General features: G+C 43.3%; 8 protein-coding genes across 26 annotated transcripts in view; 4 read left to right on the plus strand and 4 right to left on the minus strand.

Annotated features, from left to right (window-relative positions):
• LOC115171452 (serine/threonine-protein kinase SBK1) overlaps nucleotides 1-3,325 on the minus strand; it is a 13,083-nt gene extending 9,758 nt beyond the window's left edge. The window contains exon 1 of one of the 2 annotated variants that reach the window (XM_029728270.1): nucleotides 3,064-3,325. The gene's annotated coding sequence lies outside the window, so the exon portion shown is untranslated. The remainder of the gene's footprint in view (nucleotides 1-3,063) is intronic. The other variant, XM_029728269.1, reaches the window with a different exon arrangement.
• A 7,329-nt stretch (nucleotides 3,326-10,654) lies between these two features.
• On the minus strand, nucleotides 10,655-20,355 carry LOC115171454 (uncharacterized). 10 transcript variants are annotated; one of them, XR_003871195.1, is made up of 9 exons: nucleotides 20,341-20,355; nucleotides 15,078-18,147; nucleotides 13,644-14,456; nucleotides 13,414-13,550; nucleotides 13,235-13,328; nucleotides 12,758-13,096; nucleotides 12,490-12,673; nucleotides 12,127-12,249; nucleotides 10,655-11,904 (listed from the first exon to the last, which is right to left on the minus strand). XR_003871195.1 is itself a non-coding variant. In XM_029728271.1 (6 exons), exons 1-6 carry the CDS (start codon nucleotides 14,557-14,559, stop codon nucleotides 13,046-13,048), a joined length of 762 nt encoding a protein of 253 aa, XP_029584131.1. In that variant the 5' UTR covers nucleotides 14,560-14,959; the 3' UTR covers nucleotides 12,861-13,045. The 10 variants fall into 10 exon arrangements, 1 of the variants encoding a protein (XP_029584131.1); XR_003871197.1 differs by lacking the exon at nucleotides 20,341-20,355 and having other exon boundaries at nucleotides 13,644-14,000; nucleotides 14,358-14,456; nucleotides 15,078-15,319; XR_003871199.1 differs by lacking the exon at nucleotides 20,341-20,355 and having other exon boundaries at nucleotides 13,644-13,786; nucleotides 14,358-14,456; nucleotides 15,078-15,315.
• Nucleotides 20,356-24,190: 3,835 nt separating this feature from the next.
• Nucleotides 24,191-31,856, plus strand: LOC115171455 (uncharacterized). Its single transcript, XM_029728273.1, has 7 exons — nucleotides 24,191-24,284; nucleotides 24,382-24,541; nucleotides 26,236-26,407; nucleotides 27,302-27,425; nucleotides 30,339-30,406; nucleotides 30,672-30,800; nucleotides 31,330-31,856. Exons 1-7 carry the CDS (start codon nucleotides 24,277-24,279, stop codon nucleotides 31,341-31,343), a joined length of 675 nt encoding a protein of 224 aa, XP_029584133.1. The 5' UTR covers nucleotides 24,191-24,276; the 3' UTR covers nucleotides 31,344-31,856.
• A 522-nt stretch (nucleotides 31,857-32,378) lies between these two features.
• LOC115171456 (ras-associating and dilute domain-containing protein-like) lies at nucleotides 32,379-67,332 on the minus strand. 2 transcript variants are annotated; one of them, XM_029728275.1, is made up of 15 exons: nucleotides 66,529-67,332; nucleotides 65,533-65,871; nucleotides 65,033-65,268; nucleotides 63,644-63,978; nucleotides 58,664-59,359; nucleotides 58,394-58,431; nucleotides 57,410-57,701; nucleotides 52,284-52,503; nucleotides 51,751-51,923; nucleotides 47,580-47,724; nucleotides 46,006-46,169; nucleotides 45,455-45,842; nucleotides 40,309-40,460; nucleotides 33,751-33,890; nucleotides 32,379-33,576 (listed from the first exon to the last, which is right to left on the minus strand). In XM_029728275.1, the coding sequence occupies exons 1-15, from the start codon at nucleotides 66,654-66,656 to the stop codon at nucleotides 33,477-33,479; spliced, it is 3,546 nt and encodes a 1,181-aa protein (XP_029584135.1). In that variant the 5' UTR covers nucleotides 66,657-67,332; the 3' UTR covers nucleotides 32,379-33,476. The 2 variants fall into 2 exon arrangements, with proteins under 2 accessions (XP_029584135.1, XP_029584134.1); XM_029728274.1 differs by having other exon boundaries at nucleotides 40,309-40,463.
• A 4,027-nt stretch (nucleotides 67,333-71,359) lies between these two features.
• On the plus strand, nucleotides 71,360-85,604 carry LOC115171457 (growth factor receptor-bound protein 2). 2 transcript variants are annotated; one of them, XM_029728276.1, is made up of 9 exons: nucleotides 71,360-71,582; nucleotides 77,332-77,406; nucleotides 79,259-79,394; nucleotides 79,630-79,721; nucleotides 79,845-79,964; nucleotides 82,802-82,991; nucleotides 83,377-83,472; nucleotides 83,711-83,827; nucleotides 84,056-85,604. In XM_029728276.1, the coding sequence occupies exons 3-9, from the start codon at nucleotides 79,317-79,319 to the stop codon at nucleotides 84,230-84,232; spliced, it is 870 nt and encodes a 289-aa protein (XP_029584136.1). In that variant the 5' UTR covers nucleotides 71,360-71,582; nucleotides 77,332-77,406; nucleotides 79,259-79,316; the 3' UTR covers nucleotides 84,233-85,604. The 2 variants fall into 2 exon arrangements, with proteins under 2 accessions (XP_029584136.1, XP_029584137.1); XM_029728277.1 differs by lacking the exons at nucleotides 71,360-71,582; nucleotides 77,332-77,406 and adding an exon at nucleotides 78,423-78,591.
• A 1,038-nt stretch (nucleotides 85,605-86,642) lies between these two features.
• On the plus strand, nucleotides 86,643-93,083 carry LOC115170696 (protein FAM83F-like; the record flags this gene model as incomplete). Its single annotated transcript, XM_029726932.1, has 4 exons — nucleotides 86,643-87,590; nucleotides 90,985-91,152; nucleotides 92,170-92,291; nucleotides 92,411-93,083. Coding segments are annotated over exons 1-4 (1,434 nt in total), but the record flags the coding sequence as incomplete, so codon positions are not given.
• Nucleotides 93,084-98,332: 5,249 nt separating this feature from the next.
• LOC115171458 (cytohesin-3-like) lies at nucleotides 98,333-108,853 on the minus strand. Of its 6 annotated transcripts, none has more exons than XM_029728280.1 (14): nucleotides 108,711-108,853; nucleotides 108,210-108,274; nucleotides 105,127-105,209; nucleotides 104,782-104,846; nucleotides 104,129-104,195; nucleotides 103,005-103,123; nucleotides 102,804-102,884; nucleotides 102,569-102,681; nucleotides 102,210-102,358; nucleotides 101,981-102,092; nucleotides 101,724-101,800; nucleotides 101,525-101,596; nucleotides 101,068-101,216; nucleotides 98,333-99,310 (listed from the first exon to the last, which is right to left on the minus strand). In XM_029728280.1, the coding sequence occupies exons 2-14, from the start codon at nucleotides 108,247-108,249 to the stop codon at nucleotides 99,223-99,225; spliced, it is 1,215 nt and encodes a 404-aa protein (XP_029584140.1). In that variant the 5' UTR covers nucleotides 108,250-108,274; nucleotides 108,711-108,853; the 3' UTR covers nucleotides 98,333-99,222. The 6 variants fall into 6 exon arrangements, with proteins under 6 accessions (XP_029584140.1, XP_029584138.1, XP_029584139.1 ...); XM_029728278.1 differs by having other exon boundaries at nucleotides 102,189-102,358; XM_029728279.1 differs by having other exon boundaries at nucleotides 102,189-102,358; nucleotides 108,210-108,316.
• A 2,229-nt stretch (nucleotides 108,854-111,082) lies between these two features.
• Nucleotides 111,083-130,522, plus strand: LOC115171460 (ras-related C3 botulinum toxin substrate 2). 2 transcript variants are annotated; one of them, XM_029728286.1, is made up of 6 exons: nucleotides 111,083-111,347; nucleotides 120,866-120,937; nucleotides 121,646-121,763; nucleotides 122,480-122,542; nucleotides 129,191-129,354; nucleotides 129,700-129,760. In XM_029728286.1, the coding sequence occupies exons 1-6, from the start codon at nucleotides 111,313-111,315 to the stop codon at nucleotides 129,758-129,760; spliced, it is 513 nt and encodes a 170-aa protein (XP_029584146.1). In that variant the 5' UTR covers nucleotides 111,083-111,312. The 2 variants fall into 2 exon arrangements, with proteins under 2 accessions (XP_029584146.1, XP_029584145.1); XM_029728285.1 differs by having other exon boundaries at nucleotides 111,088-111,347; nucleotides 129,191-129,350; nucleotides 129,700-130,522.
• Nucleotides 130,523-143,812: the final 13,290 nt, after the last annotated feature.

Genomic DNA, 143,812 nt, shown 5'->3' on the forward strand with positions numbered 1-143,812 from the left:
ACTGGTGTACCTTGAGTCACAGCTCTCATCCCCACCCCTCCTCCTGTATCCCCATGTGACGCTGGTCTTTGCATAACACACTGGAGAAAAGGTGGTCGATGAGGATTGGTGACTGGAGGGCCCAAAGGGTAGTACTGCAGATGGGGGAGGGGCTGGGCAGTGCAGTGAGAGGCCTGGACACTGAGGACCTTTTTGTCGCCTTGCTGCAGCTCACAGCTCATAGAGGGCAGACAGGCAGGCAGGCAGGCTGTAGTTAATTGCTGGCGATGCCAGGAATATTGATTGACTTACAGTCTGGGTGCTATGTGACTATAGGTAGGAAACGTGACAACCCGCACAAAGTGCTGAGCAATGGTCATCTGCCTCCTCCTGTCCACACTCACACACGTGCACACAGACACATTTACCCTCACACAAACACACAACAGAAAGAGCAGCACAGCAAGAGCTGCCTTGGCCAGCTGATCAATGCTGCCTGCCAAGGTCCATTCTTGAGTATTTACAGCTAATAATAATGTCTAATGTCTAATCAATAGATCTGGGAGTAAAGAGGTAATCCACCTACAAAATGTTACCATCACTGTAATATGAGCCGGAGTGATTCATTTGTAGATATGCAATGTAAACTGTGAATCTCAAGCTTTGTTAGCAAGATTTGATGTGATTAAGTACGATTGTCTAGAGGGAAAACAACAATGTAAATGATTGATTAACATGTCAAAATCTACACAAATCAAGAGACTGAGCTGTGAACTGAAATGGGATCACAGTTTTATTCTTCATGGCCCTGCCTGTCTCCCACAGTTACGATGTGGATGATTGTCGCCCAGTCCATGATTAAATGAGGAGTCTGGCACTCTTATAAACGTGTCCCATGTCCTCTGTAACACACTTCCACTGCCTTGTCTTACTTAGCCATTTAGATTCAAATGGAAATTGTGACATGGTCTTTGATGTTGTAAAATGCATTCATCCATGGATGCAACACAGCATCTATCTACAGTTGATTGTGTGTGCATAGCATGTTCTCTGTGTTGTTGTTCAGTGCAGTAGGTATTCCAACAAAGGTATAACAGTTACTTAGAGAAGTCCTACTACAGCTTTACTGGACTGAAGGCCGTTGATGCAGTGAGATTGCAATTTGAGTTCTGCTGGTCTGGTAGATAGTTCAATTACCTGGGCCATTGACCATGTTGGCAGGCTATTGGAGTACGTCCTAAACCCAAACAGAACATCCAGCCAATGTACTGTTTTCTTTGTTTAACTGAGGAGTGGGGGCCATTCTCCTCTATTTGCTGTAAATATTTGAACAAATCTAAAACAGCCCATTTTACCATCTTCAAAAAAGTACATTGTCCTACATTTCCAAACAGCTAGGGGATGTGGATATAGTTTTGTGTGTTTGTATAGTACCAGAACTAATGTGCAGAACAGGTCAGCCTGTGTGGAGGGTGCTTTAGTAGTCATGACTCATAACACTTATGAATAATACGGGTCAACATGGTTTATTTGGTGTTGTAACAGTGAGCAATTTAGACCAAAAGATAGAACAGTGCAGAACAGTGCAGAAGTCCTTCTCCTGGGGTCTGTCCACTAGTAAAATAGGCTATATCCCAAGGACTAGGTGAACTGGGTGCCACTGTTGTTTCCTCTCACAGTCAAGGAGAAATGCCAGACAGACTGGCACCTTGATGCCCTTAGCGTGTTATTGTCAAATACAAACAGGTGAGTGCCAGTAAGACAACGCCCACAATGCACCCAAACCAGCAGCTCTCAAATCACAAAGCTCACAATTTGAATGATATAACGGTACATCTAGAATGGAGTTTGCGTCGTAAGAGAGGGATGGGTTTCTGTTGTCTCTCACAAACCATTAAAAATCACCAGAGGGGTTTCTCCAACCTCCACCAACAGCAAAGTCAACTGTTTTCACTTACGTTGCTTACATAACACTGTCTGTCTGAGAGGAAAGCAATCCAACCTGCTGCTCAGGGTAATGCTGAGTATCTGTATATGATCCCCATTACATCTACAGTATGGTCAGAGAGGGACACTTCATAAAGAATATAGTTTGCATATGCTCTGAATGCTATAGCTGTTTCTCCATCTCACACTGCTGTATGGCCAATGTGAGATGAAGCTGACAAAGGCAAAGGGTAGAATAGATATCCTCTGAATGCTCTGGCTAAGTGACCACAAAACACACAAGTCTTTGGATCACATGTCCCAGCACAGACAAAGCATAGACGCTATTATCGTCAGACGCTATTATCTACAGCGTCTGACGAGAACAATGGCATGTTGTGTCTACAAGTAGCATGGAGGATTCATATGGAACTTTACTGTAGGTGTTAAGAATAGAAAAATAATTTGTGTAAAAGGTAAATGTGTGTGTGTGTGTGTGTGTGTGTGTGTGTGTGTGTGTGTGTGTGTGTGTGTGTGTGTGTGTGTGTGTGTGTGTGTGTGTGTGTGTGTGTGTCTGTGTGTGAACAGACAAGGCACCAAGGAGAGGAGCATAGGAACATCCATACCAATACACAAGAGTTTACAATGACAGATGTAGCACTTGAGCGCATCATATATATTTCAAATGGCCTTCTACACAGGTATTTATTAATATACATACATATCACTGCAATTCATTGGAAGGCTATTTCACTATGATGCTATCAAGCCAAATAGCTTCAGCCATAGGCTATCATGCCCATTGTCCTTCCCCTACTGTTTACTATACTGGTCTCAGGCTACATGTTACGATGCCGTAGATGTATTAAATAATAGGTTACAGTAAGACAATAATGCACAACAAATAACCATTTGAGAGATGTAAGCACACAATGTAAACCACATAGCTAATTCTAAACCATGTTTTAAAGGACATCGACTTGCTTGTAAACATGTCATTATGGGATGAAAACAGACCAGCAGGAATAATGAATGTGTGAAACATTATGCAAAATCAATAAGCAGGTCTATAAAATCCAAATAAAAGCACTGATAAATTGATTGAAATTGTTATGATCCAACCAACAATGATGATCCATTGTTATCAATGTATCTTACCTTTCAGATTGCGCTGCATGCAATAGCTGGTGCTGTCATTCCGTTCAGCAGAAACTTTAATTGTACAGCAGGATAAACCGTTACAGGACTGGTCTGATTTCCTGTGCAAAATCGTGTCTCTGAATAGTGCAGATTTAACGCTTTGTTGCCAATATGCACAGCGGCGCACAATAATATCACCTTGCTGGTGCTTCTGTCTGCTTCGTCAGTACCTCTGTCAGCCTGACTTGCCCTATTGTCTCTGTCGGCCTACGGCTGCTACATGCAACTACCGCCAGACAGCGAGGCTGCGTTAACGCCAGCCCTCCGCAGCGGCGGTCCAATCGGAGAGCAGAGCGAAGCAGCAGCGGCGCGACATAACGGAGGGAGGGGGTCTTGTGTCTGCATACAGATACCAAACATTCTCTCTCTTTGTACAATGGGAATAAACGACAAGTAAAAAACGAGTGGAGCAGATATAATGTAATGTATTTGAGTAATATTTGACCCAGGACGTTTAAATCGCCTACAAATGTGTGTGGAACAGGTGTTGGCATCGGCAGGTGTCAAAATCAAATCAAATTGTATTGGTCACATGCGCTGAATACAACTGGTGTAGACTTTATCATGAATTGCTTGCTTATGAGCCCTTCCCAACGATGCAGAGTTAAAAAATAATATAGAAAATAGAAACACAAGAGGAATCAACTAAAATACATGAGAATGGCCATAGTGTTTCTAGTTTGTGGGTCATGGAAGAGGCAGTCATGTTCAAATATAGAAGAACATTGTAGCTTTTTCCTTTCTGAATATAGAATAATTAAATGCATTTTACAGACTGATAGAACAAATGTGCAGAGAGTGGGTACATATGTACATGAAGGCAGGGTAAAAGTGACTCGGCATCAGGATATGGACAGGTGGACAAGTGATTGACAGGTCAGGAGTTTGGACCTAGGCTTTTGAAATGATGCCAATTATGGATGCTTTAATGCAGCTGTCACGACTTCCGCCGAAGTCGGCTCCTCTCCTTGTTCGGGCGGCGTTCGGCGGTCGACGTCACCGGCTGTCTAGCCATCGCCGTTTTGTCTTGTTCCCTGGTACCTGGTTTTCATTCCCCAATCACACTACATGTATTTATTCCTCTGTTCCACCTCATGTCTTTGTGTGTGATTGTTTCGTGTTACGTGTCATGTTTGCCACGCTATTTCTGGTGTGCGTTTATTCCGTGTTTTATTATCACCAGGTATGTTTATTTGCATGTACACATTATTGTGACTGTTTGCGTGTTTTTGCACATTGGCATATTGGCTAGAGGTTTTTGACGCAGTGGCGTCCGTCTGTTGGTTTCTCCTGCCTAAATAAAGTGTGTGCCTGTTCACAACTCTCTGCTCTCCTGCACCTGACTCCGCTCCCAGTACACACACCATTGACAGCAGCAGTCAAAATGGTACTGAAAGCAGGCCTATTACATTCTAGACCACCATGTCCCATGGGACAAAGAGTAGCCACAGCATGCCATTTGAATTGTCATTGGCAAGTTCTGAATCAGAACAAGGCATGCATTTAGATTGTCAAACTTACTCAATGAATGAATAAGTGAGTCAAGGATATTATTTACATAACAAATGTAATTTAAATTCACAGACAGGCAGGTCAAGCAAGGTTGACCCATAGCAGGTCCATGTCAGAGGCAACCGTGCCAGACAAGTGATCATGAGTGTGGAGTGGGAGTTGCCTATAGTGGGGTTCTCAGAGAAGATGTCTCAGAGAGTTTGATTCTGGGTCACAGCAGAATTCTACCATGGCAAGGCAGTAAAGTATTCTCACATAAAGATTACAGTGTACTGCTGACCGTGATCTGCACTGGCAGCTCTTTCCATCCTCAGTGGTTCTTCCTTACATTGTGTAAAGCTGTGACTATGTGGAGTGAGCCAGAGACTAGAGTCTGAGAGTAGGCCACTTCATTGCTGAATAGGCTAGTTCAGAATGTCCGTTTTTGCATTGAATCACGTTCTCACAATCAACATTTACCATTATTAGTAAATTGCAACTTGCTGGCATGTGAGGGTGGAGAATTGGTGTGCTGTTCATTTGTAGATAGCAATGCATGCATATTTCAAACTATTGTGACAGGTTGGCAATTGCAGCCACTCACATTTTTTTTTCTTCAAATGCACCAAATAAGGCTGTGAATGTGACCAGAGTACTGGAGAGCATGTGCCAGAGGCAACGACATTCATTTGTTATATTTCTATGAGTATCCATTTATAAATGGACACAGAGGACAGGCTACTCACTACGTGGCTTATTAGAATCCCTTTCTGCTGCACTTCTAACCGGATTGCCTCCAGAACATTTTGGTTTGGTCTGATTTATCCTCATCCGAGCGGGTCCAGACACAAGACCTGTGTCACAGCAGTGGATTGGTATTCTGCTGGTAACAGGGTTTGCCTCAAGTGAAAGACGGGATGATTTCTCCAACTGGCCGTCTGGCATAGCGGGACAGTTGTTAACAGGCCCATTAGACATGCACACATTAGCAACAGAAAACATCATTGATTTATTTGGAGGCATGGGCTTGAATTATTATTTGTGTCATAACATAGAGAGAGAGAACGAGAGAGAACGAGAGAGAGAGTGTGTGTGTGTTGGGTGGGGTTGGGGGTGGGGGGGGGTGAAGGGGGAATTACTTTCCATTGTGGCACACTGGTCTCTGAACATCAGAGGGCACTCATGACATAAACATGCAAATGAAATGTGATGAATGGAAATAAATTGTATGACACAATAGTAGCAAATTGTGTTGACAGTCTGAATGTTCTCTCCATCGATTAGTATAAAGGACTCCTTTTCTTCTCGGGTCCTCATCATGACAGTTTACAAAAACCCTCTTTGTGTCCCTCTGTGCAACACAAACAACTAACTTATTGAGCTGTAAAACATACAAATGTGTTTTGGGTTCAAAATTCTGGTGGAAAATGTTCCAATGTTGTGGCAGACGGCTGCTGAAATATACATGTTTTCCTGAGCACCGTTAATTAGATGGCTGTTGGCTGATTATCATGGCTCCCTGTTTAAATGCATTGTTTGATCAATTCCCCTGGAGCTGGAATAATGAGGTCCCAGGATTCTGCTGTAGAAAGCAGAGCAGACAGACAGACAGACAGACAGACAGACAGACAGACGGATATTATTGCCATAATACGACATTTTAAATGTCTCTATTCCTTTGGAACCTTTGTGAGTGTAATGTTTACTGTTCATTTTATATTGTTTATTTCACTTTTGTTTATTATCTATTTCACTTGCTTTTGCAATGTAAACACAAGTTCCCATGCCAATAAAGCCCTTCGAATTGAATTGAATGGAGACAGAGAGAGAGACAGAGACAGAGACAGAGAGAGAGAGAGAGAGAGAGAGAGAGAGAGAGAGAGACAGAGAGAGAGAGAGAGAGAGAGAGAGGAACACCTGCAGCAGTGGCACAACCTCGGCACCAGCACCAGCCTTCTATAAGTCTCACACACAAACACATAATGGCACACTAGCACACACCTGCTCACACAATCGCACACTAGCTCACACTAGCTTACACGATCTCACACAATCTCACACTAGCTCACACTAGCTTACAGTAGCTCACACTAGCTTACAGTAGCTCACACTAGGTCACACGATCTCACACTAGCTCACACTAGCTCACACTAGCTCACACGATCTCACACGATCTCACACTAGCTCACATCAACTTACACGATCTCACACCAGCTCACACGATATCACACAATCTCACACTAGCTCACAGTAGCTCACAGTAGCTCACACGATCTCACACTAGCTCACACTCATCCACACATGCGATCTCAAATGCAAAAACATAGGCATTCTCATAGGATATGAAAGTTGGACCAGGGAGAAAATGTAACCTAGATATAGAGATGCATCCCGTATCCTCTCATCCATTCCATTTCATTTGGACTGATTTGCACGCCAGACATACGCTGGCTGCTGTTATTCAGTGTGACTGACTGACATTGACTAGGTTTATTAGAGAGCCAGGCCATCAAACTGCTGGGGCCCCTTCTTTGAAGGTTACTGTGGCAATCTCCCAGAGTGCTCCACACCCGACATGACATCCCCCTGGGCTGCAGCCCAGTGTCCTAATCTCTACCTCCCTCACTCCCTCGCTCATTGCCTCCTAAACAACAACACCACTCAGACCTAGTGTACACTGCCCTTCCTCCTGCATCTCTGCTCTGTACAGCCATTTCCTCTGAGATAGCCAGGCCTCATTTCTCTGAGCTGATGTTAATCTGTTGTTGTGTTTTCTGAACACTGTGTTACTTTTTCAGTGCTTTGGAAATGAGCAGAGGAAGATTGATGGGGTTATGTAATTAGGCCCTCTCAAATGGAGAGTTTGCATGGCAAGGGGAATTATTCAGGGACAGCGACTATGTCAAATCAAATCACATTTTATTTGTCACATGCTTTGAAGACAACAGGTGTAGAATAACAGCAAAATGTTTATTTACAGGTCCTTTTCTAACAATGCAGAGTCAAAGATAAGATACAACATTTTATAAAAAATTGAAATAGGGACACAAGGAATAAATACACAGTGAAAAAGGAATACAAATAATGAGTAAAAAAAACACGGCTATATACAGGGAGAAGAAAATAACATGGCTATATACAGGGAGTAGAAAATAACATGGCTATATACAGGGAGTAGAAAATAACATGGCTATATACAGGGAGAAGAAAATAACATGGCTATATACAGGGAGTAGAAAATAACATGGCTATATACAGGGAGTAGAAAATAACATGGCTATATACAGGGAGAAGAAAATAACATGGCTATATACAGGGAGTAGAAAATAACATGGCTATATACAGGGAGAAGAAAATAACATGGCTATATACAGGGAGAAGAAAATAACATGGCTATATACAGGGAGAAGAAAATAACATGGCTATATACAGGGAGTAGAAAATAACATGGCTATATACAGGGAGTAGAAAATAACATGGCTATATACAGGGAGAAGAAAATAACATGGCTATATACAGGGAGTAGAAAATAACATGGCTATATACAGGGAGTAGAAAATAACATGGCTATATACAGGGAGAAGAAAATAACATGGCTATATACAGGGAGTAGAAAATAACATGGCTATATACAGGGAGTAGAAAATAACATGGCTATATACAGGGAGTAGAAAATAACATGGCTATATACAGGGAGTAGAAAATAACATGGCTATATACAGGGAGAAGAAAATAACATGGCTATATACAGGGAGAAGAAAATAACATGGCTATATACAGGGAGAAGAAAATAACATGGCTATATACAGGGAGTAGAAAATAACATGGCTATATACAGGGAGTAGAAAATAACATGGCTATATACAGGGAGTAGAAAATAACATGGCTATATACAGGGAGTAGAAAATAACATGGCTATATACAGGGAGTAGAAAATAACATGGCTATATACAGGGAGAAGAAAATAACATGGCTATATACAGGGAGTAGAAAATAACATGGCTATATACAGGGAGAAGAAAATAACATGGCTATATACAGGGAGTAGAAAATAACATGGCTATATACAGGGAGTAGAAAATAACATGGCTATATACAGGGAGTAGAAAATAACATGGCTATATACAGGGAGTAGAAAATAACATGGCTATATACAGGGAGTAGAAAATAACATGGCTATATACAGGGAGTAGAAAATAACATGGCTATATACAGGGAGAAGAAAATAACATGGCTATATACAGGGAGTAGAAAATAACATGGCTATATACAGGGAGAAGAAAATAACATGGCTATATACAGGGAGAAGAAAATAACATGGCTATATACAGGGAGAAGAAAATAACATGGCTATATACAGGGAGTAGAAAATAACATGGCTATATACAGGGAGAAGAAAATAACATGGCTATATACAGGGAGTAGAAAATAACATGGCTATATACAGGGAGTAGAAAATAACATGGCTATATACAGGGAGTAGAAAATAACATGGCTATATACAGGGAGTAGAAAATAACATGGCTATATACAGGGAGTAGAAAATAACATGGCTATATACAGGGAGTAGAAAATAACATGGCTATATACAGGGAGAAGAAATAACATGGCTATATACAGGGAGATGGCTATATACAGGGAGTAGAAAATAACATGGCTATATACAGGGAGTAGAAAATAACATGGCTATATACAGGGAGTAGAAAATAACATGGCTATATACAGGGAGAAGAAAATAACATGGCTATATACAGGGATAAGAAAATAACATGGCTATATACAGGGAGTAGAAAATAACATGGCTATATACAGGGAGAAGAAAATAACATGGCTATATACAGGGAGAAGAAAATAACATGGCTATATACAGGGAGTAGAAAATAACATGGCTATATACAGGGAGTAGAAAATAACATGGCTATATACAGGGAGTAGAAAATAACATGGCTATATACAGGGAGTAGAAAATAACATGGCTATATACAGGGAGTAGAAAATAACATGGCTATATACAGGGAGTAGAACATAACATGACTATATACAGGGAGAAGAAAATAACATGGCTATATACAGGGAGTAGAAAATAACATGGCTATATACAGGGAGTAGAAAATAACATGGCTATATACAGGGAGAAGAAAATAACATGGCTATATACAGGGAGAAGAAAATAACATGGCTATATACAGGGACTAGAAAATAACATGGCTATATACAGGGAGTAGAAAATAACATGGCTATATACAGGGAGTACCAGTACAGAGTCGACGTGCAGGGGTACAAGGTTATTGAGGTACGTAGCTATGTACTGTACATATAGGTAGGCATAAAGTGACTAGGCAACAGGATAGATAATAGACAGTAGCAGCAGCGTATGTGGTGAGTGTGAAAGTGTATGTGTGTGTGTGTGTGTGTGTGTGGTGTCAGTATGCATGTATGTGCATGTTATGTGTGTGTGTCTGTGTGTAATATTATTAGAGTGTTGAGAGGTTAACTGGCAACCTGCCATCATTGAGTTCAACATCAGAACACTCTTTTTCCACTGAACCATAGAACCGCAGGGATCACCCCAAATCTGACGGGGTCACAAATTCCCAGTAACAATCCCCAACCTCTGGAGGCGCCCATTTCCGCTCTTTTCCACCAAACAGTGACTGTAGTGGGGCCTAAAACAACAATGTTGTTGTGGTACACAGCAAAAAGTCCAGTGTTGAATTAACTCCCACAGAGTTGATTTCAACACTTTTTGAGGGTTTATATAGGTCCACACTCTCCAGAGTTAAATTAACACTTTCAAAATAGTTAAACATTTAACACTCTGCCAGAGTTCCTTCTTTAACTCGCAAAACAGAGTTAAAGTAACACTGCTCCGAGTTAATTTTTATTAACTATTTGGGTAGTGTTAATTTTTATTAACTATTTGGGTAGTGTTAATTTCACTCCCTAAAGTGTCAATTATCTACACTGAAAAAATGTTAAAATGAATTGTTAATTTATTCAATATTATTTAATTAAATATATACTTATAATAATAATAATAATGAATCACAATAAACAATCATTGTCAAAAACATTTATTTGTGCCTTCTCCCTTGCAGTCAGTTGAATTAAAACATTGTGAATGAAGGTATAATGTACATACTTTCATCTGAAACATTGTATGAGCTTTGAATATCAAACGGTTTATGAAATTTAAGCTCAGACATTTTTAGTAGACATCTTTCCACACTTCGTAATACTCTGAATGCATGATGATGGTCATCAAAATTCTCTGTAAATAGCTTGTTTGTCAAAAAAAAAAAAAAGATCTTCAACCAAAAGTACATCACTTATTTGACAAAAGACTGGCATGTCTTCTTCCATTGCACTGCAAATAACTAGTCCAGCTTTAAATTCTACACCATCAACTTTAACCCAACTAGTTGAGAAAACATCTTTTGACAAGATCGTTTCAAGCATTTCATTGTTGACGACATTCTCATCTCTGAAGAGAAAAGATTTAATTGGCCCATACTCATTTTGTTTGAGGGTGAAGGTTTCCCAGTGATAAGCAATGGCCATTGATGCTTTTTAGCAAGCGATTTGGTTATGTTTTTGAAATTTTTAAAACAATCTTTAAACAGCTTGTGTTTGGCCTCAAACCTCATACACCACGTATATAATAAGGGGCCAATTTTCCTTATAGAAGATGGGTAAAGGATCATAAAATGATGCTTAGGTATCAAGTTTCTATGTGGATACAAGTGCTTAAATAGTTTGTGGTGGTCAACAATCAAATGCTTTAAATATATTGTCATACCTAGAGTGAGAGAAGGTGAAAAAACTATGTTCATTATTTGAAATAACAACAGTAACAAATTCCAGTTTTTGTTTCCTGCAGGAATAATGTCAAACAGTGGGATGTTTTTCACAAGACAATGTCTGAATAGAATTCAAACCAATGCCATTGCCAAAACTCTCCAAAATAATCTTTGTAGGAAGATTTTTTCATTCTAAAAATCCATAATCAAAACAATAAATCCTGGAAAGCAAGTCCTGTTCTGACATAGTGTTGCGTGAGATATCCAAAAAGCAATTTGATCTCATACTGAACCACACCCTCAAGAAGATCATGCATGATATCAAATGAATAGTTATTACAAACATGGAAATACTTCAATGAATTAAACGGTTTGCCTTAAATGGGATGAGACGCTTATCCATTGTGATGTAGAAGCTCTCAATCTTGCTCTTCTGACGCCCAACAGCGAGGAGGTACGGCTGCCGATCCTGCTGGTTGCGGAGATGCTCCTCCAAACTGCAGCATGACTAGGGTTGAGATCAGAAAACTGAAAATTAGACAAGAATAATGTGCAGCCAGAGAAAACTACATTATAGAAGTGATTATTCAAACAGCTTTTCATTGGCTAGTGCAAGATGGGAATGAAGACTTAATTACAATTCCATCCACTTTTTAACAACCCTCATTTACATATGTGGCTAAGAAGGTGACGTGACAAATTATTATAATCACGTTAATAATATAATTACCTTATGAAAGACAACAAGTCTCAACTGCATCACATGCACTAATTTTGGGAGACTTCAGTCCCCCTGGAGGTGGTGGAAGGAGATGTAACAGCAACAACAGGGAAGCCATTTCTTGGTCGTAGGCTGAGGACAAAGAGTCACAAGAATTAACTGAAAACTCTTCAAATGTAATACTTTTAAAGTTTGAATGAGAACAGGGAGGCATTATGAGAACGTTTTAAACAGTCATCCATCTATTAGTCACATTTATCCCAAAAATCAGATCAACGTTCAGAGATACACAGAATAAACAAATGAAATATTATTGCAGTTATAATTTAACTGCAATTATAGCAAATTTATTAAAATAAAATAAAAACTCACTTGTTGGCTCATCAAGATCACTTCCTGGGGGACTTTCTGCTGACTGCACCAAGCGACGCAACTCTGGTGTTGAGGTGAGCCGCTTAGCCTCTTTTATGACATTTGGCTTGAAGAACAAATCCCATTTCTGAAGAAGCCTGGAGGATGTGTCGCCATCAAATAGGAGAGTGAAGTCTTGGTCCACCTTTAAGAAAGAAGATATTAAACTACTACTTCAGGAAATACTTTCAAATTTCAAGCCATTCTAAACATCTCATCCCAAACTTACCAATCCTTTTGTATCCAGGAATCTTGGGAAGCTGGAGAGGATATCAACACTTCTGCCTGGGTCATTAACGAGCTTCTGACGGTGCTGAAACGTCTCTCTCATCTTCTGGAAAAATCAGGGAATTGTCTGTGGTATGGTTGAGCAAAGACATGGCCTCTTGGCAAGCATCACCATCAAGCTGCCTTTCAACATTAACAGTCCTTTGGAAATTTGGGCCCCCTGGAGAAAAGTCAATTGGGCTATTTGGTAGCAGTGCAGATCCTCGACGAATCTTCCTCTGGACTGTTTTCAGACGCCAGAAATGTATCCTGTGCTGCTTGCAGCATCATAGAAGTGTTCCTGAAATGGAAAAAAAGAAAATAAATGCGTTGTCATACCAGGCTCATGAGAAATCTCACGGAATTCAAATATCAATGTCATCCACAGTTGTGTGTCACAACATGACATGAAAGAGTTAACAATAATAATGCCTATTACATAGCCCTTCTTGGAGTATGGATCCTTGAGGGAAGGGAACAACATCACTATCCCACGCGCATAATCTTCTCTGATTGCTTTAGTGGGGCGGTGCCTGAGAGGAGATATTAAATTAGTACATTTATGCAATGGCCATGCAGTTATCTGGTACAAATAAAAACAATGTGAAACAAACATACCCATGATTGTCAATCATGTAAGCCACCAGGATGTTAACCATTTTTCTTCTTGCAGCATCTGTTAGGGTTTCTGTTGTTTGGTACTCCTGTAGTACTTCTTCACCCCCAGACTTGCCTCTTAGCACAGCTTCAATCAACTAATACAAAACAAAAACATTACAATACAAAACATGGTGATAAATAGCTTTTCTAGAGACTCAGAGTGAAAAAATGTGAAAGCATTAAGAAACCTGTTCAGCAGACACAGCATCATGTGTATCCTCAATTCTTTGTCTCTTGCTAGGGACATCATCTAGGATTATAGTTGATGCACTTGAGCTGAAGCTTGAGTCAGACGTCTCAGAAGCAGAAGACAAGGAGAAATCAGAGAATTCTAAAGGAATAGAAAAAATGCAAATAATTATATTATGTAAGGTGTAAAGTTCTTTATTATACCTGCCTTGATATCTCACCCTGATCTGAGAATAGTGTCAGCACCACATTGCCTTGTCCAATGAGGTCGCTGAATATTTCTGCATCAACTTCTGTCCCTGTTGCATCCTTGTATATAACTTTTGCATCAGGTGGCAGGCAAAATCTCTCAATGACTGGAAAAGATAGTAAGGTCAAACTGAATGTGCCTTTGAAGTCAGCACTGTTTCTTGCCTCACAGCCAATAACTCTTCACGTTGAATACACACTGTATAACCCTTAAATAGACCTAGAGCATTTTCCATTACATAACCCATTCCCTCTTAAGTCCAAATTGATGATTGGCTTTTTTTCGTGACTGTTTTGGTGTATATTAATACTTTACACTCTATGAAGCACACATTACAGAACTGAAAATGATTAGCAATTTAACCCCATTTACCGTATAAAAGAGTCTGATAAAGGCATGTAATGAAAATTAGAATCGACAACATTAAGGAGCTTGCACAACGAGTTTTTAAAGCCATGCTAACCGTTTTCATGGAATTGCATAAAGTCAAACCGTCCTTCATCCTCATCCAGCTTCACATATTTCTGCTGTTGGCTGTACTTCACCTGGACCAGCATTTTGACTGAGACATGCAAGGAAGTTTGACAAAGTAAATAAACATTTAAAGGAAGAACGATAAAGATTAAAGCTAAGTCGACAGTGTTACACCATTTTTGGTGACCCATCAGATTCTGTGACCTGCACTGTTGGAAAAAGTACTAATTTTCAGAAAATCGCGCTGTGACTGAGATATTAAAATGCTGCTTATGCATTGACTCATCAGTATTTAATGAAGCACTTAAATGTTTAATAAATGTTTAATATCAGTCACAGCCCGATTTTCTGCTAATTTTGTACTTTAGCTTTAACTTAGTAATTTCAGTAAAATTAACTGGTGAAGGGGGGGGAAAGACGTTAGCTCCTGCCTCAAACAAGATTTTATACAGTAAAAAAACATAACGCTTTGTTTTTCCTTTCAATAAATCATCATTGATAAAGTTGGAGACGGTTTAAGTAACAAACTGTTAGCTAGCTTACCATACACTTCTAGCTAGCTAATCACCAGGACAAATTTGCTGCTCAGACTTGGCAACAAACACGGTTTTGTTAGGCATATATTCTCTGTAGATGTTTCATTGTTCATACTGAAATTCTCAGCATCAATTTATAATTGTTTCATTAAGTTTGAGTTAATTGCACTTACCGTGTAGTACTGCATGGGAGGGAGAAAATGGCGCCGACTTGTCTCCTCTGTCTCCAACCGACGAAGTGAAATGCATGGGCGGAGCTTAATTACATCTCTGCGGAGTTGGGTTAACACTGACCGGATCAACTCTGTCAAATAACTCCAACACTGAACACCATTTAAATCAGAATGTGTTAAAATTACACTCTGGGAGTGAAAATCAACTCGGAAATGTTTAACCCTGAAATTTCAACACTCCAATTTTTGCTGTGTATGTTTGATTAAAGCACCCCACCCAGTACAGTACGTTATAGGAACACAGGAAATCCACTGGATTATGTAACTGGCCTGTTATAATGGTTTCTGTCAGCCTCTCAGGCAGAATCAAATCTATTGATCATACCTGGGCTCTATTGACCCAACCTCTAATGTGAGTAGAATAAAAACACAGCTGTGAAAAACCTTCTGCTTTTTGGAGCTCTTCTGTCGTTGAACATCTGCCGTGTGGCATATGTGTTGGAAACAGTGGAGTTAGCAGCCAGCTAGCTGCCCACTGATGCCGAGGAGAGCTCCACGTGTAGCAGACACTACACTACACTGACACGTGCAAGTGTACACCAGGAGAGAAAGATTTAGACCTGGACACTCTGGCCGCTGCTGTCCCTTCTTTGTGAATAGAACTGTGACGACAGCAGCATCAGGTCATGACGTGCAAACATGCCTTTAATTAGTTAAGGTTATTGTAGTATTCTGGGATCATAGGAGCCAATCACAACAGCTTCATGACTCAACAACAAGGGTATATTATGAATGAAAATATGACTCAGTTTGTTTGTTCAGTATTGCATTTGTAAAACACCTTGGATTTACTTTATCCAACGCCATGTCTTTGTGCTGTGTATATTTGCATGTATCTTTGCAAGTGCATGTGTGTGTTACGTGTCGGTGACGTGTGCCCATGTGTGTAAGTGTTAAGAAATACAGTATGTCTCCGACAAACCGACACAGCTGCGCTCATGGGTATTCCCGCGACGTGCCGTTCCGATCCTCTGACCGGCGCTCTGATGCATAGCTCACAACACAGAATATTAACATTGTCTTATCAAGGAACTGCAGCACAAGCCACCTCCCCTCCCTGTGAAAAGGGGGATTATGGATGCTCGAGCCAGCCAGGGGTAGGAACTGAAGAGGGAGAGAGACTGTATCCCCACTGCACAGTCCAGCTCTTCCCAATTAATTCCACTCAATAGAGGCTGATATGTATCTGCCACAGGCTGACCTGTGGCTGAGGGAGAGGAGAAAGACAATAGGTTTTTAATCATCTCAGTGGAAACCAGCCTTGAACGTTGGGTTTTCTCTCTTGCTGTTTGGAGAAACGTGACAGTGATTTAATGACCAGAACCAATCAGAATGTATTCTGAATGGTTCTATTGCAGCCAACACGTACATCGATGTTGCACATCAAAGACACAAGGCAAATGACACTGGCTGTCTTGATAGAAGTTTGGCAGTAACATTTTCTCAGCTAAAGTACTCTCTAAATAATCAGTTGCAAATGTTCAGCAAGTGTGAAATTCAAGTCTGTCTCTGCAGGCTGCTGCTGCCAGAGTACAAAAGATCATGAAATCCTGCATCTCCAAATCTAACCAATAAGATTTCAAATAAACATGACACATAAAGAGCTCTCAGCCCATCTCCAGCAGAGCAACTGAACAAGTCAGTGAGTCAGAAAGTCACCTCAATGAACCAAATTTCAGAATATATAATAGACAGGTTCGCCTAAGGATTGCACTGACTATGACGCATCTGCAACCAAATATAAACCAGAATTTGAATGCTTTTTGACATGACGCACATACATGGAGAGTGTGGTATCCAAAACATGGCCTCAATTTAAACAAAGTAGAGGTTTGTGTATTTGAAGTGATGTACTGCAGTGTGCACAGTGTCCTTCATACAGTATGTTCTAACCACACACACACACCGCCTTGGTGAAGCAGTCTGCAAGTAGCTCCCTACACAGACAATACTACTCCTAATGCAGGAGACCAGATGGGATGAGCCACTCTCTAGTCACAGTAAAAGTCAAAGTGGTTCAGTCTCATCCCTGTAGCAGTGAGGCTCTCCAACCCTCTGACTGTCCTCGCCCTCGGGACAGCTGGCTGAGGTCTTTGTGTTCCCTAGCCTTCAGCCATGCTCTCTGTCCTCACCTCCACTCGCAGGCCAGCACGCCATGCCACCCTGCTTCCACTCTCTGCCGCCTGCCGAATCAAAGCGACAGGATTAAAAGCTGCCTCCTGTCCTTTTTCTTCAAGATCTTATTTATTTATATCCACAGAGGGACTGCAGCAAATTAAATGTCACTTTGAACTGACTTCAGAGGGCGGTTTTCAAAGTGATCTTCGTTATGCCGTAGCCCCATGATTAGATCCTATATCAATCTGAGAATAAGAGCTGAGTCCATTAGGCTGAGCTGTTCTCTGTGACTATTCACTGCTGAAGGGTTAGCTACAGTGCATCTCCTCATTTGAGGAAATTGATAAAAGATTGTGATTTAATGCAGTTACAGTTTTGAAATCTCATTAAATGATCAGATGATGTCATCCATATGAAATGTCTATTTACATTGTCCATATTTGTATTGTGTAATCATAATGGGACTGGTATTTGCAAATGTGGCATTTTCCTTTGTCTATAAATAACTGTAAATACACAGTGCCAAGTTGTTCTCAGTGATCAGACAGCATATTTACTCCACAGGAGTAATCTGAGGATTGGAAAAGGAACAAATAGATTTCCACCAGTCTCATAGGCCCTACAGGGATTAAAGCTGACTGTTATTTTTATTTTATTTTTATTTTATTTATTTAACCCCACAGTAGATCCTCCCCTTTTGATTCAGTGGGATATAGCCCCTGGTGGCCTCGGATGTGAGAGTGCTACCCACTTGAATTGTGTATCTTCATGCCAGCCTGTGTGTGACTGAACTGAAGAGGACATGAGCAGCACGCCACCTCTCCATCACACTCTTCCCAATCCTCCTCTCTCTCTGATCTTCTTTTTTGCTCTGCCAAGTCCCACTGTGAAGCTGCAGTAGTTGAAGTATACAAAACATTAAGAACACCTGCTCTTTTCATGACATAGACTGACCAGGTGTGTCCAGGTGAAAGCTATGATCCCTTATTGATGTCATTTGTTGAATCCACTTCAACCAGTGTAGATAAAGGGGAGGAGACAGGTTAAAAAAATGATTTTTAAGCATTGAGACAGTTGAGACATGGATTGTGTATGTGTGCCATTCAGAGGGTGAATGGGCAAGACCAAAGGTTTAAGTCCCTTTTAACTGGGTATGGTAGTAGGTGCCAGGCATGCCGGTTTGTGTCAAGAACTGCAACGCTGCTGGGTTTTTCACCCTAAACAGTTTCCTCTGTGTATCAAGAACGGTCCACCACCCAAACGACATCCAGCCAACTTGACACAACTGTGGGAAGCAATGGAGTCAACATGGGCCAGCATCCCTCCATGTAGAGTCCATGCCCTTATGAACTGAGGCTGTTCTGAGGGCAAACGTGGGTATATATGGAAGGTGTATTTAATGTTTGATATGCTCAGTGTACAACAACAAACCAGTCACCAGCCACCACCAGGACACAGCCAGTCACCAGCCACCACCAGGACACAGCCAGTCACCAGCCACCACCAGAACACAGCCAGTCACCAGCCACCACCAGGACACAGCCAGTCACCAGCCACCACCAGAACTCAGCCAGTCACCAGCCATCACCAGGACACAGCCAGTCACCAGCCACCACCAGAACACAGCCAGTCACCAGCCATCACCAGGACACAGCCAGTCACCAGCCATCACCAGGACACAGCCAGTCACCAGCCACCACCAGGACACAGCCAGTCACCAGCCATCACCAGAACACAGCCAGTCACCAGCCATCACCAGGACATAGCCAGTCACCAGCCATCACCAGGACACAGCCAGTCACCAGCCATCACCAGGACACAGCCAGTCACCAGCCATCACCAGGACACAGCCAGTCACCAGCCACCACCAGGACACAGCCAGTCACCAGCCATCACCAGGACACAGCCAGTCACCAGCCACCACCAGGACACAGCCAGTCACCAGCCATCACCAGGACACAGCCAGTCACCAGCCACCAGCAGGACACAGCCAGTCACCAGCCATCACCAGGACACAGCCAGTCACCAGCCACCACCAGGACACAGCCAGTCACCAGCCATCACCAGGACACAGCCAGTCACCAGCCATCACCAGGACACAGCCAGTCACCAGTCATCACCAGGACACAGCCAGTCACCAGCCACCACCAGGACACAGCCAGTCACCAGCCACCACCAGGACACAGCCAGTCACCAGCCATCACCAGAACACAGCCAGTCACCAGTCATCACCAGGACACAGCCAGTCACCAGCCACCACCAGGACACAGCCAGTCACCAGCCATCACCAGGACACAGCCAGAGAAACTTTACTAAGAAGAGACTGACTGAACTCAGAAACACAGCACAGCATCATAATGCATCACAGGACAAGATATACAGCAATTAGTCTCACTGTCAAAAGAGACTTCCCTTTTTGTCTGGAGTTTGTTGTGCACTGCACTGCAGGCTAGAATTGACATACAAAACAATGCCCTTGAACAATATCGCAGATACTCATTGCACATTTATACTGCATGAGAATCATATTTGCATTAATTACATACAGTACATAATGGACCAAGGATAGTCTAGCAGGGGCATTAGTCTAGATAGTCTTTAGTCAGGTGCATTTTAGAATGAAAGATTAGTCATAATCCTGGATAGCAATGTGCTTATTCTCCAGTCTCAAGGACACTGCGTAATGTTCTCTTTCTAAAGCTGTGTTACATAAACTTCAATGATGCCTCCCTGAAAAGAGGCATTGGATATATCGCTTTGTTGGCCCCACAGTTGGTGATGAATTGATTTATGGTTTGTGGCATAGTCAGGGCTCCTGAACATGCTGTGCTCAAGAGAGTTTTGGCGGACTTTATTTTTGACTGGTGTTCAAAAGCAATGACCTGCTGAGGTTCACTGTTCTCAGCGAGGCACTGGGTGTTATTGGCAAGTGAATTGGCACTGCCCTGCTGCTCACAAATCAAAATGGCTTTGTGTCAAAATCAAAATGACGGCTATGGTTCAGTGGTTATTACAGACAATAAATGTCATTATAAATGAACCAAAACAACCAAAACTGAACTAAAAGTTAGACTAAGATGATGACCTGGAAACAGTGAGGAGAAACCCAGACAGAGATGAGCGGATGCTCCATCATCTGAGTCTGGTGAGAAGGTGCCCACCGCCAGCTGGGATGAGGAGGAGGACGAATGAGAAGGTGCCCACTGCCAGCTGGGATGAGGAGGTGGAGGAATGAGAAGGTGCCCACTGCCAGCTGGGATGAGGAGGAGGACGAATGAGAAGGTGCCCACCGCCAGCTGGGATGAGGAGGTGGAGGAATGAGAAGGTGCCCACCGCCAGCTGGGATGAGGAGGTGGAGGAATGAGAAGGTGCCCACTGCCAGCTGGGATGAGGAGGTGGACGAATGAAAAGTTGCCTGCCAACCTGCTCTTTAGTCCAGCCACGCAGCGGTAGGCAGTGCTAGGGCATCACAGGGCAGCGCAGTGTACAGGAACACCCACTGAGCCCATGCTGGCCTGGAAGTAACGCTACACTGAGGATTCCAACAGAACACAGCAGCAGAACAGAACACAGAGACAGAGTGTGTAGGGGTGGAATACCAACTAGTTCCACAGTGGTGGCGAGTATTGAACTTTACTTAACAAAACAAACACTGTTTAGTACTTTGGTCTGTTCTGTTTCCACAGTGTCTCTCCTCTGCCAAATAGATTATTCCCAAATAACCTTTTAGAGGTTGAAGAGTTTTAGGCTGATACAGCCTTCCCTGTAGCTCAGTTGGTAGAGCATGGTGTTTGCAACACCAGGGTTGTGGGTTTGATTCCCACGGGGGGCCAGCACAGGAAAAAAAATAAAAATGTATGAAATTGTATGAAATGTATGCATTCACTACTGTAAGTAGCTCTGGATAAGAGTTTCTGCTAAATGACATAAATGTAATAAGAGAGCCCAACACAGGTCGGTGGCACCTTAATTTGGGATGAAGGACTCGTGGTAATGGCTGGAGTGGAATTAGTGGAATGGTATCAAATATATCAAACACATGGTTTCCATGTCGTCCTCCCCTCAGCAACTTCCTGTGGAGCTCAATGTTTGTATGGTATCACATCTGTTGGCCACTATTGGATGTTTCTCTCACTTCAGTCTAGTTGGCAGACTCATCCCATCCTTAGCCCATTGCTTTTTCTTCAGTCACAGTGTCTCAGATGGAGCCTGCCTTCAGTGTCTACAATGTCCTGCAGCCTGCATACAAAAGAATCCAGCCGTGCCATGAATAGAGAAGCTTGTTTCTTAAATCCCTTCACATGGAACCAGAGGCAGAGCTGCTGCTATGCTTGGGCTCCACCGCTACAGCTGACAGTACCTTAGCTCAGAATGTGCATTGATGCCAGGGAGTAATCTGACAATATGTCTCGTCTCATGTTCCTGAACATGCAGGGATCTGTGAACTTCTCCTGTCACCAAGAATGACAAAATCCCTAAGATCCTATTTATGTCAGCTGGACGCCTTAGCAGGAGCCAGTCATTCTGTGATTACATAAAACAGAGAATACATGGGCTCTTAAAACAGCGCTGTGGATAAAGAACAGAGTATCACAGTTTAGGATTATTATAATGTAACTTGGTGTTGGTATCAGAAGTGCAGTTGATGAAAATGCTGGCATCTAGTGGTAAAGAGATGAATAAACGATATGAACAAGATTGAATGTTCATTATTATTTGACTATTGTTAATAACACTGGCTTCAAATAAAATATGTTTCACTAACGTTCATAAGTCAACAAATTATAGCACAAGTATACTATAGGCAGCCATGAAAAATGTATGAACCTTATACTCGTGAATCTACTATCAGCTACTATCACTTCCACAGACCCCCGACTCCTTTTTGGCTTTGTGCAGATAACCTTTTAATGGTCATGCTTGTCACCTCCTTTGTGTCAACATGGTGCCTAGTAAGATTTCCAGCAAACAAAAAGTAGGATAAGACAAGAAGAAATTATGCCGAAAAAACATGAGGCCTCCAAACGTAAAAATAAGTAAGTAGCTTGTGACTTTTGTTATAAGAACAACTTCGAAAACACCTGTTATATTTCTCTGACAACGGCACAACCGCCAGCCTAAAATAATTAATGTAGCTGCATTGAAATTATGGTGGAATATTCGAAGTTCATCACTCAATGCTAAACCAATGTCAACAATGCTAAACCAATGGACACATTTAATTTCACATGACAACATTGTAACAACACACCTTAACAGTAAAATCACAGTAGGCCTACTTTACTTCCAACAGGGGGCGTTGTAACACAATATGTTGCTATACACTGAGTATTCAAAACAGAAGACCTGATCTTTCAATGACATAGACTGACCAGGTGAAAGCTATGCTCCCTTATTGATGTGACTTGTTAAATTCACTTCAATCAGTGTAGATGAAGGGGAGGAGACAGGTTGAAGAATAATTTTTAAGCCTTGACACAATTGAGACATGGATTGTGTATGTGTGCCATTCAGAGTGTGAATGGGCAAGACAACAGATTGAAATGTCTTTGAACGGGTATGGTAGTAGATGCCAGGTGCATCGGTTTTGGTCAAGAACTGCAACGCTGCTGTTTTTTTGTTGCACTTAACAGTTTCCTGTGTGTATCAAGAATGGTCCACCAACCAAAGGACATCCAGCCAACTTGACACAACTGTGTGAAGCATTGGATTCAAGATGGGCCAGCATCCCTGTGGAATACTTTCGACACCTTGTAGAGCCCATGCCCCGACAAATTGAGGCTGTTCTTAGGGTGAAAGGGGTATTCGAGGGGCCGCTCTAATAATGGAAATGCATGTCCTCAACAATGGTAGGCAGGCGAGATCATTTGGGAACATTCTAGCCAATGAGAGGGCAGATACGCGTGTGAAGAATTTTCCTATGATCGTGTGCTTGAGTTTCTATAGATTTTTTCCATCTTAAATTGAAACCAGATACACTTGAGGGTATACTGGTATATCAGTCTGGGTAGTAAAAGAAGATGTGTTATGTAGTTCACTACTGATGCTGTGTGTTTGTGCCCTGACATTTTTCTTTCATACCAGAATGACAGAGACAAGGCTTTTTCATGGTGTCCTAAGTGGTTTCATTTGTAGATTCTCTTGTGTTGATGTTTCTCTTTTATCAGTAATCAGATCAGGTCATGTTTTTCTTCCTCTAAACCAGATTAAGTAAATGTAGGGGGGTAGTCATCAATCCAGAGAGAAACTCCAGGGAGGGGTAATCCTTTGGCTGTGAAAATGAACACAAAGAATATGTTTCAGTTTTCTCAGAGGACAGGTGTTTGTGAAAGGGGAAACGTAAACAATTGGATACTTATTTTTATCATTGCATAATATTAGACAGTATGCATTATATATTATAGATTGTCATACATTTGGGTAAAAAGTTTCATAGGTAATAGGTTATGAGGCATTGTTTTTATGGAGGACTGGTAAAAATGTTAGGGCCTGACCATTCAGTATCTAGTATAACAGGCAATCTTTTAGTCTATGAACATCTGTATTGCTGTTGGCATCTGCTGGTGCTTTACTCTTGATCAGTTTTCTGACTGGACACTGCATTGCAGGGCTGACTCATATAGTTCAAAGTTATTAGTCTTCTACCTGCTGTTGCTCACCACCCCCACCCCATGCACCCATCATACCCCCCTCACAGGTTAGGTCTACAGTGAGCTGCACCCCAGACCCAGAGCTGACGTGTCCCCCTGAGGGGCTCTACACCGGGCCCCCCAGTCTCCAGATGGAATTTCCTGTGTCTGGGGGGGGGGGCTGCCTTCTCCAGGGAAGGGACTGAAAGGAAACCTGGGAGAGCAGTAACCAGCACACTCTGGCACTTGGTGTTTAACTATTCACCACTATGTTGTTTCCTGCCCTCATTGTTATAGATAGGGAGGGAGGATGAGACATCGCAAACCCTGGTTTGCCCTTTGTCAGTCTTCATTTCCCATTCTATTTTGGTCAATGTCGAGTCTGTATCTAAATGAAAAGGTTTGTTGAATCACGACTCAAACAATGTTCTATTAAAAGGAAATGGAAAAATAAACACATTTTGGAACCACCGTAACTCATTTCTCTTTGTCTTCAGAGTCCAGAGTGAGACACTGAAGACCAGCACTGAGGCCACCTCAGATCCAAACACAGAGCCCAGTACTGCATCGTACCCTGGAACACCTATCAACCAGGACATAGTGAAGGAGAAGAAAAAGAAGAGGGCTATTATACTGACCAAAGATGAGAAGAACATGGTATGGTGCAACACATAATACTCAAATATACACTACCGGTCAAAGGTTTTAGAACACCTACTCATTCAAGGGTTTTTCTTTATTTTTACTATTTTCTACATTGTAGAATAATAGTGAAGACATCAGAACTATGAAATAACACATATGGAATCATGTAGTAACCAAAAAAAGTGTTAAACAAATCAAAATATATTTTATATTTGAGATTCTTCAAATAGCCACCATTTGCCTTGATGACAGCTTTGCACACTCTTGGCATTCTCTCATCCAGCTTCATGAGGTAAAAGGGAAAGGGGGATACCAAGTCAGTTAGTCACCTGGAATGCATTTCAATTAACAGGTGTGCCTTCTTAAAAGTTAACTTATGTAATTTATTTCCTTCTTAATGTGTTTGAGCCAATCAGTTGTGTTGTGACAAGGTAGGGGTGGTATACAGAAGATTGTCCTATTTGGTAAAAGACCAAATCCATATTATGGCAAGAACAGCTCAAATAAGCAAAGAGAAACAACAGTCCATCATTACTTTAAGACATGAAGGTCAGTCAATACGGAACATTTCAAGAACTTTGAAAGTTTCTTCATGTGCAGTCGCAAAAACCATCAAGCGCTATGATGAAACTAGCTCTCATGAGGACTGCCACAGGAATGGAAGACCCAGAGTTACCTCTGCTGCAGAGGATAAGTTCATTAGTTACCATCCTCAGAAATTACAGCCTAAATAAATGCTTCACATAGTTCAAGTAACAGACACATCTCAACATCAAAGAGACTTGCTTGGGCCAAGAAACACGATCAATGGACATTAGACCGGTGGAAATCTGTCCTTTGGTCTGGAGTCCAAATTTGAGATTTTTGGTTCCAGCCGCCGTGTCTTTGTGAGACGCTGTGTGGGTGAACGGATTATCTCCGCATGTGTATTTTCTACCCTAAAGCATGGAGGAGAAGGTGTTATGGCGTGGGGGTGCTTTGCTGGTGACCTTATCAGTGATTTATTTAGAATTCAAGGCACACTTAACATGTATGGCTACCACAGCATTCTGCAGCGATATGCCATCCCATCTGGTTTGGGCTTAGTTGGACTATCATTTGTTTTTCAACAGGACAATGACCCAACACACCTCCAGGCTGTGTAAGGGCTATTTGACCAAGATGGAGAGTGATGGAGTGCTGTATCAGATGACCTGGCCTCTACATTCCCCCGACCTCAACCAAATTGAGATGGTTTGGGATGAGTCGAACCGCAGAGTAAAGGAAAAGCAGCATATGTGCTCAGCATATGTGGGAACTTCTTCAAGACTGTTGGAAAAGCATCTCAGGTGAAGCTGGTTGAGAGAATGCCAAGAGTGTGCAAAGCTGTCATCAAGGCAAAGGGGTGGCTACTTTGAAGAGTATCAAATATAAAATATATTTTGATTTGTTTAACACTTTTTTAGTTACTACATGATTCCATTAGTGTTATTTCATAGTTTTGATGTCTTCACTGTTATTCTACAATGTAGAAAATAGTAAAAATAAAGAAAAACCCTTGAATGAGTTGATGTTCTAAAACTTTTGACCAGAAGTGTACATCAGGATCCTTATGCGTAGTGCGTAGTAGCAATGTGAGGACTCTCAAATGCATCTTGTGAGAACCTAGCCTGAAAGTGTTATGCAACATAGCACTGTGATAATGGTTTTGTGTTTAATCCCGTAAGGCCGCCTTAGAGAAAATCTGCCAGGCCTTTAGGTCCGACCAGACGGAGTATGAGCGGTTTCTGGATCACATGACTCTCTGGCTCCAGGAGCACCAGGAACAGGCAGTGGAGCTGTTCAGCCTGTGTGATACAGACAGCACTGGTACCATCGGCTCCGAGGACTTTGAGCTGAGTAATCCATCCCTCTTCTGCTCTGTTACACCCTCATTCCCAGCCAAATGACCCGATATCAGCTGGAAAATCTATCTCAAAGCTTTCATCTGGGGCTCATGGCTGCAATTAAAGTATGTCAAAGGATTACCTCATAATGAGTCCAAATACTCTTTTCAATGCTAGTAGTTCACTCTAGCATGTTTCAGTGAGTTCCATTTGGAAATGTTGCGATGAGTCTTTCCACTGTAGACCCCTTGAAAAGTAAGGTCAAATGTAACTGGCTGTTCTCAGCTCCTTTAAATGTAACATAAAGAAAACCACTGTGGCAAGCGATTACAAACCGTTTTATGAGACTCCTGAGTCAGTCCTATCTGAATGCCACTGACTGTGTGGGCTTTTATTGAAGATATATAAGTGCTTATGGTCAGTGTTCTGATTCAGACTGCTTAGAATGCAAGCACTTGTTTATTTCCTGGAGAGCTTGTAAGTGGCCCTCTCACCCCCCACAGATAACAGCTCGTCCTGGGAAACAAAAACAGAACAATGTTCCTTTTGTCCTTCAGGCCCCAGACATTGAGTATACTGTAAGTTTCTTCAGAAGAAAACATTAATCCTTCAGAAAGTTGGAGCCAAGGAGAACCAAGGAGCACAGTCAGCCTTAAATCCAACATTCAGGCCTCTTTTATTTATTTATTTACATTTTATTTAACCTTTATTTAACTCTTGGCTAATGCCTCTGTGGATAGAGCCATTCAATGGCTGATTCACTGGGGAGATAGCATCATCATTGATATAAGAATCACTATCTAGGGGATTAGCACTTTATAATGGACATCTAATAGCCACAATTTCTGTAGATTGTCTCTGGTATAAAAAGCAATACGTTCAAATTGGAAATCCCTTACATCCTTAGGTATGACAGATTTGGGGATTCCATGTCTGCAATTTCAGCTGGACCTGCTGTCTCAGCTACTGAGGAGAGGCAACGATGGGGAGATTGATTACAGGGACATGAGCAACCAACTACAGAGAGTAAGGTAAAGCAAAATCAGCATGCTATTCAAATCAAATCAAATCGTATTTGTCACATGCGCCGAATACAACAGGTGTAGTCATTACAGTGAAATGCTAACTTACATGCCCTAACCAACAATGCAGTTAAATAAAAGTAACAAATAATTAAAGAGCAGCAGTAAAATAACAATAGCGAGGCTATATACAGGAGTGCCGGTACAGAGTCAATGTGTGGGGGCACCGGTTAGTCGGGGTAATTGAGGTAATATGTACATGTAGGTAGAGTTATTAAAGTGACTATACATAGATACGTAATAACAGAGAATAGCAGCAGTGTAAAAGGGGGGAGGGCAATGCAAATAGTCTCGGTAGCCATTTGATTAGATGTTCAGGAGTCTTATGGCTTGGAGGTAGAAGCTGTTTAGAAGCCTCTTGGACCTAGACTTGGCAGTCCAGTACCGCTTGCCATGCGGTAGCAGAGAGAACAGTCTATGACTAGGGTGGCTGGAGTCTTTGACAATTTTTAGGGCCTTCCTCTGACACCGCCTGGTATAGAGGTCCTGGATGGCAGGAAGCTTGACCCCAGTGATGTACTGGGCTGTACACACTACCCTCTGTAGTGCCTTGCGGTCGGAGGCCAAGAAGGTGCCATACCAGGCAGTGATGCAACCCGTCAGGGATGCTCTCGATGGTGCATCTGTAAAACCTTTTGAGGATCTGAGGACCCATGCCAAATCTTTTCAGTCTCCTGAGGGGGAATAGGTTTTGTCGTGCCCTCTTCACGACTGTCTTGGTGTGCTTGGACCATGTTAGTTTGTTGGTGATATGGACACCAAGGAACTTGAAGCTCTCAACCTGCTCCACTACAGCCCCGTTGATGAGAATGGGGGCGTGCTCGGTCCTCCTTTTCCTGTAGTCCACAATCATCTCCTTTGTTTTGATCACGTTGAGGGAGAGGTTGTTGTCCTTGCACCACACGGCCAGGTCTCTGACCTCCTCCCTATAGGCTGTCTCGTCGTTGTCGGTGAGCAGGCCTACCACTGTTGTGTCATCTGCAAAATTAATGATGGTGTTGGAGTCATGCCTGGCCGTGCAGTCATGAGTGAACAGGGAGTACAGGAGGGGACTGAGCACGCACCCCTGAGGGGTCCCCATGTTGAGGATCAGAGTGGCGGATGTGTTGTTACCTACCCTTACCACCTGTGGGAGGCCTGTCAGGAAGTCCAGGATCCATTTGCAGAGGGAGGTGTTTAGTCCCAGGGTCCTTAGCTTAGTGATGAGCTTTGAGGGCATTATGGTGTTGAACTCTGAGCTGTAGTCAATGAATAGCATTCTCACGTAGGTGTTCCTTTTGTCCAGGTGGGAAAGGGCAGTGTGGAGTGCAATAGAGATTGCATCGTCTGTGGATTTGTTAGGGCGGTATGCAAATTGGAGTGGGTCTAAAGTTTCTGGTATAATGGTGTTGATGTGAGCCATGATCAGCCTTTCAAAGCACTTCATGGCTACAGACGTGAGTGCTACGGGTCGGTAGTCATTTAGGAAGGTTACCTTAGTGTTCTTTGGCACAGGGACTATGGTGGTCTGCTTAAAACATGTTGGTATTACAGACTCAGACAGGGAGAGGTTGAAAATATCAGTGAAGACACTTGCCAGTTGGTCAGCGCATGCTCGGAGTAAACGTCCTAGTAATACGTCTGGCCCTGTGGCCTTGTGAATGTTGACCTGCTTAAAGGTCTTACTCACATCGGCTGCGGAGAGCGTGATCACACAGTCATCCGGTACAGCTGATGCTCTCATGCGTGTTTCAGTGTTACTTGCCTTGAAGTGAGCATAGAAGTAATTTAGCTCGACTGGTAGGCTTGTGTTACTGGGCAGCTCTCAGAGTCCCGCTCTTTGAAAGTGGCAGCTCTACCCTTTAGCTCAGTGCGGATGTTGCCTGTAATCCATGGCTTCTGGTTGGGGCATGTACGTACAGTCACTGTGGGGACGACATCATCAATGCACTTATTGATGAAGCCGGTGACTGATGTGGTGCACTCCTCAATGTCATCGGAAGAATCCCGGAACATATTCCAGTCTGTGCTAGCAAACAAGTCCTGTAGCTTAGCATCTGCTTCATCTGACCACTTTTTTATTGACCGAGTCACTGGTGCTTCCTGCTTAAATTTTGGCTTGTAAGCAGGAATCAGGAGGATAGAATTATGGTCAGATTTGCCAAATGGAGGGCGAGGGAGAGCTTTGTACACGTCTCTGTGTGTGGAGTATAGGTGGTCTATAGTTTTTTTTCCTCTGGTTGCACATTTAACATGCTGGTGGAAATTTGGTAAAACGGATTTAAGTTTCCCTGCATTAAAGTCCCCGGCCACTAGGAGCGCCGCCTCTGGATGAGCATTTTCTTGTTTGCTTATGGCAGTATACAGCTCATTGCGTGTGGTCTTAGTGCCAGTATCAGTCTGTGGTGGTATGTAGACAGCTATGAAAAATACAGATGAAAACTCTCCCGGTAGATAGTGTGGTCTACAGCTTATCATGAGATACTCTACCTTAGGCAAGCAAAACCTTGAGACTTCCTTAGATATCGTGCACCAGCTGTTGTTTACAAATATACATAGACCCCCACCCCTTGTCTTACCAGAGGCTGCTGTTCTATTCTGCCGATAAAGTGTAAAACCTGCCAGCTGTATGATGTTCATGTCGTCGTTCAGGTACGACTCGGTGAAACATAAGATATTACAGTTTTTAATGTCCGTTGGTAGTTTAACCTTGCTCATAGGTCATCGATTTTATTTTCCAATCATTGCATGTTAGCCAATAGAACGGATGGCAGTGGGGTTTTACTCGCTCACCTACGAATTCTCTGAAGGGAGCCCGACCTCCGCCCACTTTTTCTCTGTCTTCTCTTCACATGAATGACGGGGATTTGGGCCTGTTCCCAGGAAAGCAGTATATCCTTCACGTCGGACGCTTTGGACTCGTTTAAGGAAAAAGCTTCTACCAGTTTGTGGTGAGTAATCGCTGTTCTGATGTCCGGAAGTTATTTTCGGTCATAAGAGACGGTAGCAGCAACATTATGTACAAAAATAAGTAAAAAAATAAGTTACAAACAACGCAAAAAAACAAACAAAACAACAGTTGGTTAGGAGCACGTAAAACGTCAGCCATCCTCTCCGCCGCCATTCTACACACATACCATTCTCAAACATTCTAGTGTGGATGTTTGAGCATGTTTCTATTGGTTTCTATTGATGTTTTATCATTCTGTTTGAAAGAGTGGAGGGTAAGGATGAGAGAGAAGAGAATGCTGGTACCTGCTGTTTGGAGATCACTAGAGAGAAGCTACAGCCCAGTCCTAACTGTCAGCTGGGATTGTGGAGCCCACCACCTCCTGAGACAAACAGGTAAGACATTCACATACAGTACATACTGCACAAACAAGCACTCAGACATACAGTATCTATACACACAGAAATACTCATGCTACAGTACATCACCCAGACAGGTCCACTTAAAATTAACTCCCATTGAAAATACATGTCAGCCATTTACGTTTACGCTGAGGTTCGAAGTCGCCTGTGTAAAATGAGGCAAAGCTAAAAGCCAACAATTTTTACTCAAGACGAATTGTTTCACAAATTCTTGTGGTTCAATAGGAACAAACAAGCAGCACTGATAAACAGTAAATATGTAGGATCTGCCCACAAATTGCTGCTATACCAAAACAGCCAGTCTGTGAGGTTAACCATGACAACCAACCTTCTCAGGACAAAGCTATTTCTGACCTTGTAACTCTGTGATTAGCTCTAAATCACTTTGGGACACATCTCATTAAGACCTTGTATTGCACAGTAAGGAGTATAAAATAGCATAGCTGATCATAAGAGACAGTATATTTATCATCCACCTATTCTATTTCCAAACATGTTCCAGGTTCATTCTTCTGAGTATCAGACTTATACCATTTGACTACGGAGGAGCCCATCCAGGGAGCTTTGAGGTGGTTCTTCCTAGGAGCACCAGGGTGTCCAGCCTGTTCAGGGTGATCGAGGAGCGGGTTGGGATCCAGACCACCAGCCTGCATGTGTTCAGAACCAGAGTTCCCTCCCAGGAGTCCTTCCTACCGCCAGACAGCTCTCTGGGGGAGTGTGGCTTCACTGGAGGCCCTGAGGACTCACCCAGACAGGCCACACTGTTCTATGACTACAGGCTGGAGTTCACTGACTGCCCCATCCTCAACTGTGACCACTACTTTGGTTCTAAGCGACCTCAGATTGGGGAGGACTACTTTGCATCAAGGCCTGTCTAGGTGACCTGTATAGCTTATAGTATCAGCTGTGTAACTTACTATATCAGCACTTTTTTGATGTACAGATCTATCTTTGTGTGACTAGCACCATGAAGCAATTACAGTTGATAATTGGCTGTGTTTAGCTAATTATTAAATCTGATAATTAAAAGTGCATTAATGTCAGCATTATACAAGACTTGGGCAGGACACTCCTTACAATCAGCAGCTTCTGACATAGTTTTGTGTAAAGTATGTAAAGTGTGAGATTGCCTTTTTAATACCAAAACAACCATTTTCCTATGGGCCTCAGGGCACAGTGGAGAACCCTGGGGTGTGTCAAATTGAGTGGTGTAGTGGAAAGTGCTGCTCTAGTGGAAACCAAAGGGGACTATAAATGGCGGCTCTTGTGGTGGCCCACTAAAGCGTGCCTGCCCTGAGTGAGACACACCCTTTGTTCCCTGCTACCCCCCCCCCCCCCCCCCCCCCCCCCCGTTTAAAAGCACTTGGTCAACAGCTGGAGTCCTTATTCACCCCAAAGTGTGCCGTTGCTTTATTTGGCCTTGTTACGTCCCACGCCGTAGAGTGTTCAACCATCTGGGGATGCAGGTTGTACCGTCTGTGAGGCAACAACCTCTATGGGTAGAAGGCAATGTAGGGATTGGGGAATAACTCAGGAATTTTGGAGCTCTCATTTTGCTTTAAAATCGAAATAACATTTATTTAATATGTTAAAAAATACTGAACAATATAAGTATAAAAAAATGGAATACTCTTATTTGTCGTCAATAAAATTGAAGACTTAACACTGTTAAGAGAGATAATTGACTTAAAACTGTCATAAAGAGTCATTTGTTTATAAACATTTCATAAACAGTCATAAGTTATAGTGTCACTGTCACCACATGGGAAAAGTCAGAGATGTTTAGCAGTGAGGTTTTGATACCTGCATGAATCTATATTAGATTATCACTGAGATCCACTGAAATGCCTTATAGACCATAGAGTCCATGACAACCTTTCGTTATACTGTAGTGCTTCAGAAAGTATTTCACTAATAGCACGTCAGTAAATATCCAAAGTATACAGCCACTACGACATAACAATGAGTCATTGTTTTCACTCCAAAAATACATTATAATTTACAGTTCTATAAAAATTGTATATTTGCATAAGTTCTTATGGGTTTTGGCATTTGTAAAGCTGAGCAACCTTCAGACAGAATGCTGTGCACTAGCCATTTTCAGTCAGTAGATAGTGGCCTTGAAGACACTGAAATAGCTCCACCCTGCTCGCAACAACTGCCTTAACCGCTGTTCTTTTCTACTCTCCCAAACCCAGTGCTTTCTGGGTACGAAGGACAGCTCACCATGCAGATTTATTCACATGCTGACAAGAAAAGGGGGCAACAGAAAACACTTCTGCAAAGCTGTCTGGACCATTATATTGATACACATGTAGTGTTTGCTTTTGAATTTGCATTCATTCAAAAGGGGTGCTTCAGAGAAGACTTAAGCAATAGTGGATTCAGTCTAGTGGTTTCATCCTCCTTTGAGTGTCCTCCTGTTCATTCTATGTACAGTAAAGCTTCATTTAAAATGCTCAGTGAGGAGTGATTATTCACCAAAACAAAATAAACAGTCAAGTGTCTTTTATCCTTTGGTTGAGGAACACGTCTCGTAAAGTACTGACAGGCAACTAAGCTCCTTAGTTGGATAAAGAGAGAAGATTAAGCTCCCTTCTGAGGGTCAAAGGTCACATGGGGAAGCCTCCAATGAAACCTTCCTTCCACTCAGCACGTGATCACTGAGCTCTTCCCCATTGATTTCGACTCGTTTTTGGCCACCAGCAATCTGAGGGCATCTCCAGATGAACGAATGAGCTCTCTACCACTGTGACGGAGAGAACGAGAGAGAACATCAGAGGGTGATAAACAGAGGGAGGGAACGACACTACTCTATGTTATGTTTTATAACTCTTACTACCTAAATAATATCCAGTACTGTATTACAACTTCTTAATCAACACAGGGTAGTAAAGACCAGTCTCCATGTTACAGTACTTACATGTGGTATTCCATGCCCACCAGACTGATGCCATTCACAGCCAGGATACGATCTCCGAACCTCAGCTTCTGGCACTGGGCGGCTGGGGACTCTGGTACCACTGACTTGATATAGATCCCAGTCATCTTCAGAGGCGTTTTCTACACAGGACACAAGAGGATGCAGGAAGCGTTGAGGTTGGGTCTGACGACATGCCGTACCTGCACTATAGAATCATTACAGTAACATCTCCGCTGTTTCATCTCTATCCTACAGGGGGCACCACATGTTATAGAATCCTCCACAGCAGTACACCTGCATGCATATACATGAGTAGAGGCTTTCACAGACCAGACACGTTTCTGTTATGAATTCAATTATGAAAACAGCACTTTAGTAGAATTTGAAGCCAAAGGCAGACATTGGAATGAGGGTAATAAGAGCGTCTGGATAAGAGCGTCTGCTAAATGACTTAAATGTAATAATAACCATTACAGCTGCCTATTGTGCAATAGAGGAGTCTACCAGTTCTTATACATTTGCTTAGTGTTCTCAATGTGGTTGTCACGACTTCCGCCGAAGTCGGCTCCTCTCCTTGTTCGGGCGGCGTTCGGCGGTCGACGTCACCGGCTGTCTAGCCATCGCCGCTCCATGTTTCATTTATCCATTTGTTTTGTCTTGTTCCCTGCACACCTGGCTTTCATTCCCCAATCACACTACATGTATTTATTGCTCTGTTCCACCTCATGTCTTTGTGTGAGATTGTTTCGTGTTACGTGTCATGTTTGCCACGCTATTTCTGGTGTGCGTTTATTCCGTGTTTTATTATCACCAGGTATGTTTATTTGTTTGTACTTTATTATTGTGACTGTCTGCGTGTTTTTGCACATTGGCACATTGGCTGGAGGTTTGGACGCAGTGGCGTCCGTCTGTTGGTTTCTCCTGCCTAAATAAAGTGTGTGCCTGTTCACAACTCTCTGCTCTCCTGCACCTGACTCCACTGACAGTGGTTCATGGCTGACTTCAAAAGGAGGTCAACACATTTACCACATGTTGTACACCTGTTAGTAAACCCAAGCTTAAGCCCACACCCACATACCATAACCACACACACACACACACACACACACACACATTAATGTAACACAGTGTTGGGGAAGCTACTCTGAAAATATAGTTTACCAAGCTACCATTTACTTCATACTGGAGGAAGTTAAGCTAAACTAGAGCTACCCTTAAGAAAAATATAGTTTACTTGACTAGAGTTACTTTGAAAAAGTAGTTTACTACATTCAAACTACTTTGTGAAAAATTATCATATGTAAATCTGAAATGTCATAGACAACAAATTGCAAGAACAGAAAACTTTGGGGTCATATGTTAACAGAATGTGTAATTGAGTTAATTGAACACAAAAATCGATGTTCCAAGTGAGAATTAGGCAGGTCTGATGCTGAAAAAGAAAGGAAATTATTGCCTACTTCACCCATATTTTATTTTAGCCCCCCAAAAAGTATATATGGAGGTAGTTTAGTGCCTAAAATAAGGGGTTAAATACATGTCAAAAAATAGATAAATCGTTCCTGATCTTTCTTATATCTCTCAGATATAGGACAGACACTTCTGAACAAATGTCCTTTTTATTTTGGGGGGGGACTATCTGTTGTTCCATGTAGTGAATCTGTTATTCAATGTGTTTCTATGGGCTAATAGCAGCAATGCCAAATTCAATGTTTCGTTTAAAAAAAAAGTATCATTTTTCAGGACACTTTAAGGGGTCTTCAAATTCAAAATCAAATAGCTATATGATCCTTGGTATTGCCATCTTAAAACAATTCCATATGTTAGCTTAGTAGAACCCCCCCTCCCCAGGCTTAGACAGGGCTATGACAATACAGGATTAAATTACTAGTTGAACTACATGTAGTTCACTATTCCCCAACACCGCACGCACGCACACACGCACGCACGCACGCACACACACACACACACACACACAAAGTCCCACATAGGCTCAACAACTCTTCTTGCTATCTGTAGCTGAGTTCTATGTCACAATTCAACTCATCATTCATTTAAAGCTAGATTTCCCTGACTTTGATGCATGATGATGTAACACAGTTAATCATGGGAAATATGTAACCTTTAACTAATTAACCTGTGACTATGAGGTTTGAACGGCCATGCAAGGCCTTATATTAGGATGTCATAAATCACATCACCAAATAAGAGCCACACGCCCCTCGCATCGACAAGGCTGTCACTTTGTACAACCAGGCACTATCACGACTTCCACCGAAGGTGGCTCCTCTCCCTGCTCGGGCGGTGCTCGGCGGTCGTCGTCGCCGGCCTACTAGCTGCCACCGATCCATTTTTCCTTTTCGTTTGTGTCTGTCTGTTTTGTCACACCTGTGTTTCATTTAATTGATTTCGGTGGGTTTATTACCTCCGCTGCCTGCTAGTCTTTGTGCGGGATTGTTTGTATGTGTTACTTTGTTAGGGGTGCGTGTCTGCACCACAGGGTTTTCTTTTCACTCGGTAGTTGTACCATTTAGATATATGTTTAGGAGTGGAGGTTTCTCCTCCGTGTGTTGCGTTACTTTCCCTGTGTGTGGCGACTTCGTTTGAGCGTGTTTCCCCCGATGTTGTTGTTGAGTTGGGACTCCTTTTATAAATGATTGTGCCACTGGGACTTCATTGCTCTCCTGCTCCTGATTCCTGCACCTCCCTCCTACTAGGAGGTACGTAACAGAATCCCGCACCCTTCATAATGGAGTCAGCAGGAGCTGACGCGCTCTCCACTTCCATGGAGGAGCGCGTGCAACACCACACCACCGTTCTCCACCGTCTCGGGACCGCCATGGATCAAGTGATGGCGACGATGGAGAGATGGGAGAGGGGTGGCCTGCCTACCCCTGCACCAGCCACACTCCAACCTGCACCACCATCTTCTCCAGCGCCATCCAGCCCCAGCGGTATTCGGCTCGCGCTCCTGAGGGAGTACGATGGGACGGCTGCCGGGTGCAAGGGTTTCCTGCTCCAGCTAGAGCTTTACCTGGTAACCGTTCACCCGGCTCCTTCGGGAGGTGAGAGCGTGAACGCCCTCGTCTCCTGCCTGTCAGGCAAAGCTCTGGAGTTGGCCAACGCAGTCTGGGATAGACCAGACTCGGCAAGGGACCACTACCCAGAGTTCACCCGCCACTTCCGGGCCGTGTTCGACCATCCCCCTGAGGGGCGAGCGGCGGGTGAGTGTCTGTTCCATCTACGGCAGGAGACGAGGAGCGCATAAGACTTCGCTCTGGAGTTCAGGACCTTGGCCGCCGGCGCAGGGTGGAATGACAGGGCCCTGATTGACAACTATAGGTGCAGCTTACGTGAGGACGACCGCAGTTGAGCTAGCATGCAGAGATGCTACCCTCACCCTGGACCAGCTAGTGGACATGTCCATAAGGTTGGACAATTTGTTGGCTACGTGCGGGCGTCCCGATCGGGTCCTGTTGGTTCCACCCCCCAGCGCCTCCGCTCCAACCCCCATGGAGTTAGGGGGTGCTGCAGCGTGGGCGATCGGAGGAGGAGCCTCCTCCTGCACTGGATGTGGTCAGAGAGGGCACACTGCCGACCGGTGCTGGAGGAGCTCGTCTGGGAGTCGAGACGGCAGGCCGAGCACTGTTCGGACACCCCAGGTGAGTAAGCACCAGGCTCACCCAGAGCCCCCTGTTGGTCACATGTATGCGTTAATTTCTTTCCCTGAGTTTTCCCCCCATTCCCATCATAAGGCGCTAGTAGATTCAGGCTCAGCGGGGAATTTCATGGACCGCGGTTTCGCGCATAGGTTAGGGATTCCCCTGGTTCAGATGGACAAACCCTTCCATGTCCACTCCCTAGATAGTCGACCATTAGGGTCAGGGGTGGTCAAGGAGGCCACAGCTCTACTGGACATGGTTACACAGGGGGGTCATGAGGAGAGAATTAGTCTCTTCCTCATTGATTCTCCTGCGTTTCCGGTGGTGCTGGGGATTCCCTGGTTGGCCTTTCACAACCCCACTATTTCGTGGCAACAGAGGGCTCTAAAGGGGTGGTCAGAGGAGTGCTCAGGTAGGTGTGTGGGAGTTTCCATCGGTGCAACGACGGTGGAGAGTCCAGACCAAGTCTCCACCGTGCGCATTCCCCCCGAATATGCCGATTTGGCTATTGCCTTCTGTAAAAAGAGGGCGACCAAATTACCACCTCATCAACGAGGGGATTGTGCGATAAACCTCCAGGTAAATGCCGCACTTCCCAGGAGTCCCCTGTCACAGGAGGAGACGTTGGCTATGGAAACATATGTCTCTGAATCTCTGAGGCAGGGGTACATTCGGCCCTCCACGTCACCCGCCTCCTCGAGTTTCTTTTTTGTGAAGAAGAAGGAGGGAGGTCTGAGTCCGTGCATTGACTATAGAGGTCTAAATTCTATTACGGTGGGATACAGTTACCCGCTACCTCTCATCGCTACGGCGACTGAGTCATTTCACGGAGCACGCTTCTTCACAAAACTGGATCTCAGGAGCACGTATAACTTGGTGCGTATCCGGGAGGGAGATGAGTGGAAGACAGCGTTTAGTACCACATCTGGCCATTATGAGTACCTCGTCATGCCATATGGGTTGAAGAATGCTCCAGCCATCTTCCAATCCTTTGTAGCTGAGATTCTCAGGGACCTGCATGGGCAGGGTGTGGTGGCTTATATCGATGACATTCTGATATATTCCGCCACACGCGCCGCGCATGTGTCTCTGGTGCGCAGCGTACTTGGGCGACTGTTGGAGCATGACCTATACATTTCCACATCAGGGTTGTTGATGGAGTGTGACCGCATTGCAGCCATGCGTAATTGGCCGTCTCCCATCACGGTAAAAGAGGTGCAGCGGTTTTTAGAGTTTGCCAATTACTACCGGAGATTTATCCAGGGTTTTGGGCAGGTGGCTGCTGCCATTACCTCACTGCTGAAGGAGGTGCATCTGCGGTGGTCGGCTGAGGCGGACAGAGCATTTTGTCGCTTGAGGACTCTGTCCTCAGGGTCCCCTGTTCACGTCCCGGGTTTGGAGGGCGTTCATGGAGCGTCTGGGGGCCTCGGTCAGCCTGACCTCTGGTTTTCACCCCGAGAGTAATGGGCAGGTGGAAAGAGTAAACCAGGATGTAGGTTTCTGCGGTTGTATTGCCAGGACCGGCCAGGGGAGTGGGCGAGGTACGTTCCATGGGCGGAGATGGCCCAGAACACGCTCCACCACTCCTCAACGAACCTTTCGCCCTTTCAGTGCATGTTGGGGTATCAGCCGGTCCTGGTACCATGGCATCCGAGCCAAACCGAGGCTCCTGTGGTGGAGGATTGGGTGAAGCGCTCGAGGGAGACCTGGGAGGCTGTCCACAGGCACCTGAAACTGGCCGAAGTGTGGCAGAAAGCGAGCGCTGACCGCCACCGCAGTGAGGCCCCGGTGTTCGCACCAGGGGATTGGGTCTGGCTCTCGACCCGAAACCTGCCCCTCCGCCTGCCCTACCAGAAGCTGGGTCCACGGTTTGTGGGGCCATTTAAAGTCCTGAGGAGAATAAACAAGGTATGTTATAGGTTACAGCTCCCCTCTTATTACCGTATTAACCCCCCGTTTCATGTGTCTCTCCTCAGGTCGGTGGTAGCTGGTCCGCTTCAAGAAGCTGAGGTGCGGAAGGTCCCTCCGCCCCCCCTGGACATTGAGGGGGCCCCGGCGTATGCAGTGCGATCCATACTGGATTCCAGGCGTCGGGTGAGGGGCCTGCAGTACCTTGTGGATTGGGAGGGGTACGGTCCCGAGGAGAGATGCTGGGTACTGGAGGAGGACATCTTGGACCCATCTCTGCTGAGTGAGTTTCACTGCCTCCATCCGGATCGCCCTGCGTCTCGTCCTCCGGGTCGTCCTCGAGGCCTGTCACGACTTCCACCGAAGGTGGCTCCTCTCCCTGCTCGGGCGGTGCTCGGCAGTCGTCGTCGCCGGCCTACTAGCTGCCACCGATCCATTTTTCCTTTTCGTTTGTGTCTGTCTGTTTTGTCACACCTGTGTTTCATTTAGTTGATTTCGGTGGGTTTATTACCTCCGCTGCCTGCTAGTCTTTGTGCGGGATTGTTTGTATGTGTTACTTTGTTAGGGGTGCGTGTCTGCACCACAGGGTTTTCTTTTCACTCGGTAGTTGTACCATTTAGATATATGTTTAGGAGTGGAGGTTTCTCCTCCGTGTGTTGCGTTACTTTCCCTGTGTGTGGCGACTTCGTTTGAGCGTGTTTCCCCCCATGTTGTTGTTGAGTTGGGACTCCTTTTATAAACGATTGTGCCACTGGGACTTCCTTGCTCTCCTGCTCCTGATTCCTGCACCTCCCTCCTACTAGGAGGTACGTAACAGGCACAGACAGAATGTTAGAGCTTTTTCAAGTTTCATTGATTTCCCCATGCAGAGAGATGAAAAATAAGAAAGGGAGGTAGAGAAACAAAAAGCCAAATGAGACTTGGGTGAAGGAGATGAACAAAGGAGGAGGTGGAGGAATAAAGACAACAAGACAAGGATTTCACCCACCATTCCATCCACCAGAGCCAGGCCTAGACCATGAGGTCCTCTGTGTAGCTCCACAGTAAACACTTCATCCCTCTCTTTCTCCTCCTCTTCCTCCACATTATCTTCCTCCACATTCCCATTCCTTCTCTCAGAATAGTCCCTTGGGCAGCTGCCTGCTGAGGAGACACACAAGAACAACCCACATTAGACACAGTATCCAATCCCACCTTAACTCTGTTTAAAGTTCTACTTTTCCTGTTATTGTGGTCCTTTTAATGAAATTATAAAGAAATCATATCCCTGTGACAATTTGAGACAGGGTTTACTTCAGGAGAAAACATGAAAGTAGTGTCTGGTTCCCCTTTGGTTTTCCCTCTACAGTACCTTCTAGGGGTCTCTGTCTGTCTAGTCATATGAAAGAGAAGTTCACAATACTGGGCTTGTTTTGAAGTCCAAAGGCATTAGTGTTATAAGGATTATTATTTCTACCAATAGGAATATATATGGATCAAAGACTGGAGGTTCCTCTGAGCTGCTCCAGAGGGACAGTTGGTTTGACCTCCTCAACATACATATAACTACCACTGATATTGAACACAGATGTTGCATTTGGACTCCATATAAAAATCATGTCAAGTCTGAGTGCTATAAAACTGTGGGGAGTCCACTAAATGCATAGACGTTGTAATGAGAACCATACAGAACCCCACTGAGAACAAGCTCTACATGTAAAGCTTTGGGGCCTTGGGAAAGCTCTTCCTCAGGTTGGTCCAGTGCTCTCTGTCTGTGGTGTATTTATCCTGTCACAACAACCTAGCCACCAGCAACAGTATCACCAGCATGCCCTACACTTTCACCCCCCCCCCCCCCCCCCCCCGCTCTCCCCTGGTGTCCCCCTGCTCTCCCACTGCTCTTCCCTGCTCCCCCCCTGCTCTCCTCTGGTCTCCCACTGCTCTCCCCCTGGTCTACCCTGCTCTCCCCTAGTCTCCCCCTGGTCTCCCCCTGCTCTCCCCTGGTCTCCCCCATGTAGGACCTGCTCTGGACAATGCCTGTCCCGATTAAGATTCCACGCACCAACCCAACTGTAAATTCCCATGACGGGTCAGCCACTGATCTTTTCTCTCCTGACATCACCACCTCTCTGTAATTCTTGGTAAAGATTAAAGGATTAGCAATGCTACCAAAATAGCGGTAAATTACCGTTAGCACCCAAAACCACCGAGTTTGAGCAGAGAGCAGGAGCACTCTATGGGACTGGGAGGCCACAGTAATACATGGTGGGAAGCTATGGCCAATGTCATAACCAGGGATATGACATGATTAGAGAATATTTCTGTGAAAGTGGGTAATGTTCAATAGTACATCATTTTCATAACAATATCTTAGGTTTATGACAAACTATTAAACCATAGAGCTCGTATAAAGACAAGGGCCATTGATCGTAATGAGTTCTGATTATGATCAACAAAATGGAAGCTTTAGTAAAGCCCTATTTACACACAACCACACAGAGGGTCAGGGAGCTTTAAGCATGCGGTAAGCACTTACACACAGTGAAATGTTACACAGAGCGTTTGTCTCTGATTAAGAGATGAGGGAACTAGCTGGTGTTAATCAACAGGAAAGGCCATGGACTGCTATTAGATTCTACTGGACTAACGGGCTTTTATTATCGAACCTGTTGTTTGGATATGACCTGGGACTGTGGTATCTGAAATCAGAAACATTCAGGATTCTCACAATGTTTTAGATAAAGTGGCATCAAACTTATAGTCTGTTCAACCTCTCTTTCGTATCGTCCGAGATCCCTAAAGATTGGAAAGCTGCCGCGGTCATCCCCCTCTTCAAAGGGAGTGACACCCTAGACCCAAACTGTTACAGACCTATTTCCATCCTGCCCTGCCTTTCTAAGGTCTTCGAAAGCCAAGTTAATAAACAGATCACTGACCATTTCGAATCCCACCGTACCTTCTCCGCTGTGCAATCCGGTTTCCGAGCCGGTCACGGGTGCACCTCAGCCACGCTCAAGGTACTAAATGATATCATAACCGCCATCGATAAAAGACAGTACTGTGCAGCCGTCTTCATCGACCTGGCCAAGTGTTTCGACTCTGTCAATCACCGTATTCTTATCGGCAGACTCAATAGCCTTGGTTTTTCTAACGACTGCCTCGCCTGGTTCACCAACTACTTTGCAGACAGAGTTCACTGTGTCAAATCGGAGGGCATGTTGTCCGGACCTCTGGCAGTCTCTATGGGGGTACCACAGGGTTCAATTCTCAGGCCAACTCTTTTCTCTGTATATATCAATGATGTCGCTCTTGCTGCGGGCGATTTCCACCTCTATGCAGACGACACCATTCTGTATACTTCTGGCCCTTCCTTGGACACTGTGCTAACTAACCTCCAAACGAGCTTCAATGCCATATAACACTCCTTCCGTGGCCTCCAACTGCTCTTAAACACTAGTAAAACTAAATGCATGCTTTTCAACCGTTCGCTGCCCGCACCCGCCCGCCAGACTTGCATCACCACCCTGGACGGTTCCGACCTAGAATATGTGGACCACTACAAATACCTAGGTGTCTGGCTAGACTGTAAACTCTCCTTCCAGACTCATATTAAACATCTCCAATCCAAAATCAAATCTAGAATCGGCTTCCTATTTCGCAGCAAAGCCTCCTTCATTCATGCCGCCAAACTTACCCTAGTAAAACTGACTATCCTACCGATCCTCGACTTCGGCGATGTCATCTACAAAATAGCTTCCAATACTCTACTCAGCAAACTGGATGCAGTCTTTCACAGTGCCATCCGTTTTGTTACCAAATCACCTTATACCACCCACCACTGCGACCTGTATGTTCTAGTCGGCTGGCCCTCGCTACATATTCGTCGCCAGACCCACTGGCTCCAGGTCATCTATAAGACTATGCTTGGTAAAGCTCCACCTTATCTCAGTTCACTGTTCACGATAACAACACTCACCCGTAGCACACGTTCCAGCAGGTATATCTCACTGATCATCCCCAAAGCCAACACCTCATTTGGCCACCTTTCATTCCAGTTCTCTGCTGCCAGTGACTGGAACGAATTGCAAAAATCGCTGAAGTTGGAGACTTTTATTCCCTCACCAACTGTAAACATCAGCTATCTGAGCAGCTAACCGATCGCTGCAGCTGTACATAGCCCATCTGTACATTGCCCACCCTATCTACCTACCTCATCCCCTTACTGTTTTTATTTGATTTACTTTTCTGCTCTTTTTGCACACCAGTATCTCTACATGCACATCTTCATATGCTCATTTATCACTCCAGTGTTAATCTGCTAAACTGTAATTATTTGCTCCTATGGCCTATTTATTGCCTACCTCCTCATGCCTTTTGCACACACTGCATGTAGACTTTCTTTTTTCTACTGTATCATTGACTTGTTTATTGTGTTATTGGCTTGTTTGTTTACTTACTCTAGGTGTAACTCTGTGTTGTTGTCTGTGTCACACTGCTTTGCTTTATCTTGGCCAGGTCGCAGTTGTAAATGAGAACTTGTTCTCAACTTGCCTACCTGGTTAAATATAGGTGAAATAAAATAAATAAAAAATAAATAGACTCACTCTCTTTTGCTAGGTGTTTGACTCAACGATTGTATCCCTTGAGAAAAGTCAATGTACTGTATAGGACAGGTGTACTAGACTACTATTTGAGAATGTCCGGCGGTCACACACATTTCCTAGGTGGCAAAGGAGAGGTATTGTCATTAATCGGCATAGTAACAAACCCCCACCTCCCAACCCATGCGACCTCAAACTGTTTAAATTGTACACAGCCATATTGCTGGCTGAGATAAAATGTTGTCAGTTTAAACGTCATTTCCTGAAATTCTATGCATTTTGACGTTTTAAGCTAATTTCTTGATATTCTACACATTTTGACATTTCTGTGTGTTCATATGATACCTGAGTAACTGAACAAAATCAATGCGGGCCGCTGGTGTTGAGGCCCCTGGGCACGTAATCTGGCCATGATAACTACAAGATTTAGATGGCTGGTTAGTCTAATTTACCCATCTAGCTAACATGGGCTAGTAGTAATTCACTGAACATTTCTGACAGGTTATAAATAGCTCTCTAAGGAATGTCAGTGAATGACATAACAAGAGGAACTTGATCCGGACCGCGGTCCGCCTGTTGAGTATGGCTGGTATAGATAGGACTTATATAAAAGTGTTAGAATCTTACACATTGTTTGAGACATCGCTAGAGAAAGCTGACCTGCTTTAGGGAGATGGACGTCATTGTTATCCCTGGAAGTTAACCCTGGAAGTTTCCCTCCCAGTTACGGAATAAGATGTTTAGTCCTTTCCTCCCCTTTCTCAGCTCACCTCCTCCACCACAGAATAAATCAGAACCAGAGAGCAGTTCACTCACTTTCCCCTCCCATCCACTCCTACAGATGACCTCATGAGCAGAGCTTCAGAAAACAATAGGCCTGAGGAGGAAATGGCCTTTCCTCTACACATGGAATCCACCCTACAGGGAGAACACGACCTTTACACAGCCAGAACAGCTCTTTATTCCTCCAATGACCTGTAGTTTCTGTCCAGAGTCAATAGAGTTGAAGAGATGAAGGGAGGATGAGAGCTCTCCTCCTCCTCCTCCTCCCATCATATCAAGCACCTTGTGTCAACCTGGAGCCACTGGGGACAAATATGCACCAGGGTCTCCCGGGTCAAGCAGACAAATTCTTCCTTTAATGGAGCCTGTCAATCATTGGTGGGTTGATATTACGAGGGAGGCACTAGCAACCTACCTCCAGGGGTTAGGTACATGAGCCACAGTGTGAGCCGACGTGGCTGTATTTGCTGTGACAGGAAGTTTTACATCACTTTAAAACCCGCAGAGGGAGGGAAAGGCCATGAAGGGTTCCTCTGTTATTCTTTGTCTTCGTAGTTCATCCAAGGTGATTGAGACAGGATCAGTTTCTTTTAGGATTACTATGTACAGTATGTGCTCCCCACTATTACAGCATCATCAATCCTCTGTTATGATTGGTCAATAACACACTTCAGCTGACACATGGCTTTTTATGCTTCTTTTCTATCAATCAGAGCTGTTTGTATTGTAACTGTATGTAGCCCGACTGTATGCCATAGCCCTCTATGTTACCTTTCCTGTGCTGCCGTGCTGCTCCCTCCTGCAGGTCTGCCTCCAGCTCAGACTGAGACAGCTCCATGCCCTGGGGGGTGTTGGGGGGCGTCAGCAGGCAGGAGGGGTCCAGAGCCAGGCTCTTGTGGCATTCCAGGTCAGCCTGGCCACTCCTAGGTAGGGCGTTCTGCAGCTCCAGACTCTTCAGCTTGTGGGTCAGCTCTGCCTCTGCCAGGCAGCAGCTTATGTCACCATGAGACCACCGGGCCAAAGGGGGCGCCGCAGGGCTCAAAGAGTCCACCTCTGCCCTGAGCGAGGGGCAGGGAACTGGGTCAGGGACCACCACTGTGACAGAGGGCGAGGAGCACGAGGTCGCAGACTTGGCGTCTGTAGCTGTCCCGCTGAGTGCCTGAAGGGAGGGAGAAAGTCAATAAAACAGAGATGGAAAAACATCAAGTTAAAATGTCTCATTTACTGAGCACCACCAGTCCAGGGCTGCCACTGGCCTCTCATTAGATTGTATATTTGTAGAATCTGGGTACACAGAGTCAGAAGGTCAGATAGGTGGTTACCTGCTGTGTTGTTTGACTGGGGGGGAGACTACGGATGAAGTCCTGCAGACGGCCGAGCTGCTCAAACAGAGCGGACTCCGTGATTGGTTTACCCAACTCCAGGTGGAAGGTGTTGCTAGGCAGGATAAGGGGAGGGTGGTTGTCGAAACTCTCCAGGATGTCAGCTAGAGGAGGAGGGAAATACAGGACATCATTAAAGACAGAAGGCGTGACTCAGAAAAGATTACAACAGAAGCTCTGGAAGAGCTTTCTCACGGTGTACACTACATTATTTATACTTGTTATTTCCTTTTACTTCATTGACTTAATTACATTTGATTTGTAGGTTAATCCTTTAGATTCTCCAGTTAAAGAAAGACAGTCATGGCCTCTAGGACAAGATAAAGTTCCCCCCAGGTGGTGCCAGCGGAAGTTGGGCTATTCACACAGAAGAGGTGAGGTGACAGGGAACAGAGAGGGGAGACAGGTACCAAGTCCTATATTGAGAGGGGTGGATTTGAAAGTTAACTCTGTGGTGAGACTGATTGGGCTGGACAGGGTTCTCCTCTCTAACCTCCCCCCTGTACCCATGCTCCAATTTAGAGTTAGATTGGGACAGGCAGACAGGATTACTCTGGGGAACACACTCAGCCACTCTCAGACACAACAGGGAATAAGCCTCTAGTTACTAATACCCTGACTACACCGCTCGCGTCGCGTTGCAAAATAAATATAGAAATCTATGTCATTCAATTATTGCACCCACACTGCTCACGCACGTCAACGAGCGTCTGCGTTGCCAAGGGCTAAAATAGAAGTCCTTTCTATTTCTGACGCAGATCGCGCTGAAGTCCTGCCTCTCCCATCTCCTCATTGGTTTGTAGAAGCAGGTACCCACGTGCCATCTCCTCATTGGTTATACCCACGTCGATGATTGAAAGACGAACTCTGTTGCTCGTCGTCGTGGTAATACTATGAAAGTTTAGATGCCAATCACCATATAAGATCAAAGATGAAAAAGCCTGGAAGGAGGAGAGATGACTAGAAACGATTCGGTTGACCATTTTATATGTGGATTAATTGTCGGAGTAGAGGACCTTGTGCATTTCAGGTAAAATAACAACTCAATGTTTATATCCCAGGACAAATTAGCTAGCAACAGCAAGCTAGCTAAATAGGACAAATTAGCTAGCAAGTGCAAGCTAACTAGCTAAATTGCCATAAATATTTAATGCTTTTCGACCTGTCCCCAAATTAATGTAATTGGTTCAGAGTTTTTTTGATATTTTAACCTGCTGTAACCTGTCGTGATCGCGTTTGGTGTAGGGGGACAAAATAAATGTATGCACGATGGTGCACGCGGTTTGGGTTCCGTGTAACCCTATCAGGGCATGGGCGACAGTCTGATCTGATCGAATCTTGGCAGAGTGAGTGTGTGTACACAAGAGTACAGACTACATAGGCTATGTGAATTTGATTTGTTTATGTCCAAGAAACACGTGTGTTTGTTTCAAAATATGGTTTATACATGTGAACGTGTCTGTGTGTCTGTTTGGCTTCCCGCCGTGACTCTGCTGTATCTGTGTTCCACTCACTGGTCCTGAGGGCAGCCTCTGCCTCGTCTGGCGAGGGGTTCCAGTCTGCAGGACAGGCCCTGCCTGGGTTATACTCCCTCAGCATGTGGTGCAGTTGGGCTGGGTTTAGAGGCATGAACTCAGTCCTCAGAGAGCTCCATGATGCCTGAAACACACACACACATATGTACACTCACACGTTACAAGAATATCAATGTACAGGCACAAGGACCATGATACAAGGAATATGATTGCATATTTCACAAAAGAGTAAACATAGCATAATTTAAATGAAAGAGCTGGCAGAGCTGTTTGATGTCATTGTTGTTAGGGAAACTAAAAATGACAGGGTAGCACTTCCTCAGTGTGGTTATTTCCACACAAAGCTATTCGTGTACAAAATATTTCAAACCACAAATCTGTCCAAGTACTGTAATTGTAAATGTGTGTCATTCCAATGACAGATTATGTGGTGATGAATTCATTAGGAAAATAAATCTAGGACTGTAAGTAATACTTGTCATGCCAACCTCTGTCAGTGTCTGTAGTAATAATAAAATCAACACACACACACACACACACACACACACACACACACACACACACACACACACACACACACACACACACACACACACACACACACACACACACACACACACACACACACACACACACACACACACACACAGAATGGAGAAATGTTCAAATGCTTGATTGTGGAAGTCAATGTTCCTGAATGTCACATTTTCCATCTATATGACTAAACATTGATTAGTCATAAACGTCAAGCGTCAGATGTCATCAGAAGATGTGCTAATTACAGCGTCTAGATTCCTGTATGTGTTATATGACTATGAACAAGCAGGTGTTTGTTATCCTCAGTTGACCTCTCTCTGGTTAGTGGGAATAAACACACAAGAGACTTAACCTTCAACTATTTCCTCATTCACTCAGACACACCTTGGAGAGCTGAGGTGTTTTAATGACTCAGTAACTAACCAGAAAGACATAGGTGAATCATTTCGAGATGACATCATTGGCATAGAGGTGTTATTGGTATGCTGACAGGCATAGTGTAGAATATATCAGACCATATTTACCCTAGCCTTGTATCCCTTCATTCCTCCAATGAGCACACCCTCTTTGTCGCATGACAGCACAGAGGCTGGCCAGAAGGAGGAGTTATGGGAATGTTTATAAGCAATAGTGACCTATTTTTTACATTATTTTAAGTCTATATTTTCTATATCTACCATTTGACTTGGTGTATCCCAGTCATAAGTGGCATAAAATTATGGCATCAATGACATAATCTTCCTAACTTTGTATCATCAGTAATTACTGGAGACTGAGAGCTCAGCCATAACAAAACCATGCCACATCACTGGTCATTTACTATGTCCCTCACTCCCTCAAGCCCAGAACTCCAGATGGAAAACTGAGAATATGACAAGGGTGTGCGCTCCGTTTTACCAACCACAACATCTGACCTCGTGCCATGGGAGTGATTCATAAACAAAACCACCAGCCTCCTAGCAACCGTCCCCAGGAATAGAGGAGAGAGGCAAGGCAGCCTTTGACTGAGGGGAGACTGGTTCTACTACTGGGGAACTGTTTTGGGGCTGTTACCATGGTTGCCTTCTGGTTAGATATTGAGAACAGGTGTTGTCTCATACTGTATTAGCCCCTTATGGCTGTGGATTGAAGAGTGAAATGCTACACTGTCAGTCTGGTTGCACTGAGTCTCAGCAGGCTCCTTTCTCCAATCCTGGTGAATGAGTTCCATCAAAATAAAATCAGATAAAGAAACTATAAACTCTGGATCTAAATGAAATATGAGGGCAGCTGCAGGAGAAAATACAACTTTCTGACTGAATTTGATGCTTTAGGGCTGTGCAAACTGTGGTTTTAAGATAAAACCCACAACTATCCACAACAACAACAGTGCTGTAATTGGGATGAGTAGGAGGTGATTCTCTCATGTACTAACCCGGGAGAACATTACAAGAACATGACGTGTCCACAGCCTTCCTGCAGCCCCTGTACATTCATAGGATGAGACATACAGTAGTGTGGGCATGTCACGGCAGAGGTCACTCTAAAGCCAGCCTTGTGTCACACACAGACTGGCAACAGGTTTTCCCTATCTCCCTTATCTTTTCAGGTGTCATAAACATGACCAGAAGCAGGATATGTGTGTATGTGTGTGTTTAACATTTGTTTCTCCACTTATTTTTTAAATTTTTTTATTTAAACTTTATTTAACTAGGCAAGTCAGTTAAGAACAAATTCTTATTTACATTGATGGCCTACGGATGACGCTGGGCCAATTGTGCGCCGCCCTATGGGACTCCCAATCACGGCCGCATGTGATACAGCCTGGAATCGAACCAGGGACTGTAGTGATGCCTCTTGCGCTGAGATGCAGTGCCTTGGACCGCTGCGCCACACGGGAGCCCCTTAGCTGGGTTGTTCTATATGGTGGTCTCTGTCTTTATGTCTCTAACTAGCCCACAGTGTTAACTAACTGAACCACCACCAGATATGTCAAGGCTCAACTTCCCCCCAGTAAACAGGATCCTCCTTTCAGTGGATTACAGAGAGAATGGCATGCTTAAGGAAGGATTAACTACTCTGTGGCACACAGTTTAAAGCCACAGGCATCAACAACATGGGATTTAAACATACATACAGTGAACCTGGCCGTTACCCCACTGTCCAAGGATGTCTCAGGGTGAGTTGGAATATGCAAAAAAACACATTTCCAATTCACACGTGTATAATACACACTTGTACATGTGTGAAACAGGATAAATATAAGCACACACCTAATTATGAATTATTATTATGTCTATTTGTTTAAGTTCTTGGTGCAAGGACTGCCTATCTTGGCAAAATGTATATTTTCTTCATCAATAGATGAGAAGTCATTGCATAATATGAGATGTAGAGTACAATTTGGTGGAAAAAATTCCATTGTTTCCAAGCATTCTTTTCCCACAGCTCTGCCAAGCTTTTTTAATGATGTCATGTGGTGGCACGTGTGACTTCCACTCAGCTGACATCCGTCAGTGAAAATAAGCTTTCAGCTCTCTAACATTGTCAATCTGTTCCATACCTTGTAAAACACCTGTGGTCTACAATGGATACATTCAGAATTGCTATAGTGGACGAAAATGTTGTCATTAACACACCATTGCTTCATTGCTTTACCATTACATCTGGATGTTGTCATCACACCGATAGTGTTAAGACCATACTTAGTCTAACTGTTCTCATAACATCAGAAGTGTGTATCGTACTACCGTACTTGAAGCCTGCAGTATTTTTCCAGATCTGATAACTGGCCAGGGCAGGGGAATGTTTAGTAAGGTGCTATAGAGGTATAAAACCAACAGCCTGTGTACACACACCTTTTCCCACAACAAACAACATCTCTCACCCCACAATGGCCCATTCAAACTATACTCGCAATGTTATTATCTTATAACTACTTCAACAGTATCACCTCCATCAAAGACAACATGCATTTCTAAGAGTAAAATCTAGTTAGCAACGAAATGTAGGGAAACAGGGTTTCAGTGATGATTCATGAATGTTTTCAATGTTTTGCCAGATTTTCCTAAATACTTCCCAAAGGATTCCCACTCGAGGCATGTTCGGTATGCCAATAATCTCCCGTGGGCAGATTCTGCATGTAGACCCAAGAATCTGCTGGGACTGAATGGGATCCCTGTGATAACGAACTGCAGTAGTTTCAGTCCTTGGGTTTCCGTCACTGGTTATATGGACGTATCAGGATGGAACGAAGGCGGGGCTTAAACTGCTTGGCTACAAGTGATTCATGCGTTGCCCACACAGATCGGAAGGGGGAGGGGGCTTTGGATAAGAGTTTATTTTTGCGAGGGTAGGGACTTTGCAAACTCACAATTCCTAACACGTAAAGACCCAGAAGTAAATCACGCAGTTGACCAAATTAATAATGATTTTTCTTTTGGGTTAACAGAGATTAGTGTACCAATAATGAACTGAGACACTTGGTGATGTACAGTCCAATACACTGTAAAATACCATTTTGATACACTATATATTCAGACTGCTTTGGACATTGGCTACAGTGTTATTTAGTGCTCTGACTCAGCAGACCAAACCAAAACAGGAAGTGAATATAAAGGAAGTGCCCTCTGACCTGTAGTAGGCTCTCCTTGGGCGTTGCCAGCAGATTGACAGCAGCAGAGAGCTTCTGGAAGAACTCCACAGCCAGGTCCCCTAGGCCCATCCCCTGTATCCAGTCCATCAGCAGGTCCAGGTTGGCCCTGATCTGGACCCCTCTAGACCACTGGTAGAACCCACCTCCAGAGACTGCAGAACAAAACACCACTCAGAAATGCTCATGTAATTTCGATCATGGCTATTGAGTATAATGAAACTTCTATAAGATGCAACATGCTAGCAGATACCCATAGACTTCCAGTTATTACACTAACGCTAGTTAGCATTGGCTCACGAAACTACCTCTAACGTCCTTCATAGTGGACACAGAAACATAAAAATGCTATCCACAAGTTCATCTTACTCTGGGGAAAGTCCAAATCCCAAAGTATCCCATTAACACATACAGTATGTATTTTATGAGGATACTTGTGATAGGACTTTGAGGATATTAAGATTTGATCCTACAAAACCCCATGAGTCAGAAACAGAGCATGTTGGAGGTCTCACCTCTCTCCATGAGTGCGTTGAAGAGGGATGCGTTGGTGAAGAAGAAGAGGTAGGCGCAGAGCTGCGAGCTGATGTCAGAGTGCACCTGGAAGGCATTGAGCAGAGACAGCGCCTCCTTCAGGACATCCAGGATGCCGCTCACGCCCTCTGGCACACGCAGCTGCCCGCTCTCCGAGAACGGGTTCCCATCCAGCAGGCCTGGCAGTGCCGAGTACATACTCTGAGGACAGAGAGAGGCATGCTAGAGGTGTTAGTCACAGCTACAAGACTTTACCTCACTGTACCATAGTCTAGCACCTCTCTGAGGAGAGAGAGGGAGATAAGAAACCTTACAGTCACAGCTACTGTACCCAGAACCACTAATACTGAAAGTATACTGCACTCACTCATTATATATTGCTCTTTAAAAGGGACGTTTTGTCAGCGATTCTCACTTTATCAGCCATACTCTTTATAAAATAAACCTTCATCAACATGCAAATATTTGTTGACAGATTCAGTAAAACTGCAGTGGAATCAGTGACTTAGTCAACAGGGCTATGCCCACTGACCCAGAGCTCCCTGAGCCAATCAGAAAACAGTCAGAGCCCAAGGAGGAGGGGTTACAGAAAGCCAGACAGACACTTCCCCTCCAAAGGGGAATAGCCAGGGGCCTGATAGCCAGGGCCCTTAGACTGTCCAGTCTTGACACTCACCATTGTTAACAGTGTACCATACACAGTCCTGGGATTCGCATTGATAACACTGGTGCCACTGGCCATTCCTGACAGAAACACAAATGTTTCCCAGTGACTAAACCCCCCTCTGCCCCCTCCAGCCTCTGATAATTCCCATAATAAATAACTGCCAAGTATCATAAACTAGCTGATAATAGCCCATGCTGTTGACTACTAAGGAATGGTAATACCAGTGAGTAATAGGCATGGGAATGAACTCCTACAACTTCTCCTGGAGTGTTTTGTCTCATGGTTGGTTGAGTAGTGTAACTTGTTGGAAAAAACAAAAATGTTATATTTCACCTACTTTTAGCATTCTGTCATAAACAGTACATGTTCTAAAAAAAAACATATTTTCCAACTCAAGAGGTTAAATAAAAAATGGACTATAGTAAGTGCCTATTAAGTGCCAAATAAGGTAACAGAGTTGACCGTAACAGGGTTGACGACTTCATCTGAAATCATCCATAAATCCCCTTGTGACAGGGGGAATCAAAGCTTGTTTCATGCAACAGGGAGGGGCAATTGAATGCAAGCTTCACTAAAAATATATATATATTTAAAACATATCTAGCCTGTCTATGCTCGACCCGCTCAGCTTTCCACCACAAAACATCAGAAAATTGCCAAAAAGACTATAACCAGCTCACCTGCTTTTACACTATGATTTGACTGTTAGTTTCTTTTTATTTGCACTTTGAAAAAGGAATAGTTTCACCGTCTTTAAATGAGAGTTCAATTCATGTAACATGGTTGACCTTAAAAGGATACTGGCAATGAGGCCCTTTATCTACTCCGCTAGAGTCAGATGAACTTGTGGATACCATTTTTATGTCTCTGTGTCCAAAACGAAGGAAGTTTGTGGTAGTTTCGCCAGCCAATGCCAACTAGCGTTAGCGTAATGACTGGAAGGCTGAGGGGTTTCTACTTGCTTAAAATGAATCACTAATCACATGAAGGCCAAAAAGATCATTTAAAAAATGATCATCAAGGACATCAACAACCCGAGCCACTGCCTGTTCACTCCGCTATCATCCAAAAAGCGAGGTCAGTACAGGTGCATCAAAGCTGGGACCGAGAGACTGAAAAACAGCTTCTATCTCAAGGACATCAGACTGTTAAATAGCCATCACTAGCACATTAGAGGCTGCTGCCTACATACATAGACTTGAAATCATTGGCCACTTTAATAAATGGAGCACTAGTCACTTTAATAATGTTTACATATCTTGCATTACTAATCTCATATGTACAGTATATACTGTATTCTCTACTATTCTACTGTATCTTTAGTCTATGCTGCTCTGACATTGCTCGTCCATATATTTATATATTCTTAATTCCATTCCTTTACTTAGATTTGTGTGTATTGTTGCATATGTTGTGAAATTGTTAGATATTATTTGTTAGATATTGCTGCACTGTCGGAACTAGAAGCACAAGCATTTCGCTACACCCGCAATAACATCTGATAAAGATGTGTATGTGACCAATACAATTTGATTTGATTTGATGATCTTCAGGAAATATAACTAAGCGTTTACAATGATGGTGAAAACTTTGATAAATGTTGATGATAAGTGGGTTAAGATCTCCTAAAAGTCACAGAGGATGTACAGAGGGACATGTCAAAATGCAGAATTCTTTATTCATATTAAAAGTCTGATTTATTGAATTTTCCATGTGTTCTATACTAAAGGGAACCTCATTTAATGTAATATGTGTGTACAATTTCCACTTTAAATAGCAAAGGGACGCAAAAGGCACTCACTTCGTGGAACGACCCACATACTGGTCAAGGTAGAGGAAGGCTTTAGCAGAGCAGGAAAACCTGTTTCCCAACAACAGTTCAGTACCCAACAGTTAGTGGTTGTCTGATAGAATGCAACCTGTTTGAAAAGTTGTGCTGGAGTTACAACCCTGACGTATTGCTCATTTCGTGCATGGGCGGGTGGTCGGGGAGGGATTTGAAAATTCAATGGACTGAGTAAAGGAGCACCCATAGAGCTAGATATAGGACTCATCTTTTTATCTGTGCCATTATAGTGTCGGTGACAGCATGGGCAGCTCGATTGAAGCTATCTCCATTTTAAAGTAGCACATTGTCTTCTTCTTCATTGGCTGATTCCTTCCTACCCAGTTGACTACTTTAAAATTGTGGAAGCCCTCAATGGCAATGTCCATGTTAAAATGGGTTATATCCATGAGGAGTCATCTATCTTTCTGGATGGGAGCACCCATAACCCCCTTTTCCTGCATGGACAGACAGACAGACAGACAGACAGACAGACAGACAGACAGACAGACAGACAGACAGACAGACAGACAGACAGACAGACAGACAGACAGACAGACAGACAGACAGACAGACAGACAGACAGACAGACAGACAGACAGACAGACAGACAGACAGACAGACAGACAGACAGACAGACAGACAGACAGACAGACAGACACAAGGCTCTGGGTGAGTAGAAAGGGGAGAGGGTTAACGAGGTGACACTGAAACATGTACAGCTCCACTACTCTTCTTGCTATGACCATTGACCAATATAGGGCCCTGGCAGACCACAATCTGGTAAAGGTTTAACATAAACAAAACCCTTGTTCTATGTTTCAACAAAATAAACTTTAAACAGGCACATTCTTGCTTCCACCAAAAGTGAGAAGGGCCCAAACAAGAGGAAGCCAAGTTCTGACCATTGAGCACTCAATAAGTAACAAATACTTTGAGTCCCAGTGCAGATATCCTGGCCTCCTCCTCCTCCCTTCTCCCCCTCTTCCCTCCTCCTCCCTCCTCTGACACAGCTCTCTGCCATTGTTTTAGTCCATGACATCACCCCTCAGAGAGCCAGGTCAGCAGGCACGTATCATGACTAAGACAGACCCTTCAGAGGCTCTGAAAGATCATAAAGACCTGCCTGTTAAATCCCAATCACCATACATACATTCCTTCAACCACAGGTCACTAGATAGATTAGAGACCAGTTCCGCAGAGCTACAGGTGCTGATTAGTTATTAAGCTGAGATTGGTCGAATGACGGGAACTGGGGATCGTATTCTCCAGTACAGCATTAAAAGTCCAACTGTTTTAGAATATAAACAAAGTTAAAACCTTATTTTGAAGCTAGTGGTAGCATGTCTGAGAAAAAATACATGGCTGTGGGTGTGAGCTCGAGTAGTTTTTTGACAGAAAAATAGGGTCATACTGGCACAAAAAAGTGTCACAATTCATCTAAGGTATAGACTTGGCCTGTGTCTCTCACTTGACCCCAGAATGTGCAGTGAGTACCCCGCCCATCCATCCTTGTGGTGTGTCTATGTGAAGACAGCCCCTCTGTTCCTGAGCAGGAAACAGACTTTTGGTAAAGGCCACTGCTCTGCCCTGCTTCTCCACCGGACTACAGCTGCTTCCCTGACTACTGCACATCCAACCACCACCAAAACAAAGCCTGCTTTCCCCTGAGCTCCAGCGGTGACTGTCTAACTAGAGCCTGTAACTATTGGGGGGAAAAATGCCCTTCCCCTCACCATGTAAACATGTAAATGTACCTGTCAACAGGGAAAGTTGACAGGCATGTGTAAGCTTTCTTTTATTAATGGTTTCTGTCATGAAACAGAAATCTAGGGACAGGAAGAGGTGGTCTCGGAGCATACAAAACAACAGCAGCACATACAATCCTGTTCCCTGTTCCCACCCATGTCGGTGCTCCCTCCCATCCTGGAACAGTCATCGCCAGGCACCTTCGCCGTGGTAACTGGTTACTGTGGCAGTGATGGTGCTCTGTTAATGCCATAGAGTTAGTTATAGGGCCCAAACATAGGAAACTCCAGTAAACCCAGCCTGGGAGTGTCGTCCTGGGGCTCACTGTTGAACAGGTTTGACCTTTTGTTGGTCTCTATAAACATTTCAAAAGACTTTGGAAATACCCTCGAAGTGGATTTACAGAATATTAAAAAGATGATAAGCAGTCCTTTATTCCACTGGACGACACTATCTCACACTCCTATCCTTACTGAGAGAGCCAGAGAGCGTGTGCACGTTCCCCCTGGCTTATTATGGCTTATTGTCTGGCATGCTACCTGCAAACGGAGAATGGCGTTCATAAGGTCTCAAGTCCTGCTTCCTGTAGTCCACAGGCAAAAGATGGCTTTCTATTTGGGCTGTGCACGGTTTTCTGGGGCAAATAGTCAAGGATGTTATTATTTGTGTACATGTGCGGTGTGTGTGCTAATTGTGTGTGTGAGGTACGTGTCTATGTTTGTGTGCGTGTTGCATGCATGGCATCTATTGCTGAGTGTATCAGTGGAGGCTGGTGAGGGGAGGACGGCTCATAATAATGTCTGGAACGGAGCAAATGGAATGCCATCTACAATGTATGATTATAGTATGTGTGACTATGCACTGACCTTGGTGAGGTAATAGACAGACTGCTGGAAGGTGAACATGATGACCTCCTCCAGGACCGTCATGGCCTCCTCACTGGCAGTCCTAGTGGACCACATCTCTGACTCTGGCTCTGAGCCCTCCTCCTCCTCCTCCTGCCTCCAGGGCAGCAGCTGGGGCACGTCATGCTGGATGAAGTGCAGCAGCTCAATGGAGTTGGCCATCCATAGCACCAGCGGCCGCAGGCCTGGGATCAGCTCCTCTATGCTCAGCAGCTGCACATCATCTGGCTCCTGCTGGACATCACTGAAGCTCCTGCAAGTGGAGACATATAGACAGGTCTGAGTTCAGTCCAACAGCCAACAAATACCCTGTACTGGGTGAATGGCACTAAAAGTGGCTTGCGAGTGACTCATATTTTACAGCATGTCTTTATCCCTTGGAATGAATGCTAATTTAAACCATTACATTTGATTTCCATGTGCAATTGAGTGAAATGCAAAATGAAACATTCTTTCTTAAAAATCCTTCCTCCTTTCTCAGCAGGCAGCCAAAGCACAGCTTTGGAATACAGTGCCCTGCAATAATCTTCCATAACATTAAATCATCATGAGCTATCATTTTGACTTCATACACTTCAATGGGTGGCATATAGAGAAGTATGAACATCAAGAGACCATAACTCCTCAGCTTCTTATTCTGTAAAGATAAGTCACTGGGACATGTGACAATGAGAGAATGCCATATCTGTGTACTACACATCCCTCCCAGAAATTCAAGTAGCATTGTTGTTGGAATGTAGTGGAAGGCAGTAGCATCATATTCTAAGACTCCTGGCTCTACATACAGTCTGTATATGACTCATAGCAAACACTAAAGGTGAAATGGGTGTTAGTGTCAGAGGCAGCAGGTTGCCACTGTTCTTCACCCTGTTGTCATCCTTGCTGTTCATTGTTAGCATCTCTGGGGAAGGCTGAGTGATTGAGGTTGGAGAGGCTGCTACTCACCTTTCTGGTTGGATCACAGCAAGCTCCTTTGTCTTCTCCTGCAAGAGGACAGAGATAAAGACAACATTCATTTCAAACCAGCAGCAAGCCTATCTAAATGATATTCCATCCTGATGACACCATTGATTACATTTCTTTCTTTATAGTACCCTTGAGACACACAGTATGTTTAATTCATATCGATTCAAGGTTTATTTGTGGAGTGATGATATAAAAGGTAAATCGTTTGACTGGAGAGAGTGCATTGTTTTTGTGCATAGTTTTACTCACCCACATGGTGAGCTGGATCTGACTGGCTATGCGGAGCAGCAACCTTCGGAAGTGTGTCAACTGGAACGTGGCGGCTGAGTGTTGGATGGACAGGCTCAGCAGGAAGGCAGGGGTCAGTTTGGCCTCGTCCCCACTGGGGTCCACCATGACCAGGATCTCCTGCAGGATCCTGTCCTCCTGCTCCAACTCATAGCTCAGAGATACCTCTCCACCCTCTGGGTCTTTCCACCGAGGAGGAGCTGGCTTCCTAGGCCATTTCATGGGGAGGGCGGAGCCACATGATTGACAGGAGGATGACACTCCCACTCCCCCGTCATGGGCGGGGCAGAGTTGTTTCATCCAGAGAGGGGTCTGTGGGGCCCCTGGGGCGGCGGTAGGGTCTTTAAACATGAACAGGTAGTGTCGGCCCAGACCCACCAGGTCCCCAGGGGTCAGCTCCACCTGCTCCTTCAGGAGGAAACCATTCCGGGTGACGGGGGCGCCGTGGAGGGGCTTCAGCAGGGTCAGAGTGTGCTTGGTGTCCCCCGGGAAAGAGTTGGTAGAGTCCAGGCGCCTGACACAACAGTGCTGGGGAAGAATGTCCGGGGCAAAGAGGAGGATGTCCACCTTGAGCCTCTCCTCGTCCTCTCCGTTACAGTGCTCCCTGCAGCAGCCGAAGATGGTGGTGGTGCCGCTCATCAGGTAGATGACAAAGTCCTGCAGCATAGAGGAGGGGCAATGGAAGGTCAACCAGCAGAATCCATGAGAATGACTGGCGCATTAATGAATGTACTGGTTTCAGTTTGCAATATGCTATGATCATTAGTAACTACTATGTATTAACTACACTGTAATTACACTGCTCCTGCCTAGTACCTAACTACAAAGTAAACGCATGCACTTTGACACCACAATACAAAGTGCAAATTTAAGACCTAGGACTTGAATTGAGAAGTTGTGTAATCGTTTGGAGATTGATCAAGCAGGCGCATTAGAGGCGTGTGTTATGTGAGGACAGATCAGATCCAGGATAAGCATGTACTGGCAGTGTGATGGAGGGACAGGAATGGAAGGGCTTAGGTGTGAAACCATAAGTCCATGTTAAATCAAATCAAAGTACACAGATTTGCATAATTATATATTTTTTAATGTGTTTATTAGTCACATGCGTAGGGTTGCAGATGTTATCGCAGGGTACAACAGTGCAGGATAAAAAAGAGAAGTGAATTAGACAATAATAATAATAATAATATTTTATACACATTTACAACTGTAGCAATGATAAATGGTGGGGGGTGGGGGCAGGGTAAGTGTCCGTTTGGGGTGGGGGGGTAGACTGTCCATAGAGGGAGCAGCAAGGGTGATTGAGAAGTGGATGAAACAATCACTTTAAAAAAACCAATACACACATAATCTCCCCCAAAAAAGAAAGAACGAGCAATATCATATAAAAATACACTGAGTACAAAACATTATGCTGTTTCCATGACATAGACTGACCAGGTGAATCCAGGTGAAAGCTATTATCCTTTTTAAAATCCACTTCAATCAGTGTAGATGAAGGGGAGGGGACAGGTTAAAGAAGGATTTTTAAGCCATGAGACAATTGAGACATGGATTGTGTATGTGTGCCATTCAGAGGGTGAATGGGCAAGACAAAAGATGTAAGTGCCTTGAACGGGATATGCTAGTAGGTGCCAGGCACACCGGTTTGTGGCCAGAACTGCAGCACTGCTAGGTCTTTCACGCTCAAAGGTTTCCTGTGTGTATCAAGAATGGTCCACCAACCAAAGGACATCCAGCCAACTTAACACAACTGTGGGAAGCATTGGAGTCAATATGTGCCAGCATCCCTGTGGAACACTTTCGACACCTTGTGGGGTGCCAACAAATTAGGCTGTTCTGAGGGCAAAATATTAGGAAGGGTTCTTAATGTTTTGTACACTCGGTGTATGTGGGAACTCCTTCAAGACTTTTGGAAAAGTATTCCAGGTGAAGCTGGTTGAGAGAATGCCAGGGTGCAAAGCTGTCATCAAGGCAAAGGGTGGCTACTTTGAAGAATCTGTTTAACACTTTTTTGGTTACTACATGATTCCATGTGTTATTTCATAGTTTTGATGTCTTCACTATTATACATACAATGTAGAAACTACTAAAGATAAAGAAAAACCCTTGAATGAGTAGGTGTGTCCAAACGTTTGACTGGTACTGTATATATATACCGTTTCAGGTCCTCAGTGATGTGCACGCTGAGGAAGCTGAAGCTTTTGATCTTCTCCACTGCAGCCCCGTCTATGTGGATGGATGTGGAGCTCTCTCTGCTGTCTCCTGTAGACCACAATCAGCTCCTTCCTTTTGTTGACGCTGAGGGAGAGGTTATTTTCCTGGTACCACTCCGCCAGGGCTCTCACCTCCTCCCTGTAGCGCTGTCTCGTCATTGTTGGTAATCAGGTCTACTACTGTTGTGTCATCAGAAAACTTGATGATTGAGTTGGAGAAGTGCGTGGCCACGCAGTCATGGGTGAACAGGGAGTACAGGAGGGGGCTGAGCACCCCTGTGGGGACCTTCTGTTGAGGATCAGTGTGAGGGAGGTCATGACCTTCTAACACCACCTGTCGCTCGGTCATCCGTCCCAAGACTATTAAAGCCAATTTATGCTTGATCTGAAAATGTAGTCTGAGGCTCCATATGGAGGGTGTGTCGCAATTGCGGAGCCTCCGGAGGCATGCAGAGGCCAAATCAAGCTCCGTACCGCGTCGCACCTCTCAAATTTTGTAACAATGCGGAGGGCTCCTTATAGCTCCACATTGACATGACTCGTTGATGGTAGGTGGGGGCGGTACGTTATGTATAAACACAAACTCATTTCCTTGACAACTTCCTTCACTATAACACTGCTCTGCTCCGCTAAGCACAAGTATGAAAGCCCTGACGTCTGCGGAGGCTGCATCGCAGTAAATGCTGTACGGCCACTTCAAACATCGGACTGACCATGCAGAGCCTTTCAGGCAGGTCATGATACTGTATCATCCCAGCTAGCATGGAAGCCAATCAGCCACTGAGCAGTGCGTGCGAGCACATACACTTAACTAACTAAATGGTTAGAGTCCCTGGCTCCATATGATAGTCTGCTCTGAACTGGACTATTCTAAGCAATATTCAGAATAACCTTTATTTATTTTCCTGCACATGATATCTGGCAGGATAGATCAAACTGTCTAGGAAGGGAGTTAATAGCTGTGAGTCAATGTGAATTGTGACTACACTGACCTGCACTTGAACAACAACACTTACAAGGAAATCAAATCCAATACAGCTCTCATGGTTCACAGGTGATTAAGTTCAGGAAAATCTGGTCTGGACGCACAAAGACACTTTCGAAAATAACTAGTCAAGCCTGAAAAAAACGATTTCATTTACGGAGCTGGAACATTTCTATTCCATAGGACTGATATATGAGTGACTTATTGTTGTCGAGTGGCCAGACCAGGGGCGGGCTCAGTACTTCCCCCAGTATCTGGCACACCCCACCCAGTGTCCTGCACACTCAGCGGTCTCCACAATGAGGAACAAACAACAGAGAGCAGCAGCATTTCCTGTTTCTAGGAATGGGACTGGTTCTCTGGCTCTCTGGCCCTCTGGCTCTCTGGCCCTCTGGCTCTCTGGCCCTCTGGCTCTCTGGCCCTCTAGCTCTCTGGCCCTCTGGCTCTCTGGCTCTCTGGCCCTCTAGCTCTCTAGCCCTCTGGCTCTCTGGATCTCTGGCTCTCTGGTTCTCTGGCCCTCTGGCTTTCTGGCCCTCTGGCTTTCTGGCCCTCTGGCAGGCTCTGTCTCTCTGCTCAGGCCACAGCCTGCCACTCTCACTCTGGTTTTGCATTGAAATATCCAGAATGTTTTGTAAAGGAATACAATTGCAGAAAAAAATCTGTCACCCACAGAAATCTCTTTTTGAGAAGAATATTATTATTTTTTGTTGAATGTGCAGCTTTTGTGCCTAAATGTGCATGTGTGTTCTGGCATGAACGAGCCTGTGTGCAAATGTGTAGGCAAGGCATGTGTATGTGACCATCCACTGAGTTTGTTTAGACATTACAGTGTTCCTTCTGCTCTATTCTCTAATACTATGTACCTTTAATCAGGCCTATCTCCACCTCCACTGCAGAGGCAGCAGGGCTGAGCTGAACTGTGATTGTGAACACAGTGTTCCTTATCTATTCAACGAGCCCTGACGAGAGACAACACATCCCAGTGTGGGAACTCTACTGCTGGGCCAGGGCCAGCTCCATTTTCCCGCCTCTCCAGTACATGACCCAGGCTGGCCCACTCAGTGTGTGGACACGAGGATCACCTGTCCACAACATGCCGGTCTACTCCGACTCTGCTTGAGCTCATGGCTCTGAGCCCAATATTCTGAGCCCATTGTAAACCAGCAGCAAGACTCAGTCTCTCGCTGTCCCTGTTATAGCATCCTCACTGCAGCTAAAGCCCTCTGCTCTCTGCTCCTCTCTCTCACTGTGTCTCTCTGTTTCTGGTGATTTTAACCCCAGGTCTTAACCTAAGAGGTTCAGTGGGAGCCTCTATAGTGTAGTGGAGTATACTTGTTTACGCCTCAGTCTCTCTGATAAGCCTTCGTCACAGTGTTTCTGCCACCCTGCCAAGAGACACTTGAGAACCTTGAAAGGTCTTCAATGGAGCAGCCACCCGGCTCAACCAATTACAGCTGCTGCTATCTGGCTGCCCAGGCCCTCTGTGAAGGATTTCAGCATGACATTTCTTTGTCGCAGCCGGACACATTCTCCAAACATACAAACCTATTCTGAGCCTAACTATTCAAGAACAGACTGACTCTTATCTGACAAACTGACTTCAGCTGTGTAAGCTGAAGCCAAGCCTTTCATTAAAGTTACTCATCATTTAAGTTAATCAATAATCCGATAGACAAACAAATGCATCTGGGTTTAATGTATAGCAGTGGCAACAGCTTCACTTTCCAGTTTTCCTACCTGTCTGTAGCTGTATCCCTGCAGCAGCAGGAAGTAGGGGAAGTCAAAGGGCAGGTGGATGGAGTACTGGGTGGTGTTGTCGTCACTGCTCTCCGTCTCCTCCTTCTCCATGCCCAGACGCAGGGCCTCCTTGTCGGCCTCGGCCTCCGGGTCCTCCCTGATGAGCTGGGCCTTCTGCTGGGCCCGCACGGACTCCTTCTCCATGGCAGACAGGTCCATCTCACTGAGACTCCTCCACATCCCCAGGCCCTCCACATCCTCACCACTGCCGTCCATGAACAGAGAGGTGACCCGCGAACGGCCCTTCTGGAGCTTACGAGCCTGGGCGTTGATACCTGGGGCAGAAAGGAGCACGGGAGAGAGGGAGGATGAGACTAGATGCAGAGAAGTGATTGTTAATCATGTATTCATAGTTTATTACAAAATCATTGATTGTGTCCTGATAAAGTCAATGTAACATAAACTTCATCATCTATGCATAAACTGAAACTTCACAGTATGCTAAACACTCAATAAACTATTGGTGGAGATCTTCCATCACACACCACCATATCATAATGTTTTACTGAGTTGGCTCTCAGTCAAACCAAACATAGAAGGGGAAGGGGAGAGGAAATCTGGAGGGGTAGTGAGAGGTGTTGTCCTCTATCTGATATCAACAGGCGTTCCTGGCTGTTGGGCTGACGTACCGCAACATAAACACTATTCAGCTCATTTGGAGCCATTAAGCACCATGGAATGTCCAGAGAGCTCAGCTTCACACCCAGCTAACAGCTCCTGCTCCCAGGCCTTATCAGCTGTGGAAGTGGGCGTTCTTCCACATTGTTCTGCCACACTGTGTCAGGGGGCTGGTCAGGCCTGCAGGGGGGGCAACTTCCCCCAGCTTCCCCCAATCAGAGTGGAGCAAAGAGAGTGGAGGGTGATGTGGGGTTGTGGGGTTTGATGAAAACTGAGAATCATAACAAACGCACGCCAAAGTCAACAAGACCACACAGTGACCAATGTGCAGGAAGCAAGCTCTGATGGAAAGATTAACATGTGGAGCGGTGGACACATTCAGGTCCCAGTGGAAAAGGCTTATCCAGCCACAGCCAATCCCCTGCCCTGGGGGCTTCAGAGGGACCTGTTGGGACCCTGTCGTCAATCCCAGATAAGAGAGAGGGGTCACTCTGACCTTGTCTACCCCTCACTGCAGCTTTTGTTTTTCTCTGACCTCTCACCTGCCTGCCATCTCCCCTGCTCTGTCTCATGATAAGCTGGATTCTATTACCCTACAGTTAGTGACAGAGATTGGAGATCCAATGCCACCCCAACAGAGACAGAATGATTACCTGGGCTTCAGGTTGTTGTTAGTGGGGTCACTGAGCTGCACCTGTGTGGTTGACGTACCTGCTGTGACGGTGTCGGTCTCTTTAGCACTCTGTTCCTCTACGCTCACTCTCTTCTGGATCTCAAAGCGTCTGGAGAAGCCTTCTTTGGGTTTCCATAGCGACTGCAGCATGAGGGGCTTCTCGTGGTCACCCACGACCCGAAAGCACTCTGTCTTCCATTGGTGGTCTGCTCCGGTCTGGCCAATCACGTCGCACAGCACATATCGACTGGGATCCTCTTTCTCCAGACAGTATCTAAGCAACGATAAAAGAGATTCAGTCAGAATACCATGATAAGATCTAACTCCTCCTGAAATAAAATGGCTTTGAGACCATTTGGGTAAAATATCCCTATCACCAGCTTTAAGTGATTTGCAATGGTTCACACTATATTAGGATGAGCAGTATTGCAATCCATGCCATTCAGCCTTGAGGAAGGTTCCCTTTATGCTTGCCTGTTAGCATTGAAGCTAATGCTAACAAATCACATTATGCCAGTGGGCATCCCTAACCCCTCACCTCTCCAGGGCCTCTTTGACAAGTTCCTTGGCGCTGGAGCGAGTCGTGGCCAGCACGCTCTTGTAGTTGGTTCCCTGGCAGATGTCGCTGCCAAAGATCTTTAGGATACCTGGGGCAGACATCTGACTGGACAGCTCAGCAGGGTCATCTGCAGCCTGCAGGTCCCCTGCCATGCTCCTGCCACCTGGGGCATGCCCCTGCCCACTGTCGCCCCGCAGGAGGGGGCTCCGGTTGAACACCGTCGACAGTCTGTTGTTGTGGCGGCGGATTTTGTTCTTGGCCGGCTGCCTCACGCCTGTACTCTCTGCTGAATGGGTGGTGCCATCCGAGGTGTTGGACCTGAGAGTGGGAGAAATGGATGGATAGATGGAGAGAGAGACAGAGAGAGAGAGAGAGAGAGACAGAGAGAGAGAGAGAGAGACAGAGAGAGAGAGAGAGAGAGAGAGACAGAGAGAGAGAGAGAGAGAGAGAGAGAGAGAGACAGAGAGAGAGAGAGAGAGAGAGAGAGAGACAGAGAGAGAGAGAGAGAGAGAGAGAGAGAGAGAGAGAGAGAGACAGAGAGAGAGAGAGAGAGAGAGAGAGAGAGAGAGAGACAGAGAGAGAGAGAGAGAGAGAGACAGAGAGAGAGAGAGAGAGAGAGAGAGAGAGAGAGAGAGAGAGACAGAGAGAGAGAGAGAGAGAGAGAGAGAGAGAGAAATAAGAGACAGAGACATAGATAGTGACAGAGTGAAACAGAGAGAGCAAGGCAAAGATGTAAATTCAAGTGAGAGTTCAAGAGAGGACACCAAATGAATGGGTAATTAATAAGAGGACAGTATTTCGAGCACCTCTCTACAAATAAATTACATTTCTATTGAAGGCCATACGTCCATTTGAAAATACAAAATCCCAGGCAGCTGCATGTAACAAAACTGAAATCCAATTCTGCAAAATAAGGGTGCCCCATTTTAAATACCCCACAAAATAGACACACTGGATATAAATAATATGACTTACTGCAGGGATCCATTGCTTGGCTTCCTCCCCAGCTTTGCCAGGCTCTTCTTCGGTGAGCGGATCAATAGGCCCACTGGAAAGTTGAGGGCTTGCTTGGATACATGACTACTTCGTTCCTCCGAAATCATCACGACTTTGTTCAGATGTAGGCTATATTATATGTCAAAGCGCTCCCTAGAAAGCACGGTAAGGCACTATTCTCAAAAACTATCCTCAAAATAAACTATTTGTGACAAATATACTCAGTCCATCGTGGTATTTGACACTGGAATCCACACTTTCTCATGGTGATGAAGCCAACTAAGAATGTGTCAGTTCAGATAGTTTGTAAACTAACTCTGACAAGTTTTCGTAAAGAAGCACGACGTGGAGAAAATGTATTCTCGTCCAGTGGCATTAGACATCAGCCAACTTCCAAAATACACTCGCTTTCAAATTACAGTTATATTCCCAATTTCCAACTCAACAATATCAGGAAACACAAAATACGACTCTAATCCGTTCGATACAATTGTTGCTGAATTGTTTCCATGAACAGAAGTTAGTTGGTCAGAATCAGATACAATGTATCCACGTTCGGGACAGCCATACGAGCGCTAGATTTAAAAATATTTTATCTTATAAAAATAAATAAATACATCCAATGTGAATTACTTCTAATAAATGATCCATTTCAGATACTTAACTGGACTATTTGTTATTCGAAGCACCTTGCGAATCTTGACCGGTCTGCTCCATGCCATCTCTCATTATCCCGTTAGGCGCATTCAACAGTTCAGTACCCAACAGTTAGTGGTTGTCTGGTAGAATGCAACCTGTTTGAAAAGTTGTGCTGGAGTTACTACAATGACGTCATTGCTCATTTCGCGCATGAGAGAGTTGTGGGGAGAGATTTGAAAATGCGATGGACTTAGTAAAGGAGCACGAATAGAGCTAGATATAGGACACATCTTTGTATCTGTGCCATTATAACGTATGGGACAGCTTAGGCAGCTCAATTGAGATTCAATCTCCATTTTAAAGTACTACATTTTCTTCTTCTTCATTGGCTGATTCCTCCCAACTCATAGGAATTCCTACCCAGTTGACTACTTTAAAATGGTGGAAGCCCTCAATGGCAATGTCCATGATAAAGTGGGTTATATCCCTGAGGAGTCATCTACCTTTCTGGATGGGCGCACCCATATGGAAAGTATCAAACGCATCAAACATATGTAAACCACATGTTTGACCTGTTCCATATATTCCCTTCCAGCCAGTACAATGAGCCCGTCCTCCTATAGCTCATCCCACCAGCCTCCTCTGCTTTACATGTACCGCATCAACTCAGATGATCTTCTCTGCATTCTTGCTCTATGCTAAGGGCCCCATCTAGTGGCTAAAATATTTTCATGCCCAGAAAGTGTCTGACACTGGTATCGCACACACACAATCACACATGCACGCGTGCACACACACACACACACACAACACCACTGGTTGGTCACAAACGGATGTGAGTGAGTGTGGAACCTGCAGCTGTAGATGAGGAGGTTTGGCTGGTTTGCTGACATAGTTAGGCTGGGGATTCAGGGCAAACAGTGTTGAGTCTATTGCAAAATCCCAATTAAAGCTTCCTCCTTGTATGAACCTTCCAACCTTCCACGCTCACATACTGTACGTAGGTGGATATATCCTTTAGGGATCACTACCTAAGAAAAGCGTTATTGAATATTTGACTGATTATGATTAATCCGACTCTAATTCATTGGATAGGGAGCTCACCTCCCCCTAACCACCACCTCTTCTTTATAACTGATATGCAGCAACTTCTTTCCTAATGAATCAGTCAAATATTCAATTACGCTTTTCTTAGGTCATGATCCATAAAGGATATATCCACTCATATAAAGTATTCAGTGATGGAAAAAGTACCCAATTTTCATACTTGAGTAAAAGTAAAGATACAAAAAAAACACCTAAGTTGTACATTAAAGTATTTTTACTTAAGTACTTCACAGCACTGAAAGTATGTGAGCGTGATGATGGAAGGTTCTTACAAAGAGGCAGCTTTAATAGGAATTTTGCAATAGACTCAACACTGTTTGGCCTGAATCGCGTGCTTAAAAGCTTTAAAATAGTAAAAGCAAGCTAAGCATTCATTTAAAGTATGCTCGTATTTTTAATGATTTTTTGTTCCCTTTTTTTGTTCCCTTTTCATAAAATGAATTTGGCATTTCTGTAGAATGCTGTAGATTTTGTTCAAGCAAGAAAATGTATTTTCAGTACAACCATAAACATTTTTTTTTTTAAATATGACATTTCCCATATAATGGCTATATTGCTCATCATAGCAGCTTTGGACGAACCTGCAGGGACCATAGTGTAATTATGTTGTTGCTGCAGTGATAAAAAATGTATTATAAACTGGGTGGTTCGAGCCCTGAATGCTGATTGGCTGACAGCCACGGGTATGGCAAAACATTTATTTTTACTGCTCTAATTACGTTGGTAACCAGTTTATAATAGCAATAAGGCACCTCGGGGACTTGTGGTATATGGCGAATATACCATAGCTGAGGGCTGTATCCAGGCACTCTGCATTGCGTCGTGGTAAGAACAGCCCTCAGCCGTGGTATATTGGCCATATACAACACCCCCTCGGGCCTTATTGCTTAAATATAAACCAAAAGCTCTGTAAATAAATGAGAGAGTATTCCCTTCTCCATAAATCTACTGAAAGCCTACATGTTTTGTTCAGCTGGATGTTTTGATCAAATCCATTAATTGGAAGGACATTGATATACACTAAATCCTTGATTATGTTGTTTATTTTGATTAACTATTTGTGTTGGTGAGTATTGTTTCACTTTTGATTATATTTATAACATTAGCAAAAGTGAATAGAAATATAATATGTCCGATTACAATATGACTTTTATACCCTGCCTGCCTAGCAATAAATGATGCTGACACACGATCGATCACTTCATTATGTTGTGTTGACATTGTAATAGGTGCTGTCGTAAGCACTGTAACATTGCAAACTGTAAATTGTAAACTACAGCTACATGGCAGGCTGTAGATTTTCACACTTCCAGTGCAATACACCATAGTCACTATAAAAATAGGTTGCGCAGTTTATCATAACCTTACAGTACAAGCCAGATGTTAGAAAGAGAAAGATCATCTATACTACTTAGTCCAAAACTTTTGTCCTGTTGCTACTCTGGTTCTGAGGGTTGATTCGTGCTAAGCTGAGGGCCTGCAGGTGCAGCTATAGACTGAACCCTGGGGGCTTACACATTACTTCCCCATGTCAACTGAATTTCATGTTTACTCTGCTGTCCATTCACATTCCTTCCTCTGCTGCTGTCACAGCTGAACAATGTTATGTGGAATTTCATTGCCAACTATGCTGACTTAATCTGATGCTTTTTATTACAACTTTACTACAACTGGTGTGAAAAAATAAAAGAGGAGTTTGAATAGTCATTTCTACTCTGTGAAAAATAACTTGTCATTTACATCTAGGACATCAAGTGGACCAAGCTTTAGAGTCAGCAAGAAATAATATTGAAGTAGAAAAAAGAGAGCGAAACCACACTGTAATCTCTATGGGTTTGACTTCCTGTCACAGACTGCAGCTTCAGTTAGCAACGTGAAGACTCGCACAGGAGGCTGCTAAGGAGAGGACGGAAAGCATGTGATTTATACCATTCCATTTATTCTGTTCCAGCCATTATTAAGAGCCCATCTTCCCCAATTAAGGTACAACTGCCACCTGTGGCAGAGCTACAGTATCTATCCATCAGCCTCTTTGCATGGAGTAAACTCCCTGCTCGCTCTCTATAATGATGGTGAGCAGCATGTGTTATGAATGTATAGCCAAGAAAAAACACACCAAACATGCATTTTTCTAAAGAGAAATATGAGGACTGTAGATAACTTTATATAACCAAATTCCAAAGCAATTAGTTTCCATTAACTGTATAACGCAGGCTGAATTATATAACTTATATTGGTTTGAAAGCCTACATTAATATGAAAGCCTACATTTTGATATGTGTTGATATAGACAATAATTAGTCTATACGATCTGTCATAGAAAGATCGTAGGTTACTGAAATAGAGCTCGATAACTTCAGTTTAGTTTGTTTGAGGAGTGTCAGTGTTTTAGCGTGGGAATCCCATTTCCAATGAGATCTTCATGCATGCCATCCGAAAGAATGTGAAACATTTGGACATGTTCAAGATGACGCCAAGGAGCATTCATTTCCCTATCTGAAAGACACATGGAAGATCACAGGAATAAAGTCTATACTGTATGTGTGTGTCTGCTTGTGTGTTTGCGTGTGTTTATCATAATGTTTCACCTCATGCAATAAGCCTTTATTACATATTGTCACATTATTCATTTAAATGTATTTTTATTTTATTTAACCTTTATTTAACTAGGAAAGTCAGTTAAGAACAAATTCTTATTTACAATGACGGCCTACCCCGGCCAAACCCGGACGACGCTGGGCCAATTGTGCGCCGCCCTATGGGACTTCCCAATCACGGCCGGATGTGATACAGCCTGAATTCGAACCAGGGACTGTAGTGACGCCTCTTGCACTGAGATGCAGTGCCTCAGAATGTTTGTGGTAAAGTCCAAAAGTTCCTTTTGAAAAAGGGCGGTCTCTAACCAAGTGCATAAGCCTTTATTATTTATTGTCACATTCTGAAAATGATCTGTTCTATTCATCTGCAGTTTTGAGGTAAAGTCCAAAAGTTCCTTTTGAAAAGAGGCTGTCTCTAACTAAGTGCAAGTAACTGGTTCATCTCCGCCGTGGGACATTCAGCTATTGTGAGTGTTGGGGAGGGAACTCGAAGGACGCGGAAGTAAACAGTCTTTAACGGATTTGTTTTATTTAACCTTTATGATTTTACGAATATGACGTTTTCCTTTTGATGCGAACTTGCGAAATTTTGACTTGAAATTATGATCTCGTTGGCAAAGCCCTGGCTGGCTGCGTAAATTTCCCGACCTCTTGTGACTGTCAACGCGTGGCTCTTCACATGAAATAAAGGTACATATCATATTGCAATATACAGTTTACCTATTTGCAGAAAGCTTGATTATTCTTACATACGTGATGCAACCATCAATGTAAATGTAAATGTAATATACCCACTGTTATATGGGTAGCCAAATCATGTCACCAAAATGACCAAACCTCTTATAATGTCATGCTGGCTTGAAGACACTGCTTGCAGAGCAATCCATTCAACTTCAGCGACTGGTTTATAGTCATCGAAGTCTCTCTCTCTAATCTTAGGAACAGCTGTTACAGTCATACCCACTTCACTTTTTCTGTAATGTAATTAATTATAATAATTAGTCAGCTTCCTCTCATCTGAATTGTGAATCCTTGCTGTTTAGTGGTTAGAGAACTGTCTCTCTCTCAAGAGTGGTATCCCTATAATTTGTTGGAAATCTTTTAGATTCTGAATCTATGGCAACTAACCGGACAATTGAAAGAAGTTCCACATAGAGTACTTTAACTACCTGTTTGATACAAGCAGTAACTGTTCCCAGTAACCAACAGTTGTCCACAGACATTGGTGAAAAGGATATGCAATATAGTTCTGGAGGACATAAGTAGGCTATGAGAAAACGTGTTACCATATTATGCAATGCTATTATAAATGTATAACAACAAGGATATTATCTTGGACCTAACAGTTGAAACATTTTCATTATTGCTAAATTATTTGAAAACAAACTTGAAAACAAACCATGCCATGGTGATGTGAAAGGTATTTTGAAATAGCTTTTTGTTTGAAAATGTTTTCCTTATTGGTTTGTGTGCTCAGTGCTCTACAAGGTCAAATGGCTTCTCCTCTGGGATGTGGTCATTTATGAGTAGTAGGAGATAAGTTCAACAATAGTTGTGTTTATGTGATGAGGAAGTATGTTCATAATGTGTTTTCTTTTGATATGAAACTCGGTTAAAATAGAAAGCCACTGAAGAGGACAGGTTCACTATTGAACAAGCTTTATAAGTTAACGTTTTTTTGGGGTTGTTTATTTGCTAAAACAAGGTCCTCGATTCAATCATAGTAGGCTAGCCATGTCAGTCTAATTGGCATAGTGTGAACTACTATGGTGTGTCAAATAGATTGCAAACAGTACAGTATCACTGGATCTTTCAATGCTTTACATGGCGGTAAATTGTTGTTAACTAAAATATATAGAACTTGTTGAATTTGGATTTCCCATAATTGAGAATGGATGGATATTTATAAATGTATATACAGTATTGTCTAGTGCTGTTCTCCTCAGTGCTGGGTAGTTGGATGTCCTAGTTACTCTCAAAAACACATTCTGCACATTCCTCACTAATCTCTGATTTGTGAAGTGTAGAGAAATGTTTAGTGCTTTCACATAGTTAGGCTTTGCATAATGTAAATCCTTAATTTTAAAACTTATCATTTCTAACATGTCCAACAAATAAAATGATGCACGCTACTCTGTAATAGATCTTACCACTTTTACAATGGCCGTTATTTAATAAAGATATCTGTTTAAGACATCATAATCCTATTTCCTTGACTAATGGTGGAATGTTTGGCCCCACAAGACTATATAACTACCTACTGGGCTGTTGTGGTGGGACAAAAGTGCTAAGAAAAAAACAGTTGGGAGCAGAAAAAATCCAGCTAAAATTCATGTGGGCAGTGAGAGTTGAAACCTCTGCAAATATCCCCTTCACCCAGGTCACTGTACCAGGGGAGCTCTAGGGACGTTGGCACATGCCAACATGCCCCTGGCTCACCTCACTGGTGACATGTTACTAGAGTAGATCCCCTCTGCTCTGCGCCGTCTCTTCCCAGGGGACTCGGCTACTGTTTTGTTACTGTTTTACATGTTTGAGACTTCCATCCTCTAGAGCAGTGGTTCCCAAACTTCTTATAGTCCCGTACCCCTTCAAACATTCAACCTCCAGCTGCGTACCCCCTCTAGCACCAGGGTCAGCGCACTCTACAATGTGGTTTTTTGCCATGATTGTAAGCCTGCCACACAAACACTATACAATACATTTATTAAACATAAGAATGAGTGTGAGTTTTTGTCACAACCCGACCGAAGTGACAAAGAGCTCTTATAGGACCAGGGAACAAATAATAATAGAATAATAATCAATAATTTTGCTCTTTATTTAACCATCTTAAATATAAAATCTTATTTGTTAATCGAAAATTGTGAATAACTCACCACAGGTTAATGAGAAGTGTGTGCTTAAAATGATGCACATAACTCTGCAATGGTGGGTTGTATTGGAGAGAGTCTCACTCTTAAATCATTTTCCACACACAGTCTGTGCCTGTATTTAGTTTTCATGCTAGTGAGGGCTGAGAATCCACTCTCACGTAGGTACGTGGTTGCAAAGGGCATCAGTGTCTTAACAGCGCGATTTGCCAAGGCAAGAAACTCTGAGCACAGCCCAATCCAGAAATCTGGCAGTGGCTTCTGATTAAATTACATTTTCACAGAACCGCTTGTTGCAATTGCGATGAGGCTCTCTTGTTCAGATATTGGTAAGTGGACTGGAGGCAGGGCATGAAAGGGATAACGAATCCAGTTGTTTGTGTCATCCAGTACCTGCGTAATTGCGCACCCAACTCACTCAGGTGCTTCGCTATTTCACATTTGACATTGTCCGTAAGCTTGAGTTCATTTGCACACAAAAAATCATACAATGATGGAAAGACCTGTTTTGTCCTTGTTAATGCAGACACAGAAGAGCTCCAACTTCTTAATCATAGCTTAAATTTTGTCCCGCGCATTGAATATAGTTGCAGAGAGTCCCTGTAATCCTAGATTCAGATCATTCAAGTGAGAAAAAACACCAAGATAGGCCAGCCGTGTGAGAAACTCGTCATCATGCAAGCTGTCAGACAAGTTAAAATTATGGTCAGTAAAGAAAACTTTAAGCTCATCTCTCAATTTAAAAAACGTGTCAATACTTTGCCCCTTGATTACCAGCGCACTTCTGTATGTTGTAAAAGCATTACATGGTCGCTGCCCATATCATTGCATAGTGCAGAAAATACACAAGAGTTCAGGGGCCTTGCTTTAACAAAGTTAACCATTTTCACTGTGGTGTCCAAAACATCTTTCAAGCTGTCAGGCATTCCCTTGGCAGCAAGAGCCTCTCGGTGGATGCTGCAGTGTACCCAAGTGGCATCTGGAGCAACTGCTTACCACTCCACTATGTCTCCCTGTCATGGTTTTGCGCCATGGATGTTATTTATTTGACTAGGCTGCCTGTATTTGACATTGTGTTGTTATGTCGCTGAACACTAGATGGTTTCATTTTATTTTTGGCAGTTAAACGAGGCTACTCAGGCGAGAAAGAAACTTCACCCAAATGTATAGCCCCATTGGAAAATATAAATAGACTGTTTGAAAATGTGAAGAAAAAATAAATATATATATATTTTTAAATGTGAATCACATTTTTATTTGGCATACCCCCGACGGCATTGCGCGTACAAATACCTGCTCTAGAGCACTCAACTCTTACCCTGTGAGGTCTGTAGCCTGCTGGTTTTCTGTTCTACCTGATAATTAATTGCACACACCTGGTGTCCCTGGTCTAAATCAGTCCATAATTAGAGGGGAACAATGAACAAATGCAGTGGAACTGGCTTTGAGGTCCAGAGTTGAGTTTGAGGGCTCTAGAGTGACAACAACGAGGTTCTGTCTGTCTGTGTGTGTGTTCACGGCTGTCTAATAGCAGAATTGTCCTGACAGCAGAATGATTAAATAGTTTGTGGGATGTATTTGACCAGTGTTTTTTACATAGATTTTATCAGTGGTTTATTATGCTCATTGGGGTGGGGTAAGGGGTTTAGTGGTGTAGTGTCTTATCTTACTATATCTCTCTCGTCAGTGTAGTGTCTTACCTTACTATATCTCTCTCGTCAGTGTAGTGTCTTACCTTACTATATCTCTCTCGTCAGTGTAGTGTCTTACCTTACTATATCTCTCTCATCAGTGTGGTGTCTTACCTTACAATATCTCTCTCCTCAGTGTAGTGTCTTACCATAAGATATCTCTCTCGTCAGTGTAGTGTCTTACCTTACCATATCTCTCTTGTCAGTGTAGTGTCTTACCTTACCATATCTCTCTTGTCAGTGTAGTGTCTTACCATAAGATATCTCTCTCGTCAGTGTAGTGTCTTACCTTACCATATCTCTCTTGTCAGTGTAGTGTCTTACCTTACCATATCTCTCTCGTCAGTGCAGTGTCTTACCTTACCATATCTCTCTCGTCAGTGCAGTGTCTTACCTTACCATATCTCTCTCGTCAGTGCAGTTGACAGTATTTTGAGATTTGTTGGATGTATGCAGTTTATGTACATGCTTTTTCAGCAAGCTGCTGGGATATGTTTTATCTAAAATCAAAAGTAAGAGTTATATTGATAATGTTTATGAGGGCTAATCTGCAATGGAATCAGGAGGTTCACTTCATTAGTTCCATTCATTAGTAAAACATTAGAGCCATTCGGAGAGGTAAGTGATTTAAAACTAAAGTGCCTGTTTGGCTGCATGCATGTTTTACTGTATTTACGGTACATGGTTTTATGGAGCGGAGGAGTTAGATAACACAGATTGAGTGCACTTCTGTGTACACACATGGTTCAACTGAAGTGGGAATCATTTAGATTAAACAATTTGTTAAATTTATGTCAATGGAATGTGTGGTGATATCCCTTGACCTTCTCCTTACTCATCCAAACCTCCAAGAAGAAAATACTCTTGTTATCATATGTGGGCTACCGAGTGGCACAGCGGTCAGAGGCACTGCATCTTAGTGCAAGAGGTGTCACTATAGTACCTGGTTCGAATCTAGGCTGTATCACATCTGGCAGTGATTGGGAGTCCCATTGGGCGGTGCACAATTGGCCCAGCGTCGTCCGGATTTGGCCGGAGTGGGCCGTCATTGTAAATAATAATTTGTTCTTAACTGACTTGCCTAGTTACATAAAAGTTACATTTAAATAAAACAATTATATTAAACTGATATGTGAGCTATTACTCTCAATAAGTGCATATGTTGTGTTGACTTTAGAGAGAGAGACAGAGGAGAGTTTCCTCCTCTGGTTTAATGAATAGTTCCTGTATGGTAAAGAGAAAGAGAGAGAGATACATCTGGGTCTGACAGAAACACACATAGTTAAAATGACTTTCTACATGTAATTGAATTTAATCCTCAGTTGTCCTCATGTTGTTTATGCGGCCTTCCATCCGGCTTAGTAGAGCTCTGTGAATGATTCTCATTATCATCTATCTACCCTCACTCATATCCGCTCTGAATAAGACAGAGAGGGGGAACAGAAGGGGTATTTTACTGCAGAGTAGGAGTTTTAATCAGGGTACAGGATTGGGGCCGTGGTGAGCAATAGAAGCTGATACTACAGCGCTGTTATTGGCTCCCTCCGGTGTCTGATGGCTGAATAGGTAGAGAGGTACGGCTGGGATAGATTTATGAAATTGTATGTAATCATGTGTATCTATGGTTCTGGGGATGGATAATGTATGTGATTTTGGAGCATGCACTGCAGACCCCCCTTCAACCACACACACGTGGGAGAGCAGCAAATTGAACATCAAAGATAATTACCATCATGAGATTTCAATCTCTAAAAATTATGCCGTTTTTTTACTTAATTGAAAGGGGAAATGGACAGCTCCTGATGTTGTTTGTCCTCCTCTGACTCGCTCTTCTGCCTGTTCTTCCATGCTCATGTCTGTTTATGTATCCCGTAGGTAAACATTAACACATGGTGAATGCTACGAACTACCAAAACCATAATTGTTCTCTCATCAGCTTCGTGACAGAAGGTAAGGGGAAGTGTCTGGCTCAGACAACTTGTCTCTGTTTTGCTTCCATTTTAAAATTATTTTCCAAAATTATTTTACAGTTTCCCCATTTCTTTATTTCTCATTTTCCATATCTAAACTTCATAGCTAGGAGTGGGATATATTTATCTAAAGTTATACTTAGGCTTGTGTTCAGAAGGATACAACCGAACCAAAGGGTTTTGAAACTAAATCTGTGTTCTTATTGCACAACTCCTCTTATGTCATCTCCTCCATTTCAAATGTTTTTTTCTCACGTTTTATCCCACTGAATGTATTTCCTCCATGCAATGGCTATTACAGCCTCAGGTGCAATATTCACAGATTACAGAATGTACAGCATAGTCTAGTCTAGGCTGGTAACTATTGTATTTTAGAAACCATCACTGCACCACCTCAACAGAATTACCCCACCAGAGTTAAGTTACTGGCAATGTCGACCTAAAATACAAGTATACAGTAAGCTGTTTAAACAGTGTTTTTTTGTAGGCCTATGTTCCCTATAGGAGTTTATAGGAGCTAAGGACTTAAAGGTCTAATGCAGCCATTTTCATCTCAATATCAAATCATTTCTGATTAACAATGAAGTACCATACTGGGATTTTTTTCAATTAAAATGGTCAAAAAGAAACAAAAATAGCATCTTAGCTAGAAGTAAGCTAGGACTCTCTGGGAGTAGTCTGAGTGAATAGGACCAAACTGAAAACTATAGCTGTTATTGTCAAAGAGGTAGAGGTCTGCGGGTCTGACAGAGATCACTGAGGCGCGGTTATAATTGTTACTGCTGCAGGTGGAAGCTGGCGATCAGACAGACAATTTTGGGGATGAGAATATTTTTTTGAAAATGCTACAGACAGCTATATCGGTCTTTAATACAGGACTAGTAAAACATTATTTTTTGCATTTTTTTAAATAATAATTATTTTTAGGGGGTGCTGCAGCACTCTCAGCACCCATACTTCCTGTGGCTATGATCAGGTGTGTGTGTAGTCTCAATTAAAATAGTAAGCTATAGCCTATGCATGGGAGGAGAAGCAGGGGGCAGTTATCTTTCCAAGGACATTAACTTCCTAAATATGATTAGGCTATAGTTTACATTGCCTAGAAATAGATATTGATCACCTTTTATTTTTTATCTCTGTCTGAAAATTGTCCCACTCCTAAAAGGTAAGCTATAAAACGTTTCTAAAGAGAAAGTGAAAGTGTCTGCTCTCTCTCCAACTCTGCTCTCTTCAAACTATGTCTAGCCTATTGGCTGATATAGCCCAGTAACACCGATAGCCTAATATAATGGGCCACGTGAGAATCTCTGGTAATTTAACTTATTTCTTAGGTTATTTTTTGCTAATTTTGATATTGCCTAAATAGGGCACACAATTGCTAGGACCATGGCTGGCAAGTGAGCTGCGTCACATACTCCTGAAGTAACATTGCGGGACAGCGGTTGGGTTCGGGACACGTTCTTGCAGTAGCGGGTGGGAGTCGGGCAGAGAGCCAGCGGGAGGGGGCGGGTGCGGTATCAAAAGCTGCGGGTGCGGACGGAATGAAGAAATTAGTCCCGCACAGAGTTTGGAACTCTCTTTCATATTGGTCTATTAACTAATTTACTGCCAAAACTCCATCCCACCAAAACAGGATATTTCAGGCGGTTTTTTTAAACAGCCCGTACACAAAAATGGCGTTATCAGCATTTTCACAATTTCACTGTATTATTCCAACCTCAGTGTCGAAATATATCTAAAACACAGGAAATAACATTTTTGACTGCACTGTATAGTTTGCTTACTTTGAACCTACCAACCCACAACTCTCCCTGACTCATCTCATTCCATAGACCGACTGCAGTCCTTCTGCCTCCCTATTCCAACTCTTTGACCCTTCCACCTCTCGCCATGGAAGCCAGAGGAAAGTACGAGTTTAATGCTACGGCTGAGGATGAGCTGAGCTTCCGAAAGGGAGACATCCTGAAAGTGAGTATGACCTGAGAGAGAATGGGAGGAGACACATTACAATTCAGAATAGCGTGCCATAGTAAGACTAAAGAATGGCAGTAGTACAACTGAGTGTGGGACTTGGCCTTAAAGACACATTCCACTAATCTAATTCCTACATTCTACACACAAAGTTCTACTGTTGTATTCTGCTGGGATATTAAACCTAAACAGTGAGCTCTGTTGTTTTTGTTTATCTCTGTTCCCTAATCAGATTCTAGGTAGTCAAGATGAGTGGTTTAAGGCAGAGCTGCATGGACAGGAAGGCTTTGTGCCCCAAAACTACATTGAGAGACAAACCCCAAGGTGAAATAAAGTTACTCATTCTCATCCGTAAAATGTATTTCAACACACACATACAACATGAGTTGTATGCTTACAGTAAGTACAGGATGGCCACATCTGCATACTGTATCTCTCTCTGTCCAGCTGGTTCAAGGAAACGGCAAGCCGCAGCTCTGCTGAGGAGCTCCTGATGTCTAGGGAGGTGGGGGGATTCCTGATCCGTGGCAGTCAGAGCTCCCCTGGAGAATTTTCCATCTCTGTCAGGTGGGTGGGTGTAGGCTCAGGCCAGGATATTACAGGGAGCTCACTGATTACAAAACAGTACCTAGGGGGGTTAGAGTTTGCACCGCATGAACTCTGTAAAATGTAGTAACATGTTAACCTGCAAAACTCATCTGTGAACATTTTCCCAATCTCCCTCCATTTCTCATGAAATGTCTATGAGCCAGGGGAAGAGTTCAGCTTCTGTAGGCTGTACTTGATATCACTGGTACAGCTTTTCCTTGCAATATCTAACATACGCCAGCAGGGGACAATGAAAGTACTGCACCAGAGAAACAGTTGACTTTGGATTTATGGAATAGGACAGGACACAACTCAATTGTTTGAATCATAACTCATCACATCCTATCATTGTTTATTTAACCTTTATTTAACCTTTATTTAACCAGGATAAGCCCATTGAGACCCAGAGTCTCTTTTTCAAGGGAGACCTGGCCAAGAAGGCAGCAACATTCAATACATTATATAATTAAAACATACAACAATACAACAACATGATCCAGCCTAAAAAAGTCTCCCATCAATATTTTAAATTCATTCAGTGGCACTAACATATCTAGATGAAACATGGATTGTAGACTATTCCATGCGTCTAGTGCACAAAAAGAGAAGGCATTCTTGCCTGATACTGTGAATGTCCTGGGGACTTTAAGTAGCAACCACCTAGCAGACTGGGTATGGTAACTGCTGGTGATGAAGGAGACCAGACTACAGAGGTAAAGAGGGAGTTTACCCAAAAGGACTTTGTAGATGAACACATACAAATGTATCTTTCTGCGCATTTAAAGTGAGGTCCAACCTACCAATGGTGGGTGAGTGACTTGGCATTTGTAATAAAGCGCAAGGATGCATGATAAACAGAGTCCAGTCTCTGTAAGACGGAGGAGGTTGCATGATAAACAGAGTCCAGTCTGTAAGACGGAGGAGGTTGTATGCATATACAACAAGTCACCATAATCAATGACAGAGAGAAAAGTGGCTTGAACAAGCTTCTTTCTAGCCATAAGCGGGAAGCAAGCCTTATTACGAAAATAAAAACCCAATTTCAATTTAAGCTTTGTCACAAGATTATCCTCATGAACTTTAAAGGACAACTTGTCATCCAACCAAATACCTAGGTATTTGTAGGATGACACTTTTTCAATGCATAAGCCACCAGATGTGACAATGCTAACGTTCTCTGGCAGAGTTCTAGCTCTGGTAAAGGTGATGAATTTAGTTTTTTGTACATTCAAGAGCAGTTTAAGACCATAAAGGGAGGCCTGCAGTGACTGAAAAGCAGTCTGGAGCTCTTCAACAGCCTGAACCAGAGAAGGAGCACATGAATATATGACTGTAACATCTACATATAGATGTAACTTTGCTGGTTGCATGCCATTTCCAAAATCATTAATAAAAATTGAGAACAACACAGGAGCTAACATGGAACCCTGGGGCACACCTCTATTAATCTCAAGAAAGCTAGACTTGTGATTGTCAGTATATACACATTGTGTTCTGTCAGAAAGATAGTTCCTAAACCAATTTACTGCCCATTCACTGAGACCAATGTTTCTGAGTCTAGCTAGTAACAATTCATGGTCAACTGAATCAAAGGTCTTTGATAAATCCACAAACAGAGCAGCACAATGTGGCTTTTTATCAAGTCCATTAATGATGTAATTTGCCACTGCCATAGCTGCAGTTGTGGTGCTGTGCCCCAATCTAAAGCCAGACTGAACCCCGCTCAGTATGTTCTTTTCAATTAAGACGTTTTTTAACTGTGAGTTTACTAGGGATTCATAGACTTTGGCCAGGATAGGGAGTTTAGAGATAGGACTATAGTTTTTAGCATCTGAGGGATCTCCACCCGTTAGCAGCGGGAGGACATAAGCTGATTTCCAAATGCCGGGTATGGAATTGGTCAAGAGACTCATGTTGAAAATGTGATCCACAGGTTTAGTAATAATACCAGCTGCTATCTTTAAGAGGTAGGGGTCCAGATTGTCTGGACCTGCAGACTTTTTAGTGTCTATAGCCTTTAGTGCTTTATAGACCTCAGTATAAGAAACAGGCTCAAAGATCAAATGGTTCACATGAGGGCCTATATCATAGTTGACTTAACAGAGCTTACATTAGAGGCCTGGGCCGCACCATTATCAAAAACTGAACCAGCAGATATGAAGTGCTTGTTAAAAACCCCTACAATATGGGCTTTATCCTTCACTTCATTAGAATCCATCATTAAATGGTCAGGAAGGCCAGAGGATACACTAGAACCTGACACTGATTTGATTAGCTTCCAGAACTTGGTAGGTTTGTTTAGGTTCTCTGTGACTACATTTAAATAGTCATCTGATTTGGACTTCCTGATCAATCCTGTGTATTTGTTTCTTAGCGTCCTGAAGGAGGCCCAGTCAACAGGAGCACTTGTATGTCTAGCTTGAGCCCAAGAGATATTTCTCTTTGTAATTCATTCTGTCAAGTTATCTGAAAACCACTGTCCCTTCCACTGATTCTACATTTCTTCACAGGGGCATGCTTATCACAAATCGACACAAATTTCATATAAAAATAGTCCCAGGCAGTGTCAACCAGGGTTGGGGTCAATTCCATTTAAATTCCAATTAATTCAGACACTAAAGCAAATTCAAATTCCAAATCTTCCTAATTGAAAAGCATTGAAAATAATTGGAATTGGAATGTCAGTGTACTTCCTGAATTGACTGGAATTGGATTGGAATTGACCCTAAACCTGCATTGTACTGTATGTGACTAAGAGGCCAGATGTTGTGTTGTGACATGCTTCACTGATATATAAAACCATACTTTCCCCTCAGACATGAGTTTGACGTGCAGCATTTCAAAGTAATGAAGGACAGCAAAGGCCACTACTTCCTGTGGTCAGAGAAGTTCACTTCCCTCAACAAGCTGGTGGACTTCTACAAGAACACCTCCATCTCCAAGCAACGGGACATCTACCTTAGAGACGGTAGCCGGGATGACCAGAGCCCATCCACACCCCAACCGGTATTTCAGCCGTATATTATCTCAGTTCAATCAACTCTTTAGTGAAGCCTTCCTTCCCTTTCTTGACTTCCCACTCTTCTCCCTGTATCTCAAGCACAGATACAGGAACTGAAATCAGTGAGCTATTGCACCAGAATGGTCAATTAACCAATGGTATTTGCCTATTAACCAATATACCGCATGGTGATGTCATCATGGAAAATCAAACCTGCTGATTATAAGGTCCTGTGTAGATTGTACTTTCAACCAGCAACTATCAGGAAATAACACTGATCAAATGTTTTTGTTAGTTTCATCGGCTGTTGTACATTATTATATAAAAACTACATTTTGACTGCACTGGGCCTTTATTAACCCTTTCCTGTCCACATCCTTCTGTTGTCAGTTGAAGAGGGGGAGTCTACCTGAGGAGAGGAGCTATGGGGCCCCTACTGCAGCTACGTCACACCGCAGGGCCTCAGACCTTCCTCACAGTCAGCAGGTAAACACCACTCACCCCACAGTACTCACCCCAAACCTACACTACCTGCAATGCAGTCTTTTGAATCATGTCAGTTTTTCAGAAGCTGCTATGTACCATGGTCATGTAAAACCATGTCATTGCTTTTATTTGATTTCATTGGGTTTGAAATGTTTTACTGTGATTCTGAGACATACTGTAGGTTGATTTAAAGGTTAGAGTCTGACCTGAGTTCAACCTCTCTCCTCTCTTCCCCCAGAGTAAGAGACCTGGGATGGAGGAGAGGGCTCACACCATAGGCACCCCTGGTAGAAACACCCCCATAACCTCTCTCCCAGCCCCCCAAAGGACATCTGAAACCATGCCTCATCCACAGGTACAGTAAGCCTACTGTAGTCAGTAAATGGGGGCTCATCCTTGATGTCCTCTGAAATTACTGGTTCCTATGGCCAACTATTATCTAACACAGGTTTGTGTGTGTGTGTGTATGTGTGTGTGTGTGTGTGTGTGTGTGTGTGTGTGTGTGTGTGTGTGTGTGTGTGTGTGTGTGTGTGTGTGTGTGTGTGTGTGTGTGTGTGTGTGTGTGTGTGTGTGTGTGTACCAGAGGGCAGTCATACAGGTGAAAGCAGTGTACGACTTCACAGCGGAGGAAGGGGACGAGCTAGGCTTCCGTGCGGGTGATGTCATTGACATTTTGGATCACTCTGATCCATCGTGGTGGAAAGGAAGATTGCGGGGTAAAAGTGGTCTGTTCCCTGCCAACTATACCACACCATTATGAGGAAAGCTTAGAGAGAGAGAAGTCGCTCTTTGGACTTCTCCAATCATATGGACTGTGATGATAAGAGTCGGCCAACACACAGAAACTTCAGCAGCCCAAACTGTAGGACTAAAAAGAAATTGGTTCACATATGATTTCTGATAACATATGTTCACACATTTATTTTTATTTTAAAGCTGGTGCTCAGCATGATACAATTGACATACCTAAATGACATTGATTTATAAGCAGAGGTGGACTTACCATTAGGCAGAAGAGGCAATTGCCTCAGGCCTCACATCATCAAGGTGCCTTGTGAACTGGGCATAATAATACAATACTAGTAATCTTATTTTTTCCCCAATAATGTCTCTGCAGGAGACCCCACAACTGGTTTATAATAATGGACTATTGCACCTTGACAGAGTTCCCATGCATTGCTTCACACAATATGATTGCAAATTTGACTTTCATTGTAATTAAGCTGTATCAATGAGGTGCTTTCACAGCGGGGCAGAGAAATGTGCAATTAACGCAACCAGTGAAAATAAAAAGAAAGAAAGAAGATTTAACAGAACATTTTTGTAAGTTAATGCATTTCTTTAGTCAAAAGACAAGTGCTGCTTGTTATACTGACATTGTCATCGAGGCAGAAGACATGTATGTGTAGACAATGTATCTGATGCAATCTGGCCAAACAGAGTATGGCATGTCATACGCTTTTCGGCCAGACAGAATCAGATACATTGGAACCATATAGAAAGACAGGGGGGCATTGTTTGGCTCACTAAGATAATTGCATAATCTCCAGTGAGATAGTTTGTCACTTGCGAATTGAAGGAAAGTTGTTTGGGTGCTACTTTATGAAGTGATTGTTTGACAATCAGATGAAAACATCATGACTTGTTGTGTCCATTTTAATTCCAGCCCCCGCCCCCACAGGAGGCCTTTTGCCTTTTGGCAGGCCGTCATTGTAAATAAGAATTTGTTCGTAACTGACTTGCCTAGTTAAATAAAGATTACAGGTTAAACAAAAATGGCACATTAAAAGGTAATTTCTTTTTACAGTTAAATTATGTCTTTACTATAAAACCCATAACAAAATGTTGTGCACCCAAATCACGTCAGTCCGCTCCTGTTTATAAGGGAACTTCCACAAGCCAACTACAGTGTCATATCCATTGGAGGTTGAAAACTGGGAGCTATGCTGCCACACATTTACTGTTTGGTACTACACTTTTTGTATTGTTACCTTTTTGTATTATTTGTAGTGCTTGCTTTTAATTGTGAGGTCTCCATAGCAAATTATATCTTGTTAGTGAACTACCAAATTTACAATGTCAGTTTGGGTATGCTTGTCATCTGTCTAAATTAAAACAATGATGTATATAAACCCTGGCTTGCTGATGCTATGTATTGGCCAATGAGATGCTTTGAAGCCACCGGTCGGCCATATTGTCACTCCTCAAAAGCAGTCTTCCATAGGAATTCATGGAATTCTTCAGTATTCAATTTAAATGTTTTTAGGACAAAATTACATGTATTTAAGTATTTTTTGTTGTAGTTGGGACAGTATTTTCAAAAAATTACTCTTATGATCTGACACAGAACTATATTCCTGACCTGCAGTGTTGGGTAATAGTGAACTACATGTAATTCAACTAGTAATTTAACTACATTTTGCAGTAGCTCAGTGGTAGTTGAACTAAATTCAATCTAGGTAGTGTTTTCAGTAGTTTTTTTTTGTTGCAATGTAACGTTGTAGTAACTACTGGAAATACACACTACTTTTTATTTAAAATAAAGTAAAATATGTGTGAAGTAGGCAATCGTTTCCATTCTTTTTCAGCATCAGACTTGCCTAATCCAATTACAACAGCGTTACATTGCAAAAAAAGGAATTAACTACTGAAAACACTACCTAGATTTGAATTTAGTCTTGCAATTTGTAGTCTATGACATTTCAGATTTACATATGATAATTTTTCACAAACAAGTTTGGATGTAGTAAATTACTTTTCAAAGTAACTTTAGTTAAGTAAACTATATTTTCCTTAAGGGAAGCATTAGTGTAGCTTAACTTCTTCCAGAGTGAAGTAATTGGTGGCTTGGTAAACTAGCCTGTATCATGTTATTTCATGATTTTGATGTCTTCACTATTATTTTACAATGTAGAAAATAGTAAAATAAATACAAACCCTGCAATGAGTAGGTGTGTCCAAACTTTTGACTGGTACAGTATATTTTCAGAGTAGCTTCCCCAACACTGCTGACCTGTGACCAAATATTTATTTTATTTTATGTATGTCACAGAACCAGAGGTTCCAATAAAAGTATCCGAAGCACAGGGTCTGATAAATACATTTGGAATTGAACTGTTTTGGTTTTTGCTTTGAGTCATTTCATTTTAGTTGGCTAGACATTACAACATCATGTAGGTTAATTTATCTGTATTGAGTTCTATGTTAAACCTACAAGCCTATACACTACAGTATCAATGTGCTTTACGTGACACCACCCAATTCTTGGTTGGCCTTTATGGAAATTCAAAATAATCACATTCTCCATGCAAGAATTACCTCAACCACACACAAAGATGGCGCCGTACTGTATGGTTGCCGTCTTTGCTATTTTGCGATTATTTTTCCTTGTTTTATATTAAGCCTACTACTTATATTGATTACTGCATTGTTGGGAAAGAGTTTGCAAGAAATACATTTAACTGTTCTTGTGCACGTGACAATCAAACTTGCCATTTGAACTAGATTATAACAGTTTAGAACTCCTCCCCCTACCTCTTGAACGTCACCTGTGTACGCGCCCAACACCTACAGGTAAAGGTGTATGCTACAGAGAATTGCGGGGGTAGGAAGAATTAACGGTTGGAAAAATTCAGGATACCGCTGCTATGGCCGAGTCTCAGCTTCTGTGCATGGACGAAGATCATGTCAACGAAAAGATACCCGAATCTAAAGCAGAATTCTACTACTGCGAGGAGCAGCGAGCCGCGCTCGAGCAACTACTGAAGAACGGCGATGGCGCGTTCAAGATGCGACTGAAAGAGGACGACGTCAGAGACTTTCTATCCGCCCGCGAGATGAAATGGATTCGAAAAACTTTTGATGAATATGATTCAGATAGTGAGTCCGAGAAAGGCGAATACGAAAAGGCTCAGAAGTCCAATGCAGACTCGGGGGTCCACTCCACATACTGGCCTCAGATGTCGGACACGGATGTCCCGCCGCTTGACATCGGCTGGCCAGGTAGCACTAGTTTCTATAAAGGTGTCACTCGAGTATCCGTTCACACGCACCCACCCAAAAACAAGGGGCCCCATATAAAAGAGGTTGTCAGGAGACTCATTCAAGAATCTAACAAGGTAATTCCAGTTCAAATATACATTTATAACGGCATATTACACGTGAATAACGTAGTTTACATAATTTATTCTCTGCCCTAAATTATTGAGTGATGCCCTCACATTGTTCCCCCTCATTCTTTGTAGCTCAGAACAGTTTACAAATTACTTTGAATCCTGAGTCAGCATGACCCTGAATCATGCATTTGTGTTCTTCATCTTGACAAAAGTTATAAAATGGGTTCTGTTAATTGAATGTAAACTTCTCAACACTACATAGAATAGTTAGTGCCAGTTCTAGTGGCCTAATTATCAGGTCTGAATTTGTCAGTGTTGTTACTACAGTCGCTACATAGGCCTTGTGACAACAAACTCCTTTTTTGACATGAGGTTTTATTACCTGCTTGACTACTTCTCAGGTAGCCTAGTGGTTAGAGCATTGGACCAGTAACCAGAAGGTTGCTAGTTCGAATCCCAATGTAAAAATCTGTCGTTCTGCCTCCGAACAAGGCAGGTAACCCACTGGCCGTCATTGTAAATAAGAATTTGTTCTTAACTGACTTGCCTAGTTAAATAAAGGTAAAAAAAGAGTGTGTCTAATTGTTCTTCATTGACCTACAGTGTCCTCAGAAAGTATTCACACCCCTTGACTTTGGCAGTCATGTGAATTCAACGAGAGATGCGTGTCCTTCAGACTTAGGACAGCCAGGTCCTTGCTCAACAGAGGAGTCTGACTTGAGGAGTCGTACTGTAAAATGAACCAAGGCGATTAGCAACAATGTAAAACATCTACTTATATTTTCATTCTATTATGAAATGAAACGATGACGTAATTGACCATTGTTGATTATTGACTGATTTATGTTATGCTGTTATTATCATAGATATAGAACACATATTCATGTTTTCCCCTTCATCACATCATTACGTTCTACAATGAATGATCAGCAGTGAGCAGAAGTTTTGATATGAATGTTCATAGTAGATCTCTAACTGGATGGAACATATGCTGTAGATAGGCATGTTGTAACAAGTGAAGCCACATGTAAAGGAGCTGGAAAGGCCAAACATTTCACAGTTCTAAATGTCACACAGTTTCACATCAGAACCGGTAACAAGTCATTCAAAAGCCTTTCCCCAGCCTCACGTCAGGGTTTAAAAACACATCCACACGAGGCTTTCTTCTCCCACATCCACCGTAATTCAACTCACTCAGTCAAGAGTCCCTCCCCCTCTAAATGGCTGGGTAACCTGTCAGTCATGCTGCCTGGGACTAAATGTCAGGAGGAAGAACACACATAACTCTGGGGTTAAGCTTGGCGCAGGAGGACACGGCTATAGGGAAAGTAGATAAGCATGCAAACTTGAGCTTAATTAAACACTGTGGGTGTAAGTAGCCCAAATCCAGATAAGAGACTGGAGTGTTTGACCAGGTTACAGTTAACTTCTCTGGAACAGTGGAATAATACTTACTCACTTTACATTAACATTTTATCTCCAATTCATGCAATCTCAATATTAAATATTTTTTTATCCTTGTACATGCAAAGTTGATTCTTGTCCATATTCGGTTTCTGGCTCTTCATTAGTCCACTGTTGACACAGTCCCAAAATGTTTTGCTTGTCAGCAGTCAAGTTTTGAAGATATTGAACTTTCAAGAAGCAAAGTGTATTTTTCCACATCATCACGATGATGCAAAATATTGTGGGAGTGTTTCAACAGTGGACTAATGAATAAATACCAAAGATGATATTTCACTGAGAACAATGCAAGTGAGGGGTCGTTGTTCACTCCTTGGTTGATGATCTACTGACAGGAAAGACAAACCCGTGACCAGCTGTTCTGTTTGCATATGACTAGGTATGTCAATGAACTAAACAAACTGAAATCATGACAGGCCGGCATTGTAAATACGAATTTGTTCTAAATTGACCTGCCTGTTAAAATTAAGATACAAAAATAGAAAATAAAGGACGAGCCAGGAAGTGACTCTAGCCTAACTATAACAAGGCCTTCACTGTCCAATACTTTATCATCACCACTCCTTTACCACTGTCAGCATAAGGCAGAGAGCATTACACTGCCCTATCCTAGTGTGGTACAGGACTAGGTCATAGTAATGCATCAGTGCTCACATTTCTTCACATGCAAAGTCTGTGCTCCTGAAAGACAACCAGTTCTGTTTTTACCTAATCGAATGCCATTCAAGGATTATAGGATCTACATTTCAATAACTGTGTGTGTGTGGTTGTGTGTCTGTGTGTGTGTGTGGTTGTGTGTCTGTGTGTGTGTGGTTGTGTGTCTGTGGTTGTGTGTGTGTGTGTGTGTGGTTGTGTGTCTGTGTGTGTGTGGTTGTGTGTCTGTGTGTGTCTGTGTGTGTGTGTATATGATCGTGTGTGTGTGTGTGGTTGTGTGTGTGTGTATATGATCGTGTGTGTGTGTGGTTGTGTGTGTGTGTGGGTCTGTGTGTGTGTGTATATGATCGTGTGTGTGTGTGTGTGGTTGTGTGTGTGTGTGTGTGTGTATATGATCGTGTGTGTGTGTGGTTGTGTGTCTGTGTGTGTGTATATGATTGTGTGTGTGTGTGGTTGTGTGTGTGTGTGTGTATATGATTGTGTGTGTGTATATGGTTGTGTGTGTGTGTGTGTGTCTGTGTGTGTGTGTGTGTGTGTGTATATGATCGTGTGTGTGTGTGTGGTTGTGTGGTTGTGTGTGTGTGTGTGTGTGTGTGTGTGTGTGTGTGTGTGTGTGTGTGTATATGATCGTGTGTGGTTGTGTGTGTGTGTGTGTGTCTGTGTGTGTGTGTGTGTGTGTGTGTGTGTATATGATCGTGTGTGCACACGCGTGTGCGATGTCGGGGTTATTTATTGAATATACACTTTTGCCTTTCCTCTGTCCTCTCTAGCTTGATCTTTGTAAATATCAACTAGTCTGGTATTATTCATCAGATTTATCAGTCACCTCAAGCCTCTCAAATATTTTGACATACTTCTGTTTGGATTGAAGTGGAAAATTTGTCATAAGAAAATAAATCTTGACATTTCGGTTCAACTCTTTTTTCCAGTTAATTTGGGAGATTCTAATCTTACTCGAGCAATTGAACCATAAATCTCCAGCTTTGAGTCCTTCAAATCTACCCCCTGTATATAGGCTCATTATTGTTGTCATTTTCTTGTGTTACTTTTAGATTACTATAAAAAAAAATCTCACTTTAGTTTATTTAGTAAATATTTTCTTAACTCTATTTCTTGAACTGAATTGTTGGTTAAGGGTTTGCAAGTAAGCATTTCACGGTAAGGTATACCTGTTGGTATACCTGTTGTATTCGGCACATGTTACAAATACAATTTGATTTGATTCAGAGATATCATCCCTCTCTCTTCTTCCTCTAACGTTCCTATGTGTGATCCTCAGGTAGTAGCCGTGGTCATGGACCACCTTACAGACCTGCAGATCCTTCAGGACCTATTGGACGCAGCACAGAGACGAGGGGTGGCTGTGTACATCATACTGGAGGCTCGTGGTATGCCCCACTTCCTGGATATGTGCACTCGTTTACAGATCACTGCTCTGCATCTACGGGTAAGACAGGGCAGGCAGTAGGCAACAAACAAACAGGAACAAGTAATAGTTAGCTATGGTATTACCATGTCATTACCAGGTAAATAGCAGAGTGTCATGTAAATGGAAAGTGCAGCCACAACTTCTTGGCAGTAAAAAGCAGAATATTCCTCTGCCCTATTCTTTTATTATCATCCGTATTGGCACACTGTCTATACTGGTGTAGGATCTTAATTTGAGCCAGTTTGCTACAGCAGGAAAATAATCCTGCAGCAACAGGAGATGGGAATTATTATGTGGATTATAATTCATGGGCATTTTTGTAGGGGTTGATACATTTTTCATAAGGGAAAATCAAGTCATTTCAAAGTGGAAATTACAAACTTCAGAAGCCTCTTTAAACCTCAAATACACCACAAGTTAAAAATGCCCTGCAATGCAGGAAAGTTCTACTGCAACATTGTGATCAAATGAAGGTCCTACATCTGTAGATGTTGATCTATGTAGACAAAAGCTTGTGCAGTAGATCGAGCCTATTTAAATGGAATGCTGGATAACCTAGTGTGTGTGTGTGGTGTCAGTTGATAAGCCTCTGAAAGGCCCTTCCAGTGTTGAGACTCTGTCATTGTTGTTTCATAGAAACGGCTGTTCATTGAGCCGAAAACAATCCAGTCCTGTGGAACTTGATCCTTGACCAAACAAGTGTTAACAGCATAGGGTAGCATCCTTCTGACGTGTCTGTTTCTGTGTTTATGTCTCGGACAGTCTTTTTCACTCTCTCCAACTCACTCCCATTCCCTGCTCAGTAAATAGACCTGCCTCGACTGTATACTCAAGGGGTTTAACTCAATCCTTGCATCGCCAGTTTCGGATTTGCTTACCTTGAAAGTTTACTTTGGTCGTGGGTGGTAACAGCACAATTTCCCTTAGTGTTTGACATGATACTGTTCAGTACCTGGAAGTCTGATAGTCACTGACTCATGGTTTATACTGTAATAAGGGCACCTGTCTAACTCAGTATCTGTGTGACTCTTTCAGAACCTGCGTGTGCGAACGGTGAAAGGTTCTGGGCTGGCCCTGTCATTTGGCAGGCTGCCCGGCTCTCTGTGCTCCAAATACATGCTGGTGGACGGAGAAAAGGTTATGTTTGGCTCTTACAGGTCAGTCATTTTCTCAGTCATACACTTCCACTCACATTCATTCAGCCAGAGCAAACATGATTTGATCTACTCTTTGAGCTTTGAGTCTGTGTCTCACTCTCTTGTTCTGTCACCTCCAGCTTCACATGGAGCTCCTCTAGGATGGACAGGAACACCATCACAGTAATGTCTGGGCAGGTGGTGGACTTCTTCGACAATGACTTCAGGGAAATGTATGCTGTATCTGAGAATGTGGACCTTTACAAGGAGTTCCACATTACCAAGCCTCCCATGCCTGCGCCGGTACGGAAGGTGGTGGTCCCCAAGCCCCTGTTGATGTCCACCTCCCGTTTCCAGGTGTCTCTAGGGGACTCTCGGGGGCAGGCTGACCAGAGGGTGCCTGCACATAAATACCACAACCCTAAGTATTCTCTGGTGGTGGGGAACAGTCTCGGGCTCACTGGGTCCTTACAGGACCTCTCCACACTCAGAGACTCACTGGGCGGTGGACTCGAACGGAACGGACTGTCGACGCTACTCCATGCCAAAGGGGGCAGTAGTGTGGAACTGGACAAGGTCACTGTGAAGTCCCCCAGTTCTCCTGTGGAGGATGAGGAGGATGGGAAGGGAGGTTCGCCGAAGCGCCAGGCCTTAGGTGGAAAGAAACAACGCAGTTCTTTCAGGCTCTTCCTGAAAGGGAGAGGATCCAATCACAACAGTGAGACTATAGACGAGGATGGGGCCACTCCTTCAAACCCTTCCTCCACCCACCCAAACCCCTCCCCTAGCCGCCCAACCCCCACCCCTAGCCACCCAACTCCCTCCCCTAGCCGCCCAACCCCCTCCCTTGCCCACCGAACCCCTTCCCCTACACACCCAAACCCCTCCCCTACCCACCCAACCCCCTCCCTTACCCACCAACCCCCCTCCCCTCGCAACCCAAACCCCTCCCCTACCCACTCAACACCCTCCCCTACCCGCCCAAACCCCTCCCCTACCCACTCAACACCCTCCCCAACCCGCACAAACCCCTCCCCGACCCGCAAAGTCTCAGAGACGAATAGCACTGCCACTGAGAACTCATTTGAGATTGAAGAGAAACCGTCCCTGTTGAAATTTAAGAACAAAAAGCCTTCAAAACTGCCTCAAAGAAGTATGTCTCTAATGACCCTCAACAAAGGAGAGGATGACGGTATGTTGTTATATTCTACCATTTGTGGTTTTCATTTGTCTTTGAATATTAACTGCAATAGTCCCTCACATGGAGTTGTTGTTTGTTGGCTCATCCATTTTTTTCTCCTTTCCCTCTAGGAAAGGGACACAAGAAGCCTTCCAAGAAGAACTGCATTCAGTCCTGAGATGAAGAGAGGGAGGACAGGATCAGCTGGGAGAGACAGAGCCAGAGGACATTTGAAGTAATTGCCAGTATCAGATGCAGTATTAGATGGAGTATATTAATGACATGCCATGGCAGGAGTATAGTGATTCCATGTCATGGCAGGACTATAGTGATTACATGTCATGGCAGGAGTATAGTAATGACATGCCATGGCAGGAGTATAGTGATTACATGTCATGGCAGGAGTATAGTGATTACATGTCATGGCAGGAGTGTAGTGATTACATGTCATGGCAGGAGTATAGTGATTTCATGTCATGGCAGGAGTATAGTCATGGCATGTTATGGCAGGAGTGTAGTAATTGCATGTCATGACAGGAGTATAGTAATTGCATATCATGACAGGAGTATAGTGATTACATGTCATGGCAGGAGTATAGTCATGGCATGTTATGGCAGGAGTATAGTAATTGCATGTCATGGCAGGAGTATAGTGATTCCATGTCATGGCAGGACTATAGTGATTACATGTCATGGCAGGAGTATAGTAATGACATGCCATGGCAGGAGTATAGTGATTACATGTCATGGCAGGAGTATAGTGATTACATGTCATGGCAGGAGTGTAGTGATTACATGTCATGGCAGGAGTATAGTGATTTCATGTCATGGCAGGAGTATAGTCATGGCATGTTATGGCAGGAGTATAGTAATTGCATGTCATGACAGGAGTATAGTAATTGCATATCATGACAGGAGTATAGTGATTACATGTCATGGCAGGAGTATAGTAATGACATGTCATGGCAGGAGTATAGTGATTACATGTCATGGCAGGAGTATAGTAATGGCATGTCATGGCAGGAGTATAGTGATTACATGTCATGGCAGGAGTATAGTAATGACATGTCATGGCAGGAGTATAGTGATTACATGTCATGGCAGGAGTATAGTAATGACATGTCATGGCAGGAGTATAGTAATTACATATCATGACAGTAGTATAGTAATTACATGTGCTGCTCATTCTATGTACTACTATAATGTTCCTTAGTGAGACTTGGTGTAAGACTGTGTGGACCGCCACTGCCTTATCAGTTAGAGTAGTGAGAGTCTTCAATGCCAGACCCACTATTCCTTTAATATGAGTAATGTTGTTGTTTAGCAGGAGTGATTTGATGCCACATACCAGTGAGTGTCTCCTGAGTCCTGCCCGTCTCAGATGGAATTCACCACCTGTGTCAGGGAAATGCCAATACAGACTTGATCGGTCAGTCATTCGATGCTTGAAAACTGATCTTATGTTACTGCTCACATGTCATAAGAAATCAACATGTTGTATTGCTCTTCCCTGTATCACTGTCATTGAAATGGCAGCTTTTAAACCTAAATAAATGGATGGCGTTAAAAACACATCTATCCCAGGTATAGATGTATTCTGAATGTGTCTATCCTTCAGGTTACTATGGAGAAGGAAAAGTGATCAGCTCTCTTCTCTCACACAAGGTATCACCTTACCAAGGGCACTTTGTTCAATTGTTAGTGTACTGGCCCTTATCTCCACTGGAGTGTGTAGTGTCTGAATAATGGATGTTGTTTTAACAGATCAGACACCGATCACACACTTCTGCTGTTAACATGCAACAATACATTGTCTCTAAACCTATGTGACATTATAACCATGTCACTGGTCCATGGCTATATTTGTCATCTTAATAAAAAAGAAGCAATAGGGACTAAGATATATTTTGCTTCTTTTTTATGCATAGCAATTACAAAGAGCAAAGCACATTTTCTCATTGAAATTATAGTGTGACGTCTTGTATATAAAAATGCCAAAGATGTACGAGACCACACATACTTCATGTACTTGACTGACTTCCTATCTCTGATGTGTGACTGTTGTTTTATATGAAATCATAATATTAAAAACAACTTTTGTATTTTGTTTTGCAATCATTTACAGAGGACATGTAGATAGTTTTGCTAAATCAAGTTCTCTTCTCCACAGTCATGTGATTTTCTGTTTTTAGACATGATCATATTTTTCTTGCTCAACCTTTAGATAACATTTCCTACCACTATCTTATCTGTAGATTTGTCGAAGAATTGGATGAATATGCATGAGCTTCGCTTAATCATAACCCTGCTTGTTATAGATATGGTTTGGGTGGTATTTAAATGTTTAGGCTGCCGGTATAATAAGTGCAATTGATAGCTGTTTTTTTGTTTTTTTTCTCTGGGTGCATCAGCGTTTTTATTCCCACCCTTGTTTGAAGAAAAATGTATGCGAGAATTCACTTTTACAAAAAGCATATAGACATTTCTTTGGTTCACTCTTGCCTGTAAAAGCTATAGGGAAAGGTTTCATAAGATTGTAGCCTATGCTTACTGTACCTTCACTCAAACGGTGTACTGTATATTGTGTGTGGACATACAGTACTGTATATTTAACTGTGAGTGAGAGAGGACTTACAACATATACATACTGTGTATATTACAGTAGCCCTCTTCATGGATATTGCAAACACGTGGGGAGTATTTGTGTATCACTCCCTGCATCAACTCTCTCCTCCCTGTATGTTTTGTCTCTCATATCTGCATAAGGGCTATAGTAACCTCAGAGCAGAACCACAGCCCTATGACAGACACACATGCACACAGGAACTGATGTGCACAGGAAGGATGCTTGTTTTTTTCATACCACAGGTGCAGGCCTCATTTCACAGTAGAAATACAGCACTTAAAGGAAAACCCCACCCCAAAATATATATTTTGGTATTTGGTTCATTAGTCCATTGCTGATATAGTCCCAAAATGTGCCAAAAAGTTTTCAAGATGTATAACTTTAAAAATAGAGAAATACAGCCGTATGATGCATCTTTCATCACATGATGCTAAAAAACCGCAGCACCTCAATACACAGTACCTCAGGATGACCACATGACATGATTCAATGTTTCTTCATTAGGAGCTGTGCATTTGGGTTGCTAAAATATATTTTCCCATATCATGGGAGACATAAAGCATATTGATGGGTGGTTATTAAACCCTGACACCTAATAAGTGTTGAAAAGTGAAAACCAACAACAGATTATAATCTGGCACCATCTACTGGACATTTTAGAAATTCAAATAGTGTTTTCTTCGATAATATCTTTGTGTTTTTCCTTATTTGTGTTGAACAATATCAGATTGATTACATTTGTATCACTAAATAAAAAAAATTGTTTAAAACTGTACTTAATTAGATTTTACACTGAACAAAAATATAAACGAAACATGCAACAATTTCAAAGATTTTACTGAGTCACAGTTCATAAAAGTAAATCAGTCAATTGAAATAAATTCATTACGCCCTAATCTATGGATTTCACATGATTGGGAATGCAGATACGTATATGTCGGTCACAGATACCTTTAAAAAAAGGTAAGGGTGTGTATCAGAAAACCATCAAATCTGGTGTGACCACCATTTGCCTCATGCAGCGTGACAAAACTCCTTCGCATAGAGTTTTTAAAGCTGTTGATTGTGGCCTGTGGAATGTTGTCCCACTCCTCTGCTGTGCGAAATTGCTGGATATTAATGGGAACTGGATCACGCTGTTGGACACGTCGAACCAGAGCCTCCCAAACTCATGCTCAGTGGGTGACATGTCTGGTTAGTATGCAGGTCATGGAAGAACAGCGACATTTTCAGCTTCCAGGAGTTGTGTACAGATCCTTGCAACATGTGGCCGTGCATTATCCTGCTGAAACATGAGGTGATGGCGGCGGATGAATGGCACGACAATGGGCCTCAGGATCTCATCATGGTATCTCTGTGCATTCAAATTGACATTGATAAAAATGCAATCGTGTTCGTTGTCTGTAGCTTCCCTAAGATGGTTTCTGACAGTTTGTGCAGAAATTATTTGGTTGTGCAAACCCATAGTTTCATCAGCTGTCCAGGTGGCTGGTCTCAGAAGATCCCGCAGGTGAAGAAGCCGGATGTGGAGGTCCTGGTCTGGCGTGGTTACACGTGGTCTGTGGTTGTGAGGCCGGTTGGACGTACTGCCAAAATCTCTAAAACGACATTGGAGGTGGCTTATGGTAGAGAAACAAGCATTAAATTATCTGGCAACAGCTCTGGTGGACATTCCTGCAGTCAGCATGCCAATTGCACGCTCCCTCAAACTTGAGAAACATCTGTGGCATTGTGTTGTGTAACAAATTTTAGAGTGGCCTTTTATTGTCCCCAGCACAAGGTTCACCTGTGTAATGACAATGCTGTTTAATCAGCTTCTTGATATGCCCCACCTGTCAGGTGGATGGATTATCTTGGCAAAGAAGAAACGCCCACTAACAGGGATGTAAACAAATTTGTACTTTTCTGGGATCTTTTATTTCAGCTCATGAAACATGGGACCAACACTTTATATGTTGCGTTTATATTTTTGTTCAGTATAAATCTAAGATATTTATGATAATAATAATGAAAGATGGTGCTGTATTACATTTGTAAAGCGCATTTCATTATACAGAATAAATATAAAATGGGCAGGGACTCTGACACAAAGAACACAGCTGACGCTACAAGGGACAATGAAACCAATGAGCACCGCTAACAACATAAAGCCTTCCTGAAGAGAAAGGTCTTCAGTCCCGCTTTTTAGGCCCGTTTGATGTAATTATAATCTGCTACTATCTGTCATCTGTTCTGAAAGAACTACACACATATTTAGAATAAAATATATATGTATTATTTATTCAACATTATTAAGGAATGTATACAGACGTGTATTATCACTGTCTGTGCTTTAAAGGCAATGTGCAAAATAACTTTCTATTATAATACAGTATTTACAAAATACGTATGTTATGAGTTGAAAAATAAATCCATACATATTTAAAAAAATATTTATACTATGCCTCGAAGATAATGAAAGAACATCAAAACACTGAATCAGTGTTGAAGATTTGTGTCCACGTAACAGGAATTCTATAGGCTTGGGAGAGGAAAAGGCTAGTAGTACAGAGGCTTATTAGGAACTGAAATCACTGAGCCTGGTGCAAGGTGAAAAGGTGGTGCATTTCCGTAATGCTTACCTGATATTTCCTTTGTTCTATGCTTATGGTACAGAATCAACTATAACTATATACAACTACATTTGAGTAACTTTGCATTATACATTACATGTTCAAATCTGTCCTTATAGAATGATGCATTATTCTTACAGTGCTACACACTTATTTTGGTTTGCAACTCTCTCCCACGTACTTTTAAATTCTTATTTCTAAGAAATATGGACAGAAATCACTTTCTATTAGTAATTGAACAGACTGAGTGACTCTAACTTCAACCATAGAATTAGACCTACAGTATGAGATATGGGAGTTTCTGGTTTGACAGCTTTAAACCACACACAGGTCACAATTATCTTCTTTCATTCTGAGTTACAGTATTGCACTAACGCTGTACTGTACAGCATTGTAACATTAAGCGCCATGTCTATTTACTTGAACCAGTCCATCATTTCCAAGCATTTAAAAAAACTGGCTGTTATGGAGAGGGACCTCTACAGATCATTACCGGGCTCAATTCCCATGATGCTTTATATCATGTCTGATGTCTCAGTCCTGTGAAGCATTGTTGTTGTTGATGACTTTCCTCTTGCGCAATGACACCAGGTCGTAGAAGGGATCCTTGGTGATACTTGCTCTGAGAGAAAGACAGAGAGATAAATAAGCCAAGTGTCCAAATGATCATCATCATCACGTTCCCTTTATCCTATTGATTGCCAGTTGTCATTTGGGAAGTCATTTGGGAAGTGTATGACGTGTAGTACAGGTACAGTGAGGGAAAAAAGTATTTGATCCCCTGATGATTTTGTACGTTTGCCCACTGACAAAGAAATGATCAGTCTATAATTTTAATGGTAGGTTTATTTGAACAGTGAGAGAGAATAACAACAACAAAAATCATGAAAAACGCATGTCAAAAATGTTATAAAATGATTTGCATTTTAGTGAGGGAAATAAGTATTTGACCCCTCTGCAAAACATGACTTAGTACTTGGTGGCAAAACCCTTGTTGGCAATCACAGAGGTCAGACGTTTCTTGTAGTTGGCCACCAGGTTTGCACACATCTCAGGAGGGATTTTGTCCCACTCCTCTTTGCTGATCTTCTCCAAGTCATTAAGGTTTCGAGGCTGACGTTTGGCAACTCGAACCTTCAGCTCCCTCCACAGATTTTCTATGGGATTAAGGTCTGGAGACTTGCTAGGCCACTCCAGGACCTTAATGTGCTTCTTCTTGAGCCACTCCTTTGTTGCCTTGGCCGTGTGTTTTGGGTCATTGTCATGCTGGAATGAATACCCATCCACGACCCATTTTCAATGCCCTGACTGAGGGAAGTAGGTTCTCACCCAAGATTTGACGGTACATGGCCCCGTCCATCGTCCCTTTGATGCGGTGAAGTTGTCGTGTCCCCTTAGCAGAAAAACACCCCCAAAGCATAATGTTTCCACCTCCATGTTTGACGGTGGGGATGGTGTTCTTGGGGTCATGGGCAGCATTCCCCCTCCTCCAAACACGGCGAGTTGAGTTGATGCCAAAGAGCTCCATTATGGTCTCATCTGACCACAACACTTTCACCCAGTTGTCCTCTGAATCATTCAGATGTTTATTGGCAAACTTCAGACGGGCATGTATATGTGCTTTCTTGAGCAGGGGGACCTTGCGGGCGCTGCAGAATTTCAGTCCTTCACGGCGTAGTGTGTTTCCAATTGTTTTCTTGGTGACTATGGTCCCAGCTGCCTTGAGATCATTGACAAGATCCTGCCGTGTAGTTCTGGGCTGATTCCTCACCGTTCTCATGATCATTGCAACTCCACGAGGTGAGATCTTGCATGGAGCCCCAAGCCGAGGGAGATTGACAGTTATTTTGTGTTTCTTCCATTTGAGAATAATCGCACCAACTGTTGTCACCTTCTCACCAAGCTGCTTGGCAATGGTCTGTAGCCCATTCCAGCCTTGTGTAGGTCTACAATCTTGTCCTTGACATCCTTGGAGAGCTCTTTGGTCTTGGCCATGGTGGAGAGTTTGGAATCTGATTGATTGATTGCTTCTGTGGACAGGTGTCTTTTATTCAGGTAACAAACTGAGATTAGTAGCACTCCCTTTAAGAGTGTGCTCCTAATCTCAGCTCGTTACCTGTATAAAAGACACCTGGGAGCCAGAAATCTTTCTGATTGAGAGGGGGTCAAATACTTATTTCCCTCATTAAAATGCAAATCAATTTATAACATTTTTGACATGCGTTTTTCTGGATTTTTTTGTTATTCTGTCTCTCACTGTTCAAATAAACCTACCATTAAAATTATAGACTGATCATTTCTTTGTCAGTGGGCAAACGTACAAAATCAAAAAAAAAATATCCTCACTGTATGTGTTAAGCCTGGGTTGAGGTGTCTGACCTGATGGAGCCTATCCAGTCATCTCTCTCATCTGCTGTGGCTGCACTCATCCTGTAGGACTGGTGTTTCCCCTCCACCACCCTGCCTCCGTTCTCTGTCTTGCACGCCTTGATCTTCTGCCCTCTGGGGTTGTAGATCTCTAGACAATACTGCTCACAAAGAAGCACACACACGCACACAAATGCTCACAAAACACATACCCAAGCCAAATTACTGGTAATAACTTTTTTCAAAAAAGGAAATGATCCCATAGTATATTGGTCTAATACTCCTAATCTTCCAGTTAAACCCTTCCTTTCTCATACGGAGGCTATGAGTCATACAGTTCCGTGACAGCTAAGAGAGTAGCTTCTGTAGATATGACTTCTGCACAGACTATGAGACTGAAACACCATAGAACAGGTGGCACTGCCATAAATCTTAGAAAGAAATATGCAGTCAGTGGAATACACTGTACCTGTTTGATAGAGTCTTCTATCTCTCTTACACAGAGGTTCTCAAGGGGAATGATCCCTATGGGGTCTTTATCCTGAGGGAGGAGGGGAGAGAGATGCTTTGGTGAAGGACTATCATTTAGCAGTAACTACTACCATCTTTTATCCTAAATTCCATTACTGGCAAACCCTATGACAAAGTTGTGGGTATAGCATACTCACTGTGGTATACTCAAAGTAGTACAGACAGCTGTCTGTCAAAATAAACCACCGCCTCTTCCATGTTTTCACCCTTCCTCCTGCGGAGAGGAAAAGTTAACATTTCATTACACAAATAAAACGTTTAATCATAAAATTCTACATCCAACACGCTCCATAAAGGAAATTAGATCATTCTGTGGTAAGCTTATTTTTAATGCTTGGTAATGGCACCATTATAAGACAATTCTCTCAGCTAGTTATATTGCTAATCATCTCACCCATTTTGAGCAGCCAACCCTCTCTGTCCGGGTTGAAGAAGGTGTGTGTGAGGTCGTTCCCATCATCCTCTGGAATTTTGAACGGCTCGTTCCGAATGCTCTCATAGAGTTTCTGGATTTAATGAGGTAGTAGATGAGAGTTAACTACAGCTACAGACAACAACAACCAAATAGGGGTCACATTCTGAGAGTGGAGTTAACTCCTGACCTCTGACCCCTGAGGCCTCACCATGAGCAGGTTGTTGGGCAGGTCACCCCCGTTGTTGATGCCTCTGTTCATACTGAAGAAGCGCTCCAGAGTGGGCTTGTCCTTCACGTTGGGGTTATGGAGACTGGTGTTCAGCATGATGACGGCAAAGGACAGGATGTAGCAGGTGTCTGTTTGAAACACCCACACATTTCATTACTTTTGGGTCAATGATATGTATTTTCATCCTTAATCAGCATCAAGTTTGTGAAATGATTTGAATATGCCTCAAAATGTACTCCTCAACCCCCTCCCCATCTGTCTTGCTGATCTGTCAGTGTAGGGAGTCAGCAGCATGGTAGAGGAGGCTGGTTCCTGTGCACTACAGTACTGTACAGTACCTGTTGACTGGAAGACCCCTGCATTACAGTCACAGTAGCGTGTAGCGAATGCCTCCATCATCCTGTCAATCTTCTGGGCTTCTCCTGGGAGACGGAAACTCCACAGGAACTGCCTACAGGGATGAGCCAGGGAACAGACAGGGATCAGACAGGATTTACTGTGGAAATTAACATAATAATGAGAATATATTCATTTATGAGTGTAAAAGATGCACCAGTGTAGTGCAGCACTAACCTCAGTGCCTGCACCAGATTCAGGTCGGAGAACTCGTGTAGTTCTACAAAGGCTTTCAGAGTCTGAAGGTGCATTTCCTCCCTGCATGAACACAAACAAGAGTCAAATCAGTGATATGGAGATTATTGAGATAATGAGTGGTTATGACAGTCATCATTATCCCCATCAACAAAGCTGGTCATGTTCAGAAGCATTGTGTACCTCTCTCCTAAAAAGTTCCCAATGGCTGTCTTGTTCAGTCCTTCCTCTTTGTATAGGAACTCAGCCACTGCCTCTGCTGTCCACTCCAACAGGTCATTGTCAACCAGGTACTGAATACCCTGGGGGAAGAGGCCATGACAAGTCAATGAACATGTATGAACTTGGAAGATATGAATGCATTAACACATAGTTGTATGTGGAATAAAAAAATTGCAGAAATCATAATGAGGTCCAAAGCACTGTGATGTGCAGTAGTGGTCATGCACATATTAAATATTCTGTATGCATTGTCTGCCATTTTGAGAGAGCCACTTGAAGCAATATATCTTCATATATCTAAACAATGCAGAGCTTCCAGCTAAAGAAACCAATGATCTGCTTGACTGGATCTCTAGCCTCTGCACACACAGGCCAGGCTTTTCTCCAGGGTGGTCATACAGGCCAGGCTTTTCTCCAGGGTGGTCATACAGGCCAGGCTTTTCTCCAGGGTGGACATACAGGCTAGGCTTTTCTCCAGGGTGGTCATACAGGCCAGGCTTTTCTCCAGGGTGGTAATACAGGCCAGGCTTTTCTCCAGGGTGGTCATACAGGCCAGGCTTGTCTCCAGGGTGGTCATACAGGCCAGGCTTTTCTCCAGGGTGGACATACAGGCCAGGGGGACTATATATTATGGCTTTGACCTCTCTTCAGAGGAGAGGAAAGGAGGGGTGTTTGTGGTTTGAGCAGGAGCGTGTGCCTCCGCTCCTCTTCACGGAACAGGATGTGGTTCTCTCTCATTTTCTCTCCCCCTCTCTCTGCCTCCGCACAGTTGCACTTCTGTACATAATTCACGTCCCTAGCTCAGCATTCATTCGTTTGTGTCAGATTATTTGTTCTGTCATCTTGCAGTTAACTATTTAAGCTTCTAGCTGTGGCAAGCCTCCGTCAGTAGAGATGTGATAACTATACAGATCTTTACTACTTAAATTCTATAATTGAAGCACGTCACATTTCGGTACATATCTGATCCATATGTATTTGTGTTTAGTGTATTCCATATTGAGTAATGTTATGACTTTGTCTTACCAGAGAACCTCACCAGGAAAAACTAAGGGCTCTAATTACAGTGTGTGACATGAGCTCACCTTTTGAGGGTCCATGTTGAATTTCTTTTTCCCAGATAAGAACCTCTTGTTTCTCACAACATTTTTGCTGAAGAGAGACAAAGACAAAACAGAATAAATATTGACAAAGGTTAATTACACCACTTTTACCCATGAGCGATATACTAGCTACAGTATATGTCCGCTGTATAAGAGATGACACACAGTGAGAGTGAGACAATTAAAGGAAGCTGGGGTTGTCCTGCCTGGAACATGTCTCAGTGTTTCATGCTGCTGACATAAGAGTTTTACCACATTCCTGTAGCTGCTAGTGAAGAAACAGGAAACACACATATACAGAGGGGCCTTACAGATGGGGGGCAGAATCTGTTCTTGAAGACAACGACCCCCAGAGCCAACTTATGAGGACGAAGAGGTGACCACGTTGGTGGGGGGGGGGGGGGGCTCCATACCTTTCTTAGTCTGAATTAGGGAGGGATAGGACATCAGAGATGTGAGAGGAGTCTCTTTGTCAAGATGGATGTCAGGGAGTATTGTTGATCTGGTGTTTGGGCAGTGATAGATTCAAAAGAAGCTACCACACACTGCAAAGTGTTACTGTAGCTAACAGAGGAAGAGGCCTACTGGTCAATGGTAACCTATCCGAATCAGCCATTGTGCAAGCTCTAACTTACTTCTCCTCGTCCGCCTCAATGTTGTGGATTTCCGTCATGACGCTGTCAATCTCCAACCTCAGCTTCTACACAAGGGGAAATGATGTCAAAGGGATGAGATGATAATATGTGGTATTTTAGCCATAGCTGACTCAAGCCCTTGGCACATACAGAGGTACAGGGTCAGTCTACTCATAAAACTGGATGTTTCTGAGATGTTCTAACTTTTGAAGGAGGCTTTTGTGAATGTAATAACTGCTGTAGGTAATGCCACAATACACTTAGTTTTATTCTGCCAAAATGCAGTTTCATAAAGCATTTTGACTGTACAAAAAGAGCCCTGGTTGAGAGCATGATTTACTGTACCTGAATGTCATCTAATAGGTCACTCTTATGAAACTTCCTGGTGTCTATCTCCTGCCTCTCCATTGAGCTAAGCATTGTGGAAGCTGTACAATTGATTATACACAGAAACACAAACATACAGATGAAACCATCATTGCCATCCAATGCATAAATGAAGCAGTCGGACAAAACCCCTGAGACCTAATTGAGACATCTTCCTGTATACACTGAAAATATCAAAGGTGTCAAAAATGTGCCTTGACAACCACCCTCACACCAACCCTAGCATACAGTAACTCAACATACTGCACTTCTCAGCACTAGCTAAATATAACTGCTGAACTTCAGCTTTTTATAGAATGAGCCCCAGTAATGTCCATTAGTAAGTGATCTGCTCTAGTCTTGTCCTCATAACAGCTTCTCACGGTTTTTAGATTAGGGTTATTCATTACTCCCTTTTCAGGTTATAACTAGACAACACAACATTATAACTAGACAACACAACATTATAACTAGACAACACAACATTATAACTAGACAACACAACATTATAACTAGACAACACAACATTATAACTAGACAACACAACATTACAACTAGACAACACAACATTACAACTAGACAACACAACATTATAACTAGACAATACAACATTATAACTAGACAACACAACATTATAACTAGACAATACAACATTATAACTAGACAACACAACATTATAACTAGACAACACAACATTATAACTAGACAACACAACTTTATAACTAGACAACACAACATTATAACTAGACAACACAACATTATAACTAGACAACACAACATTATAACTAGACAACACAACATTAGAACTAGACAACACAACATTATAACTAGACAAGACAACATTATAACTAGACAACACAACATTACAACTAGACAACACAACATTACAACTAGACAACACAACATTATAACTAGACAATACAACATTATAACTAGACAACACAACATTATAACTAGACAGTACAACATTATAACTAGACAACACAACATTATAACTAGACAACACAACTTTATAACTAGACAACACAACATTAGAACTAGACAATACAACATTATAACTAGACAATACAACAATATAATTAGACAATACAACATTATAACTAGACAACACAACATTATAACTAGACAATACAACATTATAACTAGACAACACAACATTATAACTGGACAATACAACATTATAACTAGACAACACAACATTATAACTAGACAATACAACATTATAACTAGACAACACAACATTATAATTACACAATAAAACAATATAACTAGACAACACAACTGTCACAGGATCCAACGAAAGTGGCGCCCCTCCTCGGTCGGGCGGCGCTCGGCGGTCGTCGTCGCCGGCCTATTAGCTGCCACCGATCGTTGTTTCAGTTTCGTTTAGTTTTGTCTGTCTGTTCCGCACCTGTTTTATGTATGTCATTAGTGGGGACTTATTTAATGTGTGTTTTCAGTTGGGGATTTTGTGCGGGATTGTTGATTGTCCATTCAGGACGGTGGTCCGTGTTTTATTACGTTTTTTTCCTGACAGTTTATTGAAGAGAGGATTTACCGGGCTGCGCCCCGTGCCTTTTTGTGCCGCTTATATATATTGTTTGTTCGCAATATTGGGAGTGTGTTTTTCCCAGGCAGTCTGTCTGTAGCGCCCTGTGCCTCGCGGTTTTGTTTTGTGTGTCAAATTATTAAAAGGACACTCAACTCCAGCACCTGTCTCCTGCATCTGATTCCGCCTTACACCAGTCCAAGTCAACTGTGACAACAACATTATAACTAGACAATACAACATTATAACTAGACAATACAACAATATAATTAGACAATACAACATTATAACTAGACAAGACAACATTATAACTAGACAACACAACATTATAACTAGACAATACAACATTATAACTAGACAACACAACATTATAATTAGACAATGCAACATTATAACTAGACAACACAACATTATAACTAGACAACACAAAATTATAACTACACAATAAAACAATATAACTACACAATACAACATTATAACTAGACAATACAAAATTAGAATTACACAATACAACATTATAACTAGACAAAACAACATTAACTAGACAACACAACATTATAACTAGACAATACAACATTATAACTAGACAACACAACATTATAACTAGACAACACAACATTATAACTAGACAACACAACATTATAACTAGACAACACAACATTATAACTAGACAACACAACATTAGAACTAGACAACACAACATTATAACTAGACAAAACAACATTAACTAGACAATACAACATTAACTAGATAATACAACATTAACTAGATAATACAACATTAACTAGATAATACAACATTAACTAGACAATACAACATTAACTAGACAATACAACATTAACTAGACAATACAACATTAACTAGATAATACAACATTAACTAGACAATACAACATTAACTAGACAACACAACATTAACTAGACAGTACAACATTAACTAGATAATACAACATTAACTAGACAATACAACATTAACTAGATAATACAACATCACCAAACTCCATCTATCTTGGCAATTAGATTGTTGAACACTATACTGTGAGCAACAGCTCTGAACATTACTTGATAGTCAGTAATGAGGTATATAAAGGCTATATGACAACAATATGTCTCTATAAAGTCAGGTGATGCTATAATAAAGTGAATATCATTCATCACTGTGGTAAAAGTGAACAAAACAAACCGTTGAACACTGCTGGCTTTATACCACAGTGTATATAGGTCAAGGTAAAGAGACTGAAAGCACAATAGTCACTGTAGACGGTAGTGAATATCTATTGTGAAGACAGGTACTATATCAGTACACTTTCTTATTAGTGTATTTCATTTTCATTTCTCAAGTAAGATATTCACAGCAACAGCTCAAACCCCCATTGTCTACTGACACTTCAACACTTCATTATCTTACATAAAGACACTCATGTATTGTTCATGGTGTTAATCCCCAGATACTATAGCCTAATTAGGGATGTTGTTAAATTGCAAAATGGACTGTTAAACATAAAAAACCTTACATTTTCCCCAGAGGAAGCTGTCTTTTCTTTGGCTGCCCATGTTGAAGGTGTTGGAGAGACTGTGGCTGTACAGGAAACATGTGTCAGTGTTGAAGTAATGTAGCCTACTGCAAGAAGGGCATAAGCTACAGTGTCAATAGCATCCTCAAAACATAATGAACTGACCACCTAAAGTCAGTGCTGTTACTGAAAAAGAAATACACATACTGTACAAGTAAAGTGTGTGTGTGTGTGTGTGTGTGTGTGTGTGTGTGTGTGTGTGTGTGTGTGTGTGTGTGTGTGTGTGTGTGTGTGTGTGTGTGTGTGTGTGTGTGTGTGTGTATTGACTGGTGATACCAATTCGAGATATATCTAATGCACAATATCCATAATTATTCAGCAGTCAGTGTAAATATGTAACCAACATAAGTGACCTTAAGTAATTTGAAAATCCCTTGTGCTGAACTCAAACAACCACAGATTGAAACTCTGGGGAGACTAATAGATCAACCAATTGCTTACCTTCATAAATAGATGTATGAGGTCATGAGAGCGTAATTACGTTCTGACAACACTCATGTAGACATGTACAGTAGATGGGAAGAGTGCTTCAGGCAGGGGTGGAAGCCACTTGTGACGCCTCAAGTCAAGTACCATGCCCAGACTTGCGGAACTCAAACTGTGAGTGTGTTTGTAAATTCAGCGGTGGGGGGGGGGCGTTCAAAGCGCACACTGGACGCTCTGGCCAAGGAGTAGGGTTGATCCGAGCGTTCTGACCTCACAATGGTAGTCAATCACCCAAACTAATAGGCTAAAGTTGGCTAGCTTGCTAGCTACTTCCAGACATGAACGAGAGAACACCTCACTCTGACCATTTTACTCACCCTAGCAGAGCTGGTTAGGCTGTTTTCATGTTTTCTAGAGCGTTCGTGACTGTAACTGTGCTGATGGCAACAATTTAATAAAGTTTTTTTTGGCCAGCGTTTACCGACACCGGTCATATTCAACGGGTGTTGCATGTTCGTAAATTCATCAGTTACTCTGCACTACTGCACACGCAGACGAGAGTGATCTGAAATCGGAATAGATAGCAAGAGCACATTTTACGAACGCACCCCTAGGCATCAAAAGTGTTTTTTATAAATCCACTACTTTTTGAAATTATATAATTCACTGACTACTTCTTAGCTAGGCATAAAAGCAGCCTTTTCAGATTTTTCATGTTCATTTGCAGATTTCTGCAGCAATTAAACATAGAACTTATGTGAGTAAAGGCTAGTTGTCAGCCCAGTTTATATAACTAGTGTGAGTATAGGCTACTTGTCAAACGCTGCTCCCAGTTTCTTGATATAGGGCACCATCTAGTGACAATAAAACAGAAGTGCATAACACTGTCATAGCCCAGGTGAAAAAAAGTGTGTTCGCGCTGGGACAATACAGTCATAGCCTAGATATGCTTAAATGTCCGTGTTAATCATAATGTCAGCTTCTGGAAGCTTCACTGAGCATTTTGTTAATCAAATTTGAAGGATATTACAGTTTTTTCCAACTGCTTACACACGTTTTCAAAACGGTCTCCTTTTTTTCAAAACTCTACACACAATTCCCTAAACTGCACACACAAAATACAAAATGCTTCACATCTCCTTCAAAATGTAACACTGCATTCAAAATGCCATAAACACATGTCAGAATGAAGCATTTGCATCAAATGGCAAACACTGCTTTCATAATAGTACATTTTTGGATATACCATGTAAACACTGTTGTTCTATATCTAAAGCTCTTTGGTCTTTCATAGGCTTATATCTACATTTCAATACAATGTTCTACAGTGAAAGTAATCTGCTGAGAGGGGTAACAAGTACACTGTAAACACCAATGCAATGTACAAACAGAAAATATTTATTAGGCCAAACATTACTGTTGTATACAGTAGCATACAACAAAACCATAAACATATGTAAACGAAAAGTATATTCTTTAGAATACAGTAAAGAACACAATTGTATGTGTGGGGTCCCGGGGGGGCAGTCCAGGAATTGGTAGGGAGGGGCAGTCACCAGTGCTAAGCTACGCTTCATCTCTTCTCCGGGCTGGGTCTGGCCACAATACTTCGTCCACATCACAAGATACGTTTTCTCTTGCCAAACATCGAGGGAAGTATCTCCTAGCATGGCGTATCCAACCTTGGATAGAGGCAACCTCTATGTCCCCACATGCGTCCTCCATTGCCTGGAGAAGCGGCATGCGGGCATAGGGTTGGCAATCATACACTTTCCAGCGCGAGGCTGAGAAGAATTCCTCTATGGGATTTAGAAAAGGTGAATATGGGGGTAGGTACAAAACTACAAATTGTGGATGGGTGGAAAACCAGTTTTGGACCAGAACAGCCCGGTGAAAACTAACATTGTCCCATAAAACCACAAATCTAGCAGGCTCCTGATCTGGATCAGGGACAAGCATTGTGTAAATTGCATCCAGAAAAGTGAGCATATGGCCGGTGTTGTACGGACCCAGTGTGGCATTGTGATGGAGGACCCCGTTTTGAGTGATGGCAGCACACATAGTTATATTACCCCCACGCTGTCTAGGGACATTGGTAATTGCCCTCTGTCCTATTGTGTGTGTGACCTGGTGAATAAGTGTAGCATTTTGATTGGTTGTGTTTGGAAAAGGAAAGCAAGTCACTTCCTGTTAGATTTTTGTGTTTTAGGTAGAGAATTGTGTGTAGAGTTTTGAAAAAAGTGTTATATGCAATTGACAACTGAGTCAAAGGCTGAGAACTAGCTTATGGTTTTGGATATTTGGTGTGTAGTTTTGCACTTTGAGTGAGAGGTTTCAAAAATCTTGTGACATGAAAAGATTTTGTGTGTAAGCAGTTGGAAACAACTGTAATATCACAGTTTCACATAGGCCAACTTCCTGCTATGAGAGATGTTCTTCAGTAGACCCAATGATAAACTTCGCCGCATTCAACTGCGCTGCGCATGAGGAAACGCGAGAGTCGAGGCGGTGGGCAAGATAAGATAGGCAAACGTATTTCCTGTACTGTACCTGATTCTACATTGTTGTCTTGCCTACTAAGTGTAAACTCACAAGTTGTTAAATCAGCCCCTGGAAAATGCAAGCCATCAAGTGTGTGGTGGTTGGAGATGGGTAAGTTCTTTAAGTTATGTATGCGCGCAGTTCAACACCTGGTAGGGTACTTGGATTTGGGTGTGTTAAAAAGTGGACATTTCGAAAAGCTCTATTTAGCCTTCTTTCAATTGTCTATTAATTGGGAGATACATTTTTCTCTGTTTATTGTACTACACATTCTTGTGTCAAGACAACTTCTGTTTTTTATGAATGAATTGAATGAATTCGTTTCATATTGCATTTGGGAGCTGCAGTAATTGGAATGTATGTACTTTTTTATTTCAATTTGGTTGTCATAGTCTTAATGATGAGGTTATTGTATGCAGTTTGCACTGTTCATACCTTCCTCATAGCTGTTGTCTGTCAGCTTGATAGACTTGAGGGGGGCAAAATGGTTAAAGGTGCCACAGAACAATCTAACCTTGTTCTAATCTGTATTAGCTAGATAAAGAAATAATACTTTTAAGTAACAGTCCTTTTGTGTACAGTATTAACCTTGATGTCCAGAAGCTCAATAGGTCTTTATCACATAGTCAATACAACAACATAATGACACCCTCAAGGCAGGAACTTCCCAGTAGAACAAACCTCAAACTGTAAAACAGGCCACACAATGAACACTTTAAATTCCTCATTTGCATGTGCAGTTTTAACATCAGGTTGAGGAATGTATGATGACTTGATAATGACATTGTTCAACAGCCCTTAAATCAATAAGGAAGAGACAGTGTAGCAATACACACCGAATTCAGAAGACAGGAAGGAAGTGCCTAAACTTAGAAAAAAAGGTGCTATCTAGAACCTAAAACGGTTATACAGCTGTCCCCGTAGGAGAACCCTTTGAATAACCCTTTTGGTTACTGATAGAACCCTTTTGGGTTCCATGTAAAAACCCTTTCCACAGAGGGTTCTACGTGGAACCCAAAAGGGTTCTCCTATGGGGACAGCCAAAGAACCCTTTTGGAGTGTATGCAAGATTGGTGACATGTTGAATAAGACAAAATGGATGCTGAGATGCTAGCTGGAGATTGGGATCCGTGGGTGTAATGTTTGTAGGAGAGAGGAGATGGAGAGTCGTTGGTGATAATGAGGGCCTCAATTAAAGAGAACATTTACAAAGACACAGACAGCAGTCAGTGAGGTCAATGCAGTCTTTTCCTGTTCTGCGTTCGTTAAACCTCTTCTCTTTTTGTAAAAGAGAAGTTCTGTTATGCTGCTTTTATCCTCCAGTTTTAGTTTTTAAGTTCCTCTTTAGTCTGTGGTGCACTCTGTCTTCACAGTCTCATGGTTAATAAAGGAACAAGAGCACAGCTGCCACCTATAACACAGTCACCTTTAACACCCACAACACCATTCTCATACACGGTCGATGCAAAGACCAAAGACACATTTTTGCTTGTTCTTTGTATTTCGACAAAGTGCAGTTATACAGCAAATGGCCTGTATTCAACAGGAAACGTCAACAGGAAGCTTTAGCAAAGTAAGTGAAGTGGATTTACACCCAGTAGCAGAATGGAATTTCATCATGGGTCCCTGATCTGTACTACACAGAAATGTATAATTATGGATATGAATGTCATTCTCTTCATGGTGATGTATCCTAAATAGGTACACAAGTAGAAATACGCATATTTGGGGATTATTCTACACACTGGCTATTTTTTTTAATCAGCTCCGCCACCAAACAAAACAACATTTTGTTGGTCTGGACCGGACCAATTCTGAACCAATTATAGAATTCTATGTTTCACAAGGTTGGACATTAAAGTACAGCACAGTAGTTGTGATGGGGGGGAAATCGATACAGTTACATATCAGGATATTATTTTTGGGTGTACTCGTTTTGACAATATCGCAATATTATTTTTGGGCTAGTTGGCTGTACCTGCAACAAAACTCCAGTGTTTAAAAAAAAATAGGGAGCCAATTTGTTTTCAGCACTTTTATTTCCATGAATGATAAAAAACTTGCTTTCTCATGGCTCTCTCATGTCCTTCTGCAGCAGACATATGGTGAGCAATATGTTTTGACCATGAAATCGCAATAAAATCACAGTATTGAATTGCAATACATATAGAATTGTGAGAATCGTGAAAATTGCAATACATAATGTATCGGCACCTAAGTATCGTGATAATATTGTATCGCGAGGTCCCTGGCAATTCCCAGCTCTACACAGTAGAGCTCAGTAGAGTACAGTAGAGTTCAGTACAGTACAGTACAGTGTAGTAGAGTAGATTACAGTGTAGTAGAGTATAGTACAGTACAGTACATTATAGTGTACTCAACTCTAGTGTGTTCTACTGTGTACTTTACTGAACTCTACTCCACTCTATTCTACTACACTGTACTGTACTGAACTATACGCAACTATTCTTTACTGTACTGTACTGTACTGACCTATACTCACCTATTCTTTCCTGTACTGTACTGTACTGTACTGACCTATACTCAACTATTCTTTACTGTACTGTACTGTACTGACCTATACTCACCTATTCTTTACTGTACTGTACTGTACTGACCTATACTCACCTATTCTTTACTGTACTGTACTGTACTGACCTATACTCACCTATTCTTTACTGTATTGTACTGTACTGAATTATACTCAACTATTCTTTACTGTACTGTACTGTACTGACCTATACTCACCTATTCTTTACTGTATTGTACTGTACTGAATTATACTCAACTATTCTTTACTGTACTGTACTGTACAGAATTATACTCAACTATTCTTTACTGTACTGTACTGAATTATACTGAACTATTCTTTACTGTACTGTACTAAACTATACTGAACTATTCTTTACCTCACTGTACTGTACTGTACTGTACTGTACTGTCCAAACTTTTGAACCAGTCATGGATGTCTATGTTTGGGCCAAATGAAGGCCGGTCCAGACGTCTGTGGATGTTAAAATTAAGGCCAGGTCGGACTAACAAAATTAAGCAACTTTTCAACGTCCATCGACGTCCAGTGTCAGTCAGTGCCCTGTGGGTGAGGATGCTGGTTACAGTAAATGGAAAGAGAGGGGGCCCATGGGTAGGTGTCAGTAAGAGCTGGTAGAGGTGACATTAACTGGAGAGAAAGAGAAGAGAAAGAGAGAGGGAGTGGTTGTCCAGACTTTTCACAGAGAGAGAGACAGAGAGAGAGAGAGAGAGAGAGAGAGAGAGAGAGAGAGAGAGAGAGAGAATGACAGGAAAAGATAAATACTTTACAAAGGTACACTTCATGAGAGGTTCTATGCCCCTATTGTCCTGACTGTCACTCAGTGTCACCGCCCTGCCTCCTGCCAACTCTGACACCCCGGTCCCCCTATGTGGAGAACCCCTGTAGATCAGGAGACTTGAATAGCTTTGAAACTGTGACGGCTTACTTGTTTGAACGCAGTCATACAGTATGTATGTGTGGGGAACATAGATATGTGTATTCCTGTTGGATACATCAAGGCAGAGGTGACAGAAACAAAACAGGACACAAATAGGCCAACAACTTCATTCTGGAGTGTGGCATTTAGGTGTAAGTGTGATTTTGACATCTATATCTTCCTCGGTTGTTTTTTGTTTTAGGCCTTTCTGACTGAGTGAGAAGTGAGAGCATTAAAAATGAACTCTGCCCATCCGGTGGTAATTAGGCTGGTCTTTGAAGTCAGATGCTGTATATGTTGGATTCCCACCATGAAGTATCATTGAAAAGCATTCATGTGCTGTAACTTTTAACTACTCTAGCATGATTGGCACTTTTTAGTCTTTTGTTCCGTTGTAGAACTATGAGTTGAAAAGTAATTGCCCTGTTAAAATGAGTACCTTTCAGATGCACCATAGAATATAGCATTTCACATGGTTCCATCAGGTGCATGTAGTAAGTTATCACAATGCCATCATTGGATTTAGGGGTTCCATCAGCCCCTGTCCCTTGTCCATCTGTGTGTGGGGGTAAGAAGAGAGAGGGAACCTCATGCAGGAGGAGCAGGTGGAGAGTAGGAAGCACGGGGCCCCTACACTTAGACCACAGTCAACAGCATGTGTGTGTGAGTCAGAGGGTAGCAGAGATAGAGACTGCTCAATGACACACTAACTCACCACTGAGAGAGGGAAATAGACACTATCACACTACCCTGTATCTCACTCTCATATCACCTCTCTCTCTCTCTCTCTCTTTCTCTCTCTCTCTCTCTCTCTCTCTCTCTCTCTCTCTCTCTCTCTCATATCACCTCTCTCTCTCTCTCTCTTTCTCTCTCTCTCTCATATCACCTCTCTCTCTCTCTCTCATATCATCTCTCTCTCTTTCTCTCTCTCTTTCTCTCTCTCTCTCTTTCTCTCTCTCTCTCTCTCTCTCTCTCTCTCTCTCTCTCATATCACCTCTCTCTCTCTCTCTCTCTCATATCACCTCTCTCTCTCTCTCTCTCTCTTTCTCTCTCTCTCATATCACCTCTCTCAATTCAATTCAATTCAATTCAATTCAATTCGCTTTATTGGCATGACGTAACAATGTACGTATTGCCAAAGCTTACTTTGGATATTTACAATATAAAAAATAAATAAAAATGAGAATCAAAAATTGTCAACGGGACAACAGTAACAACAATAACCAACGGTCAATATAACCATACATTCAACAATAACAATAACCATACAGTTGAGGACATGTGCAGGTTTATTGGTCTGTCAGACACTGTCCCTCAACTTATGGCAGGCAGCAATGTAGTGCGCTGCCAACCCACAGCTCTCTGCGTCCTCCCCCAACAGGATGGGTAGCCTATCCTCATCAGAGAGGTCTTTAAAACCTTGAATAAGGATTTCAAATTTGGGGAAATGACACTCTCTAATTGTTTTATATTTTTGACATTTTGTCAGGAAATGCAGCTCCGTCTCAGGTTCTGCTGTTGTGCAGTGGTTGCACAGCCTTTCCTCTACAGGGAGCCAGGTTTTCCTGTGTCTACCCTTCTCAATGGCAAGGCTGTGCTCACTGAGCCTGTACTTTGTCAAGGTTTTTCTAAGGTTTTGATCAGTAACCATGGTCAAATATTTAGCCATAGTGTACTGTCGATTTAGGGCCAGATAGCATTGCATTTTGCTTTGTGTTTGTGCTTGTGTTTCCCAATAAGCAATGTAGTTTTGTTTTGACTGTGTTGTAATTTGGTTTATTCTGATTGATTGGATGTTCTGGTCCTGAGGCTTCAGTGTGTTAGTAAAACAGGTTTGTGGACTCAGCCCCAGGACCAGCTGGATGAGGGGACTCTTTTTCTCTCTCTCTCTCATATCATCTCTCTCTCTTTCTCTCTCTCGCATATCACCTCTCTCTCTTTCTCTCTCTCTCTCTCTCTCTCTCTCTCTCTCTCTCTCTCTCTCGCTCTCTCTCTCATATCACCTCTCTCTCTCATGTCACCTCTCTCTCTCTCTCTCTCTCTCTCTCATATCACCTCTCTCTCTCATGTCACCTCTCTCTCTCTCTCGACTTCAGTTAGTGTGGACAGAACTGCTTCTTGCCACCTGATATAATAGACAGTAAGTTATTACTAATCATGTCTTCCACAAGGGTATAAACTATGAATGTTTCTCCAGTTATTTTCAATGGCATCTATCAGGTTTCTTCTACCCAACCTTGAATGCTAACCTAATGATGTTCAAGGTGGAGCCAATCTGTAGAAGAAGCTGATGGTAGCCTGCCTACGTATAGCCCGGGGTGTCACTTTCTAACCTTGCCCTAAAAATTTAACTGTGGGAGCACTCCTCAGACTAGCATTCCTTCCCCCCTGTCTGTACATGCAGGTGCGTGCTTCTTATTGGAATTTTACTGCCAAAACCTTGACTGTGTTTTTAGCTGCTGCCTGTCAGAGGTATTTTAGAACACTGACAAGAAGCTAGAGAAAGAGGATTACTGCTTCTCATAATGTAGGCAAGTTTGAAAGAAGCCAGGCCCCATCATGCTGTTCATTCAGCACATTGTACATATAGTAGAATGTCTATGGCCATTCATCATACTGTAGCAAGCAATAAGGACAGTATATTGGCATCTTCTTTGCACAGGGAAAATCCCCAAAATGAGTTGGCGTGCTGTTGTTGTACCATTTTATCATGAGTGGGAGTGGACCATGATAGACACCAAGCTGAATTTAATGATGGTATTCTGGCTCAAGTATGGTGGAAGCTTTCCAAACAAGAAAAATTTAAAGAATTTACATAATCTGCAATTTGAGGTTTCTTACCATATTAAGGCAGCTAACCCTTACAAGAAAAGAAACCATTTTCACCCCTTCCATCTACGTCTGGTCTCCCATCCATGGACTGACCAGGACCGACCCTGCTTAGCAAACCAACAGTGGGATGCAGGGTGCTATCCTGCTGGAATGAATGTGCCAAAACTTGCAACTGGAAAAAGCAGTGGCGTAAAGTACTTGAGTAAAAATACTTTAAAGTACTACTTAAGTAGTGTTTTTGGGTATCTGTACTTTACTTTACTATTTATATTTTTGACAACTTTTACTTTTACTTCACTACATTCCTAAAGAAGATTATATACTTTTTACTCCATACATTTTCCCTGACACCCAAAAGTACTTGTTACATTCTGAATGCTAGGCAGGACAGAAAACGGTTCAATTTGCACACTTATCAAGAGACCATCCCTGGTCATCACTACTGCCTCTGATCTGGCGGACTCAAACACAAATGCTTTATTTTTAAATTATGTCTTAGTGTTGGAGTGTGTCCATGAATATCCATAAAATAAAAAAAATTGTGCCATCTGGTTTGCTTAATAGAAGTACTTCTTAAAATTATTTGTACTTTTACTTTTCATACTTAAGTATATTTTAGCAACTACATTTACTTTTGATACTTAAGTATATTTAAAACCAAATACTTTTAGACTTTTACTCAAGTAGTATTTTACTGGGTGACTTTCACTTGAGTAATTTTCTATTCAGGTATCTTTACTTTTACTCAAGTACTTTTTCCACCACTGGAAAAAGGCAGCGAAAGCAAAGGCCAGGGTAACATAACCAAAAATAGGTAGAATTGTTTAATTTAATTGTTTTATTTAATTGCATCCATTTACAATTCATTTGCCCTCACTTTGACATTTTTTTCCCTTGCAATATTTTGTTTCGCTATCAATACTTTTGGATTGTGTGACTCCCAATCAGCAACAACGAGCTTCAGCTGTGCCTGATTGGGAGCCACACACACGGCCCAAAACAAAGAAATACAAAAACATAGAAAAAGGAACATAGAACGCCCACCCAATGTAACACCCTGGCCTAACCAAAATAAAGAACAAAAAACCCCTCTCTATGGCCAGGGCAATACCTACAAAGAATTTTGTTCTTGACTTCAGAAGTTTTGCTTGATATTACAGTTTCCAACTGCTTACACACGTTTTCAAAACTGTCTCCTTTTTTCAAAACTCTACACACAATTCCCTAAACTGCACACACAAAATGCAAAATGCCTCACATCTCCTTCAAAATGTAACACTGCATTCAAAATGCCATAAACACATGTCAGAATGAATCATTTGCATCAAATGGCAAACACTGCTTTCATAATAGTACATTTTTGGATATACCATGTAAACACTGTTGTTCTAAATCTAAAGCTCTTTGGTCTTTCATAGGCTTAAATTACATTTCAATACAATGTCCTACAGTGAAAGTAATCTGCTGAGAGGGGTAACAAGTACACTGTAAACACCAATGCAATGTAGAAACAGAAAATATTTATTAGGCCAAACATTACTGTTGTATACAGTAGCATACAACCAAACCATAAACATATGTAAACCAAAAGTATATTCTTTAGAATACAGTAAAGAACACAATTGTGTGTGTGGGGTCCCGGGGGGGCAGTCCAGGAATTGGTAGGGGAGGGGCAGTCACCAGTGCTAAGCTACGCTTCATCTCTTCTCCGGGCTGGGTCCGGGCCACAATACTTTGTCCACATCACAAGATACGTTTTCTCTTGCCAAACATCGAGGGAAGTATCTCCTAGCATGGCGTATCCAACCTTGGACAGAGGCAACCTCTATGTCCCCACATGCGTCCTCCATTGCCTGGAGAAGCGGCATGCGGGCATAGGGTTGGCAATCATACACTTTCCAGCGCGAGGCTGAGAAGAATTCCTCTATGGGATTTAGAAAAGGTGAATATGGGGGTAGGTACAAAACTACAAATTGTGGATGGGTGGCAAACCAATTTTGGACCAGAACAGCCCGGTGAAAACTAACTTTGTCCCATAAAACCACAAATCTAGCAGGCTCCTGATCTGGATTCGGGACAAGCATTGTGTAAATTGCATCCAGAAAAGTGAGCATATGGCCGGTGTTGTACGGACCCAGTGTGGCATTGTGATGGAGGACCCCATTTTGAGTGATGGCAGCACACAGTTATATTACCCCCACGCTGTCCAGGGACATTGGTAATTGCCCTCTGTCCTATTGTGTGTGTGACCTGGTGAATAAGTGTAGCATTTTGATTGGTTGTGTTTGGAAAAGGAAAGCAAGTCACTTCCTGTTAGATTTTTGTGTTTTAGGTAGAGAATTGTGTGTAGTGTTTTGAAAAAAGTGTTTTATGCAATTGACAACTGAGTCAAAGGCTGAGAACTAGCTTATGGTTTTGGATATTTGGTGTGTAGTTTTGCACTTTGAGTGAGAGGTTTCAAAAATCATGTGACATGAAAAGATTTTGTGTGTAAGCAGTTGGAAAAAACTGTAATGGGACAAAAGTAACTCATTCACTAGAGAATGGCACCATGTAGTAACACTATTAATATAACCTACGGAGTTTGAAGCGGCAATCCTTAATTGAAACATTAACAGGTGTCCTCCCCACCACAGTTTCGGTAAAACGCTAAGGGATGGGGCTGGAGAAACGCAACCACTTTCAAATCCATAGACTACACTATGGATGCAAGGACTGACCATCCATGATATCAAAATGATAGTTTTAACCATATTTTTAGGCTATACAGTGTTTGTTTACATTAACTTTGTTAACAAACATTGGAGTAAAAAAAAATGTTTTTACTTTCATGTGTATTTTTTTCACATATGAAACTGTACATTACATTTTCTTTTTCAAATGTGAACTTTTTCACATGTGGAGTTTTTTTTACATATGAAACTCCAAATGTAATTTTCTCATGTGAATGTTTTTCACATGTGAAAATGCAATTCTAACTTAATGGAAAATGAATATGATTTCACTTGTGAAATTTTACCTCAATATGAAAACAGCTACAATATTTCACATGTGAAACTGCGAATTTGGCATGTGTTTTTTTTGTAAGAGAAGGGAGTTACTCTGACAGCTGGCAGCTACCCTGTAATGACTATAGGTTCTGTGTGTGTGTGTGTGTGTGTGTGTGTGTGTGTGTGTGTGTGTGTGTGTGTGTGTGTGTGTGTGTGTGTGTGTGTGTGTGTATGTGTGTGTGTGTGCTCATGCACACGAGAGTGTGTCAATGTGCTATTGCAGCAAGAAAATGTGTGTGTATGTGTTGGCACACAACTGATTGCCCAATGTCTGTTTCAGTGCTGTGGGAAAGACATGCCTGCTCATCAGCTACACAACCAACGCCTTCCCTGGAGAGTACATCCCCACAGTGTAAGTACTGGACCACAGACAGACACAGTGGACATGTGTGTGGGCTGAATGGACAAACATCATACATAATGCAACCAATAACCAGAAATAGGAAACAATGTTATATGCACAATAATTCTAGGGATTGGTATGCTAGATATTGACTTTACTTTCACAAACACCTATTGTATGCAGTTTTTATACACTCAGGGGCCAGTTTATTAGGTACACTATCTAGTACCGGGTCGGACCCCACTTTACCTTCAGAACAGACTGAATTCTTTGGAGCATGGCGTTCAATTGTTGCTCAATTGGTGTCAAGGGACCTAACGTGTGCCAGGAAAACATTCCCCACACCATTACACCACCGCCACCACCCTGTACTGTTAACACCAGGCAGGATGGGGCCATGGATTCATGCTGCTTACGCAGTCTGCTGCAATAGCCCATCCGTGTGCGTTCCAAGATGCCGTTCACACCACTGTTGTACTGCGCCGTTATTTGCCTGTTAGCTTGCACACTTCTTTCCATTCTCCTTTGACCTCTCTCATCAACGAGTTGTCTTGATGCCTGTCTGCCTGCTTTATATAGCAAGCCACGGCCATGTCTGTATGAGCGATCCATTTTCGTGAACGGGGTGGTGTACCTAATAAACTGTATACTGTATATTCTGTGTAAGGTTTTTCACTGTGATATGTTCTAGATGTAATGGACTCATTTGTCTTGCAGATTTGATAACTACTCAGCCAATGTGATGGTGGACAGTAAGCCAGTGAACCTGGGACTGTGGGATACAGCAGGACAGGAGGACTATGACAGACTCAGACCTCTGTCCTATCCTCAGACGGTAACACACACACACATACAGAATCTCTATTACAAATGATATACAGTGGGGTCGGGAATTATTGACACCCTTGATAAAGATGAGCAGAAATGACTGAATACTGTCCAGTTAATAATGGATGCTGCCATGATTACGAATAATCCTGAATGAATGGTGAATGATGATGAATGAGAAAGTTACAGAGGTTCAAAAATCATAACCCAAAAACATGCAAACTTCCCGTTATTGGTAATGGTGAGAGGTTAGCATGTCTTGGGGGACTGATCTTTGACCCTCTGTAACTTGCTCATTCATCATTATTCCTGATTCATTCAGGATGTAAACTGTTGACTACTTTATTTATAATAATCTTTTTTGAGAAAAACATAATATTACTTGTTAAACTAAATATCTTTGAGCAATTGTATTAGCATTAAATGATATAATTTCCACATTGTTTGGAGCACACAATATAGTTCAGTATTTGCATACTACTTTTTATACAGTCATTATTGCTCATCTTTATCAAGGGTGTCAATCATTTCAGACCCCACGTCTTCTACTACTCTGATACACCTTTCTACCCTTCAGTACAACCACATGTATTAGTCCCTACACCTTCACTGACCAATGACCATATACACTATATGAATCACTAGATCTAATCTGTTTACAACATCAACATCTCCCTACACCTTTAATACTACCATTGATCAGACACTATGTTTGTCCCCTAGGATGTGTTCCTCATCTGTTTCTCTCTGGTGAGCCCAGCATCGTTTGAGAACGTCAGAGCCAAGGTGAGTGGATGCTGTGTGATCTTCATGGCTGTTGTGCTACAATGTATAGGTACATATAGTATGCAGTTGTCACGTCCATCGTTAGAAGAAGGGGACCAAAGCGCAGCGTGGGTTGGGTTCATCATATTTTAATAAACGTGAACCAGCAAAACAATAAACAAAACACAACGAACGAACGAACGAACAGTATTGCAGGCTACTCACAACTATGCAAAATCAACTTCCCACAAAAGACAGGTGGAAAAAGGGCTACCTAAGTATGGCTCCCAATCAGCGACAACGAAGTACAGCTGTCCCTGATTGAGAGCCATACCAGGCCAAAACACAGAAATACAAAACAAGGATAGGGAACATAGAATGAACGTAGAAATATAAAATATAGAACATACATCAAAACCCCAAAACACACAAAACAAACACCCCCTGCCACGCCCTGACCAAACTACTATAACAAATAACCCCTTTTACTGGTCAGGACGTGACAGCAGTTCACACATATTCTATTTGATCCGCCTCCGGTGTTTTCCTCTGTACCTAATGCAGTGATAGCAGATGACATTGTTCTCATAATGTAGGTGTTGATTGGCGTTGATTGACACAGTGTCATTATAAAGGCTGCAGCATCCCCAAGAGCTGCAGTATATAGCATTCATTATAGATGAATATACGGAGAGATTAACGTGTCAATACTGTTGATCACTCCTAAAGCACAGGGGTATTTAGATGTGCTTTCCTTTCTGTGAATATAGATGGGTCATCATCTGTCAGTAATACAGAGGGGGTTGATGGAAAACTGAGCAGGATAACAGTAGTATGCCAGTTAATCTATACAATGCCTGTCAAGTTTAAGATAATGAAGTGAGTCTTAACACATAGAGAAATCTATAAATTTAAAAAGGATAGGCTACTCTGGTTTACCCGCTTTCAACAGAAAATCGAAATGTACCGTATAATATTGCAGATTCTGGCATTTATAGTACAGTAATAGGATATAGTCCAATAGACAATTAATATTTTTCTATTTTAACTATGTCTGAGTAATGCTATTATCAATAGTTGTTTTGTGTTCTGCTGCTTTCAGCTCTACCTTTTGTTGCAGAGGCCATGGTTTAGTCGCTTCAGTCAGACAGTCATAAATAAAATATTTCAAATCCAAGGACAAGAACAGCACATCTATTCAAGTAGCACGTTGCATCTCACTGGATTCCAATGAACCTCACTCCATTTGGATAGGATATAGAAATCTGTTCATCAATAGAAATCATATTCAATCATATTCATTCAGGTCAGAGAGAAATAATCATCTCTTCTTTAACTGCGTCAAACATGGATGTCCCATGTGAACTTAACTCCCATAATGCACGATGAGACCTCTACCTACTCCCCCAGGTAACTGTCAGGGTCTGTGTCTTTTCACTGCACAGTTCACATGCCACCTTGGCAGCTCTCAGCTACTGCTGAACGAAGCTGTCCTTGAGCCCTCTATCGCTCTACTGCTGTTCTGATGAAAAGGAGAAGATAGTAAGTGTCCCATCCTGTCTCTCCATCTCCATCTCTCCAGAGGTCATGGGTTTTGAACTGACACACTACTATAGAAGTTGAATTCACATCAAAGAGCTATAATATCACCAAAAAAGCCTGCCAAACGTTACCCTTTTCAAACACTTTTATTGTTGCTTGTTCTCATACTATTGCCTCAGCCATAGGCTTTGTCAAGAAGTTCTGGAAAACGGTTAAAGACATGGAGAATAAACCCTCCTCCTCACAGCTGCCCATGTCCCTTAATGTTGATGATGTGGTTGTTACTGACAAGAAGCACATGGCTGAGCTCTTTAATCACCACTTCATTAAGTCAGGATTCCTATTTGACTCAGACATGCCTCCTTGCCCGTCCAACATTTCCTCATCTCCCACCCCTTCTAATGAGACCCCGATGCTTCTCCCTATTTTTCCCCTGCCCCACTACAGTTTCTCCCTGCAGGCGGTCACTGAGTCCGAGGTGCTGAGGTGCTGAGTCCGAGGACCGTTTCTTCTTTAAGGTTGCTGCCCCTATCATCGCCAAGCCTATCTCCAACCTTTTTAACCTGTCTCTCCTTTCTGGGGAGGTTCCCATTGCTTGGAAGGCAGTCATGGTTCATCCTTTATTTAAAGGGGAAGATCAAGCTGATCCTAACCGTTATAGGTCTATTTCGATTTGCCCTGTTTATCAAAAGTGTTGTCAAAAAATTGTTATCAAAAAATTGTCAATAATCAACTGACTGTCTTTCTTGATGTCTCTCAGGTATGCAATCTGGTTTCCACTCAGGTTAGGGATGTGTCATTGCAACCTTAAAGGTCCTCAATGATTTCACCGTTGCCCTTGATTCTAAGCAATATTGTGCTGCTATTTTTATTGATGTGGCCAAAGCTTTTGATACGGTAGACCATTCCATTCTTGTAGGCCAGCTAAGGAGTATTGGGTATTGGTGTCTCTGAGGGGTTTTTGGGCTGGTTTGCTAACTACCTCTCTCAAAGAGTGCAGTGTATAAAGTCAGAAAATTTGCTATCTCAGCCACTGCCTGTCACCAAGAGAGTTCCTCAAGGCTTGATCCTAGGCCCCACGCTCTTCTCAATTTACATCAAAAACATAGCTCAGGCAGTAGGAAGCTCTGTCATCCATTTATATGCAGACGATACAGTCTTATACTCAACTGGCCCCTCCCCGGATGTTGTGTTAAATGCTCTACAACAAAGCTTTCTTAGTGTCCAACAAGCTTTCTCTACCCTTAACCTTCTTCTGAACACCTCCAAAACAAAGGCCATATGGTTTGGTAAGAAGAATGCCCCTCCTCCCACAGGTGTTATTACTACCTCTGAGGGTTTAGAGCTTGAGGTAGTCACCTCATACAAGTACTTGGGAGTATGGCTAGACGGTGCACTGTCCTTCTCTCAGCACATATCAAAGCTGCAGGCTAAAGTTAAATCTAGACTTGATTTCCTCTATTGTAATCGCTCCTCTTTCACCCCAGCTGCCAAACTAACCCTGATTCAGATGACCATCCTACCCATGCTAGATTACGGAGACATAATTTATAGATTGGCAGGTAACGGTGTTCTCGAGCGGCTAGATGTTCTTTACCCTTCGGCCATCAGATTTGCCACCAATACTCCTTATAGAACACATCACTGCACTCTGTACTCCTCTGTAAACTGGTCATCTCTGTATACCCGTCGCAAGACCCATTGGTTGATGCTTATTTATAAAACTCTCTTAGTCCTCACTCCCCCCTATCTGAGATATCTATCTGCAGCCCTCATCCTCCACATACAGCACCCGTTCTGCCATTCACATTCTGTTAAAGGTCCCCAAAGCACACACATCCCTGGGTCGCTCCTATTTTTAGTTTGCTGCAACTAGCGACTGGAACGAGCTGCAACAAACACTCAAACTGGACAGTTTTATCTCAATCTCTTCATTCAAAGACTCAATCATGGACACTCTTACTGCCAGTTGTGGCTGCTTTGTGTGATGTATTGTTGTCTCTACCTTCTTGCCCTTTGTGCTGTTGTCTGTGCCCAATAATGTTTCTGCCATGTTTTGTGCTGCTACCATGTTGTGTTGCTACCATGTTGTTGTTATGTTGTGTTGCTACCATGCTGTTTTGGCATGTGTTGCTGCCTTGCTATGTTGTTGTCTTAAGTCTCTCTTTATGTAGTGTTGTGTTGTCTCTCTTGTTGTGATGTGTTTTTTCCTATATTTATATTGTATTTATTTTTATTTTTAATCCCAGGCCCCCGTCCCCACAGGATGCCTTTTGCCTTTTGGTAGGCCGTCATTGTAAATAAGAATTTGTTCTTAACTGACTTGCTTAGTTAAATAAAGGTTAAATAAAATAAATACAATTTAAAAAATGACAGCAAAGGGTCTGACTCCTCTGACTTCAATGTCAACCGTTTGAATTGAGCTGATTTGTTTGGGAACTGTCAGTGTTGGAGAGGACAGCATTATATCAAGAGCAGTGGAGGTCAAAAGACAATGACATTTGATAAATCTGCTTTACTTGATATGACATTGTCAAAACAAACCTAATATGGTCCAGAGTGGTCTGAAGGCAGGTCTGGTAGGTCGCTGGAAAGTATTAATGTGTCATTTATTCTACTACATAGATTTCAAGTGCTCAAACTAAGATGGGGGGGAAAGAAAAGTGTTCTTGATATTGGCAATTATTGAAAAGACCAGTGTTAATCCATTCCAATTTGTGCCATTTCGAATCGCCCCGCTTTCCCAAATGACTTTACTCAGCCCTTTAATTTATGATTAGCTTCAAACAATAGCAATCTCGCTTCTCCAGCCCTTATGCAAATGTTTGCCACTTTTCACATTTCAAGAACAAAATTCTTTAGTTGTTTTTTCCTCCTCTCTCCATCTTTCTCAGTTTGTTTTTTCATGGCATGTTCCCAATGAGTCTCCATGGTAACATTGCCCATGTATGCAAATGGAGCTTTAGTAGATTACCAGGCTTTCAGGTGACATTAGGATCTATTTAACATGGAAGGTAGACTACAGACTGTGTGGGGGAAGAGTCACAGCCAGAGTCACAGCCATGTAGCATGTTGCTCACACTAACCCACCCATGTCACTCTGGTATTTGCCTGTCAAAAGGAGATTCAATTGACCCGTGTTATCTCTGATTATTGCCACGGTACACCTCCTACTGCTATCACCATTTTGGATCAGCGGGAGATCAAGAATCAATTAGCCATCACTGGGTAAATGGTTGGAGCTTGAATTTCTCTCCAAGCTTCTGAAGTCAAGTGTTGTGGTTTATGTCTTCCATTATCATAACACTGTATTGGCCAACTCATATCTTAACCTAGCAGAACTTAATTCCCTCACTCAGTTTCAGAGAGATACTAGTAAACTAAAGGTGCCATTTTCGAAAAACACAGAATTGCTACACCACTAAATGAATGTGTTTCCATTTAATCCAGTCAGCCTCGATGGAAATTACGGATGATTTAACTCATGGCACCATCACCTTTCTTTGTAGGAAGCTGGGAAGTTTTATTTGTTAAAGTGACATCTCTTACCTGTCCTGGTATATAGAGAAGCATCCTTTCATCTTTCTTCCACAGAGTCTGTAGGGTCAGGGCGGAGGTAACCCCTTAGTTCCTGAATAGTGAAAGCCTTTTATTGTAAAGCTGCTCTTCTCCAATGAGTCCTCCTAAGGAGCTAAGACTCTATGAAATCTACCCCAGTCCTTTGTGTGGCATTCAAGGTTTGATGGCAGGAAGGCCAAAGAGTGCAGAGGAGTGGGCGCTTTGTCCCCATAGACGATAACTAAATAATGGCTACCCTGCAATGAAAGAGAGACAGACACGAGAGGCAGAAAAACCTTGGTGCAATGGTACCGAGAATTCTTGATGCATTTTTCACAGAATGTAGTGTGTGTTTGTGTGTGTGTGTGTGTGTGTGTGTGTGTGTGTGTGTGTGTGTGTGTGTGTGTGTGTGTGTGTGTGTGTGTGTGTGTGTGTGTGTGTGTGTGTGTGTGTGTTTTTCTCGGTAGACTGAAATACCTGAAATGTGTGTGTGTGTGCATCATACAGTATGTGCGTGCTTCACTGTCACTGTTCTCATTACTATACATCCATGCTCTATAAAAAGGAAACATTTTCAACCTTGACATTCCCTCCACTCTGCTGTAACAGCTAATGATGGCTTGCAGGATGGGTCCTATATTGTATTAGAGACACCAATAATTACTGACGTATAAACATACGTAGAGCTGTTAACCAGGTGTTAAGCAGAGAAGCTGATGAAAGACCTCCAAATGAACAGAGGCACACTAAAATAAGCGAAGGTGACTCACTAACGTCATTCATAAGCATTCATTATTCATTTCCTATTCTGCAAAAGCACACACTGCTCTCTTGTTTCTATCAGTCACTCAATACGGAAGAAGGAACTTCCTTTTTCATTGAGTGACTGATAGAAACAAGAGAGCAGCCATTTTATTTGAATAGTGTGTAATAATAATGACGGTAATGATAGTAGTAATAATAATAATAGTAATAGACAGAGTATCCTAGATTTTATGTGTGAGGAGCTATACCAGGAATCAACCTCTGCATTAACTGGCTACTCCATAATACAGTAGTAGAACCAGAGGGGAAGAGACGAAGTGAGAGGCTTGACTCTGCCCCAAAATCTGTACACAAAATCTGTCCACAAGTAGGGATTTTTATAATGAGTGTCGAATTTGGTCAACTAAAAAATGTAATTCTAATTTGCTACGGGAGGCTTATTTGATCAAATAGACGTTTTGTAATGTTTAGGTTGTTACGAATGTTCTGATATAAGTGGACACACGTGGCATTCCTGCAAATAATAATTTTATTTTGGAGTTATGCCTGTTGTTCACACGTGTATGTGCCCTCTCATTGGTTAGAATGTTCCCGCTTGACCCCGCCTCCTCCTTTCTGCAGTCCACTTTGCGGACATTTATTCTCGTTATTAAAGCGGTCAGTCCAGTATCTTGTTGGTATATAGATCATCTTTGGTAGAATTAACGATGAGCTGTATCACAGAAAAGGAAGTGAAAAGTAATTCAGTATCTTTTGCTGCGGCCATGTTCACCTACTCTGTGTGTGTGTGCTTGCTCCCACTAGTGGTACCCTGAGGTACGACACCACTGTCCCTCCACACCCATCATCCTCGTGGGCACCAAGCTGGATCTGAGGGACGAGAAGGAAACCATTGAGAAGCTGAAGGAGAAGAAGCTAGCACCCATCACCTACCCACAAGGCTTAGCACTAGCCAAAGAGATAGGTATGTAGGTCTCTGGGATCCTGAATTTGTGATCGTGCATCAAAGATCTACCATGATTGGTAAACAGTGGTCACATATACAGTGGTCACTCTGGGTTTGTGATTGGATATGACTGAATCAGCGATTGATTGATTTTCTGTCATTTTAATGATTGTTGTTCACAGAGCTGTACAGTATCATGGAACACTTTGTATTCTGCTCTTAGTCCTTATTCTGCATAGTTGTTGAGATTTCATGTCCCCCAAGCTTCACATTCTTGGAATCATCGCCCGCCAGCCGTGCATTATGCCAGATAAACAGTCTATCCTCTCCATGTCCCTCATACATCTATTGTGTGTTTTCTGGGTAGACTCGGTGAAGTACCTGGAATGCTCTGCCCTGACCCAGCGGGGGCTGAAGACGGTCTTTGACGAGGCCATCCGAGCAGTGCTGTGCCCCCAGCCCACCAAGGTGAAGAAACGACCCTGTCTACTCATCTGATCTCAGACCTGTGGATACACCAAGAGGGAAGGGCTCAGGAATCACACAACAGCAAATGTTCATTTTAGTTCAATACAAAGTTTGTCAGTTTTACAAAGTGGTCTCATGTTCAGATGAGTCAACATATGTAGTGTTGAGTCTTGCCATCTGTAGTGTATATCCAGCTTTAAGTACAGTATATAGTGTATGCCTCAATCCCAAATGAATGGAAGATAGTTGGACCGTCTGATTGTACCATTACAGATGGTGCCGACCTTTCCCACTGATTGGGGATTGACGCATATAGCTGGATCTACGATTCTTCTCAATGTTAGACCACTGTTCAGGTCTGAAAACAACCATCAGACTTTCTGGAGCATCAATATAAATGTCCTTAATATTTCCAAGACAAATCCTGGATATGTAGACATGGATAAGTGTTTTAGATTCATATATTGGTATTTGGTTTTGGTTTCTGACTCATTTTCTCATACACCTCAATATGCAGTGACTGGTCCTTACTGTACAAGAAAGACACTGAAAAATACATAGATCAAACATTATTACAGTGTGTATAGTCAGAAATGTATTGCACCATCCTAATGTAAGAAACTTTCTCAAATTATCATGTTGTTTACTCTATAAAATGTATTTTTCATATTTTGACGTATTACTTTTCTCTCTATTACAATTTAATTTAACACAAAAAAAAACATATGTGTGTGTGTTTGTGTGTCCCCTTGCCCTTAGAACAGCCTCAATTCGTTGGGGCATGGACTCTACAAGGTGTCGGAAGCGTTCCACAGGAATGCTGGCCCATGCTGACTCCAATGCTTCCCACAGTTGTGTCAAGTTGGCTGGATATCCTTTGGGTGGTGGACCATTCTTGATACACACGAGAAACTGTTGAGCGTGAAAAACCCAGCAGCGTTGCAGTTCTTGACACAAACCGGTGCGCCTGGCACCTGCTACCATACCCCGTTCAAAGGCGCTTACATTTTTTGTCTTGCCCATTCACCCTCTGAATGGCAAACATGTACAATCCATGTCTCAATTGTTTCAAAGCTTAAAAATCCTTATATAACCTGTCCCCTCCCCTTCATCTACACTGATTGAAGTGGATTTAACATGTGATATTAATAAGGGATCATAGCTTTCACCTGGATTCACATGGTCGGTCTATGTCAAAAATGTTTTGTATACTCAGTGATAAGTACAGCATGCCAGCTTTTATTTGAGGGTATTTCCATACATACCTGTTTTGCAGTTTGTAAATGAAAGCACTTTATGTTTCTCGTCCCCCCATTTGAAGAAATCATAAGTATTTGGACTTAAGTAAAAAATGTAGCATTTGGTACCATTTTCCTTGCACACAATGACTACATCAAGCTTGTGACTTTTCAAATGTGTTGGGTGCTGGCCTCCCGAGTGTCACTGCACTCAAAGGCACTGCATCACAGTGCTTTAGGCGTCACTACAGACCCGGGTTTGATCCCGGGCTGTGTGGCAGCCGGCTGCGACCGGGAGACCCATGAGGCGGCGCACAATGGCCCAGCGTCGTCCGGGTTAGGGCAGGGTTTGGCCGGCCGGGATGTCCTTGTCCCATTGTGCTCTAGCAACTTCTGTGGTGGGCCGGGCGCATGCATGCTGACACGGTCGTCAGTTGTATGGTGTTTCCTCCAATACATTGGTACGGCTGGCTTCCAGCTTAAGCAAGCAGTGTGTCAAAAGCAGTGCAGCTTGGCAGGGTTGTGTTTCAGAGGACGCATGGCTCCGTACGTGAGTTGCGGTGATGGGACAAGACTGTAACTAACAATTGGATATCATGAATTTGGGGAGAAAAAGGTAGTAAAGTAAAGTAAAAAATGGTTAGTTATGGTTAGTTTTGGTTGTGTTTCTGATTATGTTTTGGAACTGAATGGTGAATAATGTCTTGTGCCAATATGTTTCATGTGGATGCTACCATGATTATTGCTAATCATGAATTAATCGTGAATAATGATATGTGGCACAAAGATCATACCTCCCCCCCACAAAAAAAATGCTTATTTAGTTGAATTGCATTATTTATGATTCATTCAGGATTTGTATTAATCATGGAATTTTCAGGATTAATTTAGAAGTGTTCAGAAACATCTAATCAAGGAATACTGTATGGGACCAAATCAAGGAATATGGGACCAAATACTAAACTTTTGACTATTTGAATACACTATAAGTGAATTTGTCCAAATACTACTGACTTATTCTCAAGGGGGGGGGACTAGATACATATAGTGTTTTAATTTCTAAACGGTAGAACAGATAGGCCTATGTATGAGAATACCCTCAAATAAAAGGTGACATGCTGTTCTTTCGCCTCATATGAAACATTTAATCTCAAATCCAAAATTCTGGTGTATAGAGCCAAATAAAAATGTTTAACTGTCCAAATACTTATGGAGGGGAGTGTGTATACCAGTATACAAGTTCTACTGGGGCCTATTTTTACAACAGCTACCTAGACATCATCTCCCCTCCAGGGCTACAGCATAGTACTGTGATGTGTCAGAAACTGACATGTACTACCACAGAAGTCCACTCTGTCTTAAAATAAACTTGTATTTTCTCTAGTAGCCTCGTGTATTGATTCCAACCACAGGCATCACACTCCCATGTTGCCTGTAGGGGAATAGAGGAGTTGCAGAGAGGCAGGATGAAGAGGTGTATTCCTCTGACTCATGACAGGCATGTCTGCTGAACCCTTTCACCCATCCTTCTGGCAACTAGATTCTGCGCAAACAGGCATCTCACAATCAAAAGTTTGATACAAAATAGGAAATGGCTTTGGATATTCATCATTTTCACACATACAGTTATGGGTTTATTCAAACACCCATGTTATGTACGGGTGCTTTGGCTGTTCTCTCCTCCTCGGGTACAGCACAGTAGGTTACAATACAGTGTGTGACTGGATGCTGCTGGAACAGTTGTTTCAGTAATCAAACATGAGCTCTGTGTGGAATCCTAATGATAAAGGCTGTCATTGAATCACTACTTGAAAGCCTGCTGTGACTGTGTTGCTTTTAGCCAAAGATGTAGACCAGGGCTCTCCAACCCTGTTCCCGGAGCGCTACCGTCCTGTAGGTTTTCACTCCAACCCTGTTCCCGGAGCGCTACCGTCCTGTAGGTTTTCACTCCAACCCTGTTCCCGGAGCGCTACCGTCCTGTAGGTTTTCACTCCAACCCTGTTCCCTGAGCGCTAACTTCCTGTAGGTTTTCACTCCAACCCTGTTCCCGGAGCGCTACCGTCCTGTAGGTTTTCACTCCAACCCTGTTCCCGGAGCGCTACCGTCCTGTAGGTTTTCACTCCAACCCTGTTCCCGGAGCACTACCGTCCTGTAGGTTTTCACTCCAACCCTGTTCCCGGAGCGCTACCGTCCTGTAGGTTTTCACTCCAACCCTGTTCCCGGAGCGCTACCGTCCTGTAGGTTTTCACTCCAACCCTGTTCCCAGAGTGCTAACTTCCTGTAGGTTTTCACTCCAACCCTGTTCCCTGAGCGCTAACTTCCTGTAGGTTTTCACTCCAACCCTGTTCCCGGAGCGCTACCGTCATGTAGGTTTTCACTCCAACCCTGTTCCCGGAGCGCTACCGTCCTGTAGGTTTTCACTCCAAACCTGTTCCCGGAGCACTACCGTCCTGTAGGTTTTCACTCCAACCCTGTTCCCGGAGCACTAACTTCCTGTAGGTTTTCACTCCAACCCTGTTCCCGGAGCGCTACCGTCCTGTAGGTTTTCACTCCAACCCTGTTCCCGGAGCGCTACCGTCCTGTAGGTTTTCACTCCAACCCTGTTCCCGGAGCGCTACCGTCCTGTAGGTTTTCACTCCAACCCTGTTCCATGAGCGCTAACTTCCTGTAGGTTTTCACTCCAACCCTGTTCCCGGAGCGCTACCGTCCTGTAGGTTTTCACTCCAACCCTGTTCCCAGAGCGCTACCGTCCTGTAGGTTTTCACTCCAACCCTGTTCCCAGAGCGCTACCGTCCTGTAGGTTTTCACTCCAACCCTGTTCCCGGAGCGCTAACTTCCTGTAGGTTTTCACTCCAACCCTGTTCCCAGAGCGCTACCGTCCTGTAGGTTTTCACTCCAACCCTATTCCCGGAGCGCTAACTTCCTGTAGGTTTTCACTCCAACCCTGTTCCCAGAGTGCTACCGTCCTGTAGGTTTTCACTCCAACCCTGTTCCCAGAGCGCTACCGTCCTGTAGGTTTTCACTCCAACCCTGTTCCCGGAGCGCTACCGTCCTGTAGGTTTTCACTCCAACCCTGTTCCCTGAGCGCTAACTTCCTGTAGGTTTTCACTCCAACCCTGTTCCCGGAGCGCTACCGTCCTGTAGGTTTTCACTCCAACCCTGTTCCCTGAGCGCTAACTTCCTGTAGGTTTTCACTCCAACCCTGTTCCCTGAGCGCTAACTTCCTGTAGGTTTTCACTCCAACCCTGTTCCCAGAGTGCTACCGTCCTGTAGGTTTTCACTCCAACCCTGTTCCCGGAGCGCTACCGTCCTGTAGGTTTTCACTCCAACCCTGTTCCCGGAGCGCTACCGTCCTGTAGGTTTTCACTCCAACCCTGTTCCCTGAGCGCTAACTTCCTGTAGGTTTTCACTCCAACCCTGTTCCCGGAGCGCTACCGTCCTGTAGGTTTTCACTCCAACCCTGTTCCCAGAGCGCTACCGTCCTGTAGGTTTTCACTCCAACCCTGTTCCCGGAGCACTAACTTCCTGTAGGTTTTCACTCCAACCCTGTTCCCAGAGCGCTACCGTCCTGTAGGTTTTCACTCCAACCCTATTCCCGGAGCGCTAACTTCCTGTAGGTTTTCACTCCAACCCTGTTCCCAGAGTGCTACCGTCCTGTAGGTTTTCACTCCAACCCTGTTCCCAGAGCGCTACCGTCCTGTAGGTTTTCACTCCAACCCTGTTCCCGGAGCGCTACCGTCCTGTAGGTTTTCACTCCAACCCTGTTCCCTGAGCGCTAACTTCCTGTAGGTTTTCACTCCAACCCTGTTCCCTGAGCGCTACCGTCCTGTAGGTTTTCACTCCAACCCTGTTCCCTGAGCGCTAACTTCCTGTAGGTTTTCACTCCAACCCTGTTCCCGGAGCGCTACCGTCCTGTAGGTTTTCACTCCAACCCTGTTCCCGGAGCGCTACCGTCCTGTAGGTTTTCACTCCAACCCTATTCCCGGAGCGCTACCGTCCTGTAGGTTTTCACTCCAACCCTGTTCCCGGAGCACTAACTTCCTGTAGGTTTTCACTCCAACCCTGTTCCCGGAGCGCTACCGTCCTGTAGGTTTTCACTCCAACCCTGTTCCCGGAGCGCTACCGTCCTGTAGGTTTTCACTCCAACCCTGTTCCCAGAGCGCTACCGTCCTGTAGGTTTTCACTCCAACCCTGTTCCCTGAGCGCTAACTTCCTGTAGGTTTTCACTCCAACCCTGTTCCCGGAGCGCTACCGTCCTGTAGGTTTTCACTCCAACCCTGTTCCCGGAGCGCTACCGTCCTGTAGGTTTTCACTCCAACCCTGTTCCCAGAGCGCTACCGTCCTGTAGGTTTTCACTCCAACCCTATTCCCGGAGCGCTAACTTCCTGTAGGTTTTCACTCCAACCCTGTTCCCAGAGTGCTACCGTCCTGTAGGTTTTCACTCCAACCCTGTTCCCAGAGCGCTACCGTCCTGTAGGTTTTCACTCCAACCCTGTTCCCGGAGCGCTACCGTCCTGTAGGTTTTCACTCCAACCCTGTTCCCTGAGCGCTAACTTCCTGTAGGTTTTCACTCCAACCCTGTTCCCGGAGCGCTACCGTCCTGTAGGTTTTCACTCCAACCCTGTTCCCTGAGCGCTAACTTCCTGTAGGTTTTCACTCCAACCCTGTTCCCTGAGCGCTAACTTCCTGTAGGTTTTCACTCCAACCCTGTTCCCAGAGTGCTACCGTCCTGTAGGTTTTCACTCCAACCCTGTTCCCGGAGCGCTACCGTCCTGTAGGTTTTCACTCCAACCCTGTTCCCGGAGCGCTACCGTCCTGTAGGTTTTCACTCCAACCCTGTTCCCTGAGCGCTAACTTCCTGTAGGTTTTCACTCCAACCCTGTTCCCGGAGCGCTACCGTCCTGTTGGTTTTCACTCCAACCCTGTTCCCAGAGCGCTACCGTCCTGTAGGTTTTCACTCCAACCCTGTTCCCGGAGCACTAACTTCCTGTAGGTTTTCACTCCAACCCTGTTCCCAGAGCGCTACCGTCCTGTAGGTTTTCACTCCAACCCTATTCCCGGAGCGCTAACTTCCTGTAGGTTTTCACTCCAACCCTGTTCCCAGAGTGCTACCGTCCTGTAGGTTTTCACTCCAACCCTGTTCCCAGAGCGCTACCGTCCTGTAGGTTTTCACTCCAACCCTGTTCCCGGAGCGCTACCGTCCTGTAGGTTTTCACTCCAACCCTGTTCCCTGAGCGCTAACTTCCTGTAGGTTTTCACTCCAACCCTGTTCCCGGAGCGCTACCGTCCTGTAGGTTTTCACTCCAACCCTGTTCCCTGAGCGCTAACTTCCTGTAGGTTTTCACTCCAACCCTGTTCCCGGAGCGCTACCGTCCTGTAGGTTTTCACTCCAACCCTGTTCCCGGAGCGCTACCGTCCTGTAGGTTTTCACTCCAACCCTATTCCCAGAGCGCTACCGTCCTGTAGGTTTTCACTCCAACCCTGTTCCCGGAGCACTAACTTCCTGTAGGTTTTCACTCCAACCCTGTTCCCGGAGCGCTACCGTCCTGTAGGTTTTCACTCCAACCCTGTTCCCGGAGCGCTACCGTCCTGTAGGTTTTCACTCCAACCCTGTTCCCAGAGCGCTACCGTCCTGTAGGTTTTCACTCCAACCCTGTTCCCTGAGCGCTAACTTCCTGTAGGTTTTCACTCCAACCCTGTTCCCGGAGCGCTACCGTCCTGTAGGTTTTCACTCCAACCCTGTTCCCGGAGCGCTACCGTCCTGTAGGTTTTCACTCCAACCCTGTTCCCGGAGCGCTACCGTCCTGTAGGTTTTCACTCCAACCCTGTTCCCGGAGCACTAACTTCCTGTAGGTTTTCACTCCAACCCTGTTCCCGGAGCGCTACCGTCCTGTAGGTTTTCACTCCAACCCTGTTCCCAGAGTGCTACCGTCCTGTAGGTTTTCACTCCAACCCTGTTCCCAGAGCGCTACCGTCCTGTAGGTTTTCACTCCAACCCTGTTCCCTGAGCGCTAACTTCCTGTAGGTTTTCACTCCAACCCTGTTCCCGGAGCGCTACCGTCCTGTAGGTTTTCACTCCAACCCTGTTCCCGGAGCGCTACCGTCCTGTAGGTTTTCACTCCAACCCTGTTCCCAGAGCGCTACCGTCCAGTAGGTTTTCACTCCAACCCTGTTCCCGGAGCGCTACCGTCCTGTAGGTTTTCACTCCAACCCTGTTCACGGAGCGCTACCGTCCTGTAGGTTTTCACTCCAACCCTGTTCCCGGAGCGCTACCGTCCTGTATGTTTTCACTCCAACCCTGTTCCCAGAGCGCTACCGTCCTGTAGGTTTTCACTCCAACCCTATTCCCGGAGCGCTAACTTCCTGTAGGTTTTCACTCCAACCCTGTTCCCAGAGTGCTACCGTCCTGTAGGTTTTCACTCCAACCCTGTTCCCAGAGCGCTACCGTCCTGTAGGTTTTCACTCCAACCCTGTTCCCGGAGCGCTAACTTCCTGTAGGTTTTCACTCCAACCCTGTTCCCGGAGCGCTACCGTCCTGTAGGTTTTCACTCCAACCCTGTTCCCTGAGCGCTAACTTCCTGTAGGTTTTCACTCCAACCCTGTTCCCGGAGCGCTACCGTCCTGTAGGTTTTCACTCCAACCCTGTTCCCGGAGCGCTACCGTCCTGTAGGTTTTCACTCCAACCCTATTCCCAGAGCGCTACCGTCCTGTAGGTTTTCACTCCAACCCTGTTCCCAGAGCACTAACTTCCTGTAGGTTTTCACTCCAACCCTGTTCCCGGAGCGCTACCGTCCTGTAGGTTTTCACTCCAACCCTGTTCCCGGAGCGCTACCGCCCTGTAGGTTTTCACTCCAACCCTGTTCCCAGAGCGCTACCGTCCTGTAGGTTTTCACTCCAACCCTGTTCCCTGAGCGCTAACTTCCTGTAGGTTTTCACTCCAACCCTGTTCCCGGAGCGCTACCGTCCTGTAGGTTTTCACTCCAACCCTGTTCCCGGAGCGCTACCGTCCTGTAGGTTTTCACTCCAACCCTGTTCCCGGAGCGCTACCGTCCTGTAGGTTTTCACTCCAACCCTGTTCCCGGAGCACTAACTTCCTGTAGGTTTTCACTCCAACCCTGTTCCCGGAGCGCTACCGTCCTGTTGGTTTTCACTCCAACCCTGTTCCCAGAGCGCTACCGTCCTGTAGGTTTTCACTCCAACCCTGTTCCCGGAGCACTAACTTCCTGTAGGTTTTCACTCCAACCCTGTTCCCAGAGCGCTACCGTCCTGTAGGTTTTCACTCCAACCCTATTCCCGGAGCGCTAACTTCCTGTAGGTTTTCACTCCAACCCTGTTCCCAGAGTGCTACCGTCCTGTAGGTTTTCACTCCAACCCTGTTCCCAGAGCGCTACCGTCCTGTAGGTTTTCACTCCAACCCTGTTCCCGGAGCGCTACCGTCCTGTAGGTTTTCACTCCAACCCTGTTCCCTGAGCGCTAACTTCCTGTAGGTTTTCACTCCAACCCTGTTCCCGGAGCGCTACCGTCCTGTAGGTTTTCACTCCAACCCTGTTCCCTGAGCGCTAACTTCCTGTAGGTTTTCACTCCAACCCTGTTCCCGGAGCGCTACCGTCCTGTAGGTTTTCACTCCAACCCTGTTCCCGGAGCGCTACCGTCCTGTAGGTTTTCACTCCAACCCTATTCCCAGAGCGCTACCGTCCTGTAGGTTTTCACTCCAACCCTGTTCCCGGAGCACTAACTTCCTGTAGGTTTTCACTCCAACCCTGTTCCCGGAGCGCTACCGTCCTGTAGGTTTTCACTCCAACCCTGTTCCCGGAGCGCTACCGTCCTGTAGGTTTTCACTCCAACCCTGTTCCCAGAGCGCTACCGTCCTGTAGGTTTTCACTCCAACCCTGTTCCCTGAGCGCTAACTTCCTGTAGGTTTTCACTCCAACCCTGTTCCCGGAGCGCTACCGTCCTGTAGGTTTTCACTCCAACCCTGTTCCCAGAGCGCTACCGTCCTGTAGGTTTTCACTCCAACCCTGTTCCCGGAGCGCTACCGTCCTGTAGGTTTTCACTCCAACCCTGTTCCCGGAGCACTAACTTCCTGTAGGTTTTCACTCCAACCCTGTTCCCGGAGCGCTACCGTCCTGTAGGTTTTCACTCCAACCCTGTTCCCAGAGTGCTACCGTCCTGTAGGTTTTCACTCCAACCCTGTTCCCAGAGCGCTACCGTCCTGTAGGTTTTCACTCCAACCCTGTTCCCTGAGCGCTAACTTCCTGTAGGTTTTCACTCCAACCCTGTTCCCGGAGCGCTACCGTCCTGTAGGTTTTCACTCCAACCCTGTTCCCGGAGCGCTACCGTCCTGTAGGTTTTCACTCCAACCCTGTTCCCAGAGCGCTACCGTCCAGTAGGTTTTCACTCCAACCCTGTTCCCGGAGCGCTACCGTCCTGTAGGTTTTCACTCCAACCCTGTTCACGGAGCGCTACCGTCCTGTAGGTTTTCACTCCAACCCTGTTCCCGGAGCGCTACCGTCCTGTATGTTTTCACTCCAACCCTGTTCCCAGAGCGCTACCGTCCTGTAGGTTTTCACTCCAACCCTATTCCCGGAGCGCTAACTTCCTGTAGGTTTTCACTCCAACCCTGTTCCCAGAGTGCTACCGTCCTGTAGGTTTTCACTCCAACCCTGTTCCCAGAGCGCTACCGTCCTGTAGGTTTTCACTCCAACCCTGTTCCCGGAGCGCTAACTTCCTGTAGGTTTTCACTCCAACCCTGTTCCCGGAGCGCTACCGTCCTGTAGGTTTTCACTCCAACCCTGTTCCCTGAGCGCTAACTTCCTGTAGGTTTTCACTCCAACCCTGTTCCCGGAGCGCTACCGTCCTGTAGGTTTTCACTCCAACCCTGTTCCCGGAGCGCTACCGTCCTGTAGGTTTTCACTCCAACCCTATTCCCAGAGCGCTACCGTCCTGTAGGTTTTCACTCCAACCCTGTTCCCAGAGCACTAACTTCCTGTAGGTTTTCACTCCAACCCTGTTCCCGGAGCGCTACCGTCCTGTAGGTTTTCACTCCAACCCTGTTCCCGGAGCGCTACCGCCCTGTAGGTTTTCACTCCAACCCTGTTCCCAGAGCGCTACCGTCCTGTAGGTTTTCACTCCAACCCTGTTCCCTGAGCGCTAACTTCCTGTAGGTTTTCACTCCAACCCTGTTCCCGGAGCGCTACCGTCCTGTAGGTTTTCACTCCAACCCTGTTCCCGGAGCGCTACCGTCCTGTAGGTTTTCACTCCAACCCTGTTCCCGGAGCGCTACCGTCCTGTAGGTTTTCACTCCAACCCTGTTCCCGGAGCACTAACTTCCTGTAGGTTTTCACTCCAACCCTGTTCCCGGAGCGCTACCGTCCTGTAGGTTTTCACTCCAACCCTGTTCCCAGAGTGCTACCGTCCTGTAGGTTTTCACTCCAACCCTGTTCCCAGAGCGCTACCGTCCTGTAGGTTTTCACTCCAACCCTGTTCCCTGAGCGCTAACTTCCTGTAGGTTTTCACTCCAACCCTGTTCCCGGAGCGCTACCGTCCTGTAGGTTTTCACTCCAACCCTGTTCCCGGAGCGCTACCGTCCTGTAGGTTTTCACTCCAACCCTGTTCCCAGAGCGCTACCGTCCTGTAGGTTTTCACTCCAACCCTGTTCCCAGAGCGCTACCGTCCTGTAGGTTTTCACTCCAACCCTGTTCCCGGAGCGCTACCGTCCTGTAGGTTTTCACTCCAACCCTGTTCACGGAGCGCTAACTTCCTGTAGGTTTTCACTCCAACCCTGTTCCCTGAGCGCTAACTTCCTGTAGGTTTTCACTCCAACCCTGTTCCCGGAGCGCTACCGTCCTGTAGGTTTTCACTCCAACCCTGTTCCCGGAGCGCTACCGTCCTGTAGGTTTTCACTCCAACCCTGTTCCCGGAGCGCTACCGTCCTGTATGTTTTCACTCCAACCCTGTTCCCAGAGCGCTACCGTCCTGTAGGTTTTCACTCCAACCCTAATCTAGCGCACCTGATTCTAATAATTAGCTGGTTGATAAACTGAATCAGGTTAGTTACAACTGGGGTTGGAGCGAAAACCTACAGGACGGTAGCTCTCCAGGGTTGGGGATCCCTGATGTAGACAAACACACACACTCCATAGAGATAAGTTTCATTATAGCTTTGAGAAAAATTAAGTAAATCATTAAGACTAGCTTTTTGGCTGAGACTTTGGTGTGCCTGCGCTCAACAACAGATGATTGAGAACGGGGAACCTGGAGCAGGCTCCTTATCCACTGTAGAACCACTGGTCCACAACCGCTCCAGGCACTGTCTGATAAGCTGATTTGGATGGTGATTAAGTTTCAAATCAAATGTTGTTATTGTAACTGTGAACACACAGCTCAGCTCAGCCTCTGGGTCCTTGTGAGACCAGCTCTGATCTGCCACATGTGTGTCTCTGTGTGACTGCCTGGTAAAGAAACTTCAATCAGACACCCTCCCATGGACATCAAAGGGTGTTAAGCCAAAGTACAAACGCTGCTGTCACTAAGTTCACAGCTCCAGCTCTCAGCCACATCAGGACGTGTTTGATTGAGCCCTGGAGTTAGACGAAGATACACTGAAGCAGATGTTATTGTGGGTGTAACGAAATACTTGTGTTCCTAGCTCCAACAGTGCAGAAGTATCAACAATTCACAACAATACACACAAATCTAAAAGTAAAAATATATAAATATTAGGATGAGCAATGTCGGAGTGGCATTGACCAAAATACAGTAGAAGAGAATACAGTATATACATATGAGATGTGTAAAGCAGTATGTAAACATTACTGAAGTGACTAGTTCCCTGGGGCTCAGTTGGTAGAGCATGGTGTGTGCAATGCCAGGGTTGTGGGTTCAATTCCCACGGGGGCCAGTACAAAAAAAAAAAGTAAAAAAAATGTATGCATTCACTACTGTAAGTTGCTCTGGATAAGAGTGTCTGCTAAATGACTCAAATGTAAAAATGACTAGTATTTCATTATTAAAGTGGCCAGTGATTCCATGTCTGTGTAAAGTCTATAGGGCAGCAGCCTCTAAGGTGCAGGGTTGAGTAGCCGGGTGGTACCTGGCAAGTGATGGCTATTTAACATTCTGATGGCCTTGAGATAGAAGCTATTTTTCAGTCTCTCGGTCCCAGCTTTGACGCACCTGTACTGACCTCGCATTCTGGATGGTAGCAGGGTGAACAGGACGTGGCTTGGGTGGTCGGTGTCCTTGATGATCTTTTTGGCCTTCCTGTGACATTGAGTGCTGTAGGTGTCCTGGGGGGGTGGAAGCGTGCCCCCGGTGATGCGTTGGGCAGACCGCACCACCCTCTGGAGAGCCCTGCGGTTGCGGGTAGTGCAGTTGCCGTACCAGGCGATGATACAGCCCAACAGGATGCTCTCAATTGTGCATCTGTATAAGTTTGTGAGGGTCTTAGGGGCCAAGCCAAATTTCTTCAGCCTCCTGAGGTTGAAGAGGCGCTGTTGCGCCTTCTTCACCAAACTGTCTGTGTGGGTGGACCATTTCAGATTGTCAATGAGGTGCACGCCGAGGAACTTGGAAGATTTTCACCTTCTCCTGTAATGAAGAGACATTACAGGTTATAGTGGAGTTAGATGAAGAATCATTACAGGTTATAGTGGAGTTAGATGAAGAGACATTACAGGTTAAAGTGGAGTTAGATGAAGAATCATTACAGGTTATAGTGGAGTCAGATGAAGAATCATTACAGGTTATAGTGGAGTTAGGTGAAGAGACATTACAGGTTATAGTGGAGTTAGATGAAGAGACATTACAGGTTATAGTGGAGTTAGATGAAGAGACATTACAGGTTATAGTGGAGTTAGATGAAGAGACATTACAGGTTATAGTGGAGTTAGATGAAGAGACATTACAGGTTATAGTGGAGTTAGATGAAGAGACATTACAGGTTATAGTGGAGTTAGGTGAAGAGACATTACAGGTTATAGTGGAGTTAGATGAAGAGACATTACAGGTTATAGTGGAGTTAGGTGAAGAGACATTACAGGTTATAGTGGAGATAGATGAAGAGACATTACAGGTTATAGTGGAGTTAAGTGAAGAGACATTACAGGTTATAGTGGAGTTAGATGAAGAGACATTACAGGTTATAGTGGAGTTAGATGAAGAGACATTACAGGTTATAGTGGAGTTAGGTGAAGAGACATTACAGGTTATAGTGGAGATAGATGAAGAGACATTACAGGTTATAGTGGAGTTAGGTGAAGAGACATTACAGGTTATAGTGGAGTTAGGTGAAGAGACATTACAGGTTATGGTGGAGTTAGATGAAGAGACATTACAGGTTATAGTGGAGTTAGATGAAGAGACATTACAGGTTATAGTGGAGTTAGATGAAGAGACATTACAGGTTATAGTGGAGTTAGATGAAGAGACATTACAGGTTATAGTGGAGTTAGGTGAAGAGACATTACAGGTTATAGTGGAGTTAGATGAAGAGACATTACAGGTTATAGTGGAGTTAGATGAAGAGACATTACAGGTTATAGTGGAGTTAGATGAAGATACATTACAGGTTATAGTGGAGTTAGATGAAGAGACATTACAGGTTATAGTGGAGGGAAATCAGGCCACAGACAGTACATTCCTGTTGACTTGGGCCTAGAGACTATCGCTAGAGCCTAGAGTTATTCCTGGTTAAGACACATGGTAAGGAAGAGCTCAGTCCTAACAAGATACCAGACATATAAACATGTGGCTTTCAGAGAGTAAGAAGGGCAG

The sequence above is a fragment of the Salmo trutta genome, chromosome 32, assembly GCF_901001165.1.
Source record: "Salmo trutta chromosome 32, fSalTru1.1, whole genome shotgun sequence".
NCBI classification, from domain to species: domain Eukaryota; kingdom Metazoa; phylum Chordata; class Actinopteri; order Salmoniformes; family Salmonidae; genus Salmo; species Salmo trutta.

Coding starts and splice junctions, on each gene's coding strand:
- LOC115171454 (XM_029728271.1), bottom strand. CDS start 14,559: ATGGGTCACCAAAAATGGTGTAACACTGTCGACTTAGCTTTAATCTTT. Junction 13,551..13,643: donor ATGCTGTGTCTGCTGAACAG/GTTTCTTAATGC, acceptor GTTTTGTATTAG/TTGATTGAAGCTGTGCTAAG. Junction 13,329..13,413: donor TACATGATTGACAATCATGG/GTATGTTTGTTT, acceptor ATCTCCTCTCAG/GCACCGCCCCACTAAAGCAA.
- LOC115171455 (XM_029728273.1), top strand. Junction 24,542..26,235: donor CCAAAGATGAGAAGAACATG/GTATGGTGCAAC, acceptor TAATCCCGTAAG/GCCGCCTTAGAGAAAATCTG. Junction 27,426..30,338: donor AACCAACTACAGAGAGTAAG/GTAAAGCAAAAT, acceptor GCCTGTTCCCAG/GAAAGCAGTATATCCTTCAC.
- LOC115171460 (XM_029728285.1), top strand. CDS start 111,313: ATGCAAGCCATCAAGTGTGTGGTGGTTGGAGATGG. Junction 120,938..121,645: donor GGAGAGTACATCCCCACAGT/GTAAGTACTGGA, acceptor TTTGTCTTGCAG/ATTTGATAACTACTCAGCCA. Junction 129,351..129,699: donor AGCACTAGCCAAAGAGATAG/GTATGTAGGTCT, acceptor TTTTCTGGGTAG/ACTCGGTGAAGTACCTGGAA.
- LOC115171456 (XM_029728274.1), bottom strand. CDS start 66,656: ATGATTTCGGAGGAACGAAGTAGTCATGTATCCAAGCAAGCCCTCAAC. Junction 65,269..65,532: donor GTCAAAGAGGCCCTGGAGAG/GTGAGGGGTTAG, acceptor ATCGTTGCTTAG/ATACTGTCTGGAGAAAGAGG. Junction 52,504..57,409: donor CTGTCTATTACCTCACCAAG/GTCAGTGCATAG, acceptor CTCTGTCCTCAG/AGTATGTACTCGGCACTGCC.
- LOC115171457 (XM_029728276.1), top strand. CDS start 79,317: ATGGAAGCCAGAGGAAAGTACGAGTTTAATGCTACGGCTGAGGATGAG. Junction 79,395..79,629: donor GAAAGGGAGACATCCTGAAA/GTGAGTATGACC, acceptor TTCCCTAATCAG/ATTCTAGGTAGTCAAGATGA. Junction 82,992..83,376: donor GCCCATCCACACCCCAACCG/GTATTTCAGCCG, acceptor TTCTGTTGTCAG/TTGAAGAGGGGGAGTCTACC.
- LOC115171458 (XM_029728278.1), bottom strand. CDS start 108,249: ATGGGCAGCCAAAGAAAAGACAGCTTCCTCTGGGGAAAAT. Junction 103,124..104,128: donor TCAACATGGACCCTCAAAAG/GTGAGCTCATGT, acceptor CTCTTCCCCCAG/GGTATTCAGTACCTGGTTGA. Junction 102,682..102,803: donor AATCTGGTGCAGGCACTGAG/GTTAGTGCTGCA, acceptor TCATCCCTGTAG/GCAGTTCCTGTGGAGTTTCC.